Source organism: Ostrea edulis, chromosome 6 (genome assembly GCF_947568905.1).
Source record: "Ostrea edulis chromosome 6, xbOstEdul1.1, whole genome shotgun sequence".
NCBI classification, from domain to species: Eukaryota; Metazoa; Mollusca; class Bivalvia; order Ostreida; family Ostreidae; genus Ostrea; species Ostrea edulis.
Genome location: NC_079169.1, coordinates 20,770,894 through 20,902,013, shown reverse-complemented (window position 1 = coordinate 20,902,013; position 131,120 = coordinate 20,770,894). Strand labels below are relative to the sequence as shown.

The 131,120-nt window shown below is 35.5% G+C and overlaps 5 protein-coding genes across 6 annotated transcripts; 3 read left to right on the top strand and 2 right to left on the bottom strand.

Annotated features, from left to right (window-relative positions):
• The first annotated feature begins 12,663 nt into the window (after positions 1-12,663).
• On the top strand, positions 12,664-44,869 carry LOC125683023 (aspartyl/asparaginyl beta-hydroxylase-like). The gene is made up of 12 exons (XM_056142057.1): positions 12,664-12,806; positions 24,103-24,270; positions 24,748-24,921; positions 26,900-28,365; positions 29,738-29,975; positions 30,863-30,999; positions 35,297-35,491; positions 36,419-36,556; positions 36,821-36,956; positions 39,082-39,173; positions 39,272-39,402; positions 40,713-44,869. The coding sequence occupies exons 1-12, from the start codon at positions 12,764-12,766 to the stop codon at positions 40,861-40,863; spliced, it is 3,069 nt and encodes a 1,022-aa protein (XP_055998032.1). The 5' UTR covers positions 12,664-12,763; the 3' UTR covers positions 40,864-44,869.
• A 6,157-nt stretch (positions 44,870-51,026) lies between these two features.
• On the top strand, positions 51,027-60,393 carry LOC125647051 (uncharacterized). The gene is made up of 7 exons (XM_048873747.2): positions 51,027-51,087; positions 54,238-54,826; positions 54,956-55,045; positions 57,990-58,074; positions 58,262-58,398; positions 58,520-58,657; positions 59,407-60,393. Exons 1-7 carry the CDS (start codon positions 51,027-51,029, stop codon positions 59,816-59,818), a joined length of 1,512 nt encoding a protein of 503 aa, XP_048729704.2. The 3' UTR covers positions 59,819-60,393.
• Positions 60,394-61,173: 780 nt separating this feature from the next.
• LOC125683028 (uncharacterized) lies at positions 61,174-73,084 on the bottom strand. Of its 2 annotated transcripts, XM_056142056.1 has the most exons (3): positions 71,307-73,084; positions 66,265-71,171; positions 61,174-64,077 (listed from the first exon to the last, which is right to left on the bottom strand). In XM_056142056.1, exons 2-3 carry the CDS (start codon positions 67,132-67,134, stop codon positions 62,515-62,517), a joined length of 2,433 nt encoding a protein of 810 aa, XP_055998031.1. In that variant the 5' UTR covers positions 67,135-71,171; positions 71,307-73,084; the 3' UTR covers positions 61,174-62,514. The 2 variants fall into 2 exon arrangements, with proteins under 2 accessions (XP_055998031.1, XP_048779684.2); XM_048923727.2 differs by having other exon boundaries at positions 66,265-73,084.
• A 22,971-nt stretch (positions 73,085-96,055) lies between these two features.
• On the top strand, positions 96,056-120,015 carry LOC125683032 (uncharacterized). The gene is made up of 2 exons (XM_048923732.2): positions 96,056-96,176; positions 118,279-120,015. Exons 1-2 carry the CDS (start codon positions 96,087-96,089, stop codon positions 119,242-119,244), a joined length of 1,056 nt encoding a protein of 351 aa, XP_048779689.2. The 5' UTR covers positions 96,056-96,086; the 3' UTR covers positions 119,245-120,015.
• LOC125665867 (uncharacterized) lies at positions 110,199-113,515 on the bottom strand. Its single transcript, XM_048898776.2, has 2 exons — positions 112,780-113,515; positions 110,199-112,140 (listed from the first exon to the last, which is right to left on the bottom strand). The coding sequence occupies exon 2, from the start codon at positions 111,676-111,678 to the stop codon at positions 110,695-110,697; it is 984 nt and encodes a 327-aa protein (XP_048754733.1). The 5' UTR covers positions 111,679-112,140; positions 112,780-113,515; the 3' UTR covers positions 110,199-110,694.
• Positions 120,016-131,120: the final 11,105 nt, after the last annotated feature.

Here is a 131,120-nt window from a genome sequence, read left to right as displayed (position 1 = left end):
TTTGAATTCAATTTTTGTGTCACTTGAAATTGAAGATATTGTATTTCCGATTCACTCTGAAATCCCATTTGTATTTAGGTACGCTGTGAAGAGTCATGAAAATAAATTACCATGCAGTACACGACTATTAACCAGCTGGAAAAGAAAATACTCTTCGGCAATTTTCTCAAAAAATATTTTACTGATGTCAATAGAATGAATAAACGAATACATGTACCTATTGACAAGTGGACAATGTATAATTCCTCTTCATACTTTGTGTATGCTAGACTTTGAAATTGCCTAATGGTACAGAAACAGTTTATCGGAGATGAAGTTGTATACATTGAATTATTACCCTTTCATGCAACAAAGTTGCGAAGGAATTTAGACTTGCCCACACATTTGTTTGCTTGCTCTTGTGTACAAGTTTTAATCCTATTTTGATCCAACTTGTAAAAGGTTCTTATTGGTTTTAAAGGTCAAAAGTCAAAAGGATCTTCAGATAGGAATTCCCATATTTAGGTAACTTGAGTAAACACAGGCAGAACCCCACCCCCTTTCGTCAGAAAATTTTGCTTTAAAAAAGGTTAGAATAATGCATTTTGAAGGTGGAAACCCCTTCCCCCTTTTGAAAACCAGAATTGATGGTAGAACACCCCCTTAAACATTTTTTTAGATCCACCCCTATATTGTGTTCGTGAAACGATCTATAATTCAGGTCAGGTGCCTGTGCTTTGTCACTGCCCTCTGAAACTACTGAGTTCTAGCTGACAAAAAGAAGATGGATTATTATGGTGATTTTGGACGTATTCCTATATATGTATATAATTCCTATAAAACGGATCATTTTACCTAAACAAGATGTAATAGACAGGAACATGAAAGCATGGATTGCATGGTTACAATATTTCAGCTCTTAATTACCTTATACCCTGAAAAATTACATATTGTTTTTTGTAAAATTGTGATTTTGTGCAACAACAAAAATTTGCCCAAATTATATAATCATATATATATACTTGGTTCAATGTTTAGGCCTACACATGTATATATACAATATTTTCTACAGAAAGTTTTTCTTTAGTTCACGATTAGTGAGTCTCTAGGTGACTCTGCTTTCTGTAGGAACTTTCCTTATCTAATTGTAATTGACATATTCTGTTAACAATAAGTTGTAGCTAAGAAGCAATACATGTGTACATACAGGGCTTATATACCTTTGCAAATACATGTAGTACTTTTTTATATGCAATTTACGTACACATTATTAGTGAACTTACATGTATTGAACAAAGTGGTACATCATATTCAACCTCCAAATAACATAGAAAAACACCATTAATCTCTTCTGCTCTCAAGGATATGAGAATCCCTTCTCAATCATTAATGAATGTTTAATTAATCTATATTTTTGCAATCAATTGCATTATTCAGCTGGTATTGGACTGCAAACAGTTTTTTTAAAAATGTCTTTACAAGAAAAACTTCTAAATGACAATGATGAAAAAAGGCATCACACTCTTGTTGAAAACTTCCCATTCAAAGGATAATTAAAGCCTATATTTATCGAGTAGACTTTGCAGTGCAAAGATTGTGTCTGTATGGCACGCCATCTTTATATCTATTCCTATTTAAAGATATCTTTTACAATTTATGAGATATCTTCTATTCTTGATAAGATATCTAATAAATTTTATAAAATACTCCATATACATGTAATTTACAGTTTATAAGATATCTCATAAAATATGTAAGATTATCTTATACTATACTTAAACAATATATGATATTTCATAAACCTTATATGTTGATGTCTTTTATATTAAACAATATATTATTTCATAAAGTTTGAGATATCTAATGTAAAAGTAGAAGATATCTTATACATTAATTTTTAAAAGATATCATATAAAACATATAAGATATAAGATAAGATATCTTATATGTTGATATCTCATAAACTTTATAAGATATATCATATATATTTTATAAGATATTTTATAGTTTATCTTATAAGAAATCTTATAAATGAATTTTTATATTATATACATGGTATATGTCTCATAAACATCACAAGATGCATTTATCTTATAACTTTAAAGATATATTACAAAAGAATGTTATAAGATATCTCATAATTTACAGTTATAAGATAACTGATAAAATATATGATACCTTATACACTATATAAGATATATCATAAACTTTATAAGATATCTAGTATATCAAACAAGACATCTCATAAAGTTTATGAGATATCTTATAACATATATGAGATATCTTATAAACTTTCTTTTTCATCTCATAAACTTTAGAAGATATCTAATAACTTTTATGAGATATCTTTAAAAAGAAATAAATGCAACAAGACGCCCATGGGCCACATCGCTCACATGAGTCACCCTGGCCCAACCTACCCCCAGGTGCCATGATTTTTACAAACTTGAACCTGCATTATTGCCAAGAAGCTTTCATGTAAATGTAAACTTCTTTAGCCCAATGGTTCTTAGCAAGGAGATTTTTACAGATTTTCTCTATATATTTGTATGTAAAACTTTTACCCCCTATTATGGCCCCATCTTACCCCCCCCCCCCCCCCCCCCCAACAAACTTGAATCTGCACTAGGTCAGGATGCGTTCATTTAAATGTAAACTTTCCTGGCCCAGTGATTCTTCAGAAGCAAGCTTTTAATGATGTTCCCTGTATATATTTGTATGTATAACTTTGATCCGCTAATATGGCCCCATCCTACCTCCGGGGGGTCATGATTTTTACGAACTTGAATCTGCACTATGTCCGGAAGCTTTCAAGTAAATTTCAGCTCTTCTGGCTTAATGGTTCTTGAGAGGAAGATTTTTATAAATGACCCCACCCTATTTTTGCAATTTTGTGATTATCTCCCCCCCCCCCCCCCCCTTTGAATGGGGCATGGCCCTTTATTTGAGCAAACTTGAAAGTCCTCCACTAAAGGATGCTTTGTGCCAAGTTTGGTTGAAATTGGCCCTGTGGTTCTGGAGAAGACGTCGAAAATATGAAAAGTTTACAGACAGAAGGACAGACTAGAGACGACGGACAACAGGTTATCAGAAAAGCTCACTTGATCTTTCAGCTCATGTAAGCTAAAAAACGGCGTGCCATGTAGGTCTGTGTTAGATATTATGATTGTAAAGTAATACCGCTATAGTTATCTACGGAAGAAAATGTGAAAAGTTTACAGACGAAGAGACGAGTTCTCTTTTAAAATCAAACCTGTATTTGTACTATCATTATAGACTCCTGGATTTATGAAATGTTCGAAAAATTCTTCTAATCTAGAATTACAACTGATATTTGGTCCACGACTCTTAACATTTCTAAAGACCTGTGTCTCAGATGTCTAGTGTTTTTGAAGAACTTGGTTTAATCGCATTTTTTCATCAGGTTTCTTCCCTCAAATGTGGTCAAAGTCGGTCATTGTTCCAATACTAAAGAAAGGGGATGTATTAGACCCAAATAATTATAGAGGTATTAGCTTAGTTAGTTGTTTCTGTAAATTATTTACTTCTATTTTGAACCAGAGACTATTGTTATGGTCAAATTCCAATGATGTTATTACCGATGCGCAGTTTGGTTTTCAGCCAAAGAGGGGTACAGCTGAGGCTATATTTAGCCTGAGTTCAATTATTGATATGACATTATGTAAGAAAAAAAAGTTGTACCGCTGTTTTATAGATTTTAAAAAGGCGTTCGATTCAATTGAAAGAATAAAATTATGGAAAAAACTTAGCACTGTTGGCATAAAGGTGAAACTACTCGGTATTATTCGTGTCATGTATGAAAATATGAAGTCTTGTGTCAGATTAGCAGGAATGTTGTCTGAGGTTTTCAAAAATGATATCGGTTTATTACAGGGGGAAGTATTGTCACCCATACTTTTTTCATTATATGTTAATGATTTTGAGATCGAATTCTTAACAAAAGGGATGATCCCTGTACAAATACAAGAATTAAATCTGTTTGTCTTGATGTATGCAGACGACATGGTTATTTTTTCCGAAAGTGCTAATGATTTGCAGAGCATGCTGGATACACTTTTTACCTATACCACAAAGTAGGATCTTTCAGTGAATGTAGAAAAAAACAAAAATAGTTATTTTCAGAAATGGGAGTAAAATTAGCAGTATTGAAAGGTGGCATCTGAATGGGGAGCCTATAGAAATTGTTGATAAATTCACATACCTGGATGTTTTAATGAATTACAATGGAAAGTTTAGCACCACACAAAAGCAATTGGCCAGCCAGGGCAGAAAAGCAATGTTTTCCTTGAAATCTAAAGTCAGCCAAATGTATTTAAACACAGAAACAATGTTATCTTTATTTGATACATATGTTGCAAGTATACTTAATTACAGTTGTGAAGTTTGGGGTAGCCATAGTGCAAAAGATGTTGAAAAAGTGCACTTGGAATATTTGAAGTATGTACTGGGTGTCAGGAAAAATACAAATAATGCTATGGTGTATGTAGAAACAGGCAGACTGCCCATGAACATTGTTCGCTGGTTTAGAATTTTTAAATTTTGGTTTCAATTATTACAAAGTGAAAATTGTATTTTGAAAACATGTTACAAAAGTTTACGTGAAGAAGCAGACAAGGGTGGAAATCGTGTCATTAATTGGGCTATCCAAATAAAAAACAAAGTATTTGATATAGGTTTGGGTCATATTTGGTGTAATCAAGAATATAATGGCGTATATTGTAATACTTATTTCCCAATAATTAAGCAAAGAATTTCTGATATTTTTATGCAGAGTATTGTTGAACAAATCAACTCCTCATCAAGATGTAAAATTTATATGTACATTTATGACTATTTTTCATTGCAATTTTACTTGATGAAGGCTATACCACATGTTTATAAAAAACATATTAGTAGAATTAGAATGTCTTCGCATAATCTTGCCATTGAGAGTGGACGTCATTTTAATGTAGCAAGAAATAACCGCTATTGTAAACTTTGTAATTTAGATATTGAGGATGAATTTCATTTCATTTTAAAATGCCCTTACTTTATTGAATTGCGCAGGAAATATATCAAGAAGTATTATTGGAAAAACCCATCTGTTTTTAAACTTATACAATTATTAAGTGTAAAAAATTTCAAAGAGTTGTGTAATTTGGGGAAATATCTGTACTGTGCCTTTAATTTACGTAATGATTTACTTATATAGCATTCTCTGTCTATAAATTCACATCAGTATTGTGTAACATACCATATAATGTCATGCCATGCCATACTATACAATTGTTAACTTGTTTATTATTTTTGTAAACATGTGTGCCATAAGACGTATGTCTTCAGCAATAAAGAATAATAATAGTTGATTGCAATGACATCTCTCTTTTCTTTTCTTTTTTATTTTTTTTTACGGAAGCCGATAGGTGCCAGGGTATAGAACTAATATTCACTTATCGGCTTCCGTACGTTTTACACTATGCGTGTATTGATTAACCTTTAGTTCTACATCGGATGAATCTTTGTAAATTTGATTAATGTATGAATGTCCAGATATCAAAATAAGGTGCGGAAGCTGGAAGGTGATTGTAATATTGATTAAACTGTCAGCCGTCATTTATTATCTGGCGATCGCTACTTAATCCGTCTGACGGTCATCATTTATTATCTGGTGGCTACCACTTAATCAAACTGGCGACCGCCATCTACAGAGAGAGAGAGAGAGAGAGAGAGAGAGAGAGAGAGAGAGAGAGAGAGAGAGATCAGCTGAATAACTGACGGCTGATAAATTAACGAGGATACTACACCAGAGAAATTTGATATGGAATATATTTAAAACGGAGTCAGTTTACAATGTTCAATGTTTTCAAATCGAAAACTTTCAAATTCACTTCTATTAGTAACAAAAATGCAATTTTAGTAGACAGTAATCTGAAGTATAAAATTTAAACCCTTATTTGTTGGACTCGAACCTGCGACCTACAACCCAGCAGTCGACACAATAACCTACTCAGCTACTTATCTATGGGCAATTAAATCGAAAGAGTTTATACAAATTTTGCTGAAAAGGACGTCAGTCATTACAGTTGACGATGTACGTAGTATTATATCTATTTGAAGGGGTTCGTCAGGGTGAAAATTTATCTCCTCTTTTGTTCTCGCTTTATATCAATGACTTAGAAGAATTTCTTTCTAGCAAAAACGTTCTTGGACTCTCTATTAATTCAAGTATACCAAACACTGACGAAAACCAATGTCTGCTTTATTTAAAACTTTTCATTTTATTTTATTTTTATTTTTATTCTATGCTGATGATACAGTGATTATATCAGAGTCTGTAGTGGGATTACAATATGCTCTTAATGAATTTCATTCATATTGCATTCAGTGGAAATTACATGTCAACGTCGATAAGACAAACATTATGTTTTTTTCCAAAGGTCGACCTCCAAATAATACATTTTACTTTAATAACAAAGTTATTGAAATTGTGAAAGAATTCAAATATTTGGGTATAATTTTTTCCAGATCAGGATCGTTTAACAAGGCAAAAAACATTTATGTGAGCAAGCCCAAAAAGCCATGTATAGGGTTATACGAAAAATTAGACAATATAATCTATCAGTTGAATGTCAACTTGATTTGTTCGATAAAGGTGTTGCACCTGTACTTTTGTATGGTTGTGAGATTTGGAGTTTCGAAAATCTTGACATTATTGAGCGAATGCACTTAAAAAATATTTAATATTTTTTCAACTTAAAAGTAGTACTCCAAATTATATGGTCTATGGAGAAACTGGCCGCTTTCCTTTATATGCAACAGTGTATACAAGAATGATTTCTTACTGGGGAAGGTTATTTTTAAATCCAGATAGTAAGATTGTGTGTAGTTTGTATAAGTATGTACATGATCTATTCTGTAGAGAAAGTTATAAGAATTCTTGGATATCTTGTATTAAAAATATTTTTGATCTTTGTGGACACTCCAATATATGGAATGAACAAGCATTTTTTTTAATACAAACTGGTTAAAAATTACTGTTGAACGACCTCTTAAAGATCAGTATATACAGAAATGGCAAAGTGATATACGGGAGTCATCTAAGGGTGAAACGTATAGCATTTTCAAAAGTGAATTTGGGTTTGAAAAATACTTAAATACTTTACCTTAAAAACTTCGAACAATATTTATTAAATTTAGAACTTCAGATCACCAACTTCCAGTAGAGACTGGAAGATGGTGTGGCACTCATAAAGACGAAAGAACTTGCCATATCTGTAATACGGGTCTGATAGCTGACGAATACCATTTTATCCTTGAATGTAAGTTTTTTGAATGTTATAGAAGAAAGTATCTGTGTAGAAAATATTGTCACAAACCTAACTTTTTCAAATTTTCATGGTTAATGTCAACCTCAGACCCTAATGTACTTATCAAATTGTGTAGTTTTATATCTAAAATATATGACCAATTCTGTCCCCCTTAACTCATTTTATGTATATAAAACAACTCCCTGCTTTTTTCACGTGTGACTTGCATATAATATATTCTATTTGTAAATATTGTATATATTGTACCTCATGTACCATAATATGGTGTGAGTGAATAAAGTAAACTGTAAACTGAAGGGACATTAGCTGTCATTTTGTTACCAACAATTGAATTCGATGAAAATTGCTCTATATTATATATTTCAGTAATAATACCAGTATTTAATCATTTCAAACACAATTTAACCGCGAAACAGGCACGTGAATGTGTGATTTTGGTGGTTAAATATTTATTGTCTTGCAAGATCATAATTCTTCCCTATATAATTTCTTCACACTAAAAGTGGTTATCTAACGTAGTTTTATTAGGTTTCTCGTGTTTTTGTACAAAATAAATGTTTTTATTAGTCATTAATATATATCCCTATGTCATTGAAATATTCTAAGGAGAAAAAAATTGTTGCATCACTTCTACATCTTCGTTAACCAAGGGTGACGATCCACGATATTTCTCTATTCAATATTGGCTGACGATCCACAGTGTTTCTCTATTCAATATTGGCTGACGATCCACGGTGTTTCTCTATTCAATATTGGCTGACGATCCACGGTGTTTCTCTATTCAATATTGAATAGAGAAACACCGTGGATCGTCACCCTTGGCTAGCGAAGATGTCACTTCCACAACCAATGTTTAATTAATATTTGAATGGCGGTCGCCAGATAATAATTGTCGTTTGCCAGTTCTTCGATGTATATACCCTAGCACCTACCAGTTTCCCTAACACTCGTAATCCGTCTACTACACTACTCCTCAGGTGATTATAAACAGTCAGTTTACCGTTAACATCTCCATATTGCACTACTCCTCAGGTGATTATAAACAGTCAGTTTACCGTTAACATCTCCAAATTGCACTACTCCTCAGGTGATTATAAACAGTCAGTTTACCGTTAACATCTCCATATTGCACTACTCCTCAGGTGATTATAAACAGTCAGTTTACCGGTAACATCTCCATATTGCACTACTCCTCAGGTGATTATAAACAGTCAGTTTACCGTTAACATCTCCACATTACACTACTCCTCAGGTGATTATAAACAGTCAGTTTACCGGTAACATCTCCATATTACACTACTCCTCAGGTGATTATAAACAGTCAGTTTACCGTTAACATCTCCATATTACACTACTCCTCAGGTGATTATAAACAGTCAGTTTACCGTTAACATCTCCATATTGCACTACTCCTCAGGTGATTATAAACAGTCAGTTTACCGTTAACATCTCCATATTGCACTACTCCTCAGGTGATTATAAACAGTCAGTTTACCGTTAACATCTCCATATTACACTACTCCTCAGGTGATTATAAACAGTCAGTTTACCGTTAACATCTCCATATTACACTACTCCTCAGGTGATTATAAACAGTCAGTTTACCGTTAACATCTCCATATTACACTACTCCTCAGGTGATTATAAACGTAATATTTAGAGTATCCTTGAACGAGTGTATCTTCTGATACCAGTCGAGGGGGCGGAGCCCCCGAGACTGGTATCGGAAGATGCACGAGTTCAAGGTTACTCTAAATGTTTTGTATCATTGCGTTCAGAAATTATTGCATCATCCTTAATTATATAACTGTACTCTAACAAGGAACTGTGTGAACAAAATTTAGACCAATCAAAACTCATTATCGAAATCGCATGTTTGTCCGATACGGTCGAATAAAACGCTTGTCACTTTTTAAGCAATAACCACCATGGACGATGGCTGGGAATTTTTGCTCTCACAGTTTGCAGAATCCGTATATAGAAAATCAGATACATGTTAAAGATTTGTTGCAAAGTATGACACTCGATCTACTGGGACTAAAAAATGAACCTCATGGATTTCGATATAGGAGATATTTTGGACATGATGGAGACTGATTTAAGTGCGCCAAATTTCTCCAGTCCTGAGGTCGAGATGAAAAATGAACGATTTGAACCGGTGTCCGATGATGAAATTCAGCGTTTGATAGACTCACAAAAAATCTTAACACTCGTAAAAATACTAAATGAGCAATTGATACGTTCAACAAGTGGCGTGCCGCACGGGGCAATGTCCCATTTTTGACCAAGATGAATTACTAGATGCAACGATTTGTGTTGAAGTAAGAAAACAAGAAGACAGCTCGGAATATCCAATACGTTTATTTGAGTTTGTTTTATTGATAATTAAATGGACTAGTTTGTTTATATTGTTTCTCCTCCAATGTAAGGTCAAATGTCATTGAGATTGTCGATTCACCCTGACATGCTCTATCTTGATAGAGCATGGTTGTTAGAGCACAACAAGTCATGGTGTATCAAAAATAAAAATACAGTGATCATCAAAGGAAAAACACCACAGCAATGATACAAAGTCAGTTTACCGTTAACATCTCCATATTGCACTACTCCTCAGGTGATTATAAACAGTCAGTTTACCGTTAACATCTCCATATTGCATATTCTCAGACCAAAAAGACTTGCACATTTTGATCAATGTCTACCAAAACGATTGGTATGCTCACCGTCTGTTACACATATTGGCATATTATTATCTGACTTATCAGTCATAATTAAAAACACCGTCCAGGATTATATGTGTAACCGATTTGGCATTTTATTATGGGGGGCAAAGTAACATAAACTCAAATAAATGAAGATATCTTTAAATATATCTTAAATTCTGAATTATTACGCGCATTAATTGAATTGATGATAGCGTTAATTATTCTGCTGAATTGATGATCGCTATAATTGAATTGTTGCTCACTTCAAATGAATTAAGGATATCAACAATTGAATTGGTGTGTACTACAATTCATTTGAAGAGAGCGTTAATTAATTCGATTGATGCGCACATCCATTTCAATAATGTTCGCAGTAATTGAATTATGTGCGCATTAATTCAATTGGTGAGAGCAATAATTGATTAGAAATTCAATTATTGAATTAATGATATCCTCAAATAATTAAAAATATCTTCAATTATTTTATTTTATGTTAATTTGGCGTTCCATATTCTATCGGGTTCTAATCATTTTATATACTCTAACTGAGTACGTACACGACTATTCTAATCTCCAATAGGAATAATTACCCCCCCCCCCACCACCACCACCACCACCACTACCACCACCACCCCTAGTTTATACGAAAGCTGGCTAGGCTCATTTTTGAAAAAAAGTAGAAAAAAACATTGACTCGTTATATAACGAGTTGGTATCTCATTATAACGAGTTAGATATCTCGAACTAGCGAATTAGCTATCTCGTTATAACGAGTAAGTTATCTCGTTATAGCAGCTGCATGGTATCTCGCTATAAAGAGTTTAAAATTAGTAACTCGGTATAACAAGATAATTAACTCGTTATATAACGAGATACGAACTCGTTGTCAGGATAAATTTATTCGTTATAACGAGATAATTAACTCGTTATATAACGAGATGATTAACTCTAACTGACTCGTTACAACGAGACACTACCTCGTTATAACGAGATAAATTATTCGTTTTATATAACGAAATAAACTTGTTATGGCGAGATAATCAACTCGTTATGACGAGATGACTAACTCATTATAACGAGATACTAACTTTTTTCTATATTTTTTTTTTTTTTTTTTTTTAGCCTATTTGGCTTTCGTAAGTTTTACATGTAGTCAAAAAGACACCCCCCCCCCCCCCAACCCCCCACATGAATGTATTACGAGCGTAAACAGCAAAACCTTTATCAATATAAGTTTCCAAAATGTCATATTTTCCATCTCATACATTTTGGAAAATATGTTACTAACGGCATGAAGATGGATTGCATCACATTATATTAATTTGTACATAGTATCAAGAGTTTTGTAGGTATTTTAGCAAAAATTATAGGGAATGTTTAAATTGTTACAACCATTGCATTTACAACATGTTAAGGGAATCCTCTAGTTTTGCCTGATGATAACCACAATCAGCTGGGTGATTATTCTGCCACAGAGCGCGCGTGTACAGATGTAAAAGAGTTAAAAATATGAAAGTCTTAAAATTCCTGGTGGCAACGCATTCCACCCCTGATATGTTAAGTTACGTATGAAGAATGGATTAGTGTAAAGTATATATGTATAGATTATCAGATTAATATCATATTGAAGAATGGATTATTGTAAAGTATATATGTATAGATTATGGTCAGATTAATATCATATTGAAAAATGGATGAGTGTAAAGTATATATGCATAGATTATCAGATTAATATAATATTGAAGAATGGATTATTGTAAAGTATATATTTATAGATTATCAGATTAATATCATATTGAAGAATGGATTATTGTAAAGTATACATCTATAGATTATCAGATTAATATCATATTGAAGAATGGATTAGTGTAAAGTATATATGCATAGATTATCAGATTAATATCATATTGAAGAATGGATTAGTGTAAAGTATACATGTATAGATTATCAGATTAATATCATATTGAAGAATGGAATAGTGTAAAGTATATATGCATATATTATCAGATTAATAATCATATTGAAGAATGGATTATTGTAAAGTATACATGTATAGATTATCAGATTAATATCATATTGAAGAATGGATTAGTGTAAAGTATATATGCATATATTATCAGATTAATATCATATTGAAGAATGGATTATTGTAAAGTATATATGTATAGATTATCAAATTAATATCATATTGAAGAATGGATTAGTGTAAGGTATATATGTATAGATTATCAGATTAATATCATATTGAAGAATGGATTATTGTAAAGTATATATTTATTTTTTTTACCTTTTTAAGCAAAATTTTCTGACGAAAGAGGGGTACGTCTGTTTCAGACCCCCGAAACCTCTTTGGATCTAGATATTCCAGAATGTTCAACTAAGAAATATTTCGTATTAGTTTTGCACATTAAAAAGAGGATGGTGGATCAAAAGGGAGTGTGGGTCCAAACGTCCGATAGATCTGGGGCCGGGTAGACTGTGAATTTATTGTAATGTCAGGTACTGATATATTGAGTATCTTTCATATCGGACAGTTATTTGTTGGTAATGTGAGCGATTATCACTCTTACAGAAAATTGAAATGAAATAAGTTATTAAAACTAATTTTGCCGGAATTTTCAGAAATATCCGTGCGATTATCCTACTTTTTTCTTGTGATAAAAAAACAACTTCCGGGTCAAACGTGCAGTACACGTTACAGGTGTTTTGTATACTTACCGGTTCCTCTAATTTAAATACCTTGGTTTTTCAATGGGGAAACAAGGGCATTTCTACGGCAAAAAGCGAAAGAAAGGTATATTGAAATATTTTTTAACGATTTTGTTTGAAAGTAGACCGAAACAGTTCAAATGAGTTGGAGAATTAGAATCTAGTGATCTGCACTGATGTCAAACGTGCAAGTTGCATTAGGAGGGTATATTGCATTTAGAGGTCGGTGCATCGATCATGTAGTGGTTTGACTATTTTAAATTCACAGTCATTATAATGCAGTTTTCATGCTTTTAAAGTCAACAATACACAATTAATGAAATATATCTCACTATGATCTGATGATATGATACCTAACAGAAATAAATGTACTGTATATAGCTCTGTACCCAGTAAGCCAGGTATTTTGCAGTCTCTATACTTGATTATCATCAGGTTTCCATGATGCCTATGATCAAGTTTTATATTTTAGAACAGGTTAAGACATGAATATTAATGAAACTAATTGGGCAAAATTGTGTCCTTTTAAATGAAAGTAAGGATAGGGACTTTTTTAAAAGGCATTACCTAAATGACGTGTATTTTGTCAATTAGCCTATAGTGAGCCAGTGCTTTGCATTGACTCGTACTGTGAGCTCTAATGTCAGAAGTGTGTGAAAAAGTCCGTGCTGGAGCTGCACATTTGTTTAAAATATTTTTCTTGTCTTAAATCCCAGAAGTCCTAATTGTCAAAAATGGCAGAGATCTCGCAAAGTTACATCTCATTAAAGGATCTCAAATTAAGACACTTGCATAAATTATCTCAATTTTATCCTAGTCTTGCGATCCCCTACACAATGCAGTGCGCCGTATTAGACCTAGGCCTAATGTATAATGAATTGTAATACAGAGGAAGATGATAGATGTGTGACGCCATGTTCTATGTTTTCAAATTTAAGGTAAATCATAAGGTTTTTTTTAAGGTTTTGATTTCAAGGGCCAGGGCTTTTCTAATTGGGAAAAATAGCGACATTTGCTTGAAATTGGAAAAAATGTTTCATACGGGTATAATTGGACTCCTTCTGACTTTCAATTTGGTCAAAGCTTATCTCATTCATATAAGCAGATCGAGGCCAAAAAATTAGGTTTACTTATTAAGAATATTGATTGCAAAATTTGTAATCTGTGGGCCTGTGAAGAAGATTTATGAATGATTTGGCTACCCTGCTTGTTTTGTTTTCATTGTTTGGGAATTTCAAAGCAAAAATTGGGAAAAATACCTGCTTTTTAGCATTGGGAATGGGGCCTTATTTCGGCCCCCTACAGACCCTAAAAAAATCCCTGATTGTGATCTCTTGGTAAAAAAAATGTAAACGATAAAAGAAGCAATAATTTCTTCCTCTATTGGAGAAATAAATGACAAAATCTTTTGATTCATTGAATTAATTTTATTGGGAGAACTTACATTTTTTCCAAAATCCCAAAAAATTTGCATAATTTCAGCAATTTCATTTGATTAAGAATGACAGAAAATAGTAAAAATGACTACATAGGAGACATATTTCGAGCTCTAAAAATCTGTAAAACCCAGGAGCTTCTGGGAAGCCCCATGCCCCCCCCCTGCCCCCCCCTGCCCCCCCTGCCCCCCCCCCCCCCTGCCCCCCCCCCCCCCCCGGGCTGTGCCCAAGACCCACAGGGGGCCTTAAGACGGCCCAGACCCCTGCCTCATAAAGTTGTGCCCCCTCCCCCTAAATGCAGTTCCTGGATCCGCCCCTGGCATGCACCCATATGACGATGAAAATCAACCTTACCACTTGTACTATGACCGAAAATTCATTTTTGTACAATTACATTTGTCTATGAAAACATTTGACATCAAATGATCATGATCAACTTCATTAATTCTAAGCTTGAGAATTTATTTCTTTGTAAATAGAATAATTACATGTATTACAACAATGAAAAGAGGAGGGGGGAATCAAACATGTAGAAATTTTATTTACATGTACTGTTATTTGAATGCTGAAATATTTGATTATTGTGTTAAATGACAATGCTTCATTTCTACATGTGGAATATTGCTAGATAGATTTTCAGGATAAACACTGCCATGCCATGAAATAGAAAGTTAGCTGTTGATTTTTATTTATCCTGTTGTGAAATAGAAAGTTAGCTGATGATGTTCATTTATCCTATTGTGCGATTTTCAGTGACTACAGTCTTGGATATTCATTAGTAAAAGCTATGTCAGGCACACATACTAGTATATGGGGATATAGGATCCAAACCTACCATCTATGGGCTAGGTAGAAAATAGATGTATTTGCCTCTTTGTATGCACTTCTAGTTTTAAAATGCTACATAATAGTCCATAGTTTCACTTGGACCTCTTAAAAATGCATGGGATGGAACCCACTTCTTCTTCTGTTGTGGAGTTGAACTCAACTTTGATGTTTTTTTAAACTCCGACCCAGTTAAAAAACAATTTGCCTCCGGCTTCCCATTAAAGATTAAAACTATGTGCCTGTTATAGGGCCATCATATTTCTGAGCTTTTGATCTCATTAAGCACGGAAATCCTCTTAGGACTGGGTTGAGGGGATGACCTCTGGTAAGGCATTCCAGTCCCGCACGGATCTGGGACCGAAAGAGTGGTGTTAAACGTCACGTCCATGGAGAAAATTTCTGGATCATGTGGCTGTGCTTGTTCTAACTACTGGTAGCTCCATCAACATATTAAACTCCAGACACGTATGAAATATTACATGGAAATGTTGCTCATGCCCATACATGAGTTTTATTTGATCTGGGTCCCAGAAGCTGAGAAATAGTTTTCCCATTTATTTAGTGCCAATGACTTGTGTGGGGGAAGGTTAGGTCTTTGAGTCAAAATACAACTCACCTGGTAATTGCTCTTAGAAAAACCAAAGGAAAATAAGATGTTTTTCTTATAGGATAAACCTATATTCATACCCGATAGACCAATATTTTATAAATCTATCAAAAAATGGTAAATATTGGCCTACAAATGGGTATCAAGATCAAATGACTCCAATGACCTTGACCTCTGACTTGATCATACAAACTGGTCTAACTTCCAAGCTGGGAGTGATACAGGCTTTCAAGCGGGCCCTTATTTTTCTACAACAGCCCTTATTTTCCTTATTTGAGCTTTAGAATCCTAAAAAAGCCCTAATTTTTTGTTGAAATTCCTACATTTTCAAATTTTGAAAGTTTAAATGAATTTGACATAAAGTAAGTGTTGGAATTTATTAAATTTAGTCTTAGTATACTTTCAGAAAATGAATATGTTGATTAAATGTACATCTCAGAAGACATCTTGATGGTTATCGGCTATATTCAGCATTGATTGTGAGCCATGGGAGTCCACCTGAATTATATCATGGTTTGTACTGAATGCCGAATATGGCTGTTGATGACCACTGGTATGAGTATGATCTTCTGAGTGGGTAATTAGTTTTTGTATTATTGCTCTTGCAAATGGTAAGTAAAACATTTCTTCTTTCCTATTGATTTGTAAATTTAACCCTTATTTTTGTCTAAAAAAGCCCTTAAAAAGGCCCTTAGATAATTTTGCCCTAAAAATGGCCCTTATTTTTTGCAAAATGTCACTTGAAAGCCTGGTGATAGAGACATGGTCTCTTCAACAATGATATATTTGATGATAAGGCTTATAAACTAGTATAAAAGTCAAATGACATTTGACCTGAATTACCAGAAAAAAAATTGTATAACTTCAGAACCTGGGCTGACTGCAAGACAGGAGATTTTCAACAATGATGATTGGGATGATAAACCTACAAACCAGTATCAAAGTCAAATGACTCCATCACTCCAATGACCTTGACATTTGACCTTAATCATAAAAACTTGTATAACTTCTTAACCTGGATTGATAGAGATATAGGATCTTCAACAACGATGATTGGATAATGGAGCCTATTAACTAGTATAAGATCAAGTTACGAGGGCAAGTCACCAGCCTAACTTATTTCTGGTTGAGATCCACCTCTTCTTTTTCGATATAATTGCCCTCTAGTGTGATGCACTTAGACCAACGGTGTTCAAGTGCTATCAGCCCAGAACTGAAAAAGTCAGGGTCCTTTCCATTGACTCACTCCTCAACTGCCATCACGTCTTCTTCTTCAGACCAGAAATGACGTCCACAGATAACCTTTTTCAAGTTTGGGAATAGGGAGAAGTCACTAGGAGCTAGGTCAGGCGAATAGGCAGGATGTGGTATTAATTCATACCTGTTTTGCTCTACAGCATCCAAATTGCAAGTTTGCAAGTGTGGACTCTCGTGTTGTCCTGTTGTAGCAAAACATCTTTAGAGAGTTTACCTTGGCGTTTTTCACGGATGGCGGTTCTCAGCTGGTCTAGCAAGTTTGCATAGTACACTCCAGTTATTGTACTTCTCTTAGTCCAACATAATTAACGCCTTTTGCGTCCCAAAATACTGTGGCCATCACATTGCCAGCAGATGGTTGTCTTAAACTTCTTTGGCCTCGGGGACCCAGGCCTTACCGACTGACGACTCTGAGCTTTATTCTCTGGCTCATAATAATGAACCCAAGACGCCTCATATACAGTCACCAGACACAAAAGAAAATCATCTTTTGACCTAAAATGCTTCAACAAGGTGCTGCATACTGATGCTCTGGTTGCCATTTGCTCATTGCTAAGGGATTTGGGGACCCAATGGGCTGTTAGCTTGGGCATACCTAAACGATCATGTAGGATTGTTGAAACACTACCATGTGAAATGCTTAATACCTGCGCTATTTATTATACCCCCCGCAACAAGTTGTGGGGGGGGGGGGGGAGGGGGGTATACTGTAATCGGGTTGTCTGTCTGTCTGTCTGTCCGTCCGTCCGTCTGTAGACGTAATGGTTTCCGGGCTCTAAAGCATTATCCTTTCCACCTACCGTCACCATATCATATATATGGACTACCCATGAATGAAGATGTTCCCTATCGATTTTGGGGTCAAAAGGTCAAAGGTCAAGCGCACTGGACATCGAAGTAGCAATATGGTTTCCGGGCTCTAAAGCGTTATCCTTTCCACCTACAGTCACCATATCATACATATGGACTACCCATGGGATGAAGATGTTCCCTATCGATTTTGGGGTCAAAAGGTCAAGCACACTGGACATTGAAGTAGCAATATGGTTTCCGGGCTCTAAAGCGTTATCCTTTCCTCCTACAGTCACCATATCATACATATGGACTACCCATGGGATGAAGATGTTCCCTATCGATTTTGGGGTCAAAAGATCAAAGGTCAAGCGCACTGGACATCGAAGTAGCAATATGGTTTCCGGGCTCTAAAGCGTTATCCTTTCCACCTACAGTCACTATATCATACATATGGACTACCCATGGGATGAAGATGTTCCCTATCGATTTTGGGGTCAAAAGGTCAAAGGTCATGTGCACTGGACATCGAAGTAGCAATATGGTTTCCATTTAAATTCTTTAATGGCTTTTTTCATCGCATGGAGATGCTGTGTTCCTAGATACCTTTTGGATCATAATACTGAAGTTTTACCTATTACCAACACCCTTTGGGAGATTGGGGTAAGCGGGGGGTATTCTTAATGAGCATTGCTCACAGTACCTCTTGTTCCACCTAAATTCACCTATCAGAGTATACCAGATCCCGAACTTTCTTACTTTCTTTGTCGGTGGCATCCATGACCTGGCTTCGTCTTCTAAAGACATTCTACCACGTTTGAATTTCTCTACCCAGAATTTAACCTGAGAATAAGAAGGTGCAGAAGACCCATAAACGTCGACTAACTCGCCATGTATTTCTTTGCCTGTTTTATGTTTTAAATACAAGCACCAAATTATAGTACGGTACTCAACAAGGCATGAAAATCGAGACCGTCTTGGTCAATCGGAAATGGGATAGGCTGGTTACTTATTGACTCACCCTCGTACTCCAATGTCCTTAACCTGTGAACTTTTCTTCTACTTTTTTTGTTTCTTGTGCAAGTGATAGTAAGTGTATGTTAACCTAAAGCTTTCACTTTCAATGTGTCGCAGGATTTCATAAAGAGAATGAGTTGATATTTAAGCTCACCATCAGCTTCTTGTCACCTTTTGTTTATTTGTTGTTCTTTTGTTGGTGTTTTTGGCCAGTTTTGTGTCACAGTCAATAAAACTGGAACAACTGACATTATATACTAAGAGCCAGTCCTTCAATTTGGTCATCAGATTATAATCATGTTTTCTTGTTCATCAATGCGTTTTGGAATGCCACTTAATCTCAACTCTCAAATGTCGCTCTACTAAATACTACGGTGAATCATGTGCATGAGATTAATATCGTAATGTTATGGTTACCCGTTGTCAAGTTTTGCTTCCTGTTGTTAGATGATATCGCCCAGGAGAACATGGTTTTTACTCACAGAGCACAGGCGCACTTGACGTTCTAAATATCTATAATAAAAAAATTGTCTTCCTGTAAAACATAATATTCATAAGGTATATCACGCCGCCATCTTGGTTTTCTTTTTTACCAGCTGCATCGCTTGAAAATTTCGGAGAAAAGTTCGATATAATGTGATAATGAATATTATGTTTACAGGAAGACAATTTTTTATTATAGATATTTAAAACGTCGAGTGCCTGTGTCACAGACGGAGAGATTTTGTTTTTGAAAAAAAAAATTCATTTCATTGGATTTGAGAATTTTAGATAAGATATCATTGCATCATGCACAGGATTGAGACAAAGTTATCAGATGACATGCTTACCTATGTATTGTACTGATACCATAAATTAGGCCCGAAACACTGCACCAATCTAATGTTGAGATATGTACTGTACATATGTTAATTCTTGATGATTTTTTCCATGCAATACATGACAGAAATTAATGTCTACTTTTTATATCACACTTGCTGTGGCCTTCAATTCGACATTTAGATATATCGACGACGTTTTGTCTATTAACAATAATAACTTTAATTTATATTCATATGTCGATTCGATATATCCCTGTGAGCTTGAAATAAAAGACACCACAGTGTCGTCCACTTCTGCTTCATACTTGGATATTTTATTGAAAGTAAACATTAATGGCAAACTGACAACTCAACTGTATGACAAACGGGATGATTTCAGCTTCTCCATCGTCAACTTCCCATATTTATGTAGCAATATTCCATAATTACCTGCATATGGTGTTTATATCTCTCAACTGATTCGATAAGCAAGAGCTTGTTCTGCGTATAGTCAGTTTTTAAATCGAGGCAAGCTACTGACTAAGGGTGAAACAATACAGTACCTTCTCGATTCAATTCAATTTTCGAAACTTTAGTCTCGATTCGATGATTTTCGATTCGATACAATAGCATGTACCAAATTCTTTATAATGCTAAGATTTTTTATGTTTCGTTGTATTTATTGCTCTCTGCAAATAAATTTTACATAATGTAAAACCGTTTAACATAAAGCAATACACTTATCACTTGTCCTAAATCCGAAATGTCGCCATACCCAGGATTTATACATTAGGGGTGCATTTTTCAACTCGACTGTGTCCATTTGGATACAGCAAAGTTTACTCGTATGTTGATTTGGCAATTTTCAATTCCATTGGCTAATCAGAAACCTTGTTATCAAAAGCAATGTGTGCTATGAATATAGAACCGTATCGAACCGAAACAGACCCCGAATAAATTGAACATCGAATCGAGACCACTACATCGTGATTCGGCCGCATCGCGATGCATCGTTTCACCCCTACTACTGACAAACAAGTTGATGGTACAGGGGTTTCAACAGTCTCGATTGAAGTCAGCATTTCACAAATTCTATGGTCGTTATAATGATAAAGTTCGTCAATACAACCTATCATTGGGTCAAATGCTGTCTGACATGTTTCATACCGATTGTTAGGCCGTTCTTGGCACACTGATTTTGACTACGGATAACTCTGTTTACCTGATCAGGATATAGGGCTCACAGCGGGTGTGACCGGTCAACAGGGGATGCTTACTCCTACTAGGCACCTGATCCCACCTCTGGTATATCCAGGGGTCAGTGTTTGCCCAACTATCTATTTTGTATTGCTTATAGGAGTTATGAGATTGATCACTGTTCATTATCTTCACCTTTCATGGTGATAGTAAATATGTTGACAGTACTGTAAGGGTAAGTGCAGGTACGTACATTGAAAAATCCAGATTCGTGTGTCACCGCAAGCAATTTTTCCAAATTTATTCTTGGGATTAATACATAGTGTTTTGCAATGAGTGCATAACATTTAATTAGCAAATGTCCTATTTTTAAAACCAAACTCAGCTAGTGGTTAGGGTGGTCTATCATAGCCTTTACCATATATTTTTAAAAACCCACCAAAACGGGAAAAAAACTCTGTAGTGTAATGAAGATCACATGATAGATTTTTTTAAAAAAAAACAACTCGGAAGTCTCCATTCAATTCAAGATAGTGATATCCTTAGATTTTTTTTATAGTAATCCCCATGTAGCATTGACTTACTCTTCATAGAAAAGGAAATGGAACAGAGTATCACTTTTAACTTATAATCTTTAACCCACTGGTTATTTCAGCATCTTGTAATTAAAATATTTAATGTAAGTGAAAGTTTGCTATATATTACACCCCTCCCCCTATTTTTTTTTTTAAAAAATCAGTAATGATACATTAAGATCCATTCAGAAGCTTATGATTATAATCAAGCTGACCATAATCATTTGATGTCAAACTTACAGTTACATCTTCTCAAAAACAAAGTAAAACTTCTCTGGTAGTCAGTATACATATCCATGGTTGATTTTTTTCCCAACTAGTTCATTCATGTGGTGCTAAAACTAATACATCTTAGACAAGATGGTGGGTGCGCATGGGTGGGTGGATGTTATCAGGTTTTTCACACCAGTGGACAGGGGTATACCAAGGAATTGAAACTCATGGATACTTTTTGTTGTGAGCGGTTTCTAGCAAAACAAACTCTTGATTTAGATCTCCATTGTTTCAGTCGTACTATGACGTATATACATGTATACTATGACAGAACTATGGTTTTGCTCCAGTTATGATCGATATATTACACTTCCTTATACATGGGCCTAATATGGCGCACTGCATTCAGTATAGGTCAGCTCTTCACAAGTCTAGAATAAAATTGAGATAATCTGGGTAAGTTTGCAATCTTCGATCAATGATATTTGACTGGGTGTATGTGGCTGGAATTTTCTCTATCCTAATCTTTAGAGCTTGCCTTGCTCGCTATAAAATATTTAGCATACTTGATTCTGAAAAAATGCGGCCGAATCGAACTAAGCCGGGTATACCCTGCGATGCGCTAAGAATCAAATGACCCGGCTACAGTACAGTAATGAAAGTGTTGGCCTTCTTTTGTATAAACATTCTGCATAGAAATGACCAACATATTTACAAATCATGTTTATTTCACCAGTGTAAAAATTAAAAACATTTTGTCTTAGAATAAGCAACTCTCAAGAGACAGTAGGTCTCCAAGAACGCCAGCTTGAAGTCGCCTTCACCTATGAAAATTTTCCGGCTCAATTGGCTTACCCGGCGATTAACCTGGGTGCGCCGGATCGTTAGAATCAAGGATGCTAACTGAAATCATGGGCTAATTCTACATTTTGCTCTTTGCATGAATTATGTAGCAATTTCCCTATGCTACAAATGTTTTCATGCCTCCATTATGCCCAGTAACAAACAGACAAGTGTGGTTTTGTTGTGGTTATTGGGGATATGACAGATGCCAGCATTGTAGGAAAAATTATATCGTGTGCCTCATGCAAATTTTCCTGCCATGCGAGTGACTGTCATATCCCCTCTCTTGAGAGCATAACCAAACATCAGATTTTAACCTAAATCAACACCAACAAATTTGACTGTAGAACGCTTTTTGGTAAGATAACGAAGAGTGGTCAATCTCATAACTCCTATAAGGGTGAAGATAACGAACAGTGATCAATCTCATAACTCCTATAAAGGTGAAGATAACGAACAGTGATCCATCTCATAACTCCTATAAAGGTGAAGATAACGAACAGTGATCAATCTCATAACTCCTATAAAGGTGAAGATAATGAAGAGTGATCAATCCCATAACTCCTATAAAGGTGAAGATAGCGAACAGTGATCAATCTCATAACTCCTATAAAGGTGAAGATAATGAACAATGGTCAATCTCATAACTCCTATAAAGGTGAAGATAATGAACAATGATCAATCTCATAACTCCTATAAAGGTGAAGATAATGAACAGTGATCCATCTCATAACTCCTATAAAGGTGAAGATAACGAACAGTGATCAACCTCATAACTCCTATAAAGGTGAAGATAATGAACAGTGATCAACCTCATAACTCCTATAAAGGTGAAGATAATGAACAGTGGTCAATCTCATAACTCCTATAAAGGTGAAGATAACGAACAATGGTCAATCTCATAACTCCTATAAAGGTGAAGATAATGAACAGTGATCCATCTCATAACTCCTATAAAGGTGAAGATAATGAACAGTGATCAATCTCATAACTCCTATAAAGGTGAAGATAATGAACAGTGATCAATCTCATAACTCCTATAAAGGTGAAGATAACGAACAGTGGTAAATCTCATCACTCCTATAAAGGTGAAGATAATGAACAGTGATCAATCTCATAACTCCTATAAACTATAAAGGTGAAGATAACGAACAGTGGTAAATCTCATCACTCCTATAAAGGTGAAAATAATGAACAGTGATCAATCTCATAACTCCTATAAAGGTGAAGATAATGAACAGTGGTCAATCTCATAACTCCTATAAAGGTGAAGAAAACGAACAGTGATCAATCTCATAACTCCTATATAAAAGGTGAAGATAATGAACAGTGATCAATCTTATAATTCCTATTAGGAATACAGAATTAAAAGTTGGGCTAACACGGACCCTTGGACTTACCAGAGGTGGGATGAGGTGCCTAAGAGGAGCAAGCGTCCCCTGTTGAGCAGTCGCACCCGCTGTAAAGTCCTATATCTTGATCAGATAAACTGAGTAATCTGTAGTCAAAATCAGTGTGTTAAGAATGGCCTAACAACTTGTATGAAAAACATCGAGACATCATTTGACCTAGCTACAATAATGTAGCTCTATCTGATTTTTTTTAATTCTGACTTTTTCGGGAGAGTCTCCCCAAAATGTCTCGATCTGTGATATTCTAAAAGGAGTAGGTTCATTGCAGGCCACTACACAGCCTATGAAACTGGTCCTTGCATGCAGTTTGAATTAATCAATTTGTCTCTGAAATATGGCTGAAATACCTTTAAATTGACATAAAACGATGTACAATTAATAAACAGATAATTTGATAATTTCAGAAAATGAAACCAATCAAGATTCCAAGAATTCCAAACAAACACCACAAGCACGTACTAAGAGAGGTGGATGTTGTGGAGGGGGATGTGTGTGCTTTGTTTTCCTTCTGGCTGCTGTCATTGGAGGAGCAGCAGTTCTGTATGCTAATGAAGAATACCGAAATAATCTTGGTAAGTAGAAGTAAATGCCAGCTGATGGGTTAAAGACGAAGCCTTTAGCTGCACAAATTTACTACAGTGACGAAATGATTATTCATATAATGTTGACAGATATAGTATTGAGACAATATACAGGGAATGAAGTTGATAACTTTATGTTGACAGATGTAGTATTGAGACAATATGCAGGGAATGAAGTTGATAACTTAATGTTGACAGATGTAATATTGAGACAATATACAGGGAATGAAGTTGATAACTTTATGTTGACAGATGTAGTATTGAGACAATATACAGAGAATGAAGTTGATAACTTTATGTTGACAGATGTAGTATTGAGACAATATACAGGGAATGAAGTTGATAACTTTATGTTGACAGATGTAATATTGAGACAATATACAGAGAATGAAGTTGATAACTTTATGTTGACAGATGTAGTATTGAGACAATATACAGGGAATGAAGTTGATAACTTTATGTTGACAGATGTAGTATTTAGACAATACACAGAGAAGACAGATGCAGTATTGAGACAATATGCTGGGAATGAAGTGATGGATGATGTATACTTAAAAGCCAGGGACAGTTGGGAGTTTGTAAAACCCTATGCAATATTAGCTCAAGAGAAAGGGACAGAACTCTTCAACAAAGCAAAAGAAGGTAGATAATACTCATGTTACACTGGTTGTTATATATTGGTATTGCCCTTTAGTCTGGTTGTTGTATGTTAATATTGCCCTTTAGTCTGTTTTTCCCATAGAAAATTTACAATGTAGTTGCTTTCTTCCTGAAAAATCTGATCAAATACCAAAAATACCCCCAAGTTCATGGCGAGTAATAGTTACATACTGAATTTTAGTAATGCCATATTCTCCCCAATAATTGTCTCATCAGGTGTAACTATTTCTAAGGGTCATCTAGCTCACTAGGAAAAAAATTGGATACATCAGAGAGCTACAGATCAACCCCTAATAAAAACCTATTCACAAATTTTTTGTGCATGATTCAGTTTTGATGTCTATGTATTTTTACCTTAAAATGTAGAATAAAAAATACCAATCATATTTTCACACTACCTTTGTGTTAAGACATATCTTCAAACATTTATGGCCCTTTCAAACTGAAAACTTTAAGCTTCAATAAAGATTGCCACTTTACCTAGCCATGTTAGTCAGATAGTCAATTCAAACCTCGTTGATTTCTATTTCTATATGTTTCAATACTTTTGCTCATTATTTACAAACAACTCTGCTTATGTTAAATATTTGAACACAAATGTATGTACATGTAGCATCTCCTATAAATAAGTAAATTCCATGGTTAAGTACAACATTTAATGCACTTGTATGTAAACTAATGAAAGGAGCAAGTTCACAAACAGTAAGGTCTTAATTCTGACACCTAATTAAAATTCCTGCTGGGGATTGCAGTTTTTTAATAGATGTAGATAATCTTGTTCCAATTTTAAACAGTGAATTTAACAATTATTTGAATTATTAGACATGATACTGTATAATGAGTATTTTCTTTGGGTGGAAATTTTGCAATTTTATCTCTAAAATGTAACAAATTGTATACTGCATTTCCAATTTCTGTGGGTGCATTATACCTAACTATACTTATGTACATGTATATGTATCTTTATACCTTTCTACACTTGCTGACAGTTTCACCCTGTCTTAAATTCGTCCCATCAGACACAGTTTTGTTAAAAGAGAGAAAACAGTTTCGCCCAGTCTTCAAGTTTCCTTTTGACAACAATGGCAAAAGGGGCAAAAATAAAATGGGGGCGAATATTTCCCTGTACTACAGTATCGTATCAGTGAATATTTCCCTGTATACAGTATCTTATCAGTGAATATTTCCCTGTATACAGTATCTTATCAGTGAATATTTCCCTGTATACAGTATCTTATCAGTGAATATTTCCCTGTACGAATATTTCCCTGTATACAGTATCTTATCAGTGAATATTTCCCTGTATACAGTATCTTATCAGTGAATATTTCCCTGTACTACAGTATCGTATCAGTGAATATTTCCCTGTATACAGTATCTTATCAGTGAATATTTCCCTGTACTACAGTATCGTATCAGTGAATATTTCCCTGTATACAGTATCTTATCAGTGAATATTTCCCTGTACTACAGTATCGTATCAGTGAATATTTCCCTGTATACAGTATCTTATCAGTGAATATTTCCCTGTATACAGTATCTTATCAGTGAATATTTCCCTGTATACAGTATCTTATCAGTGAATATTTCCCTGTACGAATATTTCCCTGTATACAGTATCTTATCAGTGAATATTTCCCTGTATACAGTATCTTATCAGTGAATATTTCCTTGTACTACAGTATCTTATCAGTGAATATTTCCCTGTATACAGTATCTTATCAGTGAATATTTCCCTGTATACAGTATCTTATCAGTGAATATTTCCCTGTACTACAGTATCTTATCAGTGAATATTTCCCTGTATACAGTATCTTTTCAGCAAAAAATGGACAACCACAGAGAAAAATCTGTTATACAGTGTTATAGTATTCTCATCCGTATATAATTATCATTATACTACAAAAATATTGGGAGTGATCCCTCTCAAAATCATATGAATTAATGATATTCTTTTCAGGTATAGAAACATTAATCAAAGACCAAAAATCAGGAGAGAAAAAGGCAGCACAAGAACAAACATTATCTGAGGGAAAGAGGAAAGCTGAAGAGGAGAAATTGGCCAAGGAAAAGAGGGAAGAGGAAAAGAAAAAAGCTGAGGAAAAGAAAGAGGAAGAGAGGAAAAATGCAGAAGAAAAAAGATTAGCAGAGGAGAAGAGGAAAGCAGAAGAGAAAAAATTGGCTGAAGAAAGAAAGAAAGCAGAGGAAACAAAGAAGGCAGAAGAAAGGAGGTTAGCAGAGGAAAAGAAAAAGGAAGAGGAAAGAAAAGCTGAAGAGAAGAGGAAAGCTGAGGAGAAAAGACTGGCAGAGGAAAAGAAAAAGGAAGAGGAAAAAAGAGCTGAAGAGAAGAGGAAAGCTGAGGAAAAAAGGCTGGCAGAGGAAAAGAAGAAAGCAGAAGAGAAAAGACTAGCTGAAGAAAAGAAGAAAGCTGAGGAGAAAAGACTAGCAGAGGAAAAGAAAAAGGAAGAGGAAAGAAAAGCTGAAGAGAAGAGGAAAGCTGAGGAGAAAAGACTGGCAGAGGAAAAGAAAAAGGAAGAGGAAAGAAAAGCTGAAGAGAAGAGGAAAGCTGAGGAAAAAAGGCTGGCAGAGGAAAAGAAGAAAGCAGAAGAGAAAAGACTAGCTGAAGAAAAGAAGAAAGCTGAGGAGAAAAGACTGGAAGAGGAAAGAAAAGCTGAAGAGAAGAGGAAAGCTGAGGAGAAAAGACTGGCAGAGGAAAAGAAAAAGGAAGGGGAAAGTAAAGCTGAAGAGAAGAGGAAAGCTGAGGAGAAAAAATTGGTAGAGGAAAAGAAGAAAGCAGAAGAGAAAAGACTAGCTGAAGAAAAGAAGAAAGTAGAGGAAAGAAAGAGGGAAGAAGAAAAAAGATTGGCAGAGGAGAAAAGAAAAGAGGATAAAATAGCTGAAGAAAAAAGAAAAGCTGAGGAGAAAAGATTGGCAGAGGAAAAGAGAATTGCAGAAGAGAAGAAAAAGACAGAAGAGAAAAGACTAGCTGAAGAAAAAAAGAAGAAAACGAAAGAAGAGGAGCAAAAGGTAGAAGATCAGAAAAAAATTGAAGAAAATGGATTAGAGGACAAAGATAAGAAAACTAATGAGAAAAATGTAGATGATAAAAGAGCATCGGCAGATATGAAAAAGCTGGAAGAAGAATTCAAGAAATTTGAGGAGGAGAAGAAAACTGAGGAGAAAAGATTGGCAGAAGAGAGGAAAAGGGAGGAGATGAAGTTGGCAGAGCAAAAGAAAAAAGAGGAAGAAAAGAAGTTAGAGGAAAAAAATAGAATGGAAGAAAAGAAGCGAAGAGAAATAGAGAAAGAGGAGGAGGAGGAAGATGTTAACTTTGAAAAGGCTTCTTATCCCAAGAAAGATATAACCAATGATGATGATTACATGATTAGCGATTTGCTAGACATTGGGGATGACTATTTAAAGGAGGTATGTGGGGGTTTGGGGAGTTACAGTATATATCCAAGACACAATGTAGATACGTACGATATCGATGATATTGACAAACCAAACATGATATCGTACTGATATCGATAAGTACCACTCTAATAATCATATACCTTTACTGAAGATATTGTGTCGATATCGAATCATGGTCGGTTTGTAATGGCTGTTTGAGGACTTATATAGGATTCATTTCTTTTCCTGTTGATATCGAAATAGGATTGATTTTCTTAATGTAGTGTTAGAACTGAAATAAAAAGGATTTCTCTTCCTGTCGATATCATTGATTTCAACGATATCACATTGATTTCGACGATATTGTGTCGATATCGAATCATGATCGTTTTTGTAATGGTTATATGAGTACTAAAATAGGTTTGATTTCTCTTCCTGTCGATATGGTCGATATCGACAATATCATGTTGATATCGAGTCATGATCGTTTTGCTTAATGCAGGTTTACATTATGCTGTGTAGACTAAGACTATTAATTCAAACACATTTGAAATAGAAAATGGTCGATATCGATATGATATCATTGTGAGAATGTTGATATCAATATGATATCATTGTGAGAATGTCGATATCAATATATCATTGTGAGATTGTCGATATCGATATATCATTGTGAAAATGTCGATATCAATATGATATCATTGTGAGAATGTCGATATCGATATGATATTATTGTGAGAATGTCGATATCAATATATCATTGTGAGATTGTCGATATCGATATATCATTGTGAAAATGTCGATATCGATATGATATCATTTTGAGAATATCGATATGTTATCATTGTGAGAATGTCGATATCGATATGATATCATTGTGAAAATGTCGATATCGATGATATCGACATCGTGGACAGACATTATGCTGTGTAAACTAAGACTATTCAAACATGTTTAAAATAGAAATTGTCGATATCGATATGATATCGTGAGAATATCGATATCGACATCGTAGGCAGACATGTCGTGTATCCTAAGACTATTAATTCAAGACATTTCAAATAGAAATTGTTGATATCGATACGATATAGTTAGGAGAATGTCGATATCGACATCATAGGCAGACTTGCTGTGTATACTAAGACTATTAATGCAAATGCACTTAGAATAAAGATTGTAGATATCGATACAATATTGTTGTGGGAATGTCGATATCGACAATGTAAGCAAGCACGACGATATCGACTCAATATCAATTTGATATTGTCGATATCAATGATATCGAAATCGGATTAGATCTTGGACATGTATGGGTTTTGGGGATAGTTATGGGAGGGGGGGTGTCTTTCACTTTGTTTCCAATTGATTGTCCAATTGATTTCATTTAAAAACAATTTTACAGAATAAGTTGAATGAAGCAAAAAACCATTTTGATGATCTTTTAAATGAGTACCCAAACAGTCCAAGAGCCATGTATAGCAAAGCCTCCACACTTGAGAAATTAGCAGAAAAGCAGAAGAGCAACAAGTTGTTAGAGGAGGCTATAGCAATGTTGCAGAAAGTGATGGATGCTAAAGATGCCCCTGATGGCCTTGTGAAACAAGCAGGCTTAATGCTTGGAGAAAAATTAGATTTCAGAGGTAAGTGTTATATATGGAAATATAAGTCAAGAAGTTGTTGATTATGGTGAAATTTCATGGTCGCATACTAGTATGTTTTAATAAATTTTTGTGAGCATCACCTTTTGTGGATTTGTCAAAAATATGGGTTCATTGAAATGTAATTTTGTTGAAAGTTACTTTGAGCTCTATCTTTATGTGTATTTAATTATTGTAATTTGATGATGTTCAACAGATAAAACAGTAGCAAACTTTGATAGTTCATATGTGATTTTTATGGTCCCCCCCCCCCAAAAAAAATAGGGGGGGGGGCTTATAGTCACTGTCATGTCTGTCCATCTTTCTGTCCATACAAGCTCATGTCTTCTAAACCTCTCATAAGAAATTGATATAATTGATCACAAATGTTCCTTGAGACAAGGACTTGTGGACCAAGGTTTTAAGGCCATTTTGGAAAGGTCAAGGTCACTCAACATATAAAAGATCTTTATTTGAACATTTTTTGTTGTAAAAGTTCCCATCTCCTAAATCTTTCATCAGAAATTGATCATAAATATTCCTCAGGACAGGGAACTTTTGGACCAAGGTCATTTTGGTAAGGTCAAGGTCACTATATATAACTTATATATGGAGAAAGTACCTTATTTCAACAGTTTTTGAACAGGTATTGATCATATATTACACAAATAAATAACAGGCAATTGGCTTTCAGACAAAGATCACTCAAGGTCATGTTGTAAAAATCAAGGTTACTCAACATATATCTTTATATAAAAACTCCTTCATTTCAACAGTATTCCAAGAGTTTTTGATCATTGTGCAAGTCATTCGTCATATGATGTAGTTCATTGATTAGATGTAGTTTGGGAAGCACCCATCAGTTTTACTGATATTCTTGTTATTTTCAGGATGGGTGTCTAAAGCAGCAGCTACATATCAGACCTTAGTACACAAATTTCCCTCGGATCTTATCATTAGGAATAAGCTTGGTGTGTGCTACCTCATATCCGGACAGAATGAAAAAGCTAGGAAAGTGTTCTCTGATGTATGTTTCATTTTTTTCTTCGATTTGCAAGAACAAAAAATGTACTGGTATGTGTCTGAATGTTTGGTTAAGTTCAGAACCAGTATTTCATAATCATTAAGCTCATTTTATGTATACTTTACCAGAAATTAATTTGTGTTATTATCCCCTCGCAATTCATTCCTAGAGAGGAGACGGTAACGGAATCGTTCATGTGCGGGTGAGTGTATGTGTAACACTGTGCTTGTAGACACTCTACAGGCCACACTTTTTGCTTCATTGATATCAAGAGAGAAAGATAGATGTTGGGGTCAAAAGGTCGGGGGGGCGCAGATTACAATATACAGTAAAATATCTCTATCTCGAAGTCCGAGGGACCACGAAAAAACTTTGAGATATCCGGGGGTTCGAGATATCCAAAATCGATCTGGGATATTTATTTTTTTTGAAGGAGGATATTTGATGCATGGTATGGGATTTGCATTATAAACAAAAACCCTGTTGCCGTTTCTTATAGTTTAATACAAATTGAATAATTAATAGCGAGCAAAGCGACACGACGAGCTCACTCCAATGATTACGCAGTTGAGTCACGTGGTTTGCTCTTCATCAGCTGAAAAATGATGGGGACTACCCATAATGCCTCCGAAAAAATGTCGCCGTCACTGCAGTATACTTCATTGACAATCCCGTAATTAAAATAATTAGATTGTTTAGAAAGTACAATTAACGTTTTTAAATTCCAGACAAGGTTTCTCATAGCTTAAAACGTTTTGTTTTTGCTTGGTTTGAGAGAAGAAAACATTGCAGCTAATATGACGTCACAATTTGTAACTGTTTACACCAGGCGCGTTATATTTCCCGCGTTAAATGAAGAGGCGGATAAAAGTCGTGTTGCAAGATGTTTAAGCTTCACTCGTCTCAACGGTTACACCGTACAACATATTATTGTGGAATTTCAAAGACAAACATTTTGTTTTTTTAATATATATAAACATCCAATTGAATTCACAATGTGTTTCAAAATTAAGATGATCGTGCCTGTATGCTTACTTTAAGTTTACTGATGTCCAGGCTTGACTGGGATGTAGTTATTGCGTTGTAATGAAAGAACCTATCACGTAAGAAACAAAAAAGACGGATTTAAAAAAAACCAAAAAACTTTTAAATGTTTATTAAATAAATTTTTGTGTTTTCTCTGAACTAGTTTTAATGATGAAGCGTGTATTATTAAATGCATTATCGTTATTAAGAGCATTACCGTCAAGCCTAATTTGACGATTTTGTGCGTTTATCTAACCCACATGTTAATGATAGAGCTTGTGTCATTCAAAACACCATCCCTGGAATCGGGTGTGTTAGTTCATAATTGGCAGTGAACTTTAGCCATAATGTTGGAAGGCTTCACTAATCACCCAAGCTGTTGAACCATTTATTGCGACCTGGGTCTACTCGGAAAAGGTGAGCGTGGATTAGCGGTCATTAATTATAATTCATGTAGCAGCGGGTGTAAATGTGTGACTTAACGATGCCAGGTATGGTAAGCAGAGCAGAAAATTGACTGCACTTCGAGAGAAACCAGGTGAATTTAGGGTATGGGACCTTGAAAATACTTCGACATAAGCGTAGTATTTGAGATTACCGTGTTCGAAATATCAGAAGTTTTTAAAATCATTTATATAGGGAAAACGGCCGGGACCGGCGATCGACTTCGACTCAAGTGGGGTATTCGAGATAAACCATATTCGAGATACAGATATTTTACTGTATATCAAAACAGATAGAATTTGATAATTATAGAACACGTCTTAGAATATAAGAATATGTATGAAAATGTTTTTTTGTTAGAATTCTTATACAATCTTATATAGTTTCTACAATTAAAGGGAAAGTTTTACCTTTTGGAAGGGGAAATATTAAGTCCTGTGGGGATTCAAGTTAGAATAGGTCCTCAGTACCCCTAGCTTGTCGTAAGAGGCGACTAAATGGGGCAGTCCTTTGGATAAGACCACCAAAAACTGAGGCCCTGTGTCACAGCAGGTGTGGCATGATAAAGATCCCTCCCTGCTCAAAGGCTGTAAATGCCGAGCATAGGCCTAAAATTTGCAGCCTTTCACTGGCAATGGTGACGTCTCCATATGAGTGACAAATTCTCAAGAGGGACGTTACACAATATAAAATCAATCAATTAATCAATAATGGAAAGTAACCTTTAACAGTGGTAAACTAAACCTTGATAAATCCCTGGTGACACTTTGATTTTTTTTCAATCTAATTAAAATCAGACTTCTTAGATGCGCGCCATAAGAAGATCTGACATAACCCGACTAGGGGTCATGTTCATGTGAACTTTATGTTAGCCAATCATCACATTGCCTATGAAATCGTTGGTGTTCACAATTCAAGGAAAATGGTTGCGATTGTTTGCTTTGAAAGAAAATACATTGCAACTAGACGTGACGTCACAATGCACCGTTCACGTCAACTGGGGTTATATTCCTCATGTTAATTAAGTAAATCATCTTGAATACTATTCAAATCGTACCGACCCCTATTCATACATAAATCACAATTCACAATGAATTTAATTAGGATGTATTTTATATCATACGTTTTGATGTTTGAATGAACGGAATAAATTAGGCATTATTGCGAAAGTTTAAAATTCCTTCTGTGAGAATATGCAATTTTATAGTGTGGAATAAACTTTGTGGGAGAGAGATTACTGCAACTTGTTTACGAATTGCCAGGAACCGCCTAAATAGCCATCATTGTCTGTATGGCGCAATCTGACTGGCTGATAGTGCTCATGAATATTCCAAGGCGAAAGAACATGCAGACGTGACCCCCTTTAGGGTTATGTCAGATCCTATTGTAGCAATTATGAGCGTATCTTAGGATCTGATTTTAATTAGATTGGATTTTTATGTGTGTGTGTTTTTTTTACTTATATTTGTATACCATAATTCATTTTATTTCCTTTTCGAGCTCTCTCTAACAAAGTTGTAGAGAGCTTATGTCATACTGTTGTCATCATGGTTAATTTTTTTGGACTCAATTCAAATCCCTAAGCTATGATATTCCTTCCTTGGAAAAGTTTAGGGATGGAGTTTACCACTCTGACCTGCATTTTTAATTTGGTTCTGAAAATTCAGATGTTGATAAGGTTGACCTTGCACAAAAAGACACTGGAAATGGATTACACTCACAAATCCTTTCAAGGTGACTGATAAAACTTTATATATCTCTCACAGGAGTATCAGTTTGCAGAGACATTTTATTACTTTTGCTCATCAATAAATGGCATTCATTGAGTTGAGCTGAGAGGGCTTTGTGCATCATCTGTTTTGCTATGGGTTATTTTTTTAGTTCACTTGGACAAATGTCTGGAGAGTTATTGTCATGACCCCTGAGTCAGTGTCATACTTTAAGGGGAAAACTTTAAATTTGGTTATATCTTTTGAACCAAGGAAGATAGGGCTTTTATAGTTGGTACTAATGCTTTTGACCTTGGACTGACCTACTTATCAAAAACTTTAACCTTGGCTATATCTTTTGAACTAGAGCTTTAGGTATAGGGCTTTTATATTTTGCATATAGAAACCAAGACTTTTGACATAATGACATTGACCTTGGAATTTGACCTACTTTTCAAAAACTTTATCCTTAAGCTGGCTTTATCCTTGAATCAAGGGGTATAAAGTAGAATGATACCTTCTGGTAAGCTAGGCTGTCTTCTGATTACAAGAAATGGCACAAAACGGAATGTAAATTGGAGTATGGTTTTGTCAGGCAAGAATAGAAATAAGAATATATTTCAAATGAATTTCACATGAATTACATGTAGAATCTAGATTAGGTACATATGATATATAATTCTTTCCTTAATAAATATATGTATACAACAAGCATTTACAAGCATTTACATAAAGTGATAGGTTTTGATATTATAAGATTTGGTTTTTAAGAGATCTTTAAGGAGGTATGCAACATTGTCATAATGGCTGACTTCCTTTTAAAACAGGAATGAAATTATAAATATCAGCAATATTTGTCTATTCCTTTTACATTTAAATGCGTAGCTGAGTAGTTCAGTAGGTTAGCATGTCGACTGCAAATCTGTAGATCTTGAGTTTGAGTCCAGAGTTTGAGTCTGGCAGGGGTTTTCAATTCTTTTCCAGATTGCTTTATATTAAACTGCATTTTATGTCTAAATAAAGTTTTTAATTTCATTTTTCTCCATTTTTCATCCATATCAAATTTCTCTGGTGTAGTATTCCTCCTTAAAAAAAATATTACTATTCATTGACTTTTGTAGATTCTTCAATTGGATAAAGACAATTCTTTTGCAAGAGTCCATCTCGGATTTATTGTGAAGGTCACTGACAACAATCCTACGGAGGGTATTCCCCTTCTGAGGGCCATCATGGAGAGCAATAACAAAGATATTCAGGAAGGAAAATTCTACTTTCACTTAGGAGATGCATATCAAAGGCTGAACCAATCAAACAAGGTAAGCTGAAACCCGGGACAGTGTATTCCCAGTTTATGATCAAACATCTATAAAGAGAAGCACTTTAAATTCTGTATGATTTAAAACACTTAATTTTTTACATTATTTTGTGGCTTTCAATACGCAAATGATTTTAACTCTAGATTTTAAAATATCTTTTGAATTGCATTCTTGGTTGTTTTTTTTTTTTGGGGGGTCTGTTTTGGTTTTTTGGGTATTTTTTTTTTGTGTGGAATAAAACACTAAGCTGGCATTGTTGTTTAATGTAGAAAAAATACAGTGGAATATAATGTATGCACCGTATGTGGAATTTGGCATAGATCTGTATTGTTACACTCTCTAATTGAATTGTTGAACACAATGAGCACAATGGTTTATTTAAAGATAGAAATAATTCATTTGCAAAGATCTTCAAATAAAGAGAACTACAATAATTGAGTATTTGTTAATTTGGCATTTCATGCAAATCACTAGTGGAAATTGTGATAAATTTAACACCTATAGGTTTATCATGGGAGTGTGTAATGCATATACAGTTAAACTTTGGTATCTCGAACATCGATATCTCGAATACCATGGATATGTCGAAGTGATTTTGAAGTCTCAACCACATATTTTTAAGTATTAAACCCTCAATATCTGGAATCTTCGGATATCTCGAAGTTTTTCCTCAGTCCCATCGAGTTCAAGATAACAAAGAATTTCCATTTACAGGACTGACAGATTTCAAGAATTTACTAACAAAGCAGTTCTTGTGTAGATTTGATTTAGTAAGGATATTGGACAGCATTTACATATGTACTTAGTTCAATCTTATACAAATTACATTCTTAATGAGAAGACCACATGGAAAATTGTATCACAACACATGTAGCACTGGTTTTTCTTTGGATGGTTTAATGAAATGCATTTTCCTTATTATTTAAGGCGTATGAAGTGTATGAAAGAGGCGTGAAGAAAGGTCTGTTTCTGTCAAAGTATCAGCGATCTCTGTATAACTGTGATGGCATTAAGGGTCAACCTTGGTGGACACCAGAAGAAACAGGGTATCAACAGTATATGAAGGTAATGCTGAGGGATTCAGATGTTTCAAATGATAATTAATTACCTTTATTGTGAAATGCAATATTCAGTTTTTGAAAATGAAATCCAATTGAGAGATACATGTAATTCTTTTTTTTTTTTTTTAAAGATGATTAAATGTATTGGTGTGTTATGATAGAGAATCTAGATTTAGATCTACCAGTTGTAGTCTCATCGCAATATCAATTGAATGATACGAATATTTGAAAGCCTTATTTCATGGAAATTTTATTGTTTTCACGTTAGATTTTGTCTGATAATTGGCAACTGATAAGAGACGAGGGACTGAAACAGATAGATTCCAAAACAGGCAGCTTCATTCCAGAGGAGGAGAATCTTCTGGAAAAGGGCCAGTGGATGCAGTTTACACTGTATGCAAGAGGTAAACCACTCGGAGCACGAAAGTTGACATTTCTGATGAAAACGATAGTATTGTAGACACAGGCAGATACGTATAAAACTGTTAACTATAATGTTATAGACATAAAGAAGGGTTTACAAATACATGTAAATGTGCCTTGTTTCCATAATTATTTTTAGGTCACCTGAGTTTACTTAGGTGACCTACAAGTATTGCAATTGGTTGTCGTCCGTTGCTGTGCATTAACAATTGAACATTTTTAACTTCTTCTTGATAACTGCTATTCCAATTCTTTTCAAATTTGGTATGAAGCATCTTTATGACAAGGGAGACATAAATTGTAAATTTTCAGGACTCCTGCACCCCTGGGGCTTAAGGGCAGGGCAAAAACTACCCAAAATTGACCAATTTTCAATAATCTTTTTCTCAAGAACCACACACGTGTAAGAAAAACTAAATGCATAGTAATGTAGAGCAGGAAGGCCTCTACTACAATTGTAAATTTCATGATCCCCAGGATAAGGGTTCTGACTCCAGGGTGGGGCCAAACTTACTATATAGTGTTTATGTGTTAAACACTTAAATAGCATCTTCTGTAGTGTTATTGATATTAAATTGAAATTAAATAGATATTTAGAAAGATCAGGTAGTCCTTTACCAAAATTGTAAATTTTATGATCCCCAGGGTAGGGGTTCTGACCCCAGTGACCATTTTCATAAAAAAGGGCTACAGTGTTTATATATGAATTCATATAATATAAATTGTTGGCACAAAAACGTTAATTATTTTAAGGAAAAAATGGGCATTTTGGTACCCAATTGTAAAAATCTCAAATTCTCATTTTTCAAAAAACAAATGAAGAATCAGGTACGGAAACAATTTTTACTTTACTGGTCAAAACGACGTGAAGAGGGTCAGAAATCAGGAAAACTCACAACATATTTTTCGTATAAAGAAAACTTTACTATGGAAAGTTATATATTTTTAGAATCCCTAGAATTAAGAAAAACTCTATGTAGATTTCGAATTAGTGCACATGACCTTCGAATTGAAAGAGGAAGATATGAATTTACAAAAACCAATTCTGGCCAGAAGATTTCTTTAGAAAGAAACAAAAGAATATGTGAATTATGTAACCTTAATTGTGTTGAAGATGAATTTCATTTCCTTACTGATTGCCCATTCTATGTTGAAGAGAGAAATATATTTTTTAATGGTATATACAAGCTCAACAAAAATGTTATCTATCTAACAAATAAGGACAAATTTACTTGGTTGATGATTAATGAAGACAAACCAGTAATTGTCAAATTGAGTGAATATTTAGTGCAAACTTTCAGAAAAAGAAGTAATGCTTTAAAACTGCAAAAATCATTATAGTTTATTATTCATATATTGGTATAATACTGATACTGTCCATCTACTTGTATATATACATGATTAGCAATTCATATATGTATGTACTTGTTTCCCCAACATGCTGCATCCACACGCAGTTTGCAGTCTCTGTAACCTGTAGTTAATGTTGTAACCTTTCTTCCTTTTTTGAATTTCCTTCTTTATAAAATGTCTTACTGTTATGCCCTCTGGGCCCAAAATTGGAATAAACTTATCTAATCTTATCTTATCTTATCTATATGAAATAGGAATCATTGAAAATGGATAGGGCTATCACAAACATAACATTAGTAAATGTAAATATTTGTCTAAACCACTGAGAAAACTTTTTACAAACAAAGTGTGGTGTATATTTTTTTTGAACTATTTGAATATTCTGTAATGCTTGATCAGTGGAAGAATAAACAGGATTAAAATTTTCAGAAAAATTTATAAAGGTTCAGAATTATTTCAGTTTGATGTGGAAATCATTTCAGTTTGATGTGGAAAACTTGATTTAAGCTTTGAACTCACCAGTCCCTTCATATATTTTTGTGGCATATATCAATTGGTATAGAATTTTCAAAACTATTCTTACTCAATTTTTTGAGGTTTGAAAATGCATGTTTTTTCTCAAATTGTATGAGTAGTAAGTGATGTACTCCTAGCTGTATAGATGTCTTGTTCGCTGTTAAATCCACCATATTGTGGTTTATATTTTTAAAAAGAACAATTTTTTCATGCTTTCACTAAACATTCTCTTGACAGGTAAAAAGGATGAAAAGAACTGTGCCCGAGTACCCAAGGTCTGTGAACTTCTCGATCGCATTCCACCAGCAAAGTCCTGTGTCAGAGGCCAGGTAACAAACTAGAGTGGTTTATATTCCATACAAATGATGACGATGTTGATGATGATGATGATTACAGCACAACTATACAGTTTTGTCGTATATTGTAGATCAAATACTCTCTAATGAAGCCAGGAGTTCACGTGTGGCCCCATTGTGGACCGACCAACTGCAGAATAAGAGCCCATTTAGGTTTGGTCATTCCAGATGGTCCTAAAATCCGAGTGGCTGAAGACACCAGGTAAATCATGCATTTCTACTGGTGTTATCAAACTTCATGTATTAGTAATGGAGATTTATTGCTTCTGTGTAACGTAGGGGTCCAGATACAGAATTACAAAATAGCATGTGATGTAATAATACCTTTGTAAAAGTCCTTTGGAATATGTAATAGTTCATGTATGGCCCATATGATTCTCAGTTTAAATTGTAAAAGTGGTGATACTGATCATTCGGAATAGATAAGTTGAATTATGAATATGTTACAAATGCATGCTGAATAATTTGAGGCATTTATTTGTTTAAGTCTGTTCATCTATCAATCCATCTATTTAGTTCAAACTAGTGATGGGTAATCGGGAAAAAATAAATAATCGATCGGATTAATAGGATGCACCTTTTCGATTAATTAATCGAAAAATAATTGAAATTTATTCTTTTCAAATTTATGGCAAAATATATCAAATTTACTTTCATTATGTTTTACCCTAGATATTAAGTTAATTAGAATAGAATCATTAGATTGATTGTATCTTGTTTAACATCTCTCTCTCTCGAGAATTTTCCACTCATATGGGGATGTCTAAAATCATTAGAAATTTTAAGTTAATAATCCCATACTTTTGATTTTGTTTTACTGGGATAGGGATAGATCTCTCGACTTTTGTTGTTGTTCTTATGGGATCCAAGTTAGAATAGAGCCTCATTGCTTGTTGAAAGAGGCAAAATCTGAGGCCCCGTGTCATAGCAGGTGTGGCACGCACAGGCACTTGTTTCTATAAACAACTTACGACCTCTGTATACTAATAATAACAATGTTTTTTTTTAGTATACAGAGATCGTAAGTTATTTCCAGAAACAAGTGCCTGTGGTGGCACGATAAAGATCCCTCCCTGCTCAAAGACTGTAAGCGCTAAGCATAGGCCTAAATTTTGCAGCTCTTCACCGGCAATGTTGACGTCTCCATATGAGTGAAAGATTCTCAAGAGGGACAGTAAAACAATATTCAATCTTATCGGATGATTCAGCTTTATCAGCCATTTTTAATTTTAGTTAAGTCACGGCAGGAATATTCGCATTTAAAAAATACCGATGTCGGCCATTTTCGATTTTCAAAATGACAATCGATTATTCACATCGTTTCAGTTATAGCGACCGACAATCGAAAGTCGGTGATAATCGGTACATCACTAGTTCAAACTATCCATTCTCATTCTGAGGATAAAAGTATAAAGGGATAAGACGGAGATCCCTTACCTAAAATTTATCATCAATATACAATCCCCACAAGTGCATTCAGCTGGCACTAAAATCAGTTATATATTGTAACAGAACCTGGAAGGAGGGTCAGTTTATCATTATCGACGACTCCTTTGAACACGAAGTTTGGCATGCAGGGACCAAGGATCGTCTCATTTTGATTGTTGATTTCTGGCATCCCGATATTGACGAGAAAACAAGGAGAACATTGGCTCCTATATGAGTAAGAGAAAGTGCCGATAGTTCATTGTTATGATTATTTTGTCTTCCATCTGAATGAAAGCTGTTAGTGAGATTAGTGTAATATGGTGACGGTAATTGTATTTGAAAGGATTGTGGCGGATGTTTGTGTGTGTGTATGCAATTATACGCAAATTATTTAATGTATGTTTGCTGATGAAGGGCATGAAATTAGAAATATGATTTGTATGCTTGTAAGAAGACTGTTAAAGAAGTGTTACTGAAATTTTAGTTCTATGTAATGAGGTTTAGAAACATGTACTCAGAAAAGAAATAAAAAAATACGGAATCATATCAGAGACCGCGAGTTTCTAGAAATGTACCTACTGATTATATCAGAGACAAGGAGTTTCTAGAAATGTACCTTTTCCTTCTTATTTATAGAGCAATTATGTGTAATGTTGATGATCATGTACATGTAAATGGATTTTTGCAGATGAGTTTGAGTCACAGAAAAGTGATAGAATATAAACAAACAATATTGAGATAGTTAAACTTATTCACCAAAATGCAAGAGTGATAGAATAAATTTATCAAGGGAAATAATCCAATTTATCACATTTATACAAAATACTATGCAATGTACATAAGAAATCTACACAACTATAAAATATATGTATTTTAGACATTGATCCCATTATTTTGTTGTACCTATATCACATATGTTAACTTTGTTACTGACAAAATATTTTAAGACATGAATGTCTGCTGTTTGATTCATCAATGAATTGTTTTTATTAAGCTACAGAAGTTTTGTTATTGTCAAACATGAGATAAATGTCTGTTTCACTGCAACAAAATCCCTATCCCTCAATCCACAGTTACATAATATAGTGACCATTTTTGACTTGTTAGTTTCTGTTTAGAACATTACCCATGAAATTAATCATCTAATTTTGGCAACGTTTAACATACGAGTCGAAAAGCCTCGGCTAAATTCTCTGTTGTGGAATTTTCAGTTCATGCGAACTTCGTATAAGAAATTCTTCATTTTATATTATCAAAAATTCATATTACATCAATGATATATTTTCTGATAAAACTTTTTTTTTTAATGAAAATTGAAAATATTTTAAAAATATGATAAAATGGCACCTCATTGTACATCTGAAGGTAGATCTGCCGTCTCATAATATGGAGTTTGTTTTAAAAATCCATGAACAATCAAATCTCCTTGTTTTTCAAGCTCCGACTTCAATTTCACTGTAATTAAATGTGTACCATAACATTTTAGTATGGGACAACATAAAACTCTGCTGGATGTAGGACTGTACTAGCCCCACCACAGATTGTCTTGCCAAATGAAGCTGGTTAAGTGATAAAACAGGGGCGGATAAAACTTGCCCCATTCAGGGGAGGGGGAGGCTCCCACTAATATTTTCCAAAAAAAGCAAATCTTGTTAGCTTTGGTAATTCAAACTTTATAGAAAACGATTGCTGAAGATTTGTTATGAATGACAGTATTCAAAATTGTGATATTACTCCTTCTACAATGTATATGGTATCCCACCAGACCACTCGATTAAGATGATTAATCTGATAGAATTTTCACCTGTGATGTGCTGCTCTCAAATGCAAGACCACAGGACACAAACAAATTTTGTATGTATCCAGCCAAAAATATAAAACAGTAGCTTGTCGTGAATGCGTTACGAATGCGTACAGCTGTAGATGTAAATATCTATAATATTACACTGAATTCTTCTTGCTCAATGTTATTTTTAAGAAATAAATTTCATTTTTAAAAATACACGAGGGTGTGAATAGCAACGCTTTATGCCGCGGCGTATTTCATGAAGCGCGTTAGCGATGCTTTAAAAGTCTGCCGATGTGAAGTACACAGCAATGCTTTATGTCGCGGCGTATTTCATGAATCGCATTAGCAATGCTTTAAAAGTCTGCCGACGTGAAGTGAACAGCAACGCTTTATGCCGCGGCGTATTTCATGAAGCGCGTTAGCGATGCTTTAAAAGTCTGCCGACGTGAAGTGTTGCTGTTCATACTCTCAGGTATTTTCAAAAATAAAATTTATTTTTTAGCATTTGTATTTTACTATAATTTCTGTGGGAATATTTCCAGCTGTTAAAATAGTCGTGCTATATTTATTAAGATTCATACACATATTATTTACATTCATGAGGAAATACCTTATCATTTCAATTGGTAAAAATATTGAAAATGTAAATATTATATAATGAACGCACTATGAACCACCAAAAACTAGTATTGAATAGATGAATCATAGGTTTGTTAATTGAATAAGAATTCATCTGTGGTATTAGAATAATTAGAAATTGTTGCAGGATATCAATTATGAATGGTAGAAGTACAAAATAACATGTTTTTTAAAATTTTCATACAAAACATGATTTAGAATTGGTTAAACATTTGTAGTTATAGTGAGTTATTATTGTTTATGATGAATGTTATCTGTTAAACAAATTATTGTTATGATCTAGTCAGTATTCTGATTTTTAGAAGTACCTATGATCACATGCGTAATCGGATCTGACAGTCATTAAGGTGGAAGAGAATGACAAGTTTTTACCAGTGATTTTTTTTTTAAATTTATGCTTTGGATAAAAAGGTAAAAATAACTGAATATGTCGAAATAGTGTGTAAATGAAATGATGCATTCCCATTTGCACAGCATTGAATAAGCAAACCTTTCATATCATGTAAATATGTACATGTACTTTTATATCTTAAATCTTGTTTTCTCTTCATCGGGAATTTTCCGTCTTTTTTTTTTTTCATTATTGGAATTTTCATTTTGTAAATTTTTCAGTGTTTGACTGTGCCATGAATTTAAAGAACAAAACATTCCAGACATGCATGTAAAAGTGCTATGCTTAGAACATTTACAGTGCAACATATGACTATAGCAATAATATTTTACCCATTGTTTATTTTATATGATGTTTATTTGCATCCTTGTCAATATCTCTTGCTCTTCTTTGCATTGACAACATTTCCATTTATTTTTATCTTTCCATCCTCTTTGAGATCAGTATGAACTCTCAACTTGATGAAAGTTATTTTGTAAATTGTTACAAACTTCTTATCACTTGATATTTGATTTTCATGAAGCTTCATAGAAATAGAAAGACCTGTTTATATGGTATGAAAGATTTCATATAAAAATAGTTCACATGGAAATACATACATGGGTTTTTTCTCTCTATTTATTTGAATTGTGATTGCTTTTATAGCTGTTCATTTACATTTGTTAGTGATTTTCTTTTTTAGCTTCTGTCAGATAGTTACAGAATCATTACACTATGTTGAACATGTACATCTAAGCTTAATGTGATTGGTAGACCATGGCTAAAAGGTTGTTCATACTGAATGAAAATGGGTTGTATGTTTCAAAAAAATATTTACAATTGAAGTATCAACAGTTATCCAAAGATGTGTCCATTGGCTGTCATCTTGCAGGGAATTTGTCCATGTTAGTCTTTGTAGGTTTTTGGTCTCTGTTTTGGGTACTTTGCTTTTTTCTTTGAACAGCTTTCAATTTTTTTATTGCCCTGAAATGGGTATGAAATGAATTTAGTCAAAAGCTTCAAATTTACTTGACAATCCCAGCAGAAAGTTTAGCTATTTCATAGTGTAAAGGAAAACAAAAGTTGGATTGCTGCCAAGGGACATAACAATGGTAAACTGATAATAAGACTATATTAATTTAAGCGTGGCGTTAACCTGTGACATGGACATACAGATGATACTTATATCTGTCTCAAAGATAAAAGGTGACACTTTCATTTTATTGTTTTCTACTTCAGTTTGTGTCTAATCATGTATTTCTTTTTATCTCTAGGAATCATCAAATTAAATATGGAAAGCTTTAATTTGCTTGAATAATGATTTTGGTGATTTTTTTTGTACATGTGCTTTCTAGGTATTTGAAGGAGGTTTTTGTTTTATTGATTCACATCAGATGTTTGTATTTCACATCCAGTAACAGCAATAAATCTATATTCAAAACAGTTGTGTCGATACTTTATTGATTAATGAAGAGTCCTATGGTCTGTAAGGCATACCTGAGCAATGCTTATTTTCTTTTATACAGCACATTAAATCATGCGGGTCATCAATTCTTTTTTTCATAAACGTGGATCAACATAACAGATGTTTTAACAGTAGTATGTTTAGATTAAAGGGACTGATTCACGATTTTCCCCTAAACTTTGTTTTTCATTTTAAAGGGACTGATTCACGATTTTCCCCTAAACTTTGTTTTTCACTCTAAAGGACTGATTCATGATTTCCCCCCAAATTTTGTTTTTCACATTATAGGGACTGATTCATGATTTTTTCCCAAATTTTGTTTTTCACTTTAATTAAAATCTACGGTCTAATATGTTTCAAAAAATTTCACACAAAAAATTAAGGTTATATATCATTAGAGAAGCTTATTATAGAAAGTTTATTATTTGTTTTGAAAACAAAGGATGAAGTGTGTTATATTGTTTACAAAGTTTACATAATAAATGGATACCAATCCAAGTTTATTGTATATATATCACATTTCAGTATACTTTAAATAAAATGTGTCATGTAAAAGATAAATTTGTGCTTGTACAAAATTATAATGCTTTGAATTACAAAATTAATATTTCACTGGTTTGTTTGTAAACATAAAAAGACTCTAGAACACATACAGAGTTAAGCTAAAGTATTGCTCTGATCCTTATATTCAGAAGGTCCAAATTTTGGATGTCGATTCTAAATGAGTTATGTTTTTGATTTTTAACAAAAAATGATTTTTTTATTCTTTAAAAAACGTGGACCAGTCCCTTTAACATGAAACTTTGAACTGTTGCCACATTCTTGCCCTGGGTGTCAAGGTGCATATGTATATGAATTTGACAAAGCATTCTTGTTGATAAATGGTTTAGTTCCATATACAGGTATCTCATATACATTTCTATTTTTATGCCCATTGTAATCCTGCACAGTCTTAAGGGGTCATGTTTTAAACATGACACAATGTATATTATGATGCTTGCATATTGATTTGACAAATTAAGGTATTGAACGACCTCGGGGGTGGGGGTGGGGTGGTGGTGGAATACAACCCAGGTACACCCTTAATTGGACCTGCACCAGGCTAACGAATTTATTCCCTTTTAAACCAATTAGGGCTGAAACGATACGCTCCCTTCACGATACGATACACATTGTAATACTTATTCCACAATTCAATACGATACAATATACAGAAGAAACCAATAACAACTTTAAAGAAAGATTTAATTACGAAGATTCACAATCATAATTTTAAATGCAAACTGTTTCCAAACTGCTAAATGGTAAGATGCCTGTTGGCTCTGTAGTTTAAACTGATAAGTTCATTATTATTTTCGTCAGACTCGAGGCAAACAACTGGCTGACCAATACCGGTATAGGATGCTATTTTTCCCCTCGTGCAGGTAAACTAATAAGTACAGATCGAGTCTGATGCATTTAACTGAACCCGTTTGTAATAAACGTATCAAACTGAAAATCGAGGCAAAGAATCGAGCGTTTATATTGAACAGTATCGATATTTCGGTGAATCGTTTTAGCCCTAGTAACCAAAAGATATCATATGTGATTACTTAGTAATTAAAATAAGAAAATTCACGTAAGATATTTTACGTGTGATACACACCAAGAAATAAACATCTTCGCTAGCCAAGGGTTTTCGGTCCACTCCGCTCTCCATAAAAGTTTATGGGAGTGCACCGAAATCCCTGAGGAATAAACGTCATTAATTCATTTTCTTTTTACGATCAGTGACTATAAACCGTGATGTCACGTTATTTACTACTGGATATTTGAATATTTGGACTGACGCCTTCTCCGAATCTCGGAGCAGTCCTTCATAATTCATGTCCGGAAATTTACTTTCAGCTTTGGCCGGTTATAGCAATTAATATGCACTTAGGTGACACTGCTGTTCGCTTCAAATAAGTTAATTGACTATTAAACCAAATGTGTATCACTATTAATTAATCTCGAATACTGTTTGAACTTTAGATATGAAAGGTGATGATAAAGAACAGTGATCAATCTCATAACTCCTATAAGCAATACAAAATAGAGAGTTGGGCAAAGACGGACCCCTGGATATACCAGAGGTGGGATCAGGTGGCTAGGAGGAGTACGCATCCCCAGTCGACCGGTCACTCCCGCCTTGAACCTTATATCTTGATCAGGTAAACGGAGTTATCCGTAGTCAAATCAGTGTGCCAAGAACGGCCTAACAATCGGTATGAAACATGTCAGACAGCATTTGACCCAATGATAGGTTGTATTGGCAAACTAGATCGTTATAACGACCATAGAAGCGAAATGCTGACGTTAAAGGAGACTGTTAGAACACCTGCACCATCAACTTGTTTGTCAGTAGCCTGCTTCGATTTAAAAACTTACTGTACGCAGAACAAGCTCTTGAGTATCGAATCGGTTGAAAGATATAAATACCATATGCAGATGATAATGGAATATTGCTACATAAATATGGGAAGTTGACGATGTATAAGCTGAATCATCCCGTTTGTCATAAAGTTGAGTTGCTAGTTTGCCGTTAATATCTACTTTCATTAAAATATCTAAGTATGAAGCAGAAGTGGATGACTCTGTGGTTTCTTTTATTTCCCGTTCACTGGGATATATCGAATCGACATATGAATGAAAATAACTATTGTTAAAAGATAATACGTCGTGGATATATCTAAAAGTCGAATTGAAGGCCACAGGAAGAGATCTTTTCTTCTCACGTAGAAGTTTTTGAATAAATATAAACTTCGCATGAAGTGTATCTTTGACTATAAGATGACCCCATTGTTTGTTGGATTAGAAGGATGAAGGCCACTTGATCACCTATTGTGCAAAATTGTTTCCAAATGATATCCGCGAGATGTTGTTTCAGTTTCAGTTTTAGCAATGCAACTTTCCATGATTTAAAAATGTCTCCTATTGTTTATAGCTCACCTGAGCTAAAAGCCCAAGCACATAATGCATAATGATATGTAAGTTCTTCCAATCAAAGTTATTTGTTCATTGTCTGTAAATTGACTTTTTACATTTGATCTCAGTTTCAACCACAGGCTAGTATATCGCTTTGGTTAAAGAGTAGTAAATTCAAACCCAAGTGATGGAATGGTCTGTGGTGTCAACCGAACTTGGAACAAAATAATTGCTGGATGATGGGATTCAAATTTTAAAAGTAAAGGACCACTTCTTTTTCCAACATTGTGCAGTATGATTAAAATATCTCATTATCCAGAGGTTCAATGTTTCATGTTAGAAAACATATAGGGATTTTTCTGAAGATTTTATTCTTAAGAACCAGAAATCTGTCTCTGGAACAGTGTATAAAATAAAATACATGTAATTTCAAATGAAATGGCCGTGGTAGTCTTCTTTCTCAGTGTAGGAAACGGCATCGTGAAGGATGTTCTTGAGGAAAACTTCCAACACCCTATGCATGGGTCTGATCCCCACGTAGATGAGCCCAGAGATACAAGTTTGATTCCACCCCTGTGTGTAAGATGGAATCATGTATAGTATAAATATTCACACCTTGCTTCATATCACCAGGGTGAGCTCATCATTTTCTATTTCACCCAGTGCCACGAATACGTTTCCACACTAACCTTCACGCTGACGTCCAGGGGGTTTGGGGTGAGGATCCGGCCAGAGGGTGTGGGTTTGGGGTGAGGATCTGGCCAGAGGGTGTGGGGGTGAGGATCTGGTCATAGGGTGTGGGTTTGGGGTGAGGGTCCGGTCAGAGGGTGTGGGGTTGGGATCCGGACCCCTCTGGATTGCAAAGTACATACCATCATGATTTATTAAAAACTGAGCTATCACATTGGTGCGTTGATAAATGAGGACAAAATTATCATGAAATAATCAGATGCTTCAGAAAGAGTCCTCACTCGAAGGAATGTGCATGGAAACGATTTGATTACCATTGGTAGATTGAAACGAATTTTATTTATTCATACTCGATATTTATTCATAGGTTACGATTCAAGGTACTGATATTTTATATCTTTCACCATTTTGACAACATCAAACTTTTGGACAATGTAAACCTTTGACTGACTGCATATCATTGTCATAAAGTTATTGATCTAATACAGTTTAGACTGGAAACAGCTGGTCAATACTTCGTTCATCATAAGATCTTGACCGAAAAGAATTATCAGGCAGGGATGTAGAAGAGGAATTTTAAAATTGCTAAACCAGGCATGAGGCAAGAGGTGGAAGGGAGGGGGTCTCCCCCCCCCCCTCTTAAACAGTATATTTTCCCGTTTGTTTTTTAAAACTATTTTCACATGAAAGAAAGACCATATTATGCTAAGTTTGATTCATTGGCTGGTTGGCCCCAATCCTATTTTTTTAATGGCAATTAATAAGAGTGGAAATGTAGGTTTGACAAATGAATTAAATTCATGCACCGAACTTCCCCCTCTAACACACACAACACTGAATCCCCCCTCCCAACACACACAACACTGAAGCCCTCCCCCTCCCAACACACACAGCACTGAAGCCCCCTCCTAACACTGAAGCCCCTCCCCCTCCTAAAACACACAACACTGAAGCCCCTCCCCTCCTAAAACACACAACACTAAAGCCCCCCCCTCGCAATTCACACAACACTGAAACCCCCTCCCAACACATAAGCCCCCTCCCAACACTGAAGCCCCCCCCTTCAAAACACACACAACACTGAAGACCCTCCTCTCCCAACACTGAATACATGTACATCCCTCCCAACACACTTAACACTGAAGACCCTCCCCTCCCAACACACACAACACTGAACCCCCCCCTCCCAACACATACATGTACAATACTGAACCCCCTCCCAACATACACAGCATTGCATCCCCTCCCAACACACACATCATTGCACCCCCTCCCAACACACACAACACTGAAACCACTCCTCCCAACACACATAACACTGAAGCCCCCTTCCAACGCACTCAAATTATTGATCTTTGGGTTGAATCAAACCTTTTAAATTTGTGCATGCGTGTGTTTTAAGGCTTGTGTTTTTTAATGAAAAGTTTGACTCCCTGGAAAATCCTAGATTCGCACATGCATAAAATAAAGCTTCGACTTACTTTTGGACAGACAAAATGACATGTAGGGCGGCCACCAAAACAATATGTCCCCGACATTCAGTTTCGGGTGCTTAACATATAAGTAAAACAAATCACAAAAAGTCAATACTTCTAGTTAAGTTTATTAACTGACAAAAATGAACATTTTATTATTCCTCCCGACAATGGCTGATCCCTCCATTATTGGGGATGACACCGCGGGGGTAAGTTTTTGTGTAGTTGCACAAACATTTCATTTGGCCTGTATACTTCATTGTCTGTAACAAACATATGTTTTTAAACTTCAGATAACGCCTCGTTGAAAAATGATGAATTAAAAAATGTCTATCTGCTTTGAAAATCAATGATTGCTTCTTTTTACTTCGTAATTTCATAAATATGCACTGACCTGAAAGCATGGGGATTTTTGTCAGCGGAAATGTTAAAAATTGAGGTATGACACACACTGTACACATATTTATACATGCAATTATCTTTATAATTTTTTTCTTCTTATTCGTTCATGTATGTATGCTGAGATGGCGAAAGATCCACTGTATCAAACTTTTTGGAGTCGCTGTTTTCCGTGAGTTTGGGATATAGGAATGGGGCTTTATTGATAATGTATTTTGTAGAGTACAAATAATTGTTAATTCTAACCTAATTGATGTATTGATAACGTCAGTTTCAAATTATTCAAAGCAGGTTTAGATTCACGGGTTCACATTTTTGCACCATCAGGTGTGACAGATAATCATTGAAGATTTTTATATCTGGCACAATATCTCTCTGATAGCATCTTAAGAAATTACCGATTTGCTAGTTTAATTGTCTTTTTATATTCAGCGCTTTGTGCCGTCCATTTAATCCTCATGCGAATAAATCACATATGAAATGTACATCGTGATTGTCATCAGTCTGATCTAACTAGGCCAACAGGTGAACTCCATAATTTTGTGCTTACCATTTTTCCTATCAAGGAATTTTGCCTTTGAATTTGGATATAGTGGGGTTTTTTTTCCTCACCTAAAACTGAGGGATGACGGAAGTAAAGTTTCCGGAAATACATCGGTCAAATGAACATTCGAGTGATAATGAAGGTAAAACAAATATTAAAATAATGAAAATAGTGTCTGTAAGAATACAAACTGTCTAAATGTCTCCATTGTTTGCTATTTTGTTTATGAAAAAATTGGTAATAAAACGAGTCAGTATTTCAGAAAACAACAAATTTCATGTTATTCCGGCATTATTTTGCATAGAAATATACTTTTCTACCAACAAAAAACGAGGGAGAGAAAACTTTCGACAATGCGATTTGAACTGAGCGTACCCGTAAAAATAAACCAACCCGGAAACGAGATTGGAACGGGGGTAGGGGATTATAACCCAGGGTGGGTTCTTCCGCCTTCGGGGTAAACGTTACCTACTTTATGAGTAGGATAATACCTATACTTGGACGCGCTTTCAAATGTACAACACGGTCTTTTATAGCTTTATGTAAGATTGTACCCGCAAAATGGTATCGAAATAGAATTGCAAAAGTAGCGTACATTCAAAATGAGTGTTGGAATACCGCAATTTTGCAGGTTCGGTAAAAAAGAAATATGGCTTAATTAGAGCATGCAGCACATTCAGGCCACAGGTGCTTGTGGACAGGACTTCCGGTACCCCCCTTCTTGTATTTTTAAATGTTCAATTCCTTGGGTATTTCGGACGTATTTTTGATAAAATTATGTAACTTCAGAGTTTATATATTTCAATGGAATACACAAATCTCGCATAGAAACCGTTTTTAAAAATGTCATATCACCGATCATAATATATGAACATATCATGATCGGTGATATGACATTTTTAAAAACGGTTTCTATGCGAGATTTGTGTATTCCATTGAAATATATAAACTCTGAAGTTACATATTTTATCAAAAATACGTCCGAAATACCCAAGGAATTGAACATTTAAAAATACAAGAAGGGGGGTACCGGAAGTCCTGTCCACAAGCACCTGTGATTCAGGCGTGGACCAAAGAACACATAAATGCACAAGCTGACTACTGCATGTCCATATCACAACTTTTTCTCAAGGAGATGCACCTACATAACTTTACTCACACTCTTGTATCTGTCATTTCAGACCAGTCGCGGTAGCTTAGCAGTATAGAGCGTTCGCTTCGTAACCTGGAGGTCGTGAGTTCGAGCCCCGCTCGTAACCTGGAGGTCGTGATCGAGTTTAAGCCCCGCTCGAACTCGAATAGTAAACATAGGTAGTGATGTGAAAATCACGGGTCTTTCGGATTCGAATATGACCTTAAAAATGGAGGTCCCGTGTCGCGGCAGCTGATACGGTCGTAAGTCTGTTCTCGAAGGGACGTCAAACAGACAGCCAATCAGAAACTTTTTTTTAAATCTGGTACAATAATCGACCCAAAATAGACTGCTTGTAACAAACATTTTCTTGTTTTGTTTTTAAACTTTACGAGGTTGGTTGGTGGGTGTATTGATTAATGTTTTACGCCGTTTTGACAATATTTCAGCCATTTTACGGCGGTGGGTGGGTGTAGATAAGGAAAATTATGAAAATAAACCCCATTATGTATTTATATACACAACTACCCCGTAAATTGTTCTCAAAAATACAACATGACAGTGTTTGGCTATGCACACAATTCAATATCAAAATATCATTCATTGTCGATATTAGTGAAATGGTGTCAAAAAATGCGCCGTTGGTGATTTCTCTGTGGATTGTGCACTTTGTCGTAAGCTCGATAATAAATATATCGTGCTCTTGTACAAACTTTGTACAGTATAGTCATTTTTCAAAGCTTCTAAACTTGCAAATGCCTTGTAAAGAAGTGTATACTTATAAAAGTGTTTAAAAGTTAACAATCAACGGAAAGCCTGGTATCCACAAAGAATGTATAATTGATTATCTTATGTAGAGCTTTTAAATTTTTGGCCTCCATAACAGCAATGAATTATCGGCGAGATCTGCTACTTTTCAAAAGATTTCCGTGGGTGCAGTCAACTTTTCCCCCCCTGTAACTTAAAGGATTGAGACAAAATCCCTGTACCATTAAGTGCCCATTTCTTCAGATAAGGTAGACGAACTTCGCTGTCCATTATATCCTGTAAGCTTCCTATTCATCAGATAAAAATATGTTTTTAATCATCAAACCACTACACGAGTGCATTCTTTACCATTCTCTTAAATATCAGTATTTTTAAAAATTCTAATGCATCTACTTCGATTCAGCGCGACGGAACCATTTTCTTTTTGTTACGTCTGAAGTTTGTGACAAAATTTTTGGGACTAAATGAACGACCGTGAATACAGTTATATCAAGCTCGCACTCGTACGTATACAAGTAAACATGATCATTTATTGCATTTTTTTCTCAAATGAAATATTTTAGTTCAATATCCAAATTACGTTGATATTTAGTATATAATACTTTGATTTGCATTTTATATTTCAAGCGAGTAAAGATATGAAGTATCTAATTATAAAATGTTGTTCCAAATATGGTAACAGTTACATGAATATCATACATGTAAAATTAACACAAAACTAATTCTTTATTGCTGATTATATGCCAATATGTGTCGATATTTATAGAAGATTTGGATTAATATCATTCAATAAATCTTCTGATTTATATATGGAAACATGATTCAGTGTTAAAGGCAAGTTAAGACAGTCGATAATTTTTACTGTGTTTAAAGGTCACGCTAGCCGGGATTTGAGCAAGAAAGAAATTCCGACACAATCCTGATGGAAAGTTCAATGCTAACATATATTTAAATTTGCAATGCTTATACACGAGCGGATTATATCGATACGTTAACATGTATTGTTTTCTTCTCTTAATAAGTTAATCGGTTTGCAGACTTAATTTGATACACATAGGTTCAATGCAGGAGAATCGTTAAAATTTGAATGCTGCATCACAGTAAACAACACTATCATTTTAATGGAAACATTGTTATACAAGAAATCAGTTTTTGAAAATTATGCTTGAAATATCTTGGTTTAAATACTTTTGAAATTTGAGGAAAACTCTTCATTTCGGTGAGTATACCCTTTGGCCCCATTTGCTTGGTGATACTTGTACATTGACCCCCTTGGATTTGGCCAAGAGAGTGTGTAGTTTCCATGGAATATCTAGTTATGGAGTCTGGGTAAAGAGTATCATATCTAGCATTGATCAAATATTGTTGGAATATATTATCTCTGATTGTGAGGTTTCGGACAAGGCAGGAAATCACCGGAACATCTTCCGAAGGTCAACAGTCCGGGACCCCATCAGGAGGACAAAGAAACACACGAGACTAGTTTACCACAAATCACTGACCAAAGGGCACTCACATCTGCAACAACCGAACAAGACAAATCCCTAAAACAAGAGTTTCTGAAACCTGCAACAACCGAACAAGACAAATTCCTGAAACAGAAACCCCTTGAAGCAGCAGCAGCTCAACAAGACAAATCTGTAAAACAGGAAAGTATCAAACCTGCAAAAACCGAACAAAGCGAATCGGGCAAGCAGGAAGTTATCAAACCCGCAACAACCGAACAAAGCGAATCGGGTAAGCAGGAGAGCAAAGAAAAGGACAAAACTGCGCTTAATCAAAGTGTTGAAAAAGTAGACAAACCAGAAAAGACCCAAGCAACTGAACACAAAAACAAAAGGGAAAATAAGATCCAGTTCAAAAACGCTGCAAATCTTTCTAACAGAGACAGACACATCAAAACTCAGGAACTACCACGTCTTCCAATCATCAAAGAAGCCGTAGTAGGTTCTCCGGAGATCATCGCCAAAAAGTTTAATTCGTGAGTGTATAAGTTAAGCAGCAATGTTCTTGTAATTTTGAAGATAAAGAATTTCATTAGTTTATCCCATCAGCGTGGCATGTTCTAATACTGTAAACAAAATGGTGGTATATCAACTTTTTTTTTCAGTTTACAAAAGCGAGAACTTGCATTTAAGAAATTATTCCAGAATAAGGAGATCCACGTTTTCGATTACAAGATGCTTCCTAGGATAAACCCGTGAGTTAACACGTCTTTATTGAAACAAAACAGACACATATTGGGATTCTTTTTTGTTGTTATCATACTTTCATGTGAAAATTAATTCGCGTCTAATTGGATGAAAAACGTTGAAAAAACCCAAACCATAATGTGTCCTATGGTAAGAAAACCCACGCCTTCTAGGGTGATATTGTAACATTACTTGACAACATGTAGTTTTCGGAATGGCACCATTTGAGAGTTGAAATGAGAGGCGTTTGAAATACGTATTTTAAAAAAGATTTATCAATAAAAACATAATGAGCATCCTCCATGAATCGGAATGGAGATAGTAACAGTATATATTACAGTTATCAGGTTGATAATCTCATGAGCACAACATGAAACAGGTAACACTACAAACGCGACTACTAGGTGATATAATCTGTTTCTTCATTCCGTTAAGTACCAGCAGCTCTATTGACAATGACTTTCTCGGTGTGGAAAAATAAAATATTACCCTCAACAACATGTAAAGTTTTTGTATTTACATTCACTATGCATGTATGTATTCTACTTCATTTCTATTGAAATCCATTGCTTGTCATTTGCAACAATGAAGACATATTTTGTTTCAATCTAGTTAGATCCGGTTTTTTGTGCTTTCTGATCCGGTTTTCTTGTGCCGTTTGATTCGGTTTTCTTGTGTCGTCTGTCCGCGTGTGAATAAAACAGTACACGAACTCCGGGACTTATTTCGCGTCATTCTTGAAATCTTTGGAAAATATGCGCAACACCACAAAATATGGATTTCAGGTTCTTTAATCCATAATTAAGTATACAAAGTTCTCTTAGATACAATAAGATGTAATTTAAAAAAAACCCTCTAATACATGTCAAACCATATGAATAGCATTCTGATTAATCTATTACTACTAAATATTCGCACAAAATTCATATAAATTATCTACTGTATATTTTCACAGCACAAATATTAAAACTTTGTAGATAAAAGTACACAGAAGCAATATACACATAATATACACATATACCCTATGCCAGGAACAAACATGGTATATAGCTACATGTATGTCACTTCCATTCAGTGTATTATAGTAATGTTCTACAATAAAATACCCAAATACACATATATATACATATTGCACAACCTTTAAATATTTATTATACTAACTGATTTCCATAAATATGATATATAAATCATACTATAATGCTCCTATCTGTGTAAGGATGAACTATAAGCATACACATAGTAAGCATTATCCTTATAATAATTTAAAAGTACTAGTACATGTATATATGTATACTTGAAGAAATAAATACCCATTTTGTTACTTGTTCGTAATTTACAAGATACTTTTCGCATAAATACTTTACGTGTAAATAGTACATTGTAAAGTTGCTGTTAATGTCTATTATGCATTATGTTATTTAAGCATTTTTTAAAACCTTATTTTACATAATTTTATGCTTCCAACAAATTGACATGTATTCTAAAATGAAATAAAATAAATACCCCACTGGAAATAAACCGTTTGATTGATTTTCATTAGTTGTCCCAGGCAATATTTTAAATCGGTGATAAAATGATTATTTACAGAATATTTATATATTTGAAATTTTTATTGTCTTTCAATTTTTGAAATATGCAATTATGTGACACCATCTGCCATGTAAGGTGATACTATTTATGATATAAATTGTGATATAGACTGTGATAAAAGACAAAACCATCTGTGATACAAAATAGTGATAAATCATGTGATACCATCTGTGAGATGCTGGGATAATTTTATATGCTACTTATATGTTGTTATTGCCTGAATAATGAATAAATAAATAAGGTCCTCAAATCCTATCAACAGTCAACACACAATGCACTTAAAAAATATTTTTTCGCCTTCTTGCATATGTTTCCTGGTTTAGAATTCACCTTTTATTTGAATTTAGAATGATAAATAACGATGGTTTATTTTATTACCTTAGATGTAGTCATTCTTGGACTATTTCCCTTTACCATCGTTCAAATAAGGAAAATCGTTACCAAATATGGAAACGAGTCAAGGTCAAGTGATTTTCAACTGTTTAGTTTAGATAACTTACAAGTCAATAATATCTACATTTCACGTATTTGAAGGTATGTATATTTTTAAGAATACATAAATATATAAACAACAAAACGTCTTTCTTTGGTTTAGAAATCATGTTATTTAAATACAATATATAAATAGGATATACAAAAATGATTTTATCTTTAATAAAGAATCGTGGATTTACTATATACGAGATCATAAATGTCTGAATTTCCCAACTTTTTTCACAATTGCAAAAATCACTATATGTATCGACCATGACATGTATATATGACAAACGGGATGACTTCAGCTTCACCATCGTCTACTTCCCATCGTTACGTAGCAATATTTCATTATCAACTGCATAGGGTGTTAATGTCTCTCAACTGCTTCGATAAGCAAGCATGTTCTGTGTGTGATCAAGTTTTAAACCGAGGCACACTACTGACAAAAAAGCTGATGTTACAGGGGTTTCAAAAGTCTAGTTTAAAATAAACATTTCGCAAATTCTGGTCGTTACAATGATCGTACTTGAATATCTTGACATTTTCCTAACGTTGCGAAAAGTTGCCATTTTAGAAAATTCCCAAGGAGTGTCAAAAATCACCAACTTTTTGATGTAATTTCTAAATTAAAAATCAATTTGGCAATAATAAAACAAATCCCAAAGGAATTAAAGCCTGATTGAATTTCAAGGCAAGAATGAATATCGCGCCTAATCCTTTCATTGTTTGGAACATATGAAAGTCATTCTACAATAGCACCAATTTCTTATTTGTCCTTGACTATTTTACAATTATAACTTCAAATGCAAATTGTTACATTAGTCACTTTTAAAACTGTTTTGTACAATGGATAGAGGCAACTTAACAGATACTTTAAATTTTCAGAAGCAAATCCAATTTGATATCGAGGCTGGATCCCTACACAGTCGAACAGGGAGAAAAAGAAATGAAGAGAATTACCAGATCCATCGTAAGTGCTTTCTTTTCTCATCGAACTCTTGTGTCAAGAACTTAGAATTAAACTAATTCATAATACAGGTTCGGTATCAATAATACGATATAAGTATTAGAGTATCAGTATAATTTTGTGAATGACGATTGAAATATTCTAGATAAGTTCCGAGATATAGACAATATTTTTAACACCCTTGTCATAGCCGTCAAACCCGGACTCGGACCATGGCTATCTGTACCGGAAAACCGCCGTGGACATGTTGGATCCTTGGGATTTCTTGGAACTAGACAGTGTAGAGTCTTCCAGAAGAACCATTCCGCGCTACAGAGGATCTCAAAAGTAGGATATTGTCCGAAAAAGATACTTATCAATCTGGAGTGCCAAAGCCCCAAAATTAAACCCACACTCAGTTAAAACATATTTGCAACAAACATGATATAACGAATTGACCGTTTTTCAGGCGTCGCAGGGATTACCCTAACAGACCAGCACCAGAGGGAAGCACATATTTTCCAAAATTCCCAAATGTAAACTACCCTTATGCCGGATCAGAGAGTCCCACGCGTATGTTCGAACTTGATGACGTACCAAAGGTCAGGTAAGTTATAATGGGCTAGCCATATTACTTATCCATTCAAGAGGCATATCTATTTATAAGTAAAACACCGTGAATCTACTTTGACCAAAAGGAGCAGTTGTTCTAAACTCTACACGATGTCATCCGAAAAAATGCACCGATTCTTAGCATTTATTATATACCCATTAATGTATCGTTTGTTGATACTGTGGATTTCACAGCGTGTGATCCGGTTTTCCGGATCACCACACTGTGGTTTTCTGATTCCGTATCAGTATCCTCTGAAACTGATGCCATCACAATGCGTCAACGCAACATTATTTGTGGAAAATATTGACCGCGTCACAAACGAAACTACGTATACAAAACATAATTTCACTGTATGTCTGTGTTTTTAGATTACATTTATTATCTTATAAATGTGGATTTAAAATGCACAAGGGGGTATATAATAAATTTATCATTACTACAGTAACTTGATCCGAAGAGTTGGATCACGTCTCGTTGACAGGCGCGGATCATCAGATCAAACTCGACACTTCGCGTCTCGTGTGATCTGATGATCCGCGCCTGTCAACTCGACGTGATCCGACTCTTCGGATCAAGTTACTGTAGTAATAATATATATGTATCAAATGGGATCACTTCTAGTATTCAGGATTAACAAGAAACATTTTCATTTTGCACTGTACATAAATAATGAACAGATATTTGCTTTTATATGTGCGTGGTTTTGAATAAAACCGATATCAACCTTTTTTTAAAAACAGAAAACAACTGAAGAAGAAGTGGAGTAAGCGGTCTCCTGAACGCGTAAAGAAAGACTACGCCAAAACCAGGAACGACTTCTACCGAATGGAACTCGACAAATTAAATGAGATGCGTCCCACCTACAACAGGCCTAGCATGGTTAACACATACAACGCCTACCTAAAGAATACACCAGGATCCAAACAAGCGCTGAACGACTGCATCAGCGGAATCGAAGACAAACTTCTCAAAGACCAAGCCAACGTAAGTCTTCTGCCCAAACAACCGAAACCGCCATTGAGAAAGTCTCATTCCACTCTGACCAGCGGGAGAAGTACTCGCCAGAGAGTCATCAAAATGGTAGAGACGCCGAAAGTGGACGTCCCCAGGTCTACGCTGCAATCTCGGCAGACGATAGAATCGGCGGGATAGACTTAAAAGTTCTGTGATATGAATTCTATTTAGGCTGATCATTATATATCTAAAGTTTTGCTTATGCTTCACCAAAAATGACAGAAGAGGTTATGAACTGATAATTTGTGTGTGACAAACTGTCGTTGAACATTCTTTGATGAAAAATGATTCATTCTATATATATATGCATGATTTCACAATTTTGAATCGTTCAATTCATTCATGTCTGGTACATGTAGTTTAACAGACGAATTTACATACAAATGTATATATGTAAGGGATTTGAATTTGGTGCAAATCTTATTTTAAGTGCTTGTGAATCATATAAAGAATCGCACTCATTCTTAAGAACTGACGCGATTTTCAACTTGACGATTCGTTGTTGATTCTGTTTGTGAAATCTGTGATAATACTGATATAGAATTTGTACTTTGTAATATACTAAAGACTTTTATGAGAACATAGTCTCAATATCTTTTACTTGATGAGCTTCAGCAACATGGATTTAGGGGAGGTGTTATTGGTTGAAAATCACTTCCCTGATCGAGTGCATCAATTTGTATTGGAATATATTCTTTTGGACAAGCAAGAAAGCCACCAAAAAATTAAATAAATAAAAATAAGACGTTCACATTAGTTTGTCTACCTATCTACCACTGTCTCGTTTTCCTAATTTGATAAGTTAACAACATTACCGAAAACTTAGAGAATGATATTCTTTCTTGTTTGTAGTTTTGTCAGTACTAATACAAATAGCCTCATTGGATTCATTTTGTGTTGACCATAATATGATTTAGTTGATTTTTACCATCAGTACTAAAATCGTAAACCCTCTTGAGTGACTTCTAATGTCTGTTGGGAAATACAAGTACTACTAATACAGACTATAATTACTAATAGTTCAATCTAATGGGATACTTATTTGCAATTATTTCATGAACGAATGACGAAAAATGTGCCCACTGAAATATCCTACTTATTCCTAAATGTGAAATTCAAAAAGAATTTCTTCCTCTAATCAAACAAAACAGCATACATGTATACCATGTAACATTTTTCTGCATGATCATTCGAAGTCTTTATCCCTAAGCACCCCCCCCCCTCCCTTCAAATCATGGCCCCAGGGAATAGTATGGGGACCACAATAGGGAATCAAAGTTTTAGATGGGAATACATGGAAGAGAATTTATAAAAATCTTCTCAACAAGAACAACAGAGCCATGATTAATCATATCAATATGCATCCATTCACAGGCAGTGCGGATTTCTGTTTATATAAATCATGGCCGAGGAGGCATTTTTATCAAATTTCGGAATACAAGGGGGGAAAAAGAGAGAGAAAAAAACCCCCAATAAATAAAAAGAAAGAAAGAAATAGTAATACACATTTATTTCATTTCACAACAACACGACATTTCAAGATGACAAATATGTTTGTAAATAAAAAAAACACAACGAAAATTGTACAAAATATTCTTTTAAATCAGGAAAGAATCACTCTCAAACACATAACACTACACTCATATATACAGTATATATACACCAATATCCACGATGAATTCTAAATTGAAAAAAAAAATCCTGCGCAAAAATGAAAGTAGGTTGGAATTTCTAACAATATTAAGGTAAAGCAGTATAAATATTGCCAATTAATCGGTCCCAGACTGAGTTTTACCGGTGACGCATTATTGGGACCGGGAAAGCGGATGTTTGCGACCGCTAAATTGGTACTAATGGTAGAAAATTACAAAAGAGAAGATAGTTATCCCATCCCAATGTCATTCTAATTTTTCTATATGTTTACCTCCCATTTCATCAAGCAATGCTATTTTGTTTGATTAAAAATGTTAACGTCACGAAATATTTACGTTTGATGGTGTGTTTTTTGTCATTGTATTACGACGCTTTCTGTCTTGTTAACGTTCATTTAGACTGGAACCTCAGCGCATTAGCCAATAAAAATACAGATTACAAAACAGTTACATTAGAATACAAAATCAAGGGCAGAGGGAACATGGATTCCCGGAAACTTGCGGAAACACAAAAAGGTACGGTCATGTGCCCAGGAGTTGTAAGCATCTCCTGTTCACCGGTCATATCCGCCGTAAGCTTCCATCTTATCTTATCTACATGTGCTGTTTTAATCAATCTATCTACTGCATATGTATTGTTCAGTCATATCTACTGGTCGTACTGTCTAAATCATAGAAACCAACCCAAGACAGGCGTGTCAAGGTGAATGTGACATGTTCATGAAAACTTCTCTGCAAATATATGTACATTGTGTAAGTATAAAATTACAGAACAAAACCTGCAACAAGGACATTTGTGGAATGTACAAGCAATGAATCAAAATACAACAATATATTTACCTCAGAACTGTTTCCCATGTGACAATGACCACACAACAATAGATTTACCTCAGAACTGTTTCCCATGTGACAATGACCACACAACAATAGATTTACCTCAGAGCTATTTACCATGTGACAATGACCATACAACAATAGATTTACCTCAGAGCTATTTCCCATGTGACAATGACCATACAACAATAGATTTACCTCAGAGCTGTTTACCATGTGATATTGACCATGAATTGCAAAGATGTTACCGAATATCTTAATACGTCAGTGCATGTATTATTGACTATTGTGTAGGTATATACACAGAATGTAAGAAATCAAACTTAACTTCTCCCGATTCCTTCACTTTCATTTCTTTATAGACTTGCGACTACATGTACCACACAGTGGCATTCCAAACGCCAAATAAAGGAAAATCCCCTGGCCTGCACTAAATACGGTATGCAAAATTGAAAACACTTGAAGATTGATAAACTGACCAAGGAAACCGAACAACCAGGACATGCCAGTCACAGTGGATAACCGGAAGTAGGCAGCCACCTTCTGATGATCCCTTGATTTGCGGATGTCCAATTTCTCACTTATTTTGCTGGCGGTCACCACAAACATAAAGGTATTGATACAGACAGTCACACCAACTGGGAGGGCAAACGTGTACAGAATCATGTTGGAGTCTTCTATGTAGCAGGTGCGAGGAGAGTACCCAAAACTCTGACCATCGCTCACTACGTGGCTTACTATGACATTAACGCCTACAAAGATGAGACAGGTAAGAGAGTTTATGAGCAGAAGACAAAATGTGTTCGATTTTTGTCTCGATATCGCACCCACAAAGTTTGTAAAGGTTTGAAAAATTTTAAAACAAGATAGACTCATCCAGAATACAACAGCCAGCCAGAAGAAGTGAACGAACATACCAACCGTTACACACAAAGTTTCACTCATTGCAAACAATTTCGAGAACGTATAGATAGTGTTTGCAAGTATCAGGAAGAGGGATAAAATAATGATATTAATTCCAGGAGAGGTTATGCGGTCTTCCGCTATAAAATAAGATATAATTGTCAAGACTGACCCAGCAGAAGACAGAGATAGGCAAATCAGTGAGAGATATTTGTATGCAACATCGTCTGAGGATGCATCGTGAGAAGAAGAATGGGTTGTTGATGTGCTGAGGTACCAGTCCAAGCACACATCAAATTGTAAATTACTTAGGGACTTCTTGAAATATCTTGAGGGGATGCACTGGTCATGGTCTAAAAGGCACAGGGAATAATTCGTCAGACCTACTCTGGTGTCTTCCGTCGTCATCCTGACTTTAGGACAACGATACCAATCGGCCACAACTATTGTCGTCGGAGATTCGGAACAAGTTTCAAGATTCTCTAACATTTCGAAATGGGTCAACAACAGTATTTGTTTCAAAGTCATCGGATGAACGAAATGACGGGTATAATGAATAGAAAAGAACACTAATCTGTCTTCATACATATGGAATCTCTGTCCTATAATAGAACTTGAAACATTGATCTTATAACCGAAGTATTCATCTCTAAGAGATACTATATGATCTATGGTGAAAATATGCAACAGTTGTTCAATCATTTTATCAACTTCATGTGGGTGTTTAACAGTGAACTCAATGATTACTCCAAAATAAAGTACATAAATTTCTAAGATTTGAATTGTGCACAGATATTTCATAATGTCATACTCCCTCATTCTGGTTTCTAAAAATTTTTTCAGAGGAATAGACATTGCATTCAAAACATTTTTGTCAATTTCATATGTAGGTCTGAATATCATATTTATTTCGTAGCTATTTTCTTCCCATTTTAGGTAAACTGGTCGGCAGTCCAAGTTCTGCTCCAAAACATACTCGCCCTCACAGGTGACATTCAGGCACTTGTCCTACAAAACCCAGAGTATTAATGTATCTTCAAATTCTGCCTACAAAGTCAGTTTATTATTATTAATTTTATTTAAAATGTTCTTCATCGCATTTAAAAGAGTCATTCCTCTTAATTTTGATTAACCTTAAAAAACAATGCACATACAGTGTGTAGATTCACCCTATTTACGTGAAAATTCATAAGTTTCTATTGTTAAATTACACAGATTTTTGATGATTGTTGTGATATATACTTGAACGAGTATCTATAAAAATCTGTTCTAATTAATTGTATGGCATTTTGCCAACGGAAACTATATATTCCAAGATCACAATGCCCCGCATCGTCGCAAGCCACACCTATTGTCTCCGTTTACACTATGCCCAATGATTAAAAAAAATCCTCGACTTCATGAATATTTATGTTCATTATTAACCAATCGGTGAGCTTCCATAATTCCATTTTGGTGGAAAGAATATCATTTGGAGGTCATTGCGTGTTTGTAGCGGAATAATCCGAGGATTGTCGATTGAGAACAAACTGGACCTTTCAGCTGTTGCACAATGTAACTAATGGACGCTTCTTTGTTGATTTCACCGGTGTAATAAATTTACCATATAATATACATAACCATGTCACCCTCTTTATATAATTGTCCGATCAACTCTATCCTTTCCGATTTCAACACAACCACTTTACCCCGAATTTCCTCATCAAGTTTGAGAATACGATAAGTGTATCAACACAGAATTTACAAACGTAACCATTGCTGTTAATGCGAATTTCATTTAATAAATACTTATAAACTTTGCTTGCTTCTGTAAGTTACAGGGATGTGTAGCCTGTTTTGTCCGTTATTACTTGTAGACAAATACTGCACGTTTTAGTTGTGGGCGCAGCCATTAAAATATCGGAACTCTGTTATTGTGACAGTGACTGGTAAAAAAAATGATTGTGTCAATTCATAAATATTCATGAAAAATTGAGGGTTTCTCTTTTCATGCAACCACGGTTTGAGGTAGGATAAGTACAACCGGATTCAGTATAACCGTGGCTAGTGACGATGAATGCTCGCAAACATACAAGTCAGTCAAAAGCCCCAACCGCAATATTATTGAAGGTGTTGGAGAACGTCAGACACGAGACACAAATGTAAGTAATATCCGCAAACTGTAAGTATTGTCCGTAAACTGTAAGTATTGTCCGTAAACTGTAAGTATTGTCGGTAAACTGTAAGTAATGTCCGTAAACTGTAAATATTGTCGGTAAACTGTAAGTAATATCCGTAAATTGTAAGTAACGTGCGTAAACTGTAAGTATTGTCCGTAAACTGTAAGTAATATCTGTAAACTGTAAGTATTGTCGGTAAACTGTAAGTAATGTCCGTAAACTGTAAGTATTGTCGGTAAACTGTAAGTAATGTCCGTAAACTGTAAGTATTGTCGGTAAACTGTAACTTTTGTAGGTAAACTTTAAGTAATGTCCGTAAACTGTAAGTATTGTCGGTAAAATGTAGAAAATGTCTATAAACTGTAAGCAATGTCCGTAAACTGTAGGTAACGTCCGTAAACTGTAGGTAACGTCCGTAAACTGTAGGTAACGTCCGTAAACTGTAAGTAATGTCCGTAAACTGTAAGTAATATCCGTAAACTGGCAGACGCTATTTTGATTAAAACAGTACTTTTCTTTATCCCATCCTTGTCTCAGTCATCTTGGTCCCTTTGATATAAAGTATTTGCATGTTGTGGCCTTCGCACACTTGTCAAGGCCTACGGTAACTATGATGATGAAGAAAGAGAGACTAGTGTTTACACGTGATCAAACTCATTAGATCTAATACTTGTTATGTGTGTGGAATGATGCTAATTTTGAAATTAAAAAAAAATGTAATGGTGTTAATTTTGAAATAATAATAATAAAAAAATCGATGAAAAAATGGCCACCAAATAATTTATTTAAAGTTTTTTACCTTGTTAACTAACAACATATATTTCCTTTGCTACGTCGGCAAAAAATCGGAACAATGATACTGTGCGATTGCCGTCTTGACATCGTGGAGTATATGGGTACCAGTAAGTGGTGAATCTAATACTAACCGCTCATGGCATTGGTGTTTAGGACTTTCTTTTGATTAAGTTAAGTCAATCATTCGTCTTTAGAGATCTTCAGTCTGCCTATCAAATGAAAGAATAATCATTTTACCTACCATATATTTATCATACACATGACCGAATGCACAGCTTTCATCTCTAGTTTCCACTATTTCTTGATGGTCATTAAAATCCATTAGAGCTGTAAAGGTTGGAAAATTATCAATATCAATGACCTGTTGCCCGTCACATTCAATAGGAATGTCAGTAAGAGAATGGAAGTGACAAAAGGCGCAGTATACATTCTTGTAGATATGATAGCAAGTAGAAAACGGCAAATAGTATTCCTCGCATGCCCGACTCAGATACGCTTTCTCCCTACTCAGTAATCCGGAAGCGTTACAAGGACTGTCTTTAATGAAAATACATGGTGTGACCAAGTTCTTTATTGTACTGGGGGGATAAAACAAGATGTTGCACATCGGATCTGGAGTGAATATAAACCGAGAAGGATTCTTATGTGTCTCCTTCAGCAGAAGAGTTGCCCTTTCTGTACACAAAATCTGGTCACGTTTCCAGTCAATCAAATTTATAGAACTCTCGTTGTTGCAAAGAGCACACTGGATATTCAGGTAGGTTTCATTAGTCAAAAGGGATGTGACAGGGGTTGACAAAGTTATGTTCCAGATGTGTGCCGTTGGAGTAACACACTTGTACCCGTTGGGGCAGCTATCAATTAACCAGTACCCCTCTCTCCCGAATCTATGGCGCATGTTCCAAAATGGTTGGACACAAGATAGGGCTGGCTGGCTTGAGATGTCATTTATAGGTATCGTATCGCTAGTGTCAGTTATATTGTCGATCCGGAGAAATTTGGAAGGACAACAGGTAGATTTCCTTACACAGGCGTCGTCGCAGTCACACGTAGAGCAAGAAGGAACCATGGTGAAAGCATAGTTCATTTTGAAATTTTCTCCATGACACATATCTTGCCCCGGACAGAGGACTAAATACGGGATCAATAATTCTCGTGCTGACTGGTTGGCTATTGATTCTGTTAATTTGTTAGCTTCAGATATGTGGTGATTCAAGGCATGCCCGTTTGAAGGGTGCCCAGGAAGTACAAACCCCGCGCAAAGCCCCCATGAAGACAGTATCGTTACCAGAAAAAATATCTGAAAGAGTAGCAAAAGATATTTTGATGAATAAATAATTTGAATTTCTTTTTTTTTTTCTTTTTCATCGAATTATTTCCTGATGTGTTATTGTACCAAATACAGTAAAATGATTTTAGTAAAATAAACACACAAAAAAGAAACAAAAAAAAAAACAACTATCCTATACAAGAAAACATTCATATCTTCTGATATTAAACTCACATTTAACGATGAATGTTAATGTGATGTAAAGGTAATAAACACTAATAGACAGGCTTACATTAAACATTTTAGACTTACCATTTTGGCTGGAGGGATACAATGTTAAACTGTGAAACAGATCTGCAGCTTTATATACATATGTGGCAATTAACAAAGACGAAACCTGATGCGCACAAAACGGGATTTCAGAAAACAGAGATTCGGGTAACATCTGAAGTAACACATGGACTTGATAATAACAATTGTTAGGCGCTATTTCAAAAATCATGTGTGCTTCATGTATCTCTAATTTGACGAAAATGGGAGCAAATGACTCCCATCAATCACTAAAGAACGGTATTTCAAACAACAGCGTAAGATCTGATCACGAATACAATGTCAATAACATTAATGAGATTATACCTAATACCCTTAGTACCACACACATAAACCTTGCTTGTACAATGATGATGGCGCAATGAGAAGGGAATGGGCTTCAGATTTTGCAATCCATCATTACACATTGTTGCAAAGTAGTTGGTATGGATAGAAATTGGACCTGTAGACAGATGTTGCGATTCACTTACAACACATCAACCCTGTTTGCGCGTTCCCGTTATGCTCTTTATTTCTTGGCTACATATTTAGTAATAAAAGAGATTATTTGAAATTCAAATCCTTTTTTTCACCAAACTGAACTCTTGACCCAGTGACCAGAACTTTCAGCTTCGTTAGATGTTTCCAATTCATCATAACCATGCAGTCAATCTCTACAGCTTAGAAAATGTAGCATATGAGAACCACAGACCTCTGCCCTGGTGTCAAAGTCCCTAACTCCTGGGATATGAATGGTGGAGGCTTCTCGCCTGGTTATTACAACATGCTAAGTTTTATTCTTTGATGACCTAGAGTCAAGAGATAATTTTGAGTGAAATAATGCATTTCCATTACAAGAGCGCAGCACTATCACTGTAATTTCTAATACAAGGGGTAATCAACTTCACAATTTTACATAGACTTCTCTCCTGTTTGTCGCTGACTCGGTTTGGATGTTTGATGCCAAAGAAATAACATTTCGCTATGCGGGCCAAAAAGCCACACCCTGGTTCCAGAACCCCAGCCTCAAGGTCATAAAGAAAGTGTTGCACGTCTCATGTTAATTTCCCTAGAGGTGTTGCATGAAAGATCGAAAATTTAAGTTATTCAAATATATGACAAAACCAATTGGAACATATGTCTTGATTCAATAATTTTTGAAAATAAGTTTAAAAGACGTGTATTGACAAAATCAGGGGTGGATCCAGGAATTGCGGTTACGGGGGGCGCCACTTTATGGGGTAGTGGGTCCAGGGCGAAGCCCTGGTGGGGGTCCAAGGGGCGAAGCCCCCGGAAGCTCCTGAATTTTACAGATTTTATGGGGCTTGAAATATTTCTCCTATCTAGTTATTTGTACTATTTTCTATCATTCTAATAAGGTAAATTAATAAAATGACCCAAATGAAATAATTAAGTTCTCACAGTAAAGTAATTCAAGAAATCAAAAGATTTTGTCATTTATTTCTCCGGGAGTGGAAGAAATTCTTGCTTCTTCTATCGTTTAGTACATTTTCCGAAACAAGATACCGCGATTTACCTTAAATTTGAAAATTTTAGGGGGGGGGGGGGGGGGGGCGCTGGCTGCGCCCCCTCTAAATCCGCCACTGAACATTAGCCAAAATATTTCGAATTTAAATTAAGCAAAATTTATATGATTTTTAGCGTTAAAATGAAGGGGTATCCCCGAATTTCAGAAAAACTGCCTCCGTGAAACAAAATGAATTTAGCATGAACATGTTCTTCGAGTTTTCCTCTAAAAAAAACTGTCACTTTGAAATTTTGTTTCACGGGGGCATTCTTTGTAAATCTAAAAAAAATCGAAACAACTTCACTAGTATTATTTTCAACTTCACCTGTACATTAATTTTCCTTAGTAATGTATGGTCTACTGCGTGGTCCAGTGGATAAGGTCGTCGACTTCAATAAAAGAGAAAGAAAAAAAAGGTCGTCGACTTCAACATATAAAGATGTTTTCTATCTTTAAAACGACCGGGTTCGACTCCATCATGAACATATATTTTTTTTCATATTCCTTTTCCATCTAATTTTTTTTCTCTCAGTTGAAACACGCTTTTAGTTTTTATAAATGTTTCATGTCAAATCTCTATTTATTACCATGTGCCGAGTTTGAAATAAGCTTCCAACCTGGACACTGTTTAGTTCGTGAATGAGACCCTCAACAAACACGCCGAATATAGTATGCAATACCTGTGATTTGATAGTCAAGGCTGCTAACGAGAACTTGTATTTTTTTCTGAACGGAAGTTGTTGATATAGGCATGGTGTCTTTTACGAAAAACCGTTGTGAACTTTGCAAAGCTTCGGAAGAAAAACTGTAAGGTCAAACGAGGTAAATAACCGTTAAACAGTTTGAGTTTATATGTAGCAAATTCCTATGTTGAATCAAATTTTACAGGTGCATGTACTTTGAATAATGTTGAATTTTATAAATGTGTATTAAATTCCCCATATATTGTTTTGTGGCCAGAGTCATGTACAGTTGACAATTGTTGTTTGTAAAAAATAAAACACACCAGTATAAGAGCGTTTGGATTGTAGTAGTATAGAATATTAAATATTTGATACACTCGTAACATGTAACCGTATACATTGTATCTGATACTCAGGAAAAAAAGAAGACAATTTAATTTTCACGATTTCAAAAATTATCTTTAGACTACATGTATAATGTATTGACACATAAGATGTGTTAGGATTGTCCCTAGTACTGGGGAATCCTTCAGGTATCTAAATGGCAAATGCGCAATGAGTATAAATATGAATGAAGGTCAGTTCTACGTCACGAATGTTGGCACGGAGCTCCGATTAGGGAAAATTCCCGCTTCTGTGCAACAGCCTCTTTAGTAACATTAATTTGCCTGTGTAACTGCTGAGCTTAGGAGACTTTAGACTGACCATTTCATCCCTGGATATGTTAATTAGCGATAATATTTCCATTTTAACAAAACTTCTGTAAATGTTGCAGAGCAATACATGTCCCCTATTGGTTCTCTGTCAAGTCTACTGCGTCATGCTCTGTGTGAAGAATCATACATCAACAGTTTGTGCACAAGAATAAGCAGGTCCCATAAAACAAAAGCCACACTCGAATTCCATATTTTCTAAGTCCAAGGGTCATAACTCAACAAAACATCAACAAACGTGCAAACCGGACGTCCGTAACTTGTCATGAACAATACACCAAATATCAAATGAATATCTGCAAGTATGTCGAAAAAAGTGTGGAAAACTGATTTGCCGGACTGACAGATAGAAGGACAGACAGACGGATGTAGTTCGGCCACGCCGGTAGGGGACTGAAAGATTACACGAATGGGAAAATAAGTTGCAAACGATGACGAATATGGAGGGATATCAGTGCCACAATTCTATTTTAATATTTCTATTTTTACTTCTTAATTCTAATTTCTTGTTTTTGCATTCTTATTTTAATATATTTATTCTTATCTTTTATTTTCATTCTTACTTCTTATTTCCCAATTTTATTTCAACATTTTCATTTCTTGGTTTTGATTCTACCTTCCTGTTTTCTCAATTTTACTTTATTTCTACAAGATACAAAATTAGTAAGTTATAAATAGAATTTTAGAATACCCAAGTTAGAATTCGAAAGTTGGAATACGAAAGTGGAATAAGAATTAGAAAATAGAAACAAGTTAAAGTAATACGTTAGAATTAGTTACCCGGATGAAATCTTGTTGACAAATTAAGACGTTAGAGGGCTCTACTACTGTGGCTCTCTTTGGCCCGTCCGAGATTCGTTTGGTATCATATTGCCAAAGGCCCGTCCGCGAAGCAAGGCTCTAAAGGTAACACGTATGTAAAAGAGAAAATGAGAAAATCAGCAAATGAATAGAGATAATCTCTACATACGTTCACTGGAATTTTTGTGATCCATATGGGCGCCATCATTTTGTTTTGTTCCTTAGTTGCTTCTACAGTTATTCGTGTTTTACACTGTAATTTTGAATGCCAAAAATACAAGACTGACGTGCAATTTGTGATTCAAACACTCAGTTTCTTAAAATTGAATGGTATAATTATTATTGTTACAGTTTTTAGCAAATCATCAAATAGAAAAACAGTAATACGACTAAATAGATGAACGAGTTCTTGAGTTTCTTTAATTTCATGCTTACCTTTTTTTCCAATTTGAATTTCTCGATTAATTCTGTTTAGTTTTAACATCAAAGAGGATGTCTTGTATGGCGTGTAAAATGTTGCTATATTCGATAATCTTGTGATGCATGTTCAATATCTTGTGATGTATATTCAATATTTTGTGATGTATGTTCAATATCTTGTGATGTATGTTCGATAATCTTGTGATGCATGTGCAATAATTGCATTATGGGTAATATGGTGCAACAGCGTACTATTAAAGTAAGGACGATTTTCATTGGTTGGAAATAACGAAAGTATCCGGTGATGCAAAATATGATACACTAGTATGTTAAATATAACACTGTATGACTTTTTAGGATCTGTCCTAGACAAAGACCAGGCACCTGAAGTCTGGATACTGCTTACCCCCCCCCCCCTTTTTATTATTTTATTTTTGCGGCGATAATTTCTCCGAAATGTGTCGATTCCCTGCCTATCTCACCCCTCTTTTGATTTATGTAATCGTTTCACGCTTTTTGTAAGCTATAGAGATTGGCATTCTACCGGTAAACACATTCCAGAGAAATCATCACCGCAAAAAAAAAAGAAAAAAAGAAGAAATCATTTTAAAAACCAGGGGGGGGGGGACTTCAGGTGCCTGTGGTCCAGAGTCAGAACTCTGGGGGTTATATTCAAAATTCTGGTTCATTCCTTTCTGTTTTCCTATATATGCATAAATTTAGCTTTTGTCAAAGTTTCATATATATCTCTGTTTCATTTTATACAGTATCAGATTAATTAAAGAAGTCCTTCAAATGATAAAGACATTTAATCACTATGACAATTTTGGTCCCACCCTGTACCAATTTTAAAAGCCCTACTCTACGATCAGGAAATTTAGAATTTTGGCAAAGGGTTTCCTGCTTCATTCAGTGTCAAATTCATATCATTAATATTAAGACGTTACTCTTGCATCACCGGATACTTTCGTTATTTCCAACCAATGAAAATTGTCCTTACTGTAATAGAACGCTGTTGTGTCATATTACCCATAATGCAATTATTGCACATGCATCACAAGATTATCGAACAAACATCACAAGATTATAGAATATACATAACAAGATTTAGAATATACATCACAAGATTATCGAATATACATCACAAGATATTGAACATACCACAAGATATAGAGCATACATCACAAGATATTGAACATACATCACAAGATATAGAGCATACATCACAAGATATTGAACATACATCACAAGATTATCGAATATAGCAACGTTTTACACGCCATATTATTGTTGTTGTATATAACTGTTTAATTGGAAAGCCAAAAAAAAAAAAAAAAAAAAAAAAAAAAAAAAAAAATTAGCACTAAGGGCCGTCACAGAGATGGTTCATAAACGTACCAACGCCTGCCGAGAAACGGGACATCCATTTTTGAGATCATATCCGAAAGATTCCATGATTTTCAAATCTAAATGCACGTGTGTTTGGCGAAGGAGCTAAGTCAGCCTTTTGACGTGGCCAACGAGCGGGACTCGAACTCACGACCTCCTGGTTACGAAGCGAACGCACTACCACTGAACTACCGCGATCGGTTTTAAAATGAAAAAAAAATCAAATAAATATGCTTGAAACTACTCACTGTGGGTTGCATCACTCTATTTATGTGGAGGTTCACGTCGAATCATGGCCGAAAGAAAATAATTCCTGGAACTTTGCATGTTTTATGGGACTTTCCTTATGAGGTAGGCTCTCCAATTTTTTATGAGATGTAAATTCAAGTATTGTGTTTGAAATTTTGTGAGTAAAAACCATGAAAGAAGGATTTAAATATTTTTTTGAATTTTTGTTGTAGAGGTGGGTGATTTGGCTTTTGACCAGCTGATTTTGCACGTGCTTGACTTCGATGTAAACAAACTCTCACGCCTTGCTGGATGGGTATGTATTATTTGGTATGAAAATGCTCATTAAGAACTGTACTACATGATGTGAAAGTACAACTTCTGAAAAGTTTACTTTAAGGCAGCAGGGTCAGGTCAAAGGTGAGTAATTTTGGTAAGAACATATAGGCAAAATTAATAGAGTGGTGCAACCTGCAGCGAGGCAATCCGGGAGGTAAATGTTTACATATACACGTGTTTGGTGTACTTTTTTAAATCGAGATGGGGAGTCTGGGTAATTACATAGACATATTTAAAAAAAACAATGGATGCCACGTGGTGAGAAGAGAAATTAGCAGTTTTATTAGAGAAGGTAGATAGGGGTAGGGTCAATGGGTTGGGGTGTAATTTTTATGATGTTAACTTGGCTACAAACAGACGGGGTAGGGGGAATATCTATGGCAGAGTTAAAATAACATTTCCAGAGGGTACACGTAAAGTTTTATTGGCACACAGGCTCATGTACATGTTACATACAAATGCATTACACATTCCACATAATAAACATGTATCACACATATGTCACAACAGTCTTTGCATTAATCCACTTCATTTTAAGTTTAGAAGCACCACACATAAATAACGAAAGGCAAATATGTACACATTTAGTACCTAAAGTCTGTCTGAAGCACCCGGGATATCCAGATTGTCTTTTTGAAAGTTAAATCGAGGTAAGTCAAATTTCACTCGACACTATTTTTTCTTCTTCTGCTTACTGTAGGAGTGTTCGTTACTTGTCCTTGGGCTACACTGTGGTAAGGGGGGATCACTCATGCCCTTCAGATATCCTGTTTGAGTCTCGGTCCCTCTCTGGAAATATAGATTGAATTTTTCTCTCACAAGGACTTGTCTCCTGGTACGATAGGTCTTAGATCTTTTCCTCTGTTTGCTGTGTTCGTACAACTCTTGCTTTCTTTTCAGTTGCCGCGTAAGACGAGTGCCTTCAGGAATTGATGAACCGAGTGCAGCACACTTGAGGGCAGTCGATTTTCCGGGTCCATGATTCATCCGGTGTATAGAGGAGAAGATCTGAGGCTCAAAGTTCCGAGAACAGGTAACATTCTTTGGGTTGGATTTTGAATACCCGCGATGTAGTCCCTCAGACTTCTGAGTGTTGGTCCCATATCTGGTGGCTATGAGTGTTGTCCGGCTGAATCGGAAGTTGATGAGCTGGCGTAAGGTTTCCTCATCGTCATCAGTCGGGTTCAGTGTTCTGGCATGGGTTGGGAGGTAGTCTTTGGCCCAGTGTCTTTCGGGTGTGCCGCCACAGACGAGAGAGTGTTCGGCACAGGTCTTGCCACATCTGCCCGAGTAGCAGTGTATTATGGCATCCGTGGCATAACTCAGGGTGTTGACCAGCTTTCCTGCGTCACCTCGGAACTTCTTGACTGCTACGTCGTACTCTGCGGTGCATCTCTTCATGAAGTCCACCGAGAATTTTCTTTTGACGGCCAGTTTTTGGGCAGCTGTACGTCCAGGAAACATTTCCTCGCTGAACTTGGCATTGTCAACTGCTTTTTTCTGGGACTGGGCTAGATGACGGGTGTCCCTCAAGGATTCTACCGCTTGACCAGACTCGGCCATGGCCCTCTCGACGCCCCGGAAAGCAGCACTATCCCCGTCTGTGGTGAAGTGGCTGATTAGTGTGGGCTCTTGATCGTTGAGAAATTCCCGGCAGATTTCCTCTGTTGCCTTGTCCTCCCTCCCTATGGGATCCTGTAGTTGTAGGTTGGCTGTGCATTTTCCAGGGTGTTCCGGGCATGGGATTTCCTGTGATCTTCTCTTGCAGAGCTTGTTTTTGGTGATGCAGCCAATAATTTTTTTCTCTTCCGTTACATTTTCAGACATGGTATATGTTGCCTGGGTTGCTGGCTGAAAAGGATTTCTGTCTCGAGACCAGTACAGAGGATTATTGTACCGCCCATCACCTTCCACAGGTATTGGTGTCTCCCGTGGGAACCCACAGTTCTCGATGAGGTCTTTGAGGTGAGCCCTTTCTCTTCGTAAGTCCTCCTGAACCATTTCCACAATCATGGGCCCAACCTTGTTTGCATTTTGTTGTAAACAATTGGCTGAGGGTGCTGGACAGTTGAGGGCATGGAAAATTTCCTGCAGTCCAGTTCCCATGATGGGATTGTCCAGGAGGGCTACCCACACAGATAGGTTTGGCTTTGCTGGCTTGGGTCCACGTTTTCCGGTGTCGACTTCCTCGTAGAGTTTGGTACTCTGGCTGTGGTAAGTGCAGTACTTGCACTTTAGGCTCTCTACCCAGCAGACTCCCTTTTGTTGTTCAGCTGGGTAGTCAAATTGAAGGTTGGTTGGGCAGTTTGGGCTCTCTAGTTTGTGCTGGTGGTAAGCTAAGTTGAACATTTCACACAGTTTTCCCATGTGAAAAAGTCTGTATGTGTTCTTCTCGTTGTCGGGGATGCAGGGAGTTTTGGTCTCGTCACAGGTGCCCCTTGGCCGCAGTTGCATGATGGTGCTTAAAGGCTGCCTACTGTCTGCATGGTCTTGTAATATGCATGCTCCCGTTTTACTGACTTCCTCCAGAGTCTGTTTCCTGGTGTATTTAATCTCTTTTCCCCTTCTCTCCCATCCTCCGTGGGCTGACCCCCTGCGGCGGCCATCTTTTACTCTGAAATATCCACTTTTTGCCTTACTTTTCCCCGTCATTTTTACCAATTTTTGACTGTAATGCTAGTTTTGTCTTTCTCTTTCTGTTATCTGAAGTCTAATGATTGAGTTTGATGTTTGGATGCTTAACATCTCCCAAAGTGACAATATGTATTATCTTGTTTCTACAGGACCCCCCTTGACAGCTCGACTTGACCATGTCCAGGAAAATCAGAATGCCTTGCTGGGTGCAGTGAGTAATGTTCTCCATCTTCCCATTACAATTAAAGATAAGATAATTCTACATGATACCAACTATATTTCAAAGGAATTGAACAACACGTTAATTAAATTTGATAAGTTTAATCAAGAACATCATCACATTTCAATTGCAATTTTACACATCAAATCTCAATAAAATATAAGTATACCACACAAAATCACCAACAATTTTCCTATATACAAGGTAAGGCCTTCCACAACAATATACAAAAAAATCATTGTCATCCATTACAAACAAATAGGCGAAAAATCCAAATTTCACACACACACATTTTCTATCAGAATTGCTCAAAATGGGCTCAATTTCATCCAAACACACCTCATTTACCCAAGGCCTGTTTCACTTCATAAAGATCAGAAATCAAAAAAATGAATGTACAGTCACACACACATATCATTCAACTTCTTTTTTATGAAGTTTATTGAAATTTAAAGAAACCATATTTTTATTGCAGGTTGCATCACTCTATTTATGTGGAGGTTCACGTCGAATCATGGCCGAAAGAAAATAATTCCTGGAACTTTGCATGTTTTATGGGACTTTCCTTATGAGGTAGGCTCTCCAATTTTTTATGAGATGTAAATTCAAGTATTGTGTTTGAAATTTTGTGAGTAAAAACCATGAAAGAAGGATTTAAATATTTTTTTGAATTTTTGTTGTAGAGGTGGGTGATTTGGCTTTTGACCAGCTGATTTTGCACGTGCTTGACTTCGATGTAAACAAACTCTCACGCCTTGCTGGATGGGTATGTATTTTTTGGTATGAAAATGCTCATTAAGAACTGTACTACATGATGTGAAAGTACAACTTCTGAAAAGTTTACTTTAAGGCAGCAGGGTCAGGTCAAAGGTGAGTAATTTTGGTAAGAACATATAGGCAAAATTAATAGAGTGGTGCAACCTGCAGCGAGGCAATCCGGGAGGTAAATGTTTACATATACACGTGTTTGGTGTACTTTTTTAAATCGAGATGGGGAGTCTGGGTAATTACATAGACATATTTAAAAAAAACAATGGATGCCACGTGGTGAGAAGAGAAATTAGCAGTTTTATTAGAGAAGGTAGATAGGGGTAGGGTCAATGGGTTGGGGTGTAATTTTTATGATGTTAACTTGGCTACAAACAGACGGGGTAGGGGGAATATCTATGGCAGAGTTAAAATAACATTTCCAGAGGGTACACGTAAAGTTTTATTGGCACACAGGCTCATGTACATGTTACATACAAATGCATTACACATTCCACATAATAAACATGTATCACACATATGTCACAACAGTCTTTGCATTAATCCACTTCATTTTAAGTTTAGAAGCACCACACATAAATAACGAAAGGCAAATATGTACACATTTAGTACCTAAAGTCTGTCTGAAGCACCCGGGATATCCAGATTGTCTTTTTGAAAGTTAAATCGAGGTAAGTCAAATTTCACTCGACACTATTTTTTCTTCTTCTGCTTACTGTAGGAGTGTTCGTTACTTGTCCTTGGGCTACACTGTGGTAAGGGGGGATCACTCATGCCCTTCAGATATCCTGTTTGAGTCTCGGTCCCTCTCTGGAAATATAGATTGAATTTTTCTCTCACAAGGACTTGTCTCCTGGTACGATAGGTCTTAGATCTTTTCCTCTGTTTGCTGTGTTCGTACAACTCTTGCTTTCTTTTCAGTTGCCGCGTAAGACGAGTGCCTTCAGGAATTGATGAACCGAGTGCAGCACACTTGAGGGCAGTCGATTTTCCGGGTCCATGATTCATCCGGTGTATAGAGGAGAAGATCTGAGGCTCAAAGTTCCGAGAACAGGTAACATTCTTTGGGTTGGATTTTGAATACCCGCGATGTAGTCCCTCAGACTTCTGAGTGTTGGTCCCATATCTGGTGGCTATGAGTGTTGTCCGGCTGAATCGGAAGTTGATGAGCTGGCGTAAGGTTTCCTCATCGTCATCAGTCGGGTTCAGTGTTCTGGCATGGGTTGGGAGGTAGTCTTTGGCCCAGTGTCTTTCGGGTGTGCCGCCACAGACGAGAGAGTGTTCGGCACAGGTCTTGCCACATCTGCCCGAGTAGCAGTGTATTATGGCATCCGTGGCATAACTCAGGGTGTTGACCAGCTTTCCTGCGTCACCTCGGAACTTCTTGACTGCTACGTCGTACTCTGCGGTGCATCTCTTCATGAAGTCCACCGAGAATTTTCTTTTGACGGCCAGTTTTTGGGCAGCTGTACGTCCAGGAAACATTTCCTCGCTGAACTTGGCATTGTCAACTGCTTTTTTCTGGGACTGGGCTAGATGACGGGTGTCCCTCAAGGATTCTACCGCTTGACCAGACTCGGCCATGGCCCTCTCGACGCCCCGGAAAGCAGCACTATCCCCGTCTGTGGTGAAGTGGCTGATTAGTGTGGGCTCTTGATCGTTGAGAAATTCCCGGCAGATTTCCTCTGTTGCCTTGTCCTCCCTCCCTATGGGATCCTGTAGTTGTAGGTTGGCTGTGCATTTTCCAGGGTGTTCCGGGCATGGGATTTCCTGTGATCTTCTCTTGCAGAGCTTGTTTTTGGTGATGCAGCCAATAATTTTTTTCTCTTCCGTTACATTTTCAGACATGGTATATGTTGCCTGGGTTGCTGGCTGAAAAGGATTTCTGTCTCGAGACCAGTACAGAGGATTATTGTACCGCCCATCACCTTCCACAGGTATTGGTGTCTCCCGTGGGAACCCACAGTTCTCGATGAGGTCTTTGAGGTGAGCCCTTTCTCTTCGTAAGTCCTCCTGAACCATTTCCACAATCATGGGCCCAACCTTGTTTGCATTTTGTTGTAAACAATTGGCTGAGGGTGCTGGACAGTTGAGGGCATGGAAAATTTCCTGCAGTCCAGTTCCCATGATGGGATTGTCCAGGAGGGCTACCCACACAGATAGGTTTGGCTTTGCTGGCTTGGGTCCACGTTTTCCGGTGTCGACTTCCTCGTAGAGTTTGGTACTCTGGCTGTGGTAAGTGCAGTACTTGCACTTTAGGCTCTCTACCCAGCAGACTCCCTTTTGTTGTTCAGCTGGGTAGTCAAATTGAAGGTTGGTTGGGCAGTTTGGGCTCTCTAGTTTGTGCTGGTGGTAAGCTAAGTTGAACATTTCACACAGTTTTCCCATGTGAAAAAGTCTGTATGTGTTCTTCTCGTTGTCGGGGATGCAGGGAGTTTTGGTCTCGTCACAGGTGCCCCTTGGCCGCAGTTGCATGATGGTGCTTAAAGGCTGCCTACTGTCTGCATGGTCTTGTAATATGCATGCTCCCGTTTTACTGACTTCCTCCAGAGTCTGTTTCCTGGTGTATTTAATCTCTTTTCCCCTTCTCTCCCATCCTCCGTGGGCTGACCCCCTGCGGCGGCCATCTTTTACTCTGAAATATCCACTTTTTGCCTTACTTTTCCCCGTCATTTTTACCAATTTTTGACTGTAATGCTAGTTTTGTCTTTCTCTTTCTGTTATCTGAAGTCTAATGATTGAGTTTGATGTTTGGATGCTTAACATCTCCCAAAGTGACAATATGTATTATCTTGTTTCTACAGGACCCCCCTTGACAGCTCGACTTGACCATGTCCAGGAAAATCAGAATGCCTTGCTGGGTGCAGTGAGTAATGTTCTCCATCTTCCCATTACAATTAAAGATAAGATAATTCTACATGATACCAACTATATTTCAAAGGAATTGAACAACACGTTAATTAAATTTGATAAGTTTAATCAAGAACATCATCACATTTCAATTGCAATTTTACACATCAAATCTCAATAAAATATAAGTATACCACACAAAATCACCAACAATTTTCCTATATACAAGGTAAGGCCTTCCACAACAATATACAAAAAAATCATTGTCATCCATTACAAACAAATAGGCGAAAAATCCAAATTTCACACACACACATTTTCTATCAGAATTGCTCAAAATGGGCTCAATTTCATCCAAACACACCTCATTTACCCAAGGCCTGTTTCACTTCATAAAGATCAGAAATCAAAAAAATGAATGTACAGTCACACACACATATCATTCAACTTCTTTTTTATGAAGTTTATTGAAATTTAAAGAAACCATATTTTTATTGCAGGTTGCATCACTCTATTTATGTGGAGGTTCACGTCGAATCATGGCCGAAAGAAAATAATTCCTGGAACTTTGCATGTTTTATGGGACTTTCCTTATGAGGTAGGCTCTCCAATTTTTTATGAGATGTAAATTCAAGTATTGTGTTTGAAATTTTGTGAGTAAAAACCATGAAAGAAGGATTTAAATATTTTTTTGAATTTTTGTTGTAGAGGTGGGTGATTTGGCTTTTGACCAGCTGATTTTGCACGTGCTTGACTTCGATGTAAACAAACTCTCACGCCTTGCTGGATGGGTATGTATTTTTTGGTATGAAAATGCTCATTAAGAACTGTACTACATGATGTGAAAGTACAACTTCTGAAAAGTTTACTTTAAGGCAGCAGGGTCAGGTCAAAGGTGAGTAATTTTGGTAAGAACATATAGGCAAAATTAATAGAGTGGTGCAACCTGCAGCGAGGCAATCCGGGAGGTAAATGTTTACATATACACGTGTTTGGTGTACTTTTTTAAATCGAGATGGGGAGTCTGGGTAATTACATAGACATATTTAAAAAAAACAATGGATGCCACGTGGTGAGAAGAGAAATTAGCAGTTTTATTAGAGAAGGTAGATAGGGGTAGGGTCAATGGGTTGGGGTGTAATTTTTATGATGTTAACTTGGCTACAAACAGACGGGGTAGGGGGAATATCTATGGCAGAGTTAAAATAACATTTCCAGAGGGTACACGTAAAGTTTTATTGGCACACAGGCTCATGTACATGTTACATACAAATGCATTACACATTCCACATAATAAACATGTATCACACATATGTCACAACAGTCTTTGCATTAATCCACTTCATTTTAAGTTTAGAAGCACCACACATAAATAACGAAAGGCAAATATGTACACATTTAGTACCTAAAGTCTGTCTGAAGCACCCGGGATATCCAGATTGTCTTTTTGAAAGTTAAATCGAGGTAAGTCAAATTTCACTCGACACTATTTTTTCTTCTTCTGCTTACTGTAGGAGTGTTCGTTACTTGTCCTTGGGCTACACTGTGGTAAGGGGGGATCACTCATGCCCTTCAGATATCCTGTTTGAGTCTCGGTCCCTCTCTGGAAATATAGATTGAATTTTTCTCTCACAAGGACTTGTCTCCTGGTACGATAGGTCTTAGATCTTTTCCTCTGTTTGCTGTGTTCGTACAACTCTTGCTTTCTTTTCAGTTGCCGCGTAAGACGAGTGCCTTCAGGAATTGATGAACCGAGTGCAGCACACTTGAGGGCAGTCGATTTTCCGGGTCCATGATTCATCCGGTGTATAGAGGAGAAGATCTGAGGCTCAAAGTTCCGAGAACAGGTAACATTCTTTGGGTTGGATTTTGAATACCCGCGATGTAGTCCCTCAGACTTCTGAGTGTTGGTCCCATATCTGGTGGCTATGAGTGTTGTCCGGCTGAATCGGAAGTTGATGAGCTGGCGTAAGGTTTCCTCATCGTCATCAGTCGGGTTCAGTGTTCTGGCATGGGTTGGGAGGTAGTCTTTGGCCCAGTGTCTTTCGGGTGTGCCGCCACAGACGAGAGAGTGTTCGGCACAGGTCTTGCCACATCTGCCCGAGTAGCAGTGTATTATGGCATCCGTGGCATAACTCAGGGTGTTGACCAGCTTTCCTGCGTCACCTCGGAACTTCTTGACTGCTACGTCGTACTCTGCGGTGCATCTCTTCATGAAGTCCACCGAGAATTTTCTTTTGACGGCCAGTTTTTGGGCAGCTGTACGTCCAGGAAACATTTCCTCGCTGAACTTGGCATTGTCAACTGCTTTTTTCTGGGACTGGGCTAGATGACGGGTGTCCCTCAAGGATTCTACCGCTTGACCAGACTCGGCCATGGCCCTCTCGACGCCCCGGAAAGCAGCACTATCCCCGTCTGTGGTGAAGTGGCTGATTAGTGTGGGCTCTTGATCGTTGAGAAATTCCCGGCAGATTTCCTCTGTTGCCTTGTCCTCCCTCCCTATGGGATCCTGTAGTTGTAGGTTGGCTGTGCATTTTCCAGGGTGTTCCGGGCATGGGATTTCCTGTGATCTTCTCTTGCAGAGCTTGTTTTTGGTGATGCAGCCAATAATTTTTTTCTCTTCCGTTACATTTTCAGACATGGTATATGTTGCCTGGGTTGCTGGCTGAAAAGGATTTCTGTCTCGAGACCAGTACAGAGGATTATTGTACCGCCCATCACCTTCCACAGGTATTGGTGTCTCCCGTGGGAACCCACAGTTCTCGATGAGGTCTTTGAGGTGAGCCCTTTCTCTTCGTAAGTCCTCCTGAACCATTTCCACAATCATGGGCCCAACCTTGTTTGCATTTTGTTGTAAACAATTGGCTGAGGGTGCTGGACAGTTGAGGGCATGGAAAATTTCCTGCAGTCCAGTTCCCATGATGGGATTGTCCAGGAGGGCTACCCACACAGATAGGTTTGGCTTTGCTGGCTTGGGTCCACGTTTTCCGGTGTCGACTTCCTCGTAGAGTTTGGTACTCTGGCTGTGGTAAGTGCAGTACTTGCACTTTAGGCTCTCTACCCAGCAGACTCCCTTTTGTTGTTCAGCTGGGTAGTCAAATTGAAGGTTGGTTGGGCAGTTTGGGCTCTCTAGTTTGTGCTGGTGGTAAGCTAAGTTGAACATTTCACACAGTTTTCCCATGTGAAAAAGTCTGTATGTGTTCTTCTCGTTGTCGGGGATGCAGGGAGTTTTGGTCTCGTCACAGGTGCCCCTTGGCCGCAGTTGCATGATGGTGCTTAAAGGCTGCCTACTGTCTGCATGGTCTTGTAATATGCATGCTCCCGTTTTACTGACTTCCTCCAGAGTCTGTTTCCTGGTGTATTTAATCTCTTTTCCCCTTCTCTCCCATCCTCCGTGGGCTGACCCCCTGCGGCGGCCATCTTTTACTCTGAAATATCCACTTTTTGCCTTACTTTTCCCCGTCATTTTTACCAATTTTTGACTGTAATGCTAGTTTTGTCTTTCTCTTTCTGTTATCTGAAGTCTAATGATTGAGTTTGATGTTTGGATGCTTAACATCTCCCAAAGTGACAATATGTATTATCTTGTTTCTACAGGACCCCCCTTGACAGCTCGACTTGACCATGTCCAGGAAAATCAGAATGCCTTGCTGGGTGCAGTGAGTAATGTTCTCCATCTTCCCATTACAATTAAAGATAAGATAATTCTACATGATACCAACTATATTTCAAAGGAATTGAACAACACATTAATTAAATTTGATAAGTTTAATCAAGAACATCATCACATTTCAATTGCAATTTTACACATCAAATCTCAATAAAATATAAGTATACCACACAAAATCACCAACAATTTTCCTATATACAAGGTAAGGCCTTCCACAACAATATACAAAAAAATCATTGTCATCCATTACAAACAAATAGGCGAAAAATCCAAATTTCACACACACACATTTTCTATCAGAATTGCTCAAAATGGGCTCAATTTCATCCAAACACACCTCATTTACCCAAGGCCTGTTTCACTTCATAAAGATCAGAAATCAAAAAAATGAATGTACAGTCACACACACATATCATTCAACTTCTTTTTTATGAAGTTTATTGAAATTTAAAGAAACCATATTTTTATTGCAGGTTGCATCACTCTATTTATGTGGAGGTTCACGTCGAATCATGGCCGAAAGAAAATAATTCCTGGAACTTTGCATGTTTTATGGGACTTTCCTTATGAGGTAGGCTCTCCAATTTTTTATGAGATGTAAATTCAAGTATTGTGTTTGAAATTTTGTGAGTAAAAACCATGAAAGAAGGATTTAAATATTTTTTTGAATTTTTGTTGTAGAGGTGGGTGATTTGGCTTTTGACCAGCTGATTTTGCACGTGCTTGACTTCGATGTAAACAAACTCTCACGCCTTGCTGGATGGGTATGTATTTTTTGGTATGAAAATGCTCATTAAGAACTGTACTACATGATGTGAAAGTACAACTTCTGAAAAGTTTACTTTAAGGCAGCAGGGTCAGGTCAAAGGTGAGTAATTTTGGTAAGAACATATAGGCAAAATTAATAGAGTGGTGCAACCTGTGGATCCTCACTTGGCTGTTGAATACTGATAAACTCGGGTTACTATTTATAAAACTCAACCTGCTAAAAAATTCACCTATCAAAATAAATTCTAAATGATCTTGATTAAAGGATGAATTTATTTTGAGTCAAGGTACATCAACTGATTAAGCATTTTCTTGTGAGGAAATGCAAGGTATTTCTAATATAATAAAACAATTCAATACAAGTTGGAAATTGTATAACCAATAGATTCAGATTCAGAAGACGACAGCACGGCAAGGAACGAGGGACCTAAAACTACCGGGAAAGTGGCTACCATATATAGAACATATATCACGAGAAAGTGGCTACCATATATATATAGAACATATATCACGGGAAAGTGGCTACCATATATAGAACATATATCACGAGAAAGTGGCTACCATATATATATAGAACATATATCACGGGAAAGTGGCTACCATATATAGAACATATATCACGAGAAAGTGGCTACCATATATAGAACATATATCACGGGAAAGTGGCTACCATATATAGAACATATATCATGAGAAAGTGGCTACCATATATAGAACATATATCACGGGAAAGTGGCTACCATATATAGAAGATATATCACGGGAAAGTGGCTACCATATATAGAACATATATCACGAGAAAGTGGCTACCACATATACATATATATATATAGAACATATATCACGGGAAAGTGGCTACCATATATAGAACATATATCACGGGAAAGTGGCAACCATATATAGAACATATATCACGGGAAAGTGGCTACCATATATAGAACATATATCACGGGAAAGTGGCTACCATATATATATAGAACATATATCACGAGAAAGTGGCTACCATATATATATATAGAACATATATCACGAGAAAGTGGCTACCATATATAGAACATATATCAGTATGCTGAAAACAAAAGTCTTAAAGAAAAGCGTCATAAAAAAAGATCAATATAATGATTGCACCATATTATGTATATAGTAAGAACTATATTGTATTATTTATGATTATTATAAGCCAGAGAGAATCAATGATTCAATGCAAAGTGATATGCTGGAGGTGATAATATCAAACTTATCATAGGTTTTTCGTGTCCGCATGAAATAAATCTGATATGAAACTTACACTTTGAAGGTGATAATGGCAAGGATGGGTGAATATCGTTATTATTTATACTGAGGAAATTATCACCAATAGAAACCCTACTGGAACACCATTCCTCGGACGATTCTCATAATAAACTACCTCTTTTTCACTTTGGAAAGGGTATCGTTTAATGGATCAAATAGTAACGAATTTTCATCAAATTCTAAAAAATGCTAATTTTACGATCATTTATCTTTTCACTATAGTGGAGAAACTCCGAGAATGCGCTTGCTTGGAATTTGAAAACAGAAAACAATATTAAATAAAAAGAAAAAAGAAAACAAATATATATAAAAAAGGAGTGCATTATACAAGAAGATTTTAATCCTCAACATATTACAACATCTCGTGTATAATAATCAAAACAAAACTAGATAAATTCTAAGTGTGATTAAATAAACTGATATATGTATAAAAACAAGAGATGCATGGGTCACAACACATGTCTGAGACAACCTGGCTAAGATTTCTCGAAATAATTCTCATTAAGTTTGAGGTTTCTTTTATTTGAGCAGACTTAAGGTAGTACCAAACAAATACGTAATCCCCCCCCCTAAAATTATTTTTTTTAGAAAAACCTTTAAGATATATATTGTGTTCTAAGGAACAGTACCTCTTTAAGAACTGTGCATGGTATAAAAGAAATATATCCTATCATTATTTTTCTCCATGTAGTTTTAAACATAGGGTATCAGACCTCGGTTAGAAGAATGTGAAATTAATCTTTAAAAGAATGTGCCCCATGTAAATTTTGTCTGTAGAAATTTTACAAATAATAATAATAATTTTTATAAAGCTAACCTATTTGTTACTAAATTTCAACAAAATATATTGTAATTGATATATTTGTTTACACCGCGATATACATTGTAGAATATAACATGCATGGCTCATCAATAGCAATTTGCTACAAAGTAAGATCTCTTAAAAGAAAATGTATAATTAAAATTTTATAAAAAATTAACATAAATAGAAGTTTGTATATTCAGTTTCCTCATTTAGAGCATCAATGTTGATTTAATCAAAGCTGGAAATCCGTATCTAATTTCCGATTTCTCATTATATAGGTCATGATAAACTTGAGAGAATCAATAATTCATCACTTAAAGTTATACAATGCTATAAGTCGTGATACATCGGGAAAAAAGAGGAATTAAAAGGTGTCTTCGTGACCAAACTACATGTATGAAATAAAACTCGAAAATTTACACTTGGAACGTGATAATAGCAAGGATGGGCCCGGCTCATTATCACATAACGTAGGCAAATTATCACCAACGAAAGTCCACAACACTGTTCCTCCGACACTTCCCGTATAAACTTCCTCTTTATGACTTAAAAAAGAGCATTGTTTATTAGAGTAAGGGTTTATATCACGTATCTTGAATTAAACGTTTGAAGAAGTATTCATCTAGGACAAGAAATTTATATTTTACGTTTGTCTGTTCACCATGCTAGAGATCCCCATCTGAGACAGAGCTTGTGTAGAAGTTGATAAAATAACCCCCACCCTCAGTAAACAATAAAAATTAAAAATTGTAATTGTATCGTTAAATATTACGTGAACAGATGTCCATAGTTAAAATCTTGTTATTGCGAGAAAGCATCTCAAAATTTCTAGATCTGTGTTAAAATACTTAAGAACAGATTAAATTTGGAATTTTTTATAGTATGCTACTAAGCTACGAAATTCTCAAATGGTGTGGTAGCATTTGTTTAATCTAAATTGTACATCGATGTAATATTGCTGTCTACTCACTCTCCACAATGCCATTTTTGTTTGTTTGTATAATTGTATTTATGTATATGATATCAAATGGACTGTGACTCGCGGCTCACGGAAATGAAGAATCAGAATTAAAAAACAAAACAAAACATAAGGTTGATACTGCTGTACATCAAAATCAAAATTAGCCGACAAATTATTCTTTAAACAATATTTCATTCACAATGAACGGGGTTGGGCAACAGGCACAGTCTATTTTAACCCTCTCCCTAAATAAACAAATAATTGTCATACATAGTACATGTATCAGGATGGAGAGATTTAGTCATAATATTGTATACATCATTGAAAATGACAAGACACTGTGACATAATTAATTATGTTCATAACCTTTAATGGCACTTCATACCACTAGGATATGAAAAATGAGTACTCAATTTACGCAAATCAAATTTTAATATTTTTAAGTGATCGTGAAAATATAATTAGCACAATTTTATCTCATGTAGGGTTTAAAAAGCAAACAAATTTATGTTCATGTATAACTCTCTTAATGACAAAAAAATCATACATTGATAGTGTCTTCCCGAGGGGATCCGGGTTAGAATAGGCTCTCGGTACCTCTTGCATGTTGTAAGAGCCGACTACGGTAATTGCGGCGGGCTTTTGGATGAGATCGCACCCCCCCCCCCCCCCCCAACCCCCCAAACCACCAGAGGCTCCGTATTACAGTAGCTGTGGCACGTTAAATATCTCTTTTTGCTCCAAGACCGTAAGCGCCTATCTTAGGGCTAAATTTTGCAGCCCTTCACCGGCAATGGTGACGTCTCAATATGAGTGAAAAATTCTCGAGCGGGATGTTAAACAATATACAATGCAGAACCAAACAGCCATGTTTTCGTATGCCCAGAGTAGTTTGACTACTGACCTTTAGACGTAAAAATCAATAGGATCATCCACTCTTAAATAGGGACCCCCAGTATATTAAGTTTGATGTAGGTCAAGCAAAGGATTCTCAAGGTATTGAGCGGACACTTGACCGACCGATAGGTGCAAACTAATTTGTCCCCTCTTTTATGAAAGGTGGCATATTTAAAATAGGATTTAATAAAATTTGCATTAAACTCTCCGTCTGACCGTGGTATGGATTAAATACAGGAATATGATATGTAAATCAGGTCTTTGAAACGTTTTACTATTTTTCAAGTGATGAGATAATTCTGGTGGGTGGTGATTTGGTCAATGCTGGTCACTCACCGGATATAACGCAACAGTGGGGAGTTGGGTTTGCTGACACGCAGTTTCGGTTTTTGTTTTGTTTTGTATGGAAATCGCTCTGTGGGTGAGTATTTTATCAAAATTTCCCTAAAGGACTCGGTGCGTTTGGGGCCAAATTCGGCCCCCTGTTCAAATTAAAAGATATCCCTCAAAGTTCTTTAATAAGGTATATGACTATCATATGTCCGTAAGAAACTTTATTTTCATATAATACATACGTAAATACAGTATAGTTTACGATAACGTTGTGTCATTTTAACGTTACGTTATGCGACGTCATGAACAAGAAGGCTGTGTCTTATTTTTAGGCAAAAATAAAAGTGTACTGATACGTCACGGTATGTAATAACGAGAGGGTATGTTACATACAGTGGCAGAAATGGCAGAGGTATGTACAGTGTAACAATATTTTTTGGTACATAGCGTCGTCATCTGTGCAACGCTTTGCAATCAATTGTTACATACAGTGCGAGAATTGCACCTTTTTAGACCGATTCCGTGACCGTCTCGTTTTTACATAGTGTGCCGTATCAGTGCGCTGTGATTATTATTTAAAAAGTTTAATTGACTCGCTCCGAAAGTTTTTATGAATTGTAAATGATTCAATGTGGCGGATGCTACGATTTGAACGACGATTTGTTTAACTGCATTTAGTAATTGTAGAGTAACCCATATTCAATTAATTTGACCAATATCCGGAAAACAATGTGTATTGGAATTGCTGGACAGTGTAGTCTTTTTATTGATGCTACTCAATGGCAGAAATAAACCGTGGAATTGGAGATCACTCGCGGATATCATGTTAAAAAAATCATGTTGCGACAATTTCTGTAAATGATTATCAAGTCACTTAGAACTGTTTGCACCTACCGTGCACTTAATATACGAGTACGGTTTATGAGGTCATCTTCATCTTTAAAACTCCTGAACTGCTTAAATGTTTGAACTGAGTATCCACAACATTAGAATATGAATGTGATCTTTGCTTGGTCTATTTTGCTATACTTACATTTGCATGACATGCACCTGTAAATTAAAGCACAGGGCTTAAACTTTGTTTTATTTCATATTGTGACGTTGAATTAATGACAAAATGTTATCAAAATGCTGGTGGAAATTTAAATATCCCCATATCCCAATCCCTCTAATGTTAATTTAAGTTGAATGAAAGAAAACGTTAGCAAGTTCACATACCCCACGTTCCAACATTGCTTGACTATACCTCACACAATGAATGGTAATGCTATGCAAGGTGAAGATAACGAACAGTGATCAATCTCATAACTCCTACAAGCAATTCAAAATAGATAGTTGGGCAAACACGGACCCCTGGACACACCAGAGATGGGATCAGGTGCCTAGGAGGAGTAAGCATCCCCTGTTGACCGGTCACATCCGCCGTGATTCCTATATCCTGATCAGGTAAACGGAGTTTTCCGCAGTCAAAATCAGTGTGCCAAGAACGGCTTAACAATCGGTATGAAACACGTCAGACAGCATTTGACCCAATGCGAGGTTGTATTGACGAACTAGATCGTTATAACGACCATGGAATTTGCGAAATGCCGACTTCAATCGAGACTGTTGAAATCCCTGTACCATCAACTTGTTTGTCAGTAGCTTGCCTCGATTTAAAAACTGACTATATCCAGTATGTATACTATGTATTACTGCAAGAACAGACGCACGCGAAATTCTAAGTTCAATAGGGGCATAACTCCTAGAAAATTATTGAATCAGAAATTTCCTTGGAATAAACACATCTACTCAGTGTGTCATTATTAACTACAAAGTTTCACGAAATTCTGTTGAGCGGTCTCAGAGGAGAAGCGCTGACAAGAATGGGACTGACTGACGGACGGGTAAAAACATTATACCCTCCGCAACTTGGTTGCGTGGGGTATGATTACACACCGTCTCATCGGTTGGTATTCAGCTAACCCTAATCCCGAGCAGCAGTTCAGTTCTGCTAACCTTGAAATGCAGTTCAGTTCTGTTAACCCTAACCCTGAGATACAGTTCAGTTCTGTTAACCCTAGCCCTGAGATACAGTTCAGTTCTGTTAACCCTAACCCTGAGATACAGTTCAGTTCTGTTAACCCTAGCCCTGAGATACAGTTCAGTTCTGTTAACCCTGAGATACAGTTCAGTTCTGTTAACCCTAGCCCTGAGATACAGTTCAGTTCTGTTAACCCTAACCCTGAGATACAGTTCTGTTCTGTTAACCCTAACCCTGAGATACAGTTCAGTTCTGTTAACCCTAGCCCTGAGATACAGTTCAGTTCTGTTAACCCTAGCCCTGAGATACAGTTCAGTTCTGTTAACCCTAGCCCTGAGATACAGTTCAGTTCTGTTAACCCTGAGATACAGTTCAGTTCTGTTAACTCTGAGATACAGTTCAGTTCTGTTAACTCTGAGATACAGTTCAGTTCTGTTAACCCTAACCCTGAGATACAGTTCAGTTATGCTTTGCTAACTAAAGTACGCTGTACATGTAATATCCGTTTTTTGGAACTATTGTTTAAGCTTTGGTACATGTAAGGTGTGAAAATTTGTCATATTTTTAATTTTCTTCCACTTAGAATAGTTTACAACCACGAGAAATTCATAGGGCTATCAAATTGTAAAAGTGTGTATAAAATTTGGGAGTATACGGTGTTCCTGCTGTAACTCGAAACTTTCATTTTCCACGCGTTATTTCTGTCATTGAGCTGCATCAACAGAAGTACTACACTACCCTACAACCCGTGTAAATATTGTTTTCCATATATTTGATAAATTAAGGAAATATTTCATGAAATACCCACCCGTAGAGCGATTTTAATAACACCCCTCCAAAGCGCGTTCCAACAAATCCGAACCCACCAATTTTGCGTTAAACCCGGTAGATACAGAAAGTCTTTAAGTAAGGTATTCAGTGTATAACGGTCATATTTCTTATCTAATAAATTCTCAATATGAGTGGGAAATAATGTTTTATCAAAATGCTTTAAAAAGAAATTATATTTTCCTACAAATGTCTTGTTAAAAACTGTCTTTTTATTCTCAATATGAGTGAAAAATTCCCAACGAGACGTAAAACAAACAAACAATAAGTATTCTATTCTGTTTCACTCTAAAATATAAAATAAAATTCCATTTTATGTAAATGTCAATGGAGATTAGTGCTTGTCTACATTTGACTTTCTTCTTTAGCCGTGTTTACCAGTCAATAATATTTGTTGACGTTAATTGACTTGCTGTGGTCGCCACCTGTTTGTTTTGTACATGATTGGGGGTGATAAATCGGTGACTCGATATTATGGATAACAAGAGATATACACGCTGTATTCCTCTCATATTGATACTTCTACTGTGTTATTTTGTGGTATATAGAATGTGTCTGAAAAATTCAGAGGTAAGTTTTCTCCATCAAAAAAATTAGTTCGACCTTCTACTACACTATATTGTGACGTGCATGTCTTCATCATCTTCAATTTCTTTGCCATCAGACTATACATGATTCTTCCGCGTACGTTAATGTTAAAGTTCTGATTTTCTTGTATCAAACTTATCATGTATTGATTGTTAGTGTATGCGATTGAAACGAAACAAGTGCGCGTACATGTAGTACAATAAATTACATCACAATACATAAGTGTTACGTCACTTTGGTAGCCTCGTTATGATCCGGTTTTTTTGTCCGCCATTCTTCGTCTCTCGTAACATTTTCAACAAATTTAATTTCTCTGAAACTGATTTTTTGTTTACTTTTCACCAATTTGGTACTGGGAATCTTTGAAGAAAGGAAACTTACATTGTGAATTCCATGGTATCTCTTGGCAGCTGAGTAAAAGAATATCCAGTTCGACAAAAATGATGAAACTATTAAAACCGAAGGAAAGAAGAAATAATATATTTTAGAGTTTCTGGCAGTGGAGAAGACATGCATACATTTTACAAGTTTTAATCTTTAACATGAATACTTTTTAAAATGATTCCTAAATTTTGGGAGAAAGTCTATAGTTCTTATCCTTTCTAGTGTGTCTAAGGCCATATAGTGCACTTGTTTCAGAGTGATGTCTTATGTTGATTCTATATCAATGAATTTTGTTCATTTTGATTGATTGATGTTGTAATTGTGACATAAATGAATCATAAATAGTTTCAAACTCCTTCTTATCCTTACACAGGGCTTTAATAATTTTTTACTGATATGGTTTATTAATATGGTTATGAACCAAATGTGTCAACAGATTTGAAATTTTTCCTTAACCATCTAAAAATTAAACAGTACCATTATCGTATTGTTGCAGCTAGTGTAAATATCTTGATTTCGTCGTTTTATTATAGGAGTTATGAGATTGATCACTGTTCGTTATCTTCACCTTGCATCCAATAATTACTTCGAGAAATTAGATTAATATGGAGGTACTGGGTCACCTTGTCGACTTTTATAAAAGAGAACTGCATACGTATATGTTATACGTTGTTTACCGGTCTGTATGATATACAATTTGGCCTTAGTATATAGAATTGATATTTATCATGTCTTGACTACAATTTGAAAAGTTCAAAATATGAAACAAACTTCCAAAAAATTACATCTTTTTTTGCAAAATATTCCCAGGATATATCGTGTTTCAATCCTTTTGGTTTCTAAGCATTTTAATCCCTCTTCAACTAAAACTAAGTTTTTAATTTTAATTTCTTGTTTAAAAAAACAAACCTGATTCATCTATACGAAAATAAAGAATTTCATTCTCAACACAGTTAACTGCTTAAAGATTATATGGTGTGGCAGCATATCGCGCTTTGTCTATTGAATTATGTCTTATCAATGTTGACAAAATAAAGGATGATAAACTTTTGAATTTTTTTAAACGCCGCTTTCCAAAGTAATTGCAGTATATGTAATTTAATTAGTAAGTAGCCTGATCTGTACTAACACTAATATGTTTTTCTTCCCCACTAAAATTACCAATGCATTTGGAATCAAATAGATTATCAAGTTGAGCTTTTTTAACAGAGTTATTCTTTAAAACGTGTGTACCTTCTTTTTTTTTTTTTTTTTTTTTCATATTTTGTTCCCAATAGATCATGTCGTTCATTTTAAACATCACCTCTCTAGCTTTTGATTATTAATATCATAATAATCTAAGGTTATATTTTGAACAGGATTAAAATCCCCAGCCATAATAACCAATTCATCTTAAAAATCTGAAACAATATCCGAGTGAAAAAGTCTTTTGACATAAGCCTTTGATTGATTGATTGTTTAGCTCTTTCCGCCACACTAAACAATTTTTCAGTTATCTGATGGCGCCCAGTTTTTCTTGGTGGAAGAGAGAATCCAGATACAACGTACCTGGGAAGAGACCACCGACCTTCCGAAAGTAAACTGGGAAACTTTCACACTTACAGGCGCGAGCGGGCATAAGCCTTTGAATTTGGTAAACCATGATAAGACAGTGTGTCACGTACAATTTTTGATAACCTTTGACCTTGACCTTTTATGTAAAGGTTCAAATAATAGAATTTTTGGGGCATTTTTGTTGTCCATACCATAACAGTCTGTTGGAAATCCAATGGGCACGAATTGTGCTCCTTTGTTAGCTGACCTATTTTATATCCATATGAAGCAGAATTGATTAAAAAAAACTTCTACGTGAGAAGAAAAAGTCTCTTGCTGTGGCCTTCAATTCGACATGTAGATATATCAACGACGTTTTGTCTATTAACAATAATAACTTTCATTCATATGTCGACTCGATTTATCCATGTCAGTTCGAAATAAAAGACACCACAGAGTCGTCCACTTCTCCTTCATACTTAGATATTTTATTGAAAGTAGACATTAACGACAAACTGACAACTCAACTGTATGACAAACGGGATGATTTCAGCTTCTCCATTGTCAACTTCCCATATTTATGTAGCAATATTCCATTATCACCTGCATATGGTGTTTATATCTTTCAACCGATTCGATACGCAAGAGCTTGTTCTGCGTACAGTAAGTTTTTAAATCGAGGCAAGTTACTGACAAACAAGTTGATGGTACAGGGGTTTCAACAGTCTCGATTGAAGTCAGCATTTCGCCAATTATATGGTCGTTATAACGAGCTAGTTCGTCAATACAACTTATCATTGGGTCAAATGCTGTCTGATGTCTTTCATAACGATTGTTAGATCGTTATCGACACACTGATTTTGACTACGGATAACGCCGTCTACCTGATCAGGATATAGGGTTTCCGGCGGGTGTGACCGGTCGACTGGGGATGCTTACTCCTCCTAAGCACCTGATCCCACCTCTGGTGTGTCTAGGAGTTCGTGCTTGCCCAACTCTCTATTTTGTATTGCTTATAAGAGTTATGAGATTGATCACTATTTGTTATCTTCACCTTTCATACAGTAAATAAAACTTGATTATTAGGAAGTCACTTTGATCTCCAAATTAAATGTTCCTTATGTAACATAAATGATCATATTATTGAAATGTCTCATTTACATCATTAAGTAGACTTTACCTTGTACATGTACCTTAAAGGGGAAGGCTTATATAGGAGTTGCCCGCTTTCTTGGACATTGTCAATTGTTGTACAACTTTTTTTCGGTAAAATGTTTTAACTTTAACGTTATAACGCGCGAATATCCCAGAACAGTCCTGGCCGGACCGTACATATGAAATACATTATTTACATGCAAAACAAAAGCATGAATTAAATTGTATAGAACAGTCCCGCAGAAACACAGTACCGTATCAAATAACAGGGCCTTCTGGCGTCCCGTAATAACACCGAATCCCCTCTGATCGCTCCACTGAAACTATCTATGATTGTTTTAACAGGGTGATAAATAGAGACTTGATATTCAAGAGCCCTTCACAACGAGATTTTATCCCTTTTCCCATGTACTACTATGCTCCGGATGGAGACATATACATAACCGGAAGAAGAGGAAATTGATTTTAAAATCCGCTTTAAAACACATTATATATTTCAACCTAAAATATCACGTTTCTGTTAGAAACACACCAGTGGTTCCCGTATTACAGTCCTTACTTAAAACTTGAGCCTAGTACAAATCGGTACATATGATCTAATTTTTATCGACGTGTAAATGTGTTCTACTTTTAAAAATACATGTGTCATTACGCGCATGCTCATATTATCATCATGACAAAATGGAAGGAGGGAAGTGTTCCTTTATTTTTCTTTGCTTTCATGTTATTTCTTTTGGTGCTATCTATTTGGAGTAACTCGTCAGTAAGTTATACAGATTTTGTAGTATAGTAATATGATATGTTGGCATTTTTCGTGTATTGAGAGAAAACGTATGATCAAATTAAAATATTTTAAGTAGTGGACGTTGTCATATTCATTATCCACATAAGTTCGTTTTTTGGCTTTGTTGTTGTTTTGTAACAGTATTATTCTTTCAAATGTCTTTAATAGAAACTCTCTAAATATCTGCTATTTAAAGTTATTTTAAGAACTTGCGTTCTCGTGTCACTTAACGTACCAGTATATTTAACATATAAGTTATCGGAAGTAAGTTTCCTGTTCTATAGAGCAAAGGAAAAGTTAATTTTATCATCACGTTAGTTAAAGCTGACATGAATTAATAAATACGTACACCTTTCTCATCTTATCCGCCATATCTCTTTCAGGTAGCCTAATTTACTCTACCTGTATATACCCCAAATGTGATTGTCACACCTGAGTGATTTTCTAGTTGGACTGGACCAGTGCACATCTCCGATAGTAATATATAGGGAATGAGAAACAAATAAAATAACATTATAAAACATTATGCTTTGCTCAAAATTACAAAATATTGATTGTATACTAATGCAACATTCTGGAAGTTTAGATAAGTTAGACAAAAATGCAAAAAAAAAAAAAAAAAAGCTTTTATTGCATACTTGTAAGTGCATGCAAGTATTTGCATTTTCTAATAAAATAAATGCGGATAAATCATTTGCCAATTACATACTGATAGAATGGAATAGGCAAAGAGGATAAAATATATTATTTATATCAATTCTTGCAAAATAAAGGTGCATGCCATATGCATAACAAGGTATAATCGCCAAAAAAAGTATCAAATACGGGCGTCTATTCAACAGGTATCGGAGATGTGCACTTACCGAAAATATTAGATTCTCTTTATTCTGATAAATCCACGAAACAAAATGATAAACTCCATTTGTATCTCGTTAGAACTTTACAACACGTTCTCATTCCATTATACAGACTACGACACACTTCACCCGTGCCAAACAGTGCGTCTTCAATCAGGGGAGATGTCAGAGTCGAAAACTTTTCCTGTATTGAATGCTTGTCTGGTCGAGGTTTTGCAGTTTATAGAAATGGGGAATCTAATATCTGATTGGATATATTGCGTGCACAATTAAAAATTTCTCGATGATCGTATACAAACTTGGATATACAAATAAGGGAATAATGATCGAAAATATACATCTGTGTGCAAATGCGTGTATTACATTTGCAGTCCACAATAAACAGTTCATTACACAAAGACGCATATGAAAGGAAATTTATAAACGAAAATATAGTTTTGTTGTCTCTTTTGGAACCACATAATTATTTACGGTCTCTGTATGTCCATATTCATTGAGAGAGAGAGAGAGAGAGAGAGAGAGAGCGTCCTACTTCGATTTATAATATACCATTTCACAGAAGGAAAGAAAATTGATCACTTATATAAATGTAAGCTTTCAAGCATTAAAAATTTCCAGCTATTTAAAAATTTGTGATTGACAATATATTGGAAACTTACAGGAGTTGATGCTTATAATTGAATTCATTACAAATTTTAAAAAAAAAAATATTAGTTTGAACTGTGCATGTAGAAAATACTGACTTTGTATGTTAGAATAACGGGAAAAAAGAAAATTGTCAAAAAAAGTGGGGAAAGCAGACCAACCTTCCTGCCCACCCCACCCCCCTGTTTTCGTGCCTGAAACAACATATCAATTCGTGTTGAAAGAAAGGTGCATATCTACATTTCATTAAATTCCAAAGGAGTTCGAATTTATGTGTTCCCCTATTAATTATTTTGTATGCAAGATTCGTTCCCGAATTTAGAATCATGCTTTCAGTCAGAGCAGAAATGAATTCATGTTGAAGTTTATCTAGTTTGAATGCAAATGTTGGGTTCCTTCTTTTAATTTCATCAGACTCATTAGAAACCCCTCTCCAAAACTATGCAGCTTTGTTTCTATTGATATCTAAATCGGTATATGAATCCGGGTATAAATTATATAATGTTTTTTCGTGATCATATAGATATTGATACTGATAATGAAAAAAGAAAATGTTTATACTCTTGCCTTCTGCATATCCTACTAATGCATTACATTATATTGACATTGTATCATATCAAATAAAAGCTCAACACGAATTTTACTGATTTATGCATACTAACATCTTATCGAATACATTTGAATTTGAAATTTCTACGTACAGCGGTATGGCCATTGAGCCAGATCTACGAAATGAAAATATTTATGAATAAATTACACTCAAGCCTCAAAGTAATCATTATGGCATGTTACAGAAACGTTAAAACACACAAATGCTATAGTCCTGCAATGCATGCATGCGATTTTTCTGAATGCAAGGTGAAGATAACGAACAGTGATCAATCTCATAACTCCTACAAGCAATACAAAATAGATAGTTGGGCAAACACGTATTTATGTATTCATGTATTTATGTATTCATGAATGAAGTTCCTACGCTTGAAAATATGTTGGTCTTTATGCATTTTGTTTTGTGATTTTGGTTTACTATTCCTTACACTGTGTAAATGAAGGAAAACTTGGTAAAGGGTGCAATTCTACATGCACCATACAATTAGTATACATGAATGTGTTGCAAAACAAAATATACATGTAATAACCAGACATGTATCGTCATTTTTCATGGGGGGGGGGGGGGGGGGGGGGGGGGGGGTACAACAGGGGAAAAAATGGAAAATTGTTTTCTTCAAAATTTCTTGCCATTCAAAATAATAATTAAAAAAGATGAACGAAAACAGCAATAAAATAAAACAAAACACCCAAACAAACCAAGATGTTTTGTCCGATGTTCAAAGTCCTAATGTGGGGGTGAAGGGTTAAAGAGTCTTTTACTTTGACTACCTCAATAATTTCCCCTACACTTCATTTTCTTCAATCGTTGGGGGTCGGATGGGGTGGTTAGAGTCCTCTACTATGAGTGCCTCATATCTTCATTTTCTTAATTGGTGGTGGTGTGTGTCTTCTACTATTATATCAGAACTTTCAAGCTGGGGTAAGTGGGGGAGGGGTTGTCACTCAATGTATCTTTTATTTGCATTACAAACTAACAAAAAATGGATATTGTTATTAAAGGTGGGTGACAGACACTCTTGTCCTCTCCCCTTGATGTTTGATAACGACGCATAATATGATAAACTCGATTATTACATTTTGCATTAGTACAATTTGTGTCGAGTTAGACGCAGAATGTAATAACGCAAAATGGCATAGATATATAAGATCTATTGAGCGCCAAATTAGCATAAAATGAAGTAATTGAAAATGACATTATTTAAAAATATGTTTAATTTTTAATTAATGCGTGCTTTAAATGAATCAAATAAATCTGTATTATCAATTAATGAGAGCAATATTGAGTTACTAGTACTGTTCTCTTTTTATTGAATTAACGGTGTCATTTGTCTTAATAAGAGCACGATTATTACAAGATCATCGGTTCTCTCTCTCTCTCTCTTGTCGTTATCTCTCTCGTTACCCCCCCCCCCTCTCTCTCTCTCTCTCATCCCATACACTCGTACAGTGTTGTATATGCAAATTTATGTACCTAAATGATTTCCTGATTTATAAATCTGCAATACTCTGACCGGTAAATCATATGGTATAAGGATTCATGCACAATACAGGGTAAATATTATACTCTGATACTTCCCCTGATTGAAGATAGCTGATCGGCACGGGCTATAAGTGTGTCGCACTCTGTACAATGGACAATGTTGTTTACTGTTGGAATGCAAATGGAGTTTATCGTTTTGTTTCATGGATTATGCAAATAAAGGGAGTTTTACTACTACTTAGAGTATTTTCGACAAGTGTACACGTACATCTGTGGTCCTTTACAGATATTACGAGTAGGCCCAGGTAAATAGTCGTCCGCATTCGATGCGTTTTCATGGCGAGCATACATGCCATTTTTATAAGTACAGTAGTATTTATGTCTTTGCCTTTTACTTGAAGTAATTGTGAATGGTATAGATTGTATACTCTTTGCTTATTCCATTTTATCAATAGATAAAAGATGAAATATTTCTCCGCATTTTTGTATAGTTTTGACATATTTACTGCAAATGTACGAACGTTCACGTAAAGAAAAGGCATTCTATATATATTTATCCAAATATATATATTTAGAATGATTTACTACTGTACGATATGTTTATTATAATTTTGAGCACTGCGTGGTGTTCCAAAACGTGATTTCATTTCTTCTTGATGTCCTATAAATTAGTATCGGAGATGTACGTGTTACCTGTCGAAGCTACCCGCACAGGTAAATCGAAGACACTGATGTGAAGTGAAGCGTAGCAAAGCTCGTCCCCTTATATACCATGCGAACCCCGATACATTTTACAATAGAAATTCCAACTAATATGGCGGATTAGCAGAGAAATATGGCGGACATATAGAATTATACTATATTTATTAATTCATGTCAGCTTTAACTCATTTTGAATTGTATTCTATGATCGATGCCATTCTCATAAACGGATCACGGTAGCCGAGTGTTAGGGCGTTCGCTTCTAGTTTAAGCTGACATGAATTCTTAGATATAGTATAACCACATTATTAGATGGATATTTTCTTGGTACAATGTATATGTATTCAGTGGCGGATTCAAGGGGGGGGGGGGGGGGGGAGGCGCAGCCGGCGCGCGCCCTCCCCCTAATATTTTCAACGAGGGTGTTGCACCGAAGCGGGAATTTTCCCTAATCGAAGCTCTGTGCCAGCACTCGTAAGGTAGAACTGACCTTCATTCATATTTATACTTATTGCGTATTTGTCAAATACCTGAAGGATTCCCCAGAACTAGGGACAATCCTAAACATTTTATGTGTCAATGCATTATATATGTAGTCTAAAGATAATTTTTGAAATCGTGAAAATTAAATTTTCTCCCCCCCCCTTCTAAGTATCAGATACAATGTATACGGTTACATGTTACGAGTGTATCAAATATTTAATATTCTATACTACTACAGTCCAGAAGCTCTTATACTCGTGTGTATTATTTTCTACAACCAACAACTGGCAACTGTACATGACTCTGACCACAAAACAAAATATGGGAATTTAATACGCATTAATAAACTTCAACATTATTCGAAGTACACGCACCTGTAAAAATTGATTCAATATAGCAATTTGCTACTGGAATACATATAAACTCAAACTGTTTAACGGTTATTTACCTTGTTTGACCTTAAAGTTTTTCTTCCGAAGCTTTGCATAGTTCACAACAGTTTTTCGTAAAGGGCACCATACCTTTGTTAACAACTTTCATTCAGAAAGACATACAAGTTCTCGTTATCAACCTTGGCTATTAAAACACAGGTATTACATGCTGTATTCGACGTGTTTGTTGAGAGTCTTATTCACAAACCAAACAATGTCCAGGTTGGAAGCTTATTTCAATCTCGGCACGGGGTAATAAACATATTTATCATGAAACATTTATAAAAACTAGAAGCGTGTTTCAATTAGGAAAAAAATCTACATGGAAAACGTAATATGAAAAAAAAATGTGTTCGTGAGGGAGTCGAACCCGGTCGTTTTAAAAATAGAAAACATCTTTACATATAAAAGTCGACTACCTTACCCAATGGACCACGCGGTAGACCATACATTACTAAGGAAAATTAACGTACAGGTGAAGTTGAAGATAATACCGGTAAAGTCGTTTCGATTTTTTAAAATTTACAACAAAAAAATTATCTCGGAAACAAAATTTCAAAGCGACAGTTTTTTTTTTTAGAGGAAAACTCGAAGAACATGTTCATGTTAAATTTATTTTGTTTCACGGAGGCAGTTTTTCTGAAATTCGGGGATACCCCTCCATTTTAACGCTAAAAATCATATAAATCGCTTATTGCTTGATTTAAACTCGAAATATTTTGGCTAATTTTGTCAATACACGTCTTTTAAACTTATTTTCAAAAATTATTGAATCAAGAGATACGTTCCAATTGGTTTTATCATATATTTGAATAGCTTAATTTTTTCGATTGTTCATGCAATACCTTTAGGGAAATTAACATGAGACGTGCAACACCTTCTTTAAGGTAAATCGTGGTATCTTGTACTAAACGATATAAGAAGCAACAATTCCTCACACTCTCGGAGAAATAAATGACAAAATCTTTTGATTTCTTGAATTACTTTGTTGTGATAACTTAATTTTTTCTAAAACCCTTTTAAATTTGCGACATTTTATTAATTTCACCTTATAAAGATGATAGAAAATAGTACAAATGACTAAATATGAGTCATATTTCAAACCCTATAAAATCTGTAAAAATCCAGGACCTTCCGGGGGCTTCGCCCCCTGGGCCCCCACTTAAAGGTGACCCCCAGACCCCCTGCCTCATAAAGTGGCTCCCCCTGTAACCGCAATTCCTGGATCCGCCTCTGGTATTGGGGTTTGCATGGTATTTCTACGCTTCATTTCACAACAGTGTTTCCAATTTGCCTTTGCAGATAACCTCTCTGATAGTCGTGTATAGGGTAATCACATTATACAAAACACCATATAATTATGAGGTGCTCATAATTTCATTAAAAATAGCTCACATTAGTAAAGCATTCTAAAAGTTTTGGATAATCTGGAAGATACGTGTACATATAGTTGCAGTAAACATGTCAACATTATACAATAAACGCAGAAATATATATTACCTATTGATAGAATGGAATAAGCAAAAGGCATAAAATTCATCTAACTCAAATACGACTGTTACGTGTGCACGTGACAAGTACGTGTATGCTCGCCACAAAAACGCATCGAATGCGGACGGCTATTTACTTGCAATGTTTGCAAAGGACCGTAGATGTACATGTACGTGTACACTTGTGAAAAAAGGACGTAACAGTTAATCTCTTTATCATCATAATCCATGAAACAAAACTTGTATTCCTGTGAGGGTTGACAGTTCATTGTCCAGACTTTGACACACTTAGCCCGTGCTGATCAGCTGTCTGTAGTCAGGGGGTGTGTCAGAGTAGAATATTTACCCTGAATTGCGCATGAATCCTTAAACTGATTGATTTACTGGTCAGATTTTTTTTTTTTTTTTTTTTTTTTTTTGCAGATTTGTGAAATCGGGAAGTCATTTAAGGCAGAGAGAGAGAGAGAGAGAGAGAGAGAGAGAGAGAGAGAGAGGGGGGGGGGCAGCCAGCCCCTTCTCTTTACCGGCAATGGCCAATATTTGTTATTTTACTAGACCCCCTACTGCACTAGGAATTAAGAAAATGAGAAGTGGGTAAAAACTTTTTTGAGTTTAAGCTTGGGATTTCCTCATTAGCTGACATTCGCAAATAAATTTGGCCCCGCTCATACTTTTACATATCTGGAAATATATGGACAATATTACATGTGTCATATTTTCATATTTCGAACATTGCTTTGTCCTAACATGGTACAAAATCTGCATTGATGGTACCCGTATTTACAATAGATACAGTACCGTACTAATACGCTGTCCAAAGTATTTAGAATTAAAAACAAATATTTAAATCATACTTCAAAGAAGAATATATAATCAAAATCATCATCAGGATTGGTTTCACAGGCAGCATCATGTATCTCAGACATTAATAGGTTTATAACACACACATAATTACACTGATGCCCGGAGTACCTAAGGTACCAAATGACACTTGCATATATGTTCGAAAAATCCAACAGTACGTTTTCTGCATTTCCATTGACATATTAACTGATGTGAATGAAAAACCTCATTATTAATGCTTTGATTTGGATTCAGTTTTTCCTCAACAAATGATTTGAACTGCATTTACAACCTACCGGTACTAATATACCGAATACAATAAAGGAATCAGTTCCCGCCTTTTTTGGTACAGCTCTGAGACCGGTTTTACATTTGCTGTTAGATTTCCCCAAAATACAAATAGGACAGAAACATTCACGCGACTTGTTTTTGTACTGTTCATTGTGCCTTTTAGGCAGTCTGCACTGGTTGCATATTCGGCAATTGTCATGAGTTGAAATTGTTTTCTTTAACCTTCCTTTAACGTGTCGTTTACATAAACAACATCCATACTTCACAGGAAGCCCCATACTTGTTTACATTTATTCACTAGCTGCATGTTGGAATGAATTACTTGAGATCGTCATTAAGACTGCATGCTATGAGTAAAACTTAGCATAAAATGCCAGAGACAAATAATTATGGGAAGTCTAATAATTCTTGAGAAAAAAAATTGGTAGGAAAAACTGGTATTTGCACCACAGATATGCAATCTGGGCCTGTGCAAAACTTCAATGAGACTGCCGCTATACCACCTCGGCTATCCATCCCATGATTACTTTTCGAAATTCAAGCTATCTAAAGTCACCGTCATAGGAATTTTCTTGATAATACGACAAAAGTTATAGACAAGAAGTAAGTATTTTTCATACAGTGAGTCAAGTCTCCATACTTTTATTTACAAAACATATTACACCTGAACATATACTAACATATTTTATTCAGTTCACAATGGAGAATTGGCCCACTCCATGTGAAAAGTCAATTTTACTGTTATTTTGTGCGTTTTTCTTGTATACGCGATTATAAAGAGGATTTTTTTTTTCAACGTTCCTTTGAAATGGGCACATCAAAAACGCATTTTTGGAAACTATGGATTGATTGTTTTAACTAGCATGCACATTTTTTCTTTTTCTGGAGAGTTTCAATTTTGACTTTGATATTTGTTCTTCTGTGGGAAAGTCACCCATCTTCTTTGAATTTTGTGATTTTTTGCTGAGTTAAGGTCCTTGGACTTCGAAAAATAGTGTGAATTATTCGGGGTTTTTCAGACTTTTTAGTTGTTCTTTCAGGCATTCATTTGATGATTGGTACATTTTTAATTCCCCCTCTACAAAATTGATAAAATCTTCAAGTTTAAAGTTTACACCCAAGTTTCTTTGTTTGATTGATTTTTTTCGCCACACTCAACATTTTTTCAGTTATATGGTGGCTCCCAGTTTTTATTGGTGGATTGATTGATTGATTTTACGTCTTTCTCGAGAATATTTCACTCATATGGAGACGTCACCACTGCCGGTGAAGGGCTGCAAAAGAACAAGAGCCATGAATACCCAAATATGGCCCTGTAATTTTGAGTAAAATAAAGTATCTTCATTCCAAAATTCCATCATGATATAAAATAGCTTAGACCTTCTTGTTTATAAATCCAGTGTATTTTTCCGCGAAAATTCACGCATATAGAAATTATAACATGCATAACCCATAACAGTTGTATTATTTTTGTAAAAGTTGATAATATCCAACAATATGCTCCAAAAATTTGTATAACCCCCAGGCCTCGATCCAATAAATATTAATGAATTGTAAATTAATATATTACATCCTGCATAGAAGTTAAGAGGTTTTTTTTTTTGTTTTTTTTTTTTGGATCGACGCCTGGGGGATAAGTGAATTTTTACTTTTTATGTTCTGCAAATAATCGGAATTTCACATTCCATGCACGAAATCCGAATACTTTTCCAAACTATAGGTTTAAAATACAAATCGTAATATTTTTATCGTTGGAGATTGTTCCATTGTCTTTTTACGAAACCAGTAATTATTCAAAGTTAATAAAATATGATTATTTCAAACAATATTATTGAAATAAAACCAGATCCGCGCCATCTTCGGAAACGGGTTACGGACATCAATCGGTTTTGTCCCCAAAATTTCAAATAGATTATATGCTCAATTTTTGAACTTGAAAATACATGTAACCATGTTAGGGATAGTTACAAAAACCTTGCACTAGTTAACAGTTTTAGTTATTTGATCAAGCAATTACGAAGCTAAGTCCTCCAATCCACTCCAGATACAGTCGAGATCCACCCATCGTCTTCGCCGCGCCTTTACTTCCACACATTTTCTTTATATGTTATCACACTATATATATTTTAATTATCTGAAGGCCGTTGAATTTAATAAATATCTGGCTTCACATGTTTCATCTCCGTGCATTCAGTTTTCTTGGCACTGATAAGCATGTTGAAATCGCTGTCGCAGTACCACAGGCACTTGTTTCTGTAAATGACTTATGACCTCTGTATACTAATAACGATTTCTAGTCAAGTCGTACCCTGACCCACTCGTACCCAGGTCAACTCGTACCAATACGTTAGCTATGACGTCTATTAGAAATCCTAATAACAACACAAGGTAACTAGCTTCAAATGACACCCCTGAGAATGTCGGCGTTTTGAGCTTCCAGGGAATATGCTATGTAAATGTATTTACTACCGTTGTATTGTACAATCATTCAACTTAAAAACCATGTATGACATGACTGCATTCATTGCCTCTCATCGCCGAAAACTGCAACAAAACATGAATTTTCCGTTTTATACCACGAAGTGCTATGTACTGATACCGCACAGAATGAAAATTGTATATTCGTTGTAAGTCTCATTGTTTTATTATCACAATAAATTGATACGATGTTTATTACCAAAAAATCTTGAACATATTGCTTTGTTAACAAAATAAAAATTTTGAATTGAAGACGCTGTACGCTATTTTTAGTTACTCAAAAAAAAACCAAAGCTGTTCGTACGTTTCGGGATTTTACATGTCATCAGAAGATAGAAGCTAAGACCTCCCGAGTGGAGATTTAAAAATATTTTCGTGTCGGAATCATTTCTGATGAAGATAATAATGAAATTATGACTTACTGTAAATACAACTTCGTTAACTAGTATGAGAAATATTTCTGCCAATTGCATGTTTCATGCAGATCTATGGAAAGTCAGAGAAAATACAGATAAAAGATTATTTGGAAGTATGCAAAATAGAGCAAGGAAAGTTTTTTTTTAGTGATGTACTGTTATTGACTTTGTGGTATGTATTGATGTGGCAAGTACCTGTTGTTACATTGAAGTTTTATGAAACCCACCATAAGTACCAAGAACGCTGCAGGGACATATCAATGTTTTTCGGAGGCGACTGGCCAACCCTTAACATTAACTATTATATTCATGCATGCAAATGAAGATATATTGCGAGAATGGCCCCTCCACTATTTTTGATAGTACTATGTAGTAGCGAATGAGAAGATATTAATGCATGTAAGCTTGAAAGTTATGAATTGAAGCCCTGGAGCAAAGAATGACCCCTCCCAGCCTGAGGGGGAAAATTGAGACAGCATTGACGAACACTATAACACAACCCCCCTTTATTTTTTGTAGCATTTCCCCCCTAATGTTAGTAACTAAATTATATAAAATAAGATCAATTGTGGTTAATGGTCACCATTAAAATCATCCTTTTGCCTGTTATTTTTAATTCATCTCTGATGCTCTATCTTTCTATAAATAACTCTAAAGAATTCCAAACGTAATTTTAGAAGAGCGTGCTAGCCAGTCAAAATCGCCCACGTATTCTGTGCGGTATCAGTACATAGCTCTTCGTGGTATAAAACGGAAAATCCATATTTTGTTGCAGTTTTCGGCGATAAGAGGCAATGAATGCAGTCATGTCATACATGGTTTTTAAGTTGAATGATTGTACAATACAACGGTAGTAAATACATTAGCATCGCATATTCCCTGGAGGCTCAAAAGGCCGACATTCTCAGGGGGTGCCATTCTGTGTCATTTGAAGCTAGGTACCTTGTGTTGTTATTAGTATACAGAGGTCATAAGTCATTTACAGAAACAAGTGCCTGTGCGCAGTACATAAAAAGACTTAGAGCGCGTTTGATTACAAGCAAACTGAAACCGGATTCGTAAACCGTGTCGTTTGTTTCTGCAAAACCGGAACCAGATTCGAGAAACCGCGAATCCTGCTCTGAGGCTGGATTTTTTGGTTTCAAGATGGCGGCCGATAAAGTTCCGTTAGTTTTGTCATTTCATTATTGAAGTTTTGTTATTTGTTAATCCTTATAGATTGTTAGATAGTTTGCGTACGTGCAAATGTCAACAACAGAATGCTATTTTGGGACAGTTTTACCTATATAATTACCAAACAGACGGAAAACCAAAACAAGACGCACATGGCCTAGACGTTCCCTGTAAATACATGTGTACTGGTTATGGAAACGCATTTACACGTTAGCTAGGGTTAACATTCAATAAAAAGAAGAAATAAATCACAGGTCGTTCCGTACCCAAATCAGTCCGGCTATCGAAAGAAATTTACAACAGGTTGGGAATAATACGTATAAAGGTCAATTCCTTCATCCTCAAACAAAAACTCAAGCCATGGATAGCATTCTACATTACTGACAGCCATCTTGCTAAAATCCAGTTTCGGTTTGAGCGTTTGATTACAAGCAGTTGGTTTACGAAACCAGATTCAAAAACCGAATCCAGTTTTGTTGTAATCAAACACGCTCTTGGAGAGCCGAGGGGTGCCCAACTCGATAGGCTACTTAGATGCGAAGATATATTGGCCTACCCCGTATTGTTTAATGATTTCTAAAGTTATAGTACAATATATGGGTACTAGACAAAAATTAGGCGTCCACATAACAATACAAAGGATAGACTGTAGCATGTAGGCTACAAGTCTCTGATCTATCTACAACATTCGTTCGGTTGTTTACGTGTCGACCGATTTGGACATACGTCATCGGGTACCTTTATATTTCGACACACAGCTATTCCGGTCCATTGCATATTTCATCTGTCAGAAATCAATATATAAAAATACATACAAATATGAATACGAAAAATACATCTAGCAGTATGGATCTTGTTTTGCTTTTAAATGAAATTCATTGACAAACAGAATTACATTTGATCTAATTAGCAAAAATACAAGGCAGTTAATAAAAAGGGATAATAATAATGAATAATTCGAAAATGAAAAAAAAAAAAAAATGTAAAAAGAATGTTAACGAAAATAGTGTATATTTCATTGTTTCAATTATATTTTTCATTGAAAATTCAGTCTCACCAGCAAATATTCAAAATCACAAATCTTATAACAAAATAAAAAAGACTAATGGAAAAAAGAAGAAGATATCATGAATACTGATTAAAATAGAGGTGAACATATGAATGACACTCATTCCTGAAATAAAAGTTCATGTATTTATTTTTTTAATATATTATCCTACATAATTAAGTAAAATATTACTAAGCATTATAGAAGGAAGAACTGAACACATTATTAAACCACTGTCCTGCTTAATTTAGTTTGAGTGTTTGTAACATGGAGGAAGTGTCTGATAACGGAGAAAGGTTTCCCTCATGCATTTTATGTAAGATAAGAACTAAACCTAATGACAGTAAGAAATGTGAAAGTGTTAAAATAAGCAAATTTTATGGTGGATGCCAAACTACAGATGTGTTAATTCACCATGGGGTTAACCCCTTGATTGATAAAATTCTTGTTTCTATTTAAGTGAAAATAACATCCGCTTAATTTTGTTTGCACACTAACCAAATATATGCAAGGAGGGAATTTGGTTCTATTAAATGTAGCAGTATCAGAATAAGATTTTTTAATTAATGACTTCGTTTCACATATGTTATGGAGTTAATGATAATAATTAAGGCATTTTGAAACACACACGGGTCTATATATTATTGTAATAAATGATCCGGATAGGAAACTAATGAAATTAGATAAATGGAACATATTTTACCTGATGATGAGTTCACGTGAACATTTTCTTAGCCTAATGTAAAATGAATTATCCCCATATGGCTAAACTAAATGTTCATGTGTTATTCTGTACATGTACGACTACTTTTGTAACAGTTTCCCTACACCCCCCCCCCCCCCCCCCCACACACACATCATAAACGTAACTCCCTATATAGCAAAACACAAATAAAAGTGTGAAACATAGGATTAAAATGTTTACTCACTGTCCAAAGTTGTAAATGTAGCAACGTGTGTCTGAAATAACGCCGCTTATATTCTCCCTCACTTTGTTCGTCCGAATATAAATTAATTAGATGCTAATTACCAAAAAACAAGAAACTATATAGTATAAGTAGGATGGCAGCTCGCTAGCACTTTATTCATCACTCGTAATGTCCTTAAGAAATATATCGCAAACAAAACTACTCATGTTAATACACATCAATATATACACAGATTAATGTCATCTGATAAATGGTTACTATCCGCCATAGAAATATTGTAAAATTTACCTGTACGTAGAACTAGCGAGCGTGCTTAGAATGCCGCACAAACACATGTTCGCCTATTTATATGCCTTCACCACGTGACCAATACAAATGATATTCGAACCCGACTACCTATAAAAAACACCCGCATATAATTATAATTATATTCTCCCTCACTTTGTTCGTCCGAATATAAATTAATTAGATGCTAATTACCAAAAAACAAGAAACTATATAGTATAAGTAGGATGGCAGCTCGCTAGCACTTAGAAAAACAAAGAGAGAAAAATCTAATGGCGGAAGTAACACATTTGTTATTAATTATATAAACAAAAGTGAACAATATATAAACCTTTCATATGTTCAAATTTTTGGTAACATGAAGTTGCTTTTGCACACAATCTTTAATGTAGTTGTCCCTTGAAAAATCCGATTTCCATCGACCATGAATTTTTAACAACCTGTCACTTACGCCGCTTGAAGCCGCTGAAGTAGCGCCGCCACTTCGTAGACTGTGTAAACCAAACAACTTTGAATTCAAACCAATGGACGATAAAGCACTAAGTAGTATTTCTCGTGCTCTAGTATAAGAAATGGGTTTGTTAATCTCACAAAGCTTATAACGTTTTGATGACTTGTAAAAACGTATAGATCGAAAGATGAAATCGTCAGGTTTTTCAGTAATACCTGCAAGTTGTAAATAGTGCTTTAACCAAAAAACAGGACAGGTTGATTTACCTGTGCTTGCAATTAAAACATCATTACCTCGTCTATATACGTCTGTCTTGCTACTTTCAAGATGAACAGACATAAATAATGCATGAAAAGATATATTTCTAACACGTAAATTTGAAAGTTCGTTAAATCTGAAAAATCCCGCAAAACCCAACAATACCATTGTACAAACTCTCACATTAGACAAGTCATTTTTACAACTATCATTGCCGTATTTGCTTATAATCTGCTCTAAAATTTCAGGCGTTATTGGATCCTTCTTCTGAATCGGTTTCGAAAGAATTCGTTTTCCTCCTTCCATGAGCATATGGAGAATTTTTTGATCACACGGGTTAGAGCACATATTGCAATCATGATACCACTTGATACTGTAGAAATATGTTGATAACACAGATTCGGAAACCGATTGCTGTACAAGACCGCTTAGAAATACTGCCACAGTACTCACTGCTGCGGGTAAATAGGAAACATCGTGAGCCGAACACCAGCCTTTAAATTTTTGGAAATAAGTGTCGTATTTTCTATTAGAGTTGTCGCTCTTTCCTTTCCGTAGAATGTAATGAATGTGTGATGCTGCCGATGCAAACCTGCTGTCTTTTTTCATTTCCTGGATTTCCGACAGAATGTTATTGTGTACCTATAAAAAAGACAGATTTTATCAATGCAAAGTTGTCCCACAACTTTCCACCTTGAGACTTAAGATATAGTTCATGCATGCCCCATTCAATTACATTTGATTTTCTGAAAACGCACATGGTGCCTTATCTCTAATTCATATTTAGCTCACAAAATCCCACTTCGTTCAATTCAAAATTCTCTTAGTATACACAAGAAAACGCACATGGTGCTTTGTTTACAATTTCATATGTAGCTCATAAGGTATATGCACATGGTGCTCAAAATACTGCTCTAGAATTCATTATGCACATGGTGCCATGCAAGATATGCCATGTGGTTCATGGAACCTTGTTGATCATCCATATGATCTATCTAAAATCAACTCTCAGCACTAGAACATTACTAGCAAACTTATATGCCGCAAAAATACTGTTTATATCTGATCCAGCTTTGAAAAATTTTTTTGGATTATTATACTCAATAAATCCTTTTACAAAATAATGAAAATTGTTTTGCTTTGCATTCCAAATCAGAGGCCAAAACATTGAAGATTTCCATTTTGGAATAATTAGTGTACCAAAAGCTTTACATATCTGCAAGTGCGTAAGTACTCGACAAATCAACACGGGTGGAGGTACTATCCAACAGTTTTCATCTGACCAATTTTGCGCAAAAGCATCAACTCCAGAAGTGTCGGGTGTCCAAAATTTTGAAAAGAATTTTTTGCATTTTTTGTTTTTACTGTCTGCAAATAAATCACATGTAAACTTTCCCCACGTTTTATCCAAAAATTCAAAAATCCTGTCTGAAACACCCCAGTCATCAAAATCGTAAATTTTGCTTAACTCATCTGCTAACGAGTTCATATTTCTAGGAATCCATTCCACTTCCAATTTTACTGAATGTGTTACACACAATCCAAACATTTCCAAAGCGAGCTGATGCAGCTCAAAATTCATACTTCCTTTACATGCAATCAGTACAACATTTTGATTATCTGTATATACTTTCACAAGTTTCCCTGATAGATAACTGTGTAAACTCTCAATAAGAATACAGATAGTTTTTAACTCTCGCCACGTAGAACAAAAAAGTCATTTGGCGCGAAATTGCCTCTCCGTTTGTCGTAGGGCTTGCTTCGATAGGAGCGTTTCCTAGCAGCACGACTAACAGCGTAACGAAGCTTAGTAGCATCTTCGGTGTCGTCCGCTAAGGGGTCGTCAAGGTATTCACTCACGGTATCCCATCCGTGCCGGTCTGCAATCTTTAAAATCTTGTTTCTTTGAAGTATTGCTGCTTGTTCCTCTTTTACGATGTCTGCTGCTTTCTGAAAATCACACTCCTGAATCAACTTTCCTAGCTCTGACAACTTGGAATATCTTGCTTGATTAAAGTTAAACTGAATCTTGTGTCCCTCGTGTTTGAATTCGAATCCTGGTGACCCGTTAACTGAAACTGTTGGTTCCTCCACGTGCGGCACGTTTTTCCCCGCGTTGCTTTTTGTCAACTTTTCTGTAAGGCCCGTTATAGTGCTCACAATAACATTGCTCTGCCTTTCTAAAGCTTTGTTCAGTGAAGAACTGAATAAAGAAACGGCCTCTTCATTAGATAAACCAAATTCTTCTCCCGGAGTTTCCATGCAATGGTCACTTTCAGCCATAGAGTTTTTGTAGTGTATAAAATTTACCTGTACGTAGAACTAGCGAGCGTGCTTAGAATGCCGCACAAACACATGTTCGCCTATTTATATGCCTTCACCACGTGACCAATACAAATGATATTCGAACCCGACTACCTATAAAAAACACCCGCATATAATTATAAAGTCCGAAGCCTGGCTATTACTGTTTTCGGCGTGTTTACATGTACATGCGGGATAATAATAACACCCCCCAAACAAATAATAAAAATAAAAATCCGCAAACTTATAAAAGATTGTTAAAAGAAGTGCAACATAAACTACATGTAATATTGAAACGCACATACATAGGTCAATAGATCTTAAAATATTGGGATTGGGTTTATCTTCATGTCATACTTAAATAACAAAGCTAAGTAAAGAGGTACTGAATTAATATTACTTTAAAACTGTTGAATAGTTGCATATAATTAAAAATTTAAAAAAATATAAAGAGAGGGAAGGAGACAAACAGAGGGAGGAGAAAGCGATGTACGAGTATACTATATAGGTGTGTGTTTTAATATAGAATTAACATAGATAGAATTAAATATGTACAATATTATAATTAAATTGCACTGAAGTGTTTTTGTTTCACTTTTATACCTAGAGAATTTTCACGTAAAAGTACATGAAACGTTGTAAAATTGTGACGTTAGTTGCAAAATTGCGACGTCAATAACAATCTGGCCAAAACAATGGGTACTTTGAACGTCAATAACAAAAAACAAAAAAAATTGAAATATCGGAAAAAGGATAACATATTTAAAAAATAGATATTCCCGAGAATAAGGGCCAATTTTGGCTATTCGTGGCTCTGGTTCTTTAGGCCTATGCTCGGCGCTTATGGTCATTGAGCAGGGAGGGATCTTTATCGTGCCACACCTGCTGCGACACGGGACATCGGTTTTTGCGGTCTCATCCGAAGGACCACTCCATTTAGTCGCCTCTTACGACAAGCAAGAGGGTACTGTGGACCTATTCTAACCCGGATCCCCACGGGATTTTTATTGGTGGAAGAGAAGAGAGAACCTAAATACAATTTACTTGGGAAGAGACCACCGACCTTCCGAAAGTAAACTGGGAAACTTTCTCACTTACCGGCGCGAACGGATTCGAACTCGCCCCGACCAGAGGTGAGAGGCCGTGTGATTTTGAGCACGATGCTCTAACCACTATGCCACGGAGGCCCTTCCAAGTTTCTTATTTCTGTAGAAAAGAGTACACTCATTAAAACTTCTAGTTTAGTAATACAACAATGTAACTAAATTATTCATGATCACCTACATTTCACAGTTCATTGACTTGGTTAGAGACCTAAACCTAATTATAAATTTGTCTTTTGTTCTGGTCTAGTCTTTATACCTGAATAGTAGTTGATTTCCAACCATTCCCAATTTTACCCTTTACCATAACCTACATAATGAACTTCGAATATTGTTGCAGTCCAACAATTTTTGCAACTGGTAAGGAACTATGTATTGTCATGCAATATTCTTAGAATCAATACTGTTATTATTTAAGAGTTTGTTTAAATAATGCGCAGGGCCGTAAATTACATGGAGGCGGAGGAGGCAGCTGCCTCCTCCAACTTTTGAGCCAAAAAAAAAAAAAAAATTAAAATTTAAAGTTCATTAGAATTAATATGTTGTTTCCAATAACTAAGAACATGATACCTCCCTTAAAAAGCATTCCAAATCTTTCTTTTAGAATGAGTTAGTCAAGTAACATCTTAGAAGGCCCTAGAATCAAGGATTTTGCACGAAACGTGTTCAGTGTGCACAAAATGTGCTCAGCGTCTGGGGGCCTGGGCGGCCCCAGACCCCCGCCTAATTTCCTGCCTCCTCCAAATTGAAGGTTAATTTACGGCCCTGAATGCGTTTCGATTTATTCTGTATCGTTTCGAATTGATTTCCTTTCGTTATATTTCGTTTCGCATTTTACAAGTGGGATATATTCCTTCTACTACTCTTTCTTTTTCTCTTTCCTTTTTCAGATTTTTTTTTGGAATGCGGGCACTAACCCTTGCTGACCCTCAGGTCCAATAATTTAACCTATCTTATACGTGTAGTCAAATTAAAGATATTTGTTAATACATTGTAACATATCTATAAAGATTTGAAGGTTTAATTAAATTATATCTACTTAAAATCAATGAACCCCGTTTTTGATTTTTCATTTTTGAACTTGTCTGCAATTGAATTGGACGTTATGGTCGTTATAACGATCTAGTTCGTCAATACAACCTTTCATTGGGTCAAATGCTGTCTCACGTGTTTCATACCGATTGTTAAGCCGTTCTTGGCACACTGATTTTGACTACGAATAACATCCGTTTACCTGATCAGGATATAGGGCTCACGGTGGGTGTGACCGGTCGACAGGGGATGCTTACTCTTCCTAGGCACCTGATCCCACTTCTGTTGTGTCCAGGGGACCGTGTTTGCCCAACTCTCTATTTTGTATTGCTTGTAGGAGTTATGAGATCACTGTTCGTTATCTTCACCTTTCACGTATTTACTTCTCTTGATATAACCAAATTAATTGATTATATGACTGAAGCTATCATATATGTAACTAAATTTATCTTTAATTTCTTATAGTTATGTCCAATTATTTGAGGATGGGTCTGATTAATCACAAATAAGTTTAAATATTACAAAACATGAAATTTTTCTAAACTCAAATTTCTCAAACATTTGACACTATCTTCAATTAGCCAATCTATAAATGATTTAAAAAGGGGGGTTAAATTCCGTTAGAGATGGGTCTATTTCAATTACAAAATTGGCCTATTTCTAATTTAATTGGATTAATGTATATCTAGTTAATGAATTTAACCTGTCTTTAATTCGTTTAGGAATGTTTTTAATAATCTAAAGACGTGTCTTAATATCAAAGAATAGCTTGATATGGGGTCATCACATTTATGTATATTATTCAGTATGTAACTCTCTCTTTCAAACAAGAAACAATTACAGCAAACCCCCATGCAAATAATAATACAATCATGTATTTTTATCATTCCCCTACCGGTTTGTAAAACCGAAGGGGATTATAGGTTTCTTCTCAATATATGTCCATCCGTCCCTCTGTCTGTCAATTTGTCCCAATGATTTTTTATAGACTTTTCCCCGTTGTGCTTGCGAGGATTCGTTCTGTAATTTCAGAGTGGCAAACAACAGACCAAGTTCCAATTCCGTACTGTTTGATCGGCAGGTCTGAAATTAATTAATTATAACGTTTTTATATTCATTGGGATCGGGATCATGAAAAGGTTGTAAAAGTAGGACATATGAAAAGAGGCAGTCGATAAAACTCGGTCGCTGATTGTGTAAATGAAAGGTGAAGATAGCGAACAGTGATCAATCTCATAACTCCTATAAGCAATACAAAATAGAGAGTTGGGCAAACACGGACCCCTGGACACACCAGAGGTGGGATCAGGTGCCTAGGAGGAGTAAGCATCTCCTGTCGACCGGACACACCCGCCGTGAGCCCTATATTTTGATCAGGTAAATGGAATTATCCATAGTCAAAATCAGCGTGCCATGAACGACATGAAATACGTCAGACAGCATTTGATCCAATGATAGGTTGTATTGGCAAACTAGATTGGTGTACATGTAACGACCTTAGAATTTGCGAAATGCTGACTTTAAACGAGACTGTTGAAACTTCTGAATCATCAACTTGTTTGTCATTAGCCTGCCTCGATTTAAAAATTCTATGAATAATCACTTCATTAATTTAACATTTGAAATCACAGGTATTGGAAATCAGCTTTCGAACATTTGATAGTGAGGAGTATACGAACAGGGTAATTAAAAAGATCGGTATAGTTGGCTACTAGTAACCAGCTATTAGTAACTGGCTACTTAAAAAGAGAAAAGTTGGCTACTAGTAGTTGATTTCCTTAAGAGCGATATCTGAGAATTCGTGCCGTATCAAAACACTCTCTATCACTTCTTGCCTTATGTATAGTCGTAAATTCGTCAGATACCTAATACAGACACAAAGTTCTTTACGGTATTCACACAAATGTTGAAATTTCAAGGTAACTCGAATCAAATTGTAAAAGTAGCAGATATCTCAAAATGGATGGTATATCAAATGAATGAAGATCTGAATTCAATCTATTATTTTTAAAGTAAACACTCAGTTGAAAAAGTTTATTCGTATTTTGCATTGCAACGTTATGTAATTGGGGATAATTGAGCATGGAATTTCATACGACTCCTCGTCCTCTTTATAAATAAGTCTGATAGATAATAATTTTCAAACTCATTAACCTTTATCTGGTAGCTGGCTATCAGTAATTATAACTTTTATATTTTGTAGTAGCTGGCTACGAGTAGCTAACTTTCCTTACTTTTAGTACATGTAGCTGGCTACTAGTAACTAACGTTTCCTGGTTCAAGTAGTTGGCTAATAGTAACCAACTTTTCTCTTTTTAAGTAGCCAGTTACTAGTAGCCAACTTTACCGATCTAATCAAAATGCAGATATGAATGTAATATTGGTGTGTTGTTTGGTGTCGCACACGCACGATTGCTTTAGCAAAAACGGTGACCCAGATTTGATTTGATGCTTTTTTGATCTGCATCGAAACTAAGCAAACGGTACATTGTGCGTCGCTCGATCTATGACGGAGTTCCGAATTTTTGTTAGTTTATCAAACTTGCTATGTGACATTTACGATATATGCTACATGTTTATTAATTGAATTATAAATTATAGAATTATGAATAAGACTATTTCATCCCTGATAAAAACTACATGTGTCAACGGTGTGAACAACGAAACATCGGAATCCGAAACTGATACAAATGTGGACTTGGTACCGATATGCAATACTCTCAGTTTCTTTCTTTCGAATATCTTCTAAACTCTTATGATTTTCTTTCAGGCATGGAACAAACCAGCATATCTGCGTATAACATCAACCCATCCAAATGGTGTAAGCCTGAAAAATTTTCTTTCGTGGTTATTTTCTGGAACTAGCGGCAATGGGATTTATGAGGAAAAAATATCGTCATCAAACCTAACGATTGTGACAGCTTACTGGAACATCGGAACCTTCAGAAAGGGGTCAAGTGGTCTATACACCAAAAATACATATTTTTCCTGGACGAAAAGTTTCCAGTATTTAATGAATCCTCTTGTAGTTTACACAGATAGTAAAGAATTCGGAGATTTGATGAAGAAACTGCGATCTGAAGGAAAATTGAATTACCAAACAGAAATTTTCTATGGGGAAAGGAAGTCGTTTTGGCCCTTCGGGCTGGTGGACAGGATACAGGGAGTATATAAACAGCCTGGGTATCCAGCACACCATCCCAACACTGTCAATGCATTGTATGCTGCAGCACAGCATGCAAAATTTACAGTCGTAGCGGATGCAGCGCGGAAGAATATATACAACACACCGTACTACGCGTGGTTGGACGTTGGATACTTTCGAGATTTAGTCGGAAGCGAACAGTTTTTCGAATTAAAAATCCCGGATGATCAAGATCCAGGACGGATATCAGTTAATCTAATATTTCGTCGACATATGAAAATTAATCCACATGAGATATTTCGACATAACATAGTGTGGGTAGGTGGTGGGATGTTTATAGGTACCAAAAATATTTTCATCAAATTCGAAGAATTGTATCATAAAGCATTGTTATATTTCCTAGATCAGCACCTGATGAATTCTGATCAGCAGGTGCTTTTTGCAATGTATTCAAATCAGGGTAGAAAAGCACTTAAACCAAAGATTGAACTTCAGTTATATACTCCGACAGGAAATGGAAATCCATGGTTTTACCTAGGGTATTTGTGCCGGGAAATTGTGAATAGAACAAACATGATTGAATTTATATAAGCGGGGAAAATCAAGATGGCGCTCGATAGGTAGGAGGTCGTTTTTTCGTGAGCACAAAGTTTGGAAATTTACGACTAAATAGTGAATATTATGGCAGTGTACTTCTAAGTAAGTGAGAAACAAACATTCTAACATCTAAAAGGAGTCTTTACATCGAGAAAAACTTGCAACCGTACTTTGAATACAGGATTATTCCAATTTCTGAGATTCGTGAGTACTATTTACGATTTACATCAGTGTAGTAGAGCGCCTTAAAAAAATGTTTTTGTTGTTGAGCGTCTCCTTTGTCGAACTTTTAAATTCAGGTGCGTTATTATGGCAAATACCAGAAAAGGATCGGAGAAAAATAAAACATTGTCCGAGAAAAGTGATGATACTGCTGGATCAAGTGATCAAACGTTGGCAGCCATTAGGTCTGACTTACGGGAAATTAAAGAAAACTTACAAAAAACAGTGAAAACATGTGATCTTGAATCCATGGTAACAAATATTGTAACAGGTCTCCTTAAAAGTTGTGAGAAAGAGGCAGAAAAACGTGAAACACAGTTAAAACAAAAAATAGACAGGCTTACAACGGACGTTGATAAACTAACGATGGAAAACGAAACCCTACGGGAAAAAATTTGTGAGGCAAATAAAAATAACAGGGATCTACAAAAAGAAATGAATGAAGTCCGTGATTTAGCGACATTTTCCACAGTGAAATCGAATTACAATGAACAGTACAGTCGAAAAAATAACATCAAAATATATGGCATCCCAGAAACAAAAGGAGAAAACATCGTAGAGGTAGTAAAATCTACATTGAAAAAGAAGGGGGGTGTGGAAGTTGACCATCGAGACATTGAGGCGGTGCACCGCATTCCAGGATCCAGACCAAACGCACCAAGACCCATCCTAATGAAGATGAGAAACAACGACAAAAAGGCGAACATAATGCGATGCAGATCTGCTGTGAAGGACTCGCCGGGTAATGTTCGTCTTGGGGACGACGTCACCAAGGAGAACAGAGAATTGATTGTTCGCCTTATAGACCATGAGAGCATAACATCTGCTTGGTACTTTAATGGCTCTGTTTATGGTAACGTAAAAGGAAAGCGAGTGAAGTTCGATATACTCGATGACATTGACTTCAAAGTGAAAAAAATCCGGGAATAAAAATTCCATCCGCTATCGATTTAGACTTTAGTGTTGATTTATTGTACTTCCGGTGTCATAACGAAAAATGATTTTGGACATCTGCCATCCAAACAAAGTGACTCTCACGTCTCACAGCTTGATTTTTCAGTTAGATTTTGTTTTTATTGACAACTGATAATCTTAATTTAACTGTATTATACATATATGTATTTCTACTTCTTTCTCTTTTCTATCTCTATCCCCATTTCTCTGTCAACGAACTTCAACATGGTTCCATGGGTTCCAGTTGGTATCACTTTAGTCTCAGTAAGTTTATTTATTTATTTTTTCCCTTTTGTAATCTGAATGGTTAGAATTATTTCAGTAAATTGCCAAGGTTTAGGTGATATTGCGAAACGCAAGGACGTATTTAACTACCTAAGAGCTTTAGAGTGTAATATTTATTGTTTGCAAGATACACATTTTTCACATGATACTGAAGATGAAATAAGGAACTTGTGGGGATACCAGTGCTTCTTCAGTTCATATTCTACAAACTCCAGGGGAATTGCAATTCTAATCAATAATAATTTTGACTTTAAACCTCTGATAGAAAAGGGTGACATTGATGGAAATTATTTTATACTTAAAGCATGTATAGAAGGTCATGAAGTATTAATTTGTACTATTTATGGTCCTAATAATGATACACCACTATTTTTTGAAAATATACAAAATCACATTGATGATATGCAATGCAGTAATATTATTTGGTGTGGTGATTTTAATCTGGTTCTAAACCCAGACTTGGATTATTATAACTACAAGTATATTAATAATTCAAAAGCAAGAGATAAAGTTTTAGAAATTATGGAAAGTAATTCTTACATAGACCCATTTAGACAGCTACATGAAAATATTCGTAGATACTCATGGAGAAGAAAAACTCCATTGAAACAAAGTAGGTTAGATTTCTTTTTAATATCCGAGACTCTTTTGTCTGGGCTAGAAATGTGTACTATAGAACCTAGTTATAGGTCAGATCACTCAATGATATCCTTGAAGATATCTTTTAATGACTTTAAGAAAGGTAGAGGGTTATGGAAGTTTAATAACTCTTTACTCTATGATGAAAATTATTTAGATTGTATCAAAGATATTATTATAAAGGTAAAGAAACAGTATGCAATCCCTGTATACAATTTTGATAACATACATGATGTATCTGATGCAGACATTTCCTTCTCTATTAACGATCAACTTTTTTTTAGAAACATTACTTTTAGAAATAAGAGGTAAAACTATCTCTTATGCATCATATATCAAAAAGAAGAAAGAAAGAGAGGAAAAAGAATTAAAAGAAAATATCAAATTACTAGAAGAAAATGTTTGTGACAGCAATATCAATGAACTGTGTAGTAAAAAGCAAGAATTAGAAAACATTAGAAAAGATAAGTTGCATGGTATTTATGTAAGTAGAGCTAGATGGATTGAAGAAGGAGAAAAACCATCACATTATTTTTGTACGTTAGAATCTAGAAATTTCACTAGCAAAATCATACCAAGATTAGAGTGTAATGATGGGACAGTAATTTATAAACAATCAGAAATATTAAGGGAAACAAAAACATTCTATGAACAATTATACAAGAAAAGCAATTTAAACACAATAGACTTGCACAATGATCTTGGTATTGAAGATGTTCCAAAACTTTCAAATAAAGAATCTGAATCACTAGAAGGTAACATTACTATTGAGGAAGCCTCCAATACCCTTTACAAAATGAAATCAAACATATCCCCAGGATCTGATGGTTTTTCTGCGGAATTCTTCAAAATGTTTTGGAAGTATATTGGTCTTTTTGTAGTTAGGTCTATTAATTATGGGTACAAAAATAACTGTCTTTCTATTACACAAAGACATGGTATTATTACATTGTTACCAAAAGGTGACAAGCCGAGACAATATTTGAAGAATTGGAGACCAATTACTTTGTTGAATACTGTGTATAAAATTGCATCGGGCTGTATTGCGAATAGAATAAAAAGATACTTAGACAAAATAATTAATCAAGATCAAACAGGTTTCATCCCCAACAGATATATTGGAGAAAACACAAGGCTTATTTATGATATAATGCACTATACTGAAGAAGAAAATATACCTGGATTATTACTACTTATTGATTTTGAAAAAGCCTTTGATACTCTTTCATGGACATTTATACAAAAAGCGCTAAAACTTTTTAATTTTGGCCCTTCAATTAGGAATTGGGTATCGATTTTTAATACAGACATTACATCTGCAATCAATCAAGGTGGTAATCTCTCTGAGAGAATCATTATTCAGAGAGGTTGCAGACAAGGGGATCCATTATCACCATACATATTTTTGATATGTGCGGAAATATTAGCAATCCAAATTAGAATGAATAAGAATATCAAAGGCATTACTGTAAATAATGTAGAAAAAAAGATCTCACAATTAGCTGATGATACCTCACTTATCCTTGATGGCAGTGAAGAATCTCTCGCAGAAACTTTTAAAACTTTAGATTATTTTTCAGAAATATCTGGACTACATATCAATTATGAAAAAACTCATGTAATATGGTTAGGTTCCAAAAAATATAGTAATGAAACTTTGCTGCCAAATTACAGGCTTAGGTGGGGTACCACCAGATTTACTTTGTTAGGAATACATTTTGACATGGAATTAGATAAGATACCACAATTAAACTATGAACCAAAATTAGTGCAGATCAAATCTATAATCAAACAATGGGAGAAAAGGTTTTTAACTCCCATAGGGAAAATTACAGTTATTAAAACATTGGTTTTGCCATTATTAAACCATATTTTAATGTCAATCCCAAATCCTTCTGAACTCTACCTTAAGGAATTAGAAAAGATATTTTTCTTGTTTATGTGGAATAATAAAATACATAGGGTCAGAAAGGAGGTCATTGTTAAAAAATATGAAGATGGGGGTTTAAGAATGGTAAACCTAATGGCATTCATAGCATCTATGAAGTTGTTTTGGATAAGATATCTCATATTTTCAAATAGAGGGATGGAACATTTTATTCCAAAGTTGGACTTAAGCAAATTAGTGAACTGTGGAATTGAATACATTACAATATTCTTGAAAACATTGAAAAATAAATTTTGGATAGATGTATTTAAATCATGGCTTACATTGCATAACCTTAGTAAAGAGTCTGATGTTGCTGCCGATGCACCTCTATTTTATAACCCAAATATTCATATTGGTGGAAAACCATTTTATAATAAACAAATGTTTGACAGCGGCATCAGACAACTTAATGATATAATCAGTGAAGATGGTTCATTTCTTGGTTTTGAATCATTTTGCAATACTTATCCAAATACAAAGATTAATTTTTTAGAATATAATAGCATTATTCATGCTGTTAAGGCTTGGGTGAAAAATTGTGGATGTGACAAAACTATCAAAAAGCTCACAAATCCATTGATTATGTCAAATATATATACAGTGTTGAAATGCAACAAATCAAAACTTTTTTATGAAATTATAAATCAAAATACCTCAATCACATCAGGCAAAACAAAATGGAGTGAGCTTTTGGAAGTTGACACTAAAGAATGGAAAATAATTCATAAAATACCCTTCAGAGTGACAAAAGATAGCAAAATACAATGGTTTCAATACAGAATTATAAACCGAATCTTAGCTACAAACTCTTTTTTATTCAAAATCAAAAAAATTGACTCAAAGTACTGCAATCATTGTCATTCTGAAGAGGAAACAATAGAACATATTCTGTGGGAATGTGATTTTTTACAATTATTCCTAGCAGAATTTGAGCATTTTTTAGAAGATAAGACTGATTTACAGATAGCTATTACAAACAAATCTTTTATTCTTGGTTTTATTGAAAATAATAGTCTGATACAAAACACTATTGTCTTATGGCTTAAATACTATGTGTACACAGCAAGATGCACTGAGAAGTCCTTGAGTGTGCGTGCTGCAATTTCACAAATGAATTTTTTTTATGAAACTCAAAAATTTATTTCGTATAAAAATGGTAAAAAGGAAAAGTTTGATGCCCAATGGAATCGATGGAACCTTCTGTTTTCTTAACTTCTCTCTCTTCCTCTTCTTTCTTTCTCAAACCACACATACCTTCAGCTCATATGCTTTGTGTTTTTTTTCCTTCTTCTCTGGATATAATATTATTGTATATCTGATATACCGGTATGTGTACAAAAATAAAAAATTATAAAAAAAAGAAAGAATTTATATAAGCGGGAAAAAGTGATGGTGCATTACAAATTATTTCATATCGCATGTATTATTATACGTATAATAAAAAAAATATGTTTAAGATTTTTGTACTGAAAAGTGCTGTCTGGTTTTATATCATATGATAAATGACTACAAGTATATTTCATAGTAGAACGTAATATACCCCTGTTATTTTGATTTTTCGCACCCTTTCTCCTTTAACTTTCAACCCATTTTCAATGATATTTTAATTGATCATAAACTAACCATTTACTCTATGATAGTAACCTCTCCACTTAAAGGGGCATGGGCACGATATCAGCTGAAAAATTTCAAATTTTGTTTTTCCATTTTTAATGTTTAGAATGCTTGATTAAGGTATATCAAACGGTCACCGAAATTTTGAATGTCAGTTGTCAAGGTATATTGGAAATACAGAGCTCACAATTCCTTGTTATATAAACAAGGCTCGTGCCATGTTTTTGTTTACATTAGGTTAAATATACAAGTGCAAGTTCGTTTAAAGCAGATTTTTCAATTTACGAGTTAATTCAGAAGACATTAATCAGTTCCTAGTGTTTAGCACGTCTCATATTTGGTTTAGATATGTTAATTCCTATTAAGTAATCTATATGTAAACAAAAACAACAAAGAATTTGAGTGCTTTATCTGACTTGTAACTCAAAAACTGATATTCAAATTTTAGTTGACCACTAGAAATAATTTATTTAAGCATTGTAAACTATAAAATATTCGAGACATGGCGAGTAACCAACACCATCACCAACAAGATACAGACATTCGTCAACAAGTGCTTGCGCCACATCCTCAACATCAGGTGGCCGGAGAAGATCTCGAACGTAGAACTATGGAAAAGAACCAGCCAAAATCCGATCGGCCAGGACATCAAGAAAATAAAATGGGGCTGGATAGGCCATACGCTCCGCAAACCAACTGACAACGTCACAAGACAAGCACTAGAGTGGAACCCACAAAGAAAAAGGAAAGTAGAACGGCCCAAACAGTCCTGGAGAAGATCCGTCGAGAGCGAAATGAAGGAAGCCGGAATGACGTGGACTCAGATGAAGAGAGCAGCCCATAACAGAGTCCGTTGGCGTAGTGTTGTTGCAGCCCTATGCTCCACCGGGAGCCAAAAGGAATAAGTCAAACTATAAAAATGGAAAAATAAAATTTGAAAATTTTCAGCTCAAATCGTGTCCATGCCCCTTTAAACCAAACTATTTATATTATTATGTCGGTGGATGCAAACGTTGTCAACATTAGAAAGTACACTTATGAGTTAATGATTAGTTTATTCCAATCTCGAAACCTGCATGATCTCGATCTCTATCCTCATACATGTATTTATACTATATGTAAATAATAATTATGAACTCGATTTTTATACGCCCGTCGTTATGTTACGGCGCTGTTTGTGTGTCTGTCTGGCTGTCTGTTTGTGTGTCTGTCTGGCTGTCTTTTTGTGTGTCTGTCTGGCTGTCTGTTTGTGTGGCTGTCTGTTTGTGTGTCTGTCTGGCTGGCTGTCTGGCTGTCTGTTTGTGTGTCTGTCTGTTTGTGTGGCTGTCTGTTTGTGTGTCTGTCTGTTTGTGTGTCTGGCTGTCTGTTTGTGTGTCTGTCTGGCTGTCTGTTTGTGTGTCTGTCTGGCTGTCTGTTTGTGTGTCTATCTGGCTGTCTGTTTGTGTGTCTGTCTGGCTGGCTGTCTGTTTGTGTGTCTGTCTGGCTGTCTGTTTGTGTGTCTGTCTGACTGTCTGTTTGTGTGTCTGTCTGGCTGTCCGAGCTCATGTTTTCCGGACTTTTTTCCCTAACGGATGTATATACGGCTTTGAAATTTGGTCACAATTTCTCCCTCAAGAAGCGTGCTTTAGAGCTATAAGTAGGTCAAACAGTTTTCCGGACGTTTTTTCCTTTATGGATACAGATATTGCCATGAAATTTAGTCATAAGCTTCCTCTCAGAGGAATACAAATTCAGTTTGCATTTCAGCTGAATTGGCCCGTCCATGACCTATATTAGGGCTAAAACACAGGCACTCGACGTTTTAAATATCTATAATTTTTCGCATTTGAGAAGCAGTACACGATGTTTGATGGTTGATTATAGCCGATAAATGGACTTTATTTCCAGTTCACCATGACGATGCGAGAGGTAAGACCTTGACAGAGTTGCTTCTAAACGGTAGGGGTCTAATGTTCATATTATATCGAACTTTTCTCCGAAATTTTCAAGCGATGCAGCTGGTAAAAAAGAAAACCAAGATGGCGGCGTGATATACCTTGTGAATATTATGTTTACAGGAAGACAATGTTTAATTATAGATATTTAAAACGTTGACTGCCCGTGGGCTAAAAATAGGTTAAACAGTTTTGCAGACTTTTTTGCATTACAGATATTACCCTGAAATTTATTCACTAGCTTCTTGGCAAAGAAATATAACTTCGGTTTGCATTTTTGCCTATCGTTTTAGCTCAATTGAGCTGAAAACTATATTTCTAGGTCACCTGAGTCACTCAGATGACCCATTGCAATTGAATTGCGTTCATCGTCGTGCGTCATGTGACTTCACGTCCGTCATGCTTTAATGATTGAAAGTTTTTAACTCCTCGATATAGATCATTTCAATCGTTTTCAAATTCAGTACGAAATATCTTTGGAACAAGTGGGGGGATTACTTATAAATTCAGGACTCAGGTCAAAAACTGTCAAAAATTGACCAATTTTCAAAACATCTTCTCTAAAGTACACATCCGAAAGAAAAACTAAATGCATTGGCATATAGAAGAGGAAGGCCTCTACCAAAGTTGTAAATTTCATGATCCTCCGCGTAACGGTAATGATTTCAGAGTGGGGTCAAAGTTTGTATATAGTGTTTATATGTAAAACATTGAAATGATATTTTCTTTGATGCTAGTAATAGGAATTGAAACCAAATGAATATTCAAAAGGAGCAGGTGACCCTTAAACAAAATCTTCAATTTCATGATCCCATGGGTAGAGATTTAGTTCCAGAGCGAGGCCAGAATTATGATGGTGATTACTGTCTTTATCATCTGAAAGACCTCTTCTTTAATTTCCCTGATACTTCATAAAAACTAAATGCATATCAAGGAAAAGCAGAAAGGAATGTACCAAAATTATAAATTTCGCAACTTTGCAGGCTTGTGACTCAGATAGTGTTGATATATGTTAAGTCTTTCATCAGTATGGGCTCTTTCGGGGGCATTTGTGTTTTAAGAGCACATGTTGTGCTATACTGTTGCTAAATATTAGAATTTAGCTGAATTTAGCTTAGATAATTATTATCAATAAAGATGTCATACATGTAAAACTTATACGGTACCAATTTTGATGCACCAGATGCGCATTTCGACAAATAATGTCTCTTCAGTGATGCTCAACCGAAATGTTTGAAATCCGAAATAACTATGAAGTTTTAGAGCTAAATATAGCCAAAATCAGCCTGCCAAAAAAGTGGAGCCAAATTCGTCCAAGGATAAGAGCTATGCATGAGGGAGATAATCCTTAATTTTGAAATGAATTTCTAAATTTTATAACAGCAATTAAATATACATCCGTATTTTGAAGCTAGTAACGAAGTACTTAGCTACTGGGCTGTAGCTCTTCGGGATATTGGTACTTTTAACGGATACTCAAATGACCGATAAGGCCTGTGTTAGCCTCTTGTTTAAAATATTCATGTGTGAATTATACAGCGTCCAGTCCCTGTCAATATCAACAAATGCTTTATGAATTTGCAGGAAAGCCGATTTTCTGGGAGAAACGTGATGTATGAATTGTAATACGGTATAAGACATTGATAGCCGAAATTCAAAGTTAAACTGATTTATAGGCAAGTCAAAAGGGTCTTCCCTGTGACAGTATTGGTTATGTGATGATTACACCATGGTTCTATTTACAGGTTTATCAACATCTTGAAATTAACATGATAATAAATTGAAGGGGACTAAAGTCGTTGTCCGTCCGTCCCTCTGTCAGTCAGTCTGTCCCATTGGTTTTGCAGACTTTTCCCGTTATGCTTATGAGGGTTCATTTGAAACTTGCAGTGTAGTTTCAATGTGACAAACTGCAGATCGTGTTTGAATTTCGTAATGTTTGTTTGACAAGTGTGAATTGTTCCGTTTTATAGTTCCGAATGAAAGGCTGTAAAAGTAGGATTTATGAATAGATGCAGAGTAACTCGGTCGCTGATTGTGTAAATAATCACATCATTTATTATTTCAAGTTCATTAATCGCAAAAGGAACACATCAATGAAAACATATATCAAATCTGTTAAATTAATTAATCACGAAAGTATTTTTTTGTGTGAGCGAAATCTGATCAGGTGGCAGTTCTCAATTTACCAGATTCCTGCAATCTGGCTGAAACCGCGGGTATTCGAAATATGCCTTCCAACAGTTGTTAGAACGTTAGTAGCAATACGAACAGGGTTCAGAAGTCCTTTATAAGTAACGGAAATGCAGATATAAATGTTATATATCCGTGTGGGTTTTTTTTTTTTTTTTATTGCATATGCAAGATTATTTCCCACGTATTTTTGTTTTTTCAAAAACAATGACCTAGATTTGTTTTTTTTTAAATAGGCAAACAGAAAGTCGCGTGACATCTTGGTTGTTTTTATAATCACAGTAATCAAACCCAAATTTACTATATCACATTTAGGATATATCATATATTTATCTTTTGAATTTAAAATTACAATATTCTAAATAAATCTATTTCATCTCTGATAAAAACTACATGTGCAAGGTGAAGATAACGAACAGTGATCAATCTCATAACTCCTATAAGCAATACAAAATAGATAGTTGGGCAAACACGGATCCCTGGACACACCAGAGGGGGGATCAGGTGCCTAGGAGGAGTAAGCATCCCCTGTTGACCGGTCACAAATGTATGGCAACGAAACATCAATCTGATTCGATACTGGTAAACATGGTTACTTGGTACTAATATCTTAGGTCACAGATCAAGGTCAAGCAACATTAAATGTACATTCTCTCAAATTACATTCGTCAGTTAATAGAGGCGCCCGTAGGGAACATGTATTGCTTATGTAATACTCTAAGAATGACTGTTAACATATACAACATGTATTTGAATCGCAGTTCAGTATCGCATCCTTACGCCTCCACTGTCAAATCTTCTCGTGGTGTACCCCCTAATCAATATTCGAATATAGGACATTCTCTCCTACCAATTAACTAAATTTTTTAATTCTTGGTGATATCTCTCAAATTCCGATCAAATTCACCCTCCTATCTAGGTTAATGACAATTCTAGGAAAATTACTCTCTCTCTCTCTCTCTCTCTCTCTCTCTCTCTCTCTCTCTGCAAATACACCATATCATTTGATAAAAATAATCACTTGGCTAAGAAATTAAGCTATATGACAGCAATATTGATTTCAGCGTCCGTACATAGTATAATGCAAGAAAGATAACCCTGATATATCTTCACTGTGTAAACCTATCCATTACTATCTAATCTTAAGTGCTCGTAGACACACTTATTCAACAGTTCACTGTATCGTTGCAAGATCTGCGATCTAACTGCATGTGTGTGGAGTTACCGATTATTCAACGAACATGTAACTTTCTTGAAGTCTAGCATTGAGAAATGAACATGGATTTCCTTTGAACAGTTTGTAAGACACAGTAGGAGTGCCGTTTTATTTGATCATGCCTCCCATTTAAATTCCAATAACAAGCCCATGAGATGAAGTCTTGCTATGTGTTCCTGATAACACAAACATCCAAGATTGGATTTACTGATTACCTAGGATAGTTTTCTATGGATTAGCATGTCAGTTGATGTTACCAATAAATTGTACCAGTTGATTTTAACATCTGATAGAGTACCACTGACTACTACTATCCATAATTATTGAAACTGGAGGTCCAAAATAAAGTACAAACATACAAAACACTCAATATTGTCAATAAAGTCAAAGCATTACATACACCAAACACTCAGAAGGAACTCGATGACGTTGATGTCTTGCTAGAACTACATGCAGTCACAATTACCACGTATGAATCAGGAGTTCAAAACTTCGTGACCATCATCCAAAATGACCTCCACCTCTCAAAATCCTAATGCGGGACGTTAAACATTATATAACCAACCAATTAAGCCTTACACAAACAAAGCATCTGACACTCCCAGAATGATTTATATTGCTTTAAAGATTAATCCAAACATAATCAACACCTTGTGTCATCATGGTGGTTTAGAGATAAAAATTGTTTCTCTTTCAAATTATGAGTAAAAGATAAATACTGAAAACGATAAACACACACAAATCAATTTCTTTTATTTTTACTAATTATCGAATATTTTTCATATTAGGTACACAACACTGGACTAGGTGTAAAGAATTAAGACTTTGCTAAATAGTATTAGGATCTTTTAACCATCATTGGATACAGAAACCTATGATTAGG

Bases quoted from the DNA above. Each gene is read 5' to 3' on its own strand.
- LOC125683023 (XM_056142057.1), top strand. From the start codon at position 12,764: ATGGGGAAACAAGGGCATTTCTACGGCAAAAAGCGAAAGAAAG. The intron at 28,366-29,737 runs GTATGTGGGGGT...ACAATTTTACAG, and splicing joins GGGATGACTATTTAAAGGAG to AATAAGTTGAATGAAGCAAA. The intron at 29,976-30,862 runs GTAAGTGTTATA...TGTTATTTTCAG, and splicing joins AGAAAAATTAGATTTCAGAG to GATGGGTGTCTAAAGCAGCA.
- LOC125647051 (XM_048873747.2), top strand. From the start codon at position 51,027: ATGACGGAAGTAAAGTTTCCGGAAATACATCGGTCAAATGAACATTCG. The intron at 58,075-58,261 runs GTAAGTGCTTTC...CCCTTGTCATAG, and splicing joins AGAGAATTACCAGATCCATC to CCGTCAAACCCGGACTCGGA. The intron at 58,399-58,519 runs GTAGGATATTGT...ACCGTTTTTCAG, and splicing joins CGCTACAGAGGATCTCAAAA to GCGTCGCAGGGATTACCCTA.
- LOC125683028 (XM_048923727.2), bottom strand. From the start codon at position 67,134: ATGTGTCATGGAGAAAATTTCAAAATGAACTATGCTTTCACCATGGTT. The intron at 64,078-66,264 runs GTAGGTAAAATG...TGGGTTTTGTAG, and splicing joins ATGTGTATGATAAATATATG to GACAAGTGCCTGAATGTCAC.
- LOC125683032 (XM_048923732.2), top strand. From the start codon at position 96,087: ATGACAAAATGGAAGGAGGGAAGTGTTCCTTTATTTTTCTTTGCTTTC. The intron at 96,177-118,278 runs GTAAGTTATACA...ATTTTCTTTCAG, and splicing joins CTATTTGGAGTAACTCGTCA to GCATGGAACAAACCAGCATA.
- LOC125665867 (XM_048898776.2), bottom strand. From the start codon at position 111,678: ATGAAAAAAGACAGCAGGTTTGCATCGGCAGCATCACACATTCATTAC.